This window comes from Juglans regia, chromosome 6 (assembly GCF_001411555.2).
Source record: "Juglans regia cultivar Chandler chromosome 6, Walnut 2.0, whole genome shotgun sequence".
NCBI classification, from domain to species: domain Eukaryota; kingdom Viridiplantae; phylum Streptophyta; class Magnoliopsida; order Fagales; family Juglandaceae; genus Juglans; species Juglans regia.
In genome coordinates, this window is record NC_049906.1 from 11857844 (window position 1) to 11984639 (window position 126796).

General features: G+C 35.9%; 2 protein-coding genes and 3 long non-coding RNA genes across 13 annotated transcripts; 1 reads left to right on the forward strand and 4 right to left on the reverse strand.

Annotated features, from left to right (window-relative positions):
- Positions 1-43306: 43306 nt before the first annotated feature.
- On the reverse strand, positions 43307-50272 carry LOC109020888. Of its 2 annotated transcripts, none has more exons than XR_004801713.1 (2): positions 50168-50272; positions 43307-47319 (listed from the first exon to the last, which is right to left on the reverse strand). It is a non-coding gene; the product is annotated as an uncharacterized LOC109020888 (long non-coding RNA). The 2 variants fall into 2 exon arrangements; XR_004801712.1 differs by having other exon boundaries at positions 43307-48768.
- LOC118348737 lies at positions 46679-49595 on the forward strand. Its single transcript, XR_004801722.1, has 2 exons — positions 46679-46715; positions 49008-49595. It is a non-coding gene; the product is annotated as an uncharacterized LOC118348737 (long non-coding RNA).
- A 1757-nt stretch (positions 50273-52029) lies between the features above and the next one.
- On the reverse strand, positions 52030-60969 carry LOC118348736. Of its 8 annotated transcripts, none has more exons than XR_004801715.1 (3): positions 57670-60969; positions 52286-56719; positions 52030-52201 (listed from the first exon to the last, which is right to left on the reverse strand). It is a non-coding gene; the product is annotated as an uncharacterized LOC118348736 (long non-coding RNA). The 8 variants fall into 8 exon arrangements; XR_004801721.1 differs by having other exon boundaries at positions 52030-56719; positions 57670-60294; positions 60485-60967; XR_004801720.1 differs by having other exon boundaries at positions 52030-56719; positions 57670-59421; positions 59858-60967.
- Positions 60970-83697: 22728 nt separating this feature from the next.
- On the reverse strand, positions 83698-89767 carry LOC109009821. Its single transcript, XM_018990444.2, has 6 exons — positions 89302-89767; positions 86664-86881; positions 86277-86453; positions 86029-86184; positions 84488-84764; positions 83698-84018 (listed from the first exon to the last, which is right to left on the reverse strand). The coding sequence occupies exons 1-6, from the start codon at positions 89645-89647 to the stop codon at positions 83786-83788; spliced, it is 1407 nt and encodes a 468-aa protein (XP_018845989.2). The 5' UTR covers positions 89648-89767; the 3' UTR covers positions 83698-83785.
- Positions 89768-114726: 24959 nt separating this feature from the next.
- LOC109009822 (protein DETOXIFICATION 33-like) lies at positions 114727-119084 on the reverse strand. Its single transcript, XM_018990445.2, has 9 exons — positions 118473-119084; positions 117723-117918; positions 116765-117110; positions 116593-116679; positions 116359-116415; positions 115932-116170; positions 115578-115696; positions 115228-115314; positions 114727-115129 (listed from the first exon to the last, which is right to left on the reverse strand). Exons 1-9 carry the CDS (start codon positions 118728-118730, stop codon positions 115073-115075), a joined length of 1446 nt encoding a protein of 481 aa, XP_018845990.1. The 5' UTR covers positions 118731-119084; the 3' UTR covers positions 114727-115072.
- Positions 119085-126796: the final 7712 nt, after the last annotated feature.

The following is a 126796-nucleotide window of genomic DNA, read 5'->3' on the forward strand; positions in this document are numbered from 1 at the left end:
AACTAATTTATTTTAATACGTATCTACAAAATGTGTTGGGTTCTTAGAAATGCAGTTGTGCCCGTTATCCTTCCACCATTGAGACAGGAGGTTTTCTTTGCTCCATGGAGCCAGTCTCATGCGCTGACCTCCTCTCTAAAGTGAGACCTGACTCGAGAGCCAGATCTAACCCAGTCTCAGCTTGGAATTGGTGGCTCAGCAAAAGTACTTAGTGAACCCAACACTTTATGCCCTCGCTCAAGTCGGGCCTATTAATTTAAATTCAATAGGTAATATTCAAGGTCGCCATAATTGTAGTACATAAAGGAAATGATAGTAATGCATATCTCTATTCAGATAGATGAGTTCCAAATCCTTCTCAAAATCTTAAAAAATAAAATTATATGTTCCCGCGCGAATTTCAGCAATAACTTGTTCTGATTGAACATATTGATAATTTTGGAGTAAATGACAACTTTTTGGTGGAGTAGTCACGTGGTTGATGCCCATTTGACTAGGGTTCGATCGCTTTGTAACTTCTACCACCCATACGGGTGAATTGCTACCGGTTTAAAGTATAGTGTTAACCAGTTTTCAACCTTAGCTCGTGTGGGTGGAGTAGGTTACAAGTAGTTAGCAAGATTGGATGATCACCAGAATGTCCGCTTTGATCGCCTCCATGCTATTCTTGCCAAGAATCTCCTCTCCAAAGCAAGATGAAGTTTCGAGCTCTAGTTAGGTCTTGGATTGCCAATGAATCCTTATCTCTGAGGTCTCTTAATCGATATCTTACGACATGAAATGAGACCGAAAGAGATTCAGATCTACCTAGACGAAGTTATTATCGCTCAAGATCCTTTAGAGTTTCTTAAGTGGACAATGCTCCGTTCATGGGTACAATCATGGTTACAATATTGCCATTAGTATTACATTACGGCTTTGGACCCTAGGATCCGGATTGACGACGTCTTTTCAGCACCCATCTATTGTTCTCATTGGAAAGCCAATCGAAAAAGTGAAGAGCTACTCCGATTTGATCTTCTGTGGAAATTATATGATTTGGCGTCTTAAAAAGGTGTCACATAGGCCTCCAATCCTATGTGATACATCACAACTTGAGCAATCAGGCTGGTGGTTGTTAGGAGTCTCAGGTACAAGTTTCCTTGTCCAATCATGTGGTCTGACCCAACCGTAGGCTAGTAGAGAGGTTGTGGTGACTGGAATCACTTATGATTCTCAGTCCCTTTACACCTATACTTCAGGCATTATTGTTCTTCTCCTTTATGTCGATGAAATAATCATTATTGGAAGCAATGTAGCTGGTATCCACTTGCCTATTAATTCATTTTTCGCGATGCTTTGAAATGAAGGTCACCAAGGTCCTTCATTATATCCTGGGTGTATGCTACTAAGGGGAAAGACTAAGCTCTATTTTAGAGATTGGACTCTCTTACTGTGATTAGCCCCTACTAGTAAGAAGTTGTTATTTGAACCAATCAAGCTACTTGCCCTTAGGTTTAAGAAAAAAGAGAACTACTATTACTAGGATAGGAAGCAGCTACCTAACAACCGAGCTACAAGAGGAAGCGATAGCTAGCTACTAGGAAAGAAGACGGCTACTAGCAACAGAGAGATAGATAAAAGGGCTTCTAAGTCATTGACAAGGGATATAAACGTATAGGATCAAACTCAAGTTTTGAAGATTCAAAAGAAGGTTTCTATTTGTTGAAGTCAGATTTGAACGAGAAGATCAGAGAAAGTCGATGTTTTTCACTTCACACGGGTAGGTGGTTGAATCGTGCTGCTTCTACTTCTATCTATTGATTGATGTTCAAACCGGAGAGCTCCTCAAAAAGTGGAATCAAGTAGGAAAGTAGGGATTTTTCATTCGAAAAACCTGATGGATCTATGCAATTTAGTTTTCTTTTTATTTCACTAGTTATGAGATTTCGAAATCTCGATCGTGAGACTCAAAAAGCTAGAAAGTGGCTCTCAGACTCATCAGCAGACGCAACTGATCAAGATCTCTCAGTTCAGTAGGAATTTGACTGAAATCTATCAAGCTCTTTCGAATCAACGGATGCAGATGTGAGACTCCAATCCATAGGCTCAATCTGTCTATTCTCGTACAATAGCTTGTAGTCTCCTCTCCTTCAATACATTGTTCATAGGTTGGTTATAAGCCCGAGGATTGAATTTGATTCTTCCCCTTTAGAAAGGGAGAAACCTACGATTGGCCGAGCGAATAAGTCAACTTCAAAGTGGATTTGTTGTGCAAAGAGTACGTTATGACCCGTGGCCTCCTGCAAGGTAGGGTTGGCGCCTTCGTTGTGGGTAAACAGGAAATTCGACTCTACGAACCTGAGAAAAGGTTGGACAACAGTTGAGATACTCCATATGATATGAATAAGGGTAGGTGGTGTATGGGATCCCACATTGCTTGGGAAGGAGAAGTTCTTGCTCTTTATAAAGTTCCAATGGGGATCTAATTGTATCATTGACTAGTCCTTTTGGAGTATAGGCCATGTGATTTGGGCCTTCCATTGGGGCATTACAGTTGGTATCAGAGCCAGGTTTGAATTCTGCATACTATAAACCTTGGAGGTTTAAATATCTGTGGGTTCATAGGATGTAAAAATTTTAGTATAGGAACTTGAGGACTATAAGGATGATTATGTGGGTATTTGAGATTTTAGATTTTGCAGAGTTTATGATTAAGTTTTTGGATTTTGAGGTTTGGGGATTTTAGATCCGACAAGCTTAATTTGTGGAATATAGGAGATAATATTTATAAAGATTAATTTAAAGTTTAGATTTTTGAGGTTTAGATTCTAAGACGTAAGACAGTTTAGAGCGATGTCGGGTTTACAATTATTGAGAGTTGGGAAGACTTTTTGAGTTGGTGAAAGAAATAGCTAAGAATGGTTAAAACAAGTTCAAGATTTTATTGATTCATTTATTTTTTTTTAACCTGTTTTGAAATATTTTAGCTGGTATATATATTTCGTTTATACATATTTTGTTTTCTTTCCCTAGAACATTTAACTGAGTTTAAGATCTCAGGATGATTGCTCGTCGTCAAGTTCGAAACTTTGGAGATTTGAGATTCTTCAGATTTTCTGGACTGAATATTTGGAGGTGTGAGGTTTAGAGATGGTACATACTTTAAAAATGTTTTTGAGGAGATTTAAGGTTTAGACTTCAGGTTAACTTCTTGGAAATAGTTTTGGTTAGAAACTTGAGGCTTAGATTTGTGATATTGATGTTTTAGAGGCTACAATCATATTGGTATAATTTTTTTGAATTTGACTCTAGTGACTTAAAAATGTGTGGATTGGGTAAATGTGGGGTTTAGCTAATTCTAGAGCTTCATGAGTGAGTTACAATGTGTTTATCACTACAAGTTATTAGAGTACACAGCGGACGCGTGGTTTTGGTGATATTATAGTTTGAGAGTTTATTTCATTATTTGTATAAGGTTCAAGGGTTATGTGGAGAGTTCAAGATTATTTTAGGTTTTTAATTGTATTATTGAGGGTTATATTTTAGACTTGAAATGGTAGTGTGCGAGATCGTGAATGGCTAGGGAAAATATGGGAGAATATGATCGACAATATTGGAGGGTTAGAAGTTTGAATATTGGGTTCGACAATTTTGGAATATTAATTAGGTTCGACATTATGATTAACAAATGGGGTAGGCATGCAATCGTTGTAGCGGATAAATATTTAGGCCTTGCTTGTGGTACTAGCAAATTTTGAGGACGAAAGTTTTTTAAGGGGGGAGAATGTAACACCCGGGCCAAGCAAGGAATTCGCGTTCGAAATTTTTTATGACAAAGTCCACTTGAAATTTGCAATTATTGTTGGATTAGACTACGAGCTCAAATTTTTATATTATTTTCGATGGATATTGAATCATTTCTAGGATTTTGCCGAGTAGGTTTAAATCTTTAAATACGTTGGATTAGGTGAAGTTTTTATTAGACTGAAAATTAGTAGGACAAGTATATATATATATATATATATATATATATTAGAGGTTAATCGAGATCCAAATTTATTTTAAGAAAAAAGCCCCATCCAAAACACAAGACGAGAAAATCCATTTAGTCTCCATGCCATGCACGCCACGCACATGTTATTTTGATGAATGCACGTCTCTCCTTCCTGCTTTCTCTAGGGTTTTATTTTTTTCCCATATATATATATAAGTTAACTTAGTTTCGCTCATTCCTCATGATTTATCGTTCATCTTCAACCCTAGAATAAGTAGCCATCCCGTTGCTGCCGTCTTCCCCGTCTGCCACCATGCATTGCTTTTCGGCCACTCCACATGCAGAAAACGATCACAGAACCACCCAGTCGCGGCTCACCCAGCTGCCGCACAAAATCAACCTCCACAAGCCACGACCCACGCCATCCCAGCATCACCGCGGCCCGGTCCTCATCCACTCAGAAAAAAAAAAACACCATCCCCACGAGAAAACTGACGCCACCACCATAGCATGGCCGTGAACCCACGTCGGAAAACACCACCATGGAAGCTGCTGCTCTGCCAGTGCATCACCCACGGAGACGCTGCTTAACCATCATCGAGAGCCAAGAACAAACCGAAACTACACCGTAGCCTTCCACATAGATGCACCCTCACGGTTTCCCTGCAGCCCACAGCCTCTGTTACATCCAGCAACCTCGCCACCCCGAAGCCAAGCCAACCTCGTCACTGCTCCTCCCTCAGATCACCACCATCCACAGCCCACACGAAATCACAAGTACCTCTATTTCGGTGTTCAAAAACAGAGTACCCTTGTCTCAAATACTCACTGCCCTTAAGCCACAACCCACGCAGCCGCATAAGACGCCGTTGACAGCAGTAGTCGCCGGAGGACAAGCCTCCACCGTTGGACGCTGCCCCGGGTGACCCCAGTCCGCCGCACATGGCCTCAAGTTCCCCCGTAAGCTCACGCCATTTCTGGTGGGTTCCTCTGTTTTCTCTCTGTGTCTCCCTCATTTCCCTCACTGTGTGTCTCTCTCTCTCGCTCACCTCTCTCTTTCTTTCTCTCGTGCTCAACCCAGCTCGACGACACCTCCGTCGCACTCCAGTCGTGCCACCGTAGCTCCTCCAACTAGCCGTCGCGCCTTGCCCCTCCACGCATACTCTCGGTTTAGTCGTAAGTCATTGCCACTACACTTCGTTCCGGGTTGTTATTACCGTTATACCCTTTGATCATGTTTTCAAACGAAGTATTACAAAAACTATTGCATAGTCGGTCTAATAAATTTACATTGTTACCTTTGAGATTACAACTTTCATTATTGTGTTTTAAACCTTTAATAAGTATTTAAAAACTTTAAAATTTCTCATGTTTATATAAATGATTTTGATAAGTTGGTTTTTTTTTAAGAGACTGATATTTTTAACAGAATATATTTTTATGAAAATACTGATGAATTCTTGAAGTGATTGGTAAGTGCAAAATCTTATTTTAAATCCTTTTAAAAGAATATTTTTTGATTTAAACAAAAGTATGATCATCTACTTATAATGATTTCGATATAGTTACGCTATTTTAGTTTTATAAAATTTAGTAAGATCTCAATTGTAAATAAGTTGGAATTTAATGTTTTAGTCAGTGTTATTATGTTGGATATTGATGAGTTAGAAAGTGATGTTGGTATTTTAGGAATAATAAGAATTTAGGTTTTTGAGGAATTAAAATAGGTTATTTTAGCATCTTAGGCTTAAATATTGAGATACGTGTTCGATTGGAAATTTATGAAAATTACGTGATTGTGTTATAGGTGAAGATTAATATTTGTTCGGAATTTTTGAGAAGATTCTGAAAAGCTAAGAAGTTCAGGTAAGCGGGGTTCCTATGCTAGACTTTGCATTAAAATAAAATGAGTTGAAGTTGATTTTTGGAAAATATACATATTTGGTTATGAAAATAAATTTGAACTACCTCAGTTATTTGTTCAGTATTACTCATGTGATTCTATTTAAGAAGAAAGTATATTTTTGCCATGATTGGTGTAGACATGAGCTTATTTCTGACATTCTGTTCTAAACTTTGAAAAAGAGAGCGAATATGAAATTTGTGCATAAATTATGTTGTGATATGATTTTTGTTCTGTTCTGAAGATTTTCTGTACTCTGATATGATCTGATGTGATTTCTAAAAACCTCTGGCATAACATTCTGTTTCTGTTTCTGTTCCGTTCTGACCTCACCACGGGTGTAAAACTGTGACCTCTGTTCGGGTTGGTACCAACTTTTCTATTTCTGATGCACCCACTTTGGAAATAAAGTGGTTTTCTGTGTGGTTTTTCCTATGTGCACACTCGAGGCTCTGAGAATAAATGAGGGAAAGATTCACATTCTGTTTCTGCTCGGTTAGCTACCGGGGTTTGCACAACCCTACCACGGGGGTTAAACATGGTATTTGTTCTGATATGATAAGATAAGATTTAATGTTTCAGTTTATGCTATGCCAAAGGGATTTTGATTATGAATATTTTCGAACTTTTGCTCTGATATTTTTGATAACATGTTCTAACGCTGCATTTTGAAAACATTATTCTGATTCTGCATTCTGAAAGAAAATATTTTGTTCTGCATTCTGATTTCTGTAAATGCTCATGTTTACACACTAGTATATATCATCTGCTTACTGAGTTGTTGATAACTCACCCCTTATCTCCATATATTTTTAAGATAATTTTAATGATTCAGCTGGAGATCAAGAGTAGAAAGTTTAGCAAGGTGTGATGATCGTAGTGGAATAAGTGTCTGAGGGTACAAATGCTTATTTGAGAGTCGTAGTTAGTAAACTGATTTATTTTTCGGGTATTTGATTTGATGAGTTGAGGATGTTTTCGAGTTTTTAGAGAATTTCTAATTTATGTTATTGGGGATTTCTTTATTGTCGCCATAGAGGAACTTTGATTTTTGGTTTGATTAAGTGGATTAATATTTTATGGAATTTCTGGATTTTATAGTTGTGTTATTTAAGTAAATTTTAAGTATTAAGAGCTAACTCTCCGGACCTTCGGGATCGGGGCGTTACAAATGGTATCAGAGCCTATCCCAACCAGAAATGTGGGACTTGAGCCGTGCCACCTACAATGGATAGGCTCGACGAGGACGTCGGGAGTTTAAGGGGGTAGATTGAGATACCCCATATGATATGGATAAGGGTAGGTGGTGTATAGGATCCCACATTGCTTGGGAAGGAGAAGTTCTTGCTCTTTATAAAGTTCCAATGGGGCTTTAATTGTATCATTGACTAGTCCTTTTGGAGTATAGGCCATGTGGTTTGGGCCTTCCATTGGAGCGTTACAACAGTAGTAGGGGCAGTAAGACTAGATTGTGCTTGAATTTGTTGTTGATTGCATGAGGTAGGCAGTCAATCTAGCCGTTTTCTTGCTTGATGCGCTAGTGCTCCTGACTTATAAGTATGCATTTTCTTGCTTCCATCCGCCTATCAGCTTTGTTTAATTGGCCTGATGCTTAAAGACAAATGGCCATAGAGAGCCATGAACTCATTAGACAGCTACCAGCTAGCCTTGCACTTCCTTATTCACTCTTGAACAACAAGAATGCTAGACTGAAGACCGTCATACTTTATTTGATCTCCTGCACCTGCTAGGAAAGATTTGCTTTACGTATACCAGATTCCAAATGCAAACATTGGGCATGTTGGAATCGAAGAGTGGTGACATACGCCTGAGCCTCGTTCACAGCTACACTTATATCGACATTGGCTCCATACCCAAAGGTCCTTTGAGATTGGTATGGAATGTGCATTTTCGATTAGTGTGTTTTCAGATTAGCTTTCAGTTCTTTTGAAGGAATATCATGCATTCAAGAGGATTTAACTCTTAACTCTTTCTCTAAAAGTGCATGGTCAAAACCACCTGATTCTAAGCAACTCTCCTCTAGCTATAAGGGTAACAGGGCAAGGTTTTTCTTCTTTCCACTTAGAAATAGTATTATTAAGTTTCGGGACATAGGACTCTTAGGGCTCGTCAACTATTACCGAAGATTCATCGTAAGTTACTCGAAGAGGGTTGCTCCATTAAAAAATATCCTAAAGAAGGACATATGGACCGAACATGGCACTGCCATAACTGGAAGATAAGAAAAACCCCTGCTAAGTGCTTCCTCCACTATAATGAAGACGTTAGGGTTCCAAACCTTGACGAAGTTCACTTTTAAAGAAAGCAAAAGATGATCCATTGCCCAATACAAAATAGGTGCCTTTTTTTACAAGATCAATGAAAGTGTTTGAGAAACCAAACTAACCCATGACTTCAAACAGTAAATCTCATTCAAGACAATCATATGCCTTCATCATATAAAGTTTGAAGATGATATTGCCTCAATACGTGTGCCTATCAATTTCTCTCACAAGTTCATGAGCTCTCCACTAAGAGTTAGGCAGCTAGTTAGTTTAGAGCCAAGGATCTGGTACATTAATCAATCCTTAAGAGTACCATATCCATTGAGTAAAGAGCTATAATGCTCAACCGCTAGGGCGCGACAAGTAAGAGATTTAGCTTTAGAAAGTCGTTGTGCATTAGACTAATTAATGGCAGCCCTTTTCTTGCTCTTGCTGCTTTCAAAATTATTCATCGCCCATGAATCTCAAAATGATCTTCCATTTCCATGGAGAATTCACAAAACTCTATTTCCATCGAGAATTCGCAAAACTTTGTTTCCATCGAGAATTGAATGGAGTTTTCCCGTATTTTGAACGGAGAATCTAACAGAGACATTACTATTGAGATTCTAACCAAAAAATTAGACATCTCGGAGAGTGCTTTGTCATGCAAGGTCATTGACATATCCTTTGTCTTTATTTGACCCCCAAGAATGTTGGGAAAGCTTTAGCGGGAAGACACAACATTGGCGAGTGACTTCAGTCCAATTCCGCTCCGATAGACAGGCATGGTTCTGTAGTCAAAGCAACTTCGTCACTTTCATGTACCCATCGAACGACAACCCTCCATGCCCATCGATCACTTTCAGTGGAAGCTCAATCAATGGCCACTACTAATAAGGGGACAATAGAGCAGCATTGAACACACATCCAGCACCCTAAGTCACTACTAGAAAACTCACAATATAGGAGGCAAGACCCACTCCACAACGAGTGAAGAGACTCTATGTGATGTAGTTCCTCTCCAACTTGAGCAAGTCTGATTAGCCTGATCCACCATCTCAAAATAGAGACTATGAGAAAGCAACCCACATTATCCCGCTAGCAAGGGAAGAGAGGCTCGTTCCATATTAGCAAGCTCTTCTTTTTTCTATTAGGATCGTCGTACCACTAGGGATGCTTAACGCCACTTTGCCAACTGGCGTTACCTGCGCTTTCGTGTTCTTGTACCCAGAAGAGTAAGTTTCTACCCCTCTTCCTTCTTTTAAGAAATAAATAAATAGAGTAAGGTCTTTACCTACCTATTCTATGAACAGTCTCCAGTTTCCCGAGGCATTGGAAATCTAGACTGGCTCCATCTTCTACAACTTCTGGACAAAAACCAAACGAAAATTCTCAAGAACACAAAAGCCCTCAAGAGAAGAGAAAGGACAACAAAAGAAAGAAGACCTCTGGCCGGGAAGGGATCATCTTGTCATTTCTTCTTTTTGGTCCCACCAATCCTACCAAGGCAGGCTTACTTATGAGAAAAAAAACAGGGAGAATGATGATGGAGATGTATTGCGGCCTTCTCCTGTTCATTAACTCGAACCTCATTCTTCTATAGTTGATGTTACGGATCAGCCCCAAGAACCCATAAGACGGTCCATATATATGGCGCAATTGCCCCACCTCTATATCTCATAGCAGTGTCATCCAAAGAACAACCATGGAGACTTGGAGATCTAACGCAGGTGTTTCTTATATATCCCTCGTGTTGAGCTACTTCCAATCTACGGTGGTGTCACAGTGAGGCAACAAAGCAAATAAGCATAAGGATAGAAATGAGACACAAGGTTTTTTTTTTTTTTTTTTTAAATGGTAAGTTGAAGGGTTGTTAAAGAGTGGTCCAAAAAGTTATGACCATCTAAAACTAAAGCGTCAAGTCCAAAAGGAAAGCTCGAGAGCGATAGTAAATTCATTATAGTATTAGTAGAGCAAATGATAGATTCTTTAGCACTCGTACCTTCATTATGGATTAACTAGCACGAGTAGTGCTTTAGTAGCTTATCCAAGGTATCGCCTCTATTAAGTAAGTTCAAAAAATGGCTTGAGTGAAAGCTTGAGTGGCACAAGACAGATTGAAAGCAAAGGGAAGGAAGGTTTGAAACCCTGTCCTTCCTAACCTTCCCACTTGCGGAGAGAGGGAGAGAGTTTGTTGAGAGCGAGGAGACGGAGAGCGACTAAGGGGGAAAGTGTTATTTGGCATGTGCCTCTACCATAAGTTTATGAGACTACTGACGTGCCTCTTTCTTATTTGAGTGTGTAAATCTCAAGTTTACACGACATCCTATTTTAAGATTTTCTCTTCCATTGGGCCCAATTGCACTAGCAGAGCCAAAGTACGCAGATCAGCATTATCATATCCAAATGAGCTCTGAGCCATATATTTTGCTTCTCCGACATCTTACTGGGTTTCCCCCTCATCTTTTTGCAAAAAGCCACTCCACAGTGGTAAATTCTCATCGTGTGTTGGCCGAAGGGACAATAGTCACGTTGAACCCTCGAATATGTTCAATTAGAGACCTAACATAAGATCTCAGAAGAACCTAGCAATAGAAAACAACTATAGATAGTATGAACTTAGCGGTAAATAACTTGTAACCATAGTTAGAACTCACCTTGAACTAGCAACATAGTAGGGACTGCTACAAAGTTAACTACCAATATTCCAAACCCCAATCTTGAAAGTAAACAGCTTAATGGATTGTGTTTTTAACCTTTTCCTTTAAATTCCAATCAACAAAAGCAACAAACTGAAAGCTATTTGCTTAACACATTGATAAAAAACGTGGAGGGTACCAACCGATCTCATGATGATGAGTCACCCACAAACTTAAAAAAATGCATTTCAATATGAGAGCAACTAAATGATCAAGCTCAATTACATCTCAAGACAACTATCAAATTCACCTATTCACTTAGTTGCCAGGTACGAACACCCATGAGATGAGAGCACCCACTACAACTTTATATCCCTCGAAAATGTGTTGGGTTCTTAGAAATGCAATCGTGCCTGTTATCCTTCCACCATTGAGACTGGAGGTTTTCTTTGCTATGTGAAAACTGTCTCACACATTGACCTCTCTAAAGCGAGACCTGACTCGAGAGCCAGATCTGACCCAGTCTCAGATTGGAATTGGCTAAATACAATGCCCTCGCTCAAGTTGGGCCTATTAATTTAAATTCAATAGGAAATGTTCAAGGTCACCATGATTGCAATACGTAAAGGAAATGATAGCAACACATATATCTGTTCAAATAGAAAAAATCCAATTCCTTCTCGAAATGCCAACTTCGCTAGCACCCACCATGGAAATGGAAGTAATCCACCAAAAAGATCTTATGACCTAAATCGAACACAACATTGTGTTTCAGAAGAACTTATATGTGCTCAAGGTCACTAAGCCATTTAAGCTGTTTTACTTATATGTGCTTAAGGTCACTAAGCCATTTAAGCTAAAACAGCGTGTACGTATTTTTACTCCTATAGATGAAAACCAATAGATCTGCACAAGCGAACCCACCATGCAAAAATTATGTGGCAATGCCAGAAAAATCTACGAAAAAAATAACGTATGGAACAGAGGCTGTCCTGAGAGAAAAACATATTTGCACCCATGGTCACGAAGGCAACCATAGAGGAAAAGATCATGTTATACACGATAACCCACTAGCAACCAACCACAAAAGAAATGATAGTAATACATATATGTGTACCCATAGAAGAATACGAAATCCTTCTTGGACAGCAACTTTGCCGCAACGTGAAAACAAACTGGACCACACCGCCAAAATCTATGAAATAAAACATAGGGTTGTGTTAGAGAGAAAAAATTATTTTTGCTCAACTAAGCCGGCCAACCATAAAAAAAAGGTGTACATATTTGTACTTCTATAGAAGAACACCAAACAGATCTGCACAAGCCAATGGAACATGCTAAAATGCTGACTGGGATTTTGGTGTCTTCCTGTACAACCCAACTATTGCAATTTTGTAAGCATTTTATCAAGTAAACAATTCTTCTATGGCCCGGAAGGAGGTAAGCAAATATCTGACAAGCAGATTATGAAACAAATCCAGCAATACAAGTTATTGCAAGAGAAGCTTGGGAAAACATACGCGTCTCAGCTACAGAAGCATTAATAAAAAAACATGCTTTTTCTTTGCCCAAATATGATTTTCCTTTGGTGACCATAATTAGTCCAAAATGTTACAATGTCACCAACACGGAATGACCAAAGACCCCGAAAAACACATCTTAATTTATAATCCTAAAAAACTCATTTGCCTAAAAAGGACCCTCTTAAGACCAATTGCACAAAAAGAAAAATAATTGTTCAACCAAGTAGAAAGACTTCCCAAAGAAAATTAGACCAAAAAAAAAAAAACTTCCAACAAATCACACTTTCCCGCTGCAATTAATCAAAATTTCCAACTAGACGTGAGAGATGTGCATTCTTCATAGATCATTAATACAGGAACTTGGCTACAGCAAAGTCAAAACTCTTCAATATAGAATACATGAGGAAAGAGCCCCAGGCAAATACCAACCTGTCATTCAATGTGAAACCGCTACCAAAGCCTCCAACACTTGGACAACAACAAAACCAAAATAAATCAAAAGTTTGCATAAAGCTCCAACCTGCATAAAAGATCAAAATACTGAATGGCAAAACCAATCATTTTAGGGCCTAACAAGTTGTGCACATGCAAGTAGATGCTGGTAGAAACCTTTGCCAGGACAAATTAGTTGATAAGCTTTGCAAAAAGTAGTCTGCACACCGTCGCCAATTTTCGAATCCTTTTCCAAAGATTCATGCTACCCAAACATAAAAGAAATGACACTGATAAAAATATGTGCTCCTATAAAAGAAAACCAAATTGATCAAGAGAAACAACTTTGCTGGAATCTACCGTGCCAAAAATCAAGAAACATGAACCAAGATGACCACGCTGATTGCCGTTGCAAAAATACACCTCATTGATGTAGGCACCCGCTTTCAAATACTATCAATTTAAATTTTTTTTCATAAGTATCAACAAAGTGTGTTGGGTTTTTAGAAATGTAGCCGTGCCCGTTATCCTTCACCGTTGAGACGGGAGGTTTTCTTTGCTCCGTGAAACCTGTCTCAAGCATTGGCCTCCACTATGAAGTGAGACCAGACTCGAGAGCCGTATCTGACCCTGTCTCAACTTGGAATTGGCAGGTCAACAGAAGTATTTAGTGAACCCAACACACTCAATGCCCTTTCTCAAGTCGGGCTATTAATTTAAATTCAATAGGCTATATTCAAGGTCACCAAGATTGCAATATGTAAAGAAAATGATAGAAATACATATCTTTGTTCAGGTAGAAGAATTCCAAATCCTTCTCGAAATGCCAACTTCGCTAGAACATAACGTGGAAAATGGCAATACTCCACCAACAAAATGTATGACCTAAATCAAACATAGCATCATGTTTCGGATACACTGATAAAAATATGTGCTCCTATAAAAGAAAACCAAATCGATCTAGAGAAACAACTTTGCTGGAATCTACCGTGCCAAAAATCAAGAAACATGAACCAGGATGACCACGCTGATTGCTGTTGCAAAAATACACCTCATTGATGTAGGCAACCGCTTTCAAATACTATCAATTTAAATTTTTTTTCATAAGTATCAACAAAGTGTGTTGGGTTTTTAGAAATGTAGCCGTGCCCGTTATCCTTCACCGTTGAGACGGGAGGTTTTCTTTGCTCCGTGAAACCTGTCTCAAGCATTGGCCTCCACTATGAAATGAGACCAGACTCGAGAGCCGTATCTGACCCTGTCTCAGCTTGGAATTGGCATGTCAACAGAAGTATTTAGTGAACCCAACACACTCAATGCCCTTCTCAAGTCGGGCTATTAATTTAAATTCAATAGGCTATATTCAAGGTCACCAAGATTGCAATATGTAAAGAAAATGATAGAAATACATATCTTTGTTCAGGTAGAAGAATTCCAAATCCTTCTCGAAATGCCAACTTCGCTAGAACATAACGTGGAAAATGGCAATACTCCACCAACAAAATGTATGACCTAAATCAAACATAACATCATGTTTCGGATACACTGATAAAAATCTGTGCTCCTATAAAAGAAAACCAAATCGATCTAGAGAAACAACTTTGCTGGAATCTACCGTGCCAAAAATCAAGAAACATGAACCAGGATGACCACGCTGATTGTCGTTGCAAAAATACACCTCATTGATGTAGGCAACCGCTTTCAAATACTATCAATTTAAATTTTTTTTCATAAGTATCAACAAAGTGTGTTGGGTTTTTAGAAATGTAGCCGTGCCCGTTATCCTTCACCGTTGAGACGGGAGGTTTTCTTTGCTCCGTGAAACCTGTCTCAAGCATTGGCCTCCACTATGAAGTGAGACTTGACTCGAGAGCCGTATCTGACCCTGTCTCAGCTTGGAATTGGCAGGTCAACAGAAGTATTTAGTGAACCCAACACACTCAATGCCCTTTCTCAAGTCGGGCTATTAATTTAAATTCAATAGGCTATATTCAAGGTCACCAAGATTGCAATATGTAAAGAAAATGATAGAAATACATATCTTTGTTCAGATAGAAGAATTCCAAATCCTTCTCGAAATGCCAACTTCGCTAGAACATAACGTGGAAAATGGCAGTGTGACGCCCCCAGATTCCGCTTGGGATCGGACGGACATTTGAAGCGTCAAGACATGCAACACAAGGTTACCTGCCTCCGTTCATGACATATAAGATGCAATATTTCTAACATGCATCTAGAATTATGCAATATTCGCAGCGGATACTTTTTTTCTTTAGCAATACTATGCACCAAACTAAAATATCCCAAATACTTAAAACATACTCCATACTTAACGACATACTAAACAACTAAGATCACAATAATAGTCCATACGTGTCACAATTGCTGTGTCTCACGTAGTGTATGCTCCACAGTTGTTGTGACCCCATACTTCATGCTCCACAATTATTGTGGCCCCATGACTTATTTGTTTGTGCCACACTTACTGTGGACACACGTAACATAATGTGTGGCACCATCGGCGTTAGTGTCTGGCGCGCTTCGGTGACCAGTTAATAAGGCATCATTCGCAACCTGTTGACTGTACTTCGTCAACCCAGAGAATTTCACACCTATTTAGACACTCCAGCGTGAACAAATGAGTTCCACTAGGATATTACCCTATCCTAGCGCTTAGGGTCGTGATTGACATGAATGACTTAACTGGCATACATGACATTTCGTAACGTGACGTAACATGAACGTGACATAAAAGACAAAAGTCCTGACGTAGCATAACGTGACATGAACATAAGATGACATACATGACATACTTCAAGACATAAATGTAACAGAGTACATTTCATAACATGGCATACTTGTAACATGCAACATTTCGTAACATGACATACCATATAACAGACAACATTTCTTAACATGGTGTAACATGTGACAATGAATATTACGTGACATGAAATACATGTAACAGATGACATACTTAACTTAACATGACATACTTGCAATGTATAGAAATACGTGACAGAATATCTTGTGTAACAGATGAATAATTCATGACAAAATAAATTCTGTGTAACAGATAAATATGTAATGACTTGGCATGGCACATATGATAACATGCATACATACAATTTAGTTCCCTTACTTTTCACTCATACACATTAAACTGATAGTAAGTTAAAAGCTAACTTACCTCGATCGTCGCGTTCTACTAGAATAAAGCGCGAAACACAAGGAACTGTAAGAGGGTATTCTAAATGTTAAAATTAATTACTAACAATTAAAAATGTGAAAAGAGACAACTTAGAGTAAAATTACCATTTTACCCTCTACATGTGGGCAAATGACCATTTTACCCCTAACTTAAGGATTTCACATCCTAACTCCAAAAATTACCAAAATTTACATTCCTCATGTAAATCTTGTTCTAGACTCAAATAACAACTCAGAAAAATTTAAAACCAATCACAACTATGGAAACTCACAATGACCGAAACATTCATAGACCATTTCTCTTGATTTTTGTTGCAATTTCTTCCATATTCAAAACCCATGATTAAACCAAAATTTTGTAACAAGGATCTTCCTATCCTAAGTTTAAAAATACACTTAACATATCCATTAAGAAAAGCTAACCATCAAAACCAAACTTTTTGTAAAAAGACCCAAACTTTTTAACAAAAAGTAAACCTTAAATTACAAGTTTTGACCTTAATAAAAACATCTCCAAGAATTCCAAAAAATCAAATCTTACTTCTAACATATTCATAACATCATCCTAAGATCAAACATGCTTTAAATCATCAAAACAAACTCACCAAAAATCACAAAACAGCGCTTGGAGTTTTTGGTTTTAATCTTAGTCCAAAATAGAAACTGTTTTTCTCAACTAACTTTGATCAATCTCTTGATTCATGGCTTAAAGACATGTGATCTTCAAAATAACACATCACATGGTTTAAAAATGTGTCCTAAAGAAGATCCAACCATCAAACTTAAAATCACATGGCTAAAATTTAATAAAACATGGATCTAACTCAAAAACATCAAAGTTTAGGCCTAACCGAAATCCTCTTGTATAGAAAATCATATCTTTAAAACTAATACTAAATATCTTCGAAATAACATCCTAACATGTATATAAGAGACTTAGGATCATCATATAAAAATATCAAAGCCTTTGGAATAAGATTAAACCACGAAATATTCAAACTTTCACAAAACAGAAACTATTTTTCCACTTCCAGTTTTTAAGTTTCTAACTCTAAGAAAATCTATCATCAAAAGCTTTATTGAAGCAACAAAACCTTAATGAACATTCATAAACACATGTTAACAACACTCCATAAAAGTTTCGGACCAAGATATGTCCATTAGCTTGGTCAAAACTTCCAAAACATAACATACTCTCCAGTTTCACGCCCAGAATGACCTTTCCATGGTTAAAAATACTTTTGACCGATCAAATGAGCATGGAATGAGACTAATAAGAAATCCACGGAAACTAGACTCAAAGAAGAACAACTTACATGAAGGAGTCATCGTGCAAAAATACTTACAAATGGTCTTAAATGGCCACGTAATATGTCCCAGAAATCTGCCCGAGAGAGCTCTTTTGGATTTCTCTCTAACAACGGGGGAAAGGAAGTGATAAAATGGAATGAAAAGTGTCTTGCACGACTATAGATCAAACATGCTTTAAATAATCAAACCAAAACTCACCAAAAATCACAAAACAACACTTGGACTTTTTGGTTTTAAACTTAGTCCAAAACAGAAACTGTTTTTCCCAACTAACTTTGATCAATCTCTTGATTCATGGCATAAAGACATGTGATCTTCAAACTAACACATCACATGGTTTAAAAATGTGTCCTAAAGAAGATTCAACCATCAAACTTAAAATCACATGGCTAAAATTTAATAAAACATGGATCTAACTCAAAAACATCAAAGTTTAGGCCTAACCGAAATCCTCTTGCATAGAAAATCATATCTTTAAAACTAATACTAAATATCTTCGAAATAACATCCTAACATGTATATAAGAGGCTTAGGATCATCATATAAAAATATCAAAGCCTTTGGAATAAGATTAAACCACGAAATATTCAAACTTTCACAAAACAGAAACTGTTTTTCCACTTCCAGTTTTCAAGTTTCTAACTCTAAGAAAATCTATCATCAAAAGCTTTATTCAAGCAACAAAACCTCAATGAACATTCATAAACACGTGTTAATAACACTCCATAAAATTTTCGGACCAAGATATGTCCATTAGCTTGGTCAAAACTTCCAAAACATAACATACTCTCTAGTTTCACACCCAGAATGACCTTTCCATGGTTAAAAATACTTTTGACCGATCAAATGAGCATGGAATGAGACTAGTAAGATATCCACAGAAACTAGACTCAAAGACGAACAACTTATGTGAAGGAGTCATCGTGCAAAAATACTTACAAAGGGTCGTAAATGGCCACGCAAAATGTCCCAGAAATCTGTCCGAGAGAGCTCTTTTGGATTTCTCTCTAACAACGGGGGAAAGGAAGTGATAAAATGGAATGAAAAGTGCCTTGCACAACTATAGATCAAACATGCTTTAAATCATCAAACCAAAACTCACCAAAAATCACAAAACAACACTTGGACTTTTTGGTTTTAAACTTAGTCCAAAACAGAAACTGTTTTTCCCAACTAACTTTGATCAATCTCTTGATTCATGGCATAAAGACATGTGATCTTCAAACTAACACATCACATGGTTTAAAAATGTGTCCTAAAGAAGATCCAACCATCAAACTTAAAATCACATGGCTAAAATTTAATAAAACATGGATCTAACTCAAAAACATCAAAGTTTAGGCCTAACCGAAATCCTCTTGCATAGAAAATCATATCTTTAAAAACTAATACTAAATATCTTCGAAATAACATCCTAACATGTATATAAGAGGCTTAGGATCATCATATAAAAATATCAAAGCCTTTGGAATAAGATTAAACCACGAAATATTCAAACTTTCACAAAACAGAAACTGTTTTTCCACTTCCAGTTTTCAAGTTTCTAACTCTAAGAAAATCTATCATCAAAAGCTTTATTCAAGCAACAAAACCTCAATGAACATTCATAAACACATGTTAACAACACTCCATAAAATTTTCGGACCAAGATATGTCCATTAGCTTGGTCAAAACTTCCAAAACATAACATACTCTCTAGTTTCACACCCAGAATGACCTTTCCATGGTTAAAAATACTTTTGACCGATCAAATGAGCATGGAATGAGACTAGTAAGATATCCACGGAAACTAGACTCAAAGACGAACAACTTATGTGAAGGAGTCATCGTGCAAAAATACTTACAAAGGGTCGTAAATGGCCACGCAAAATGTCCCAGAAATCTGTCCGAGAGAGCTCTTTTGGATTTCTCTCTAACAACGGGGGAAAGGAAGTGATAAAATGGAATGAAATGTGCCTTGCACGACTATAGATCAAACATGCTTTAAATCATCAAACCAAAACTCACCAAAAATCACAAAACAACACTTGGACTTTTTGGTTTTAAACTTAGTCCAAAACAGAAACTGTTTTTCCCAACTAACTTTGATCAATCTCTTGATTCATGGCATAAAGACATGTGATCTTCAAACTAACACATCACATGGTTTAAAAATGTGTCCTAAAGAAGATTCAACCATCAAACTTAAAATCACATGGCTAAAATTTAATAAAACATGGATCTAACTCAAAAACATCAAAGTTTAGGCCTAACCGAAATCCTCTTGCATAGAAAATCATATCTTTAAAACTAATACTAAATATCTTCGAAATAACATCCTAACATGTATATAAGAGGTTTAGGATCATCATATAAAAATATCAAAGCCTTTGGAATAAGATTAAACCACGAAATATTCAAACTTTCACAAAACAGAAACTGTTTTTCCACTTCCAGTTTTCAAGTTTCTAACTCTAAGAAAATCTATCATCAAAAGCTTTATTCAAGCAACAAAACCTCAATGAACATTCATAAACACATGTTAACAACACTCCATAAAATTTTCGGACCAAGATATGTCCATTAGCTTGGTCAAAACTTCCAAAACATAACATACTCTCCAGTTTCACGCCCAGAATGACCTTTCCATGGTTAAAAATACTTTTGACCGATCAAATGAGCATGGAATGAGACTAATAAGATATCCACGGAAACTAGACTCAAAGACGAACAACTTATGTGAAGGAATATCGTGCAAAAATACTTACAAAGGGTCGTAAATGGCCACGCAAAATGTCCCAGAAATCTGCCCGAGAGAGCTCTTTTGGGTTTCTCTCTAAGAACGGGGGAAAGGAAGTGATAAAATGGAATGAAAAGTGCCTTGCACGACTATAGACTCCTGGAGGGGGAAGTTGTGGGCTGGAATGAACCTTGATTGGAGGTGGCTATGTGACATAAAGTGGAGAATAGTGAGGTGCAAAGACTGCCTGCAGCAGCTGTGAAAGATGGAGGTTGATGGAGTTGATTTCTCCTTCACATCAAGGCACTATTGGATACAGCCAATGGCAATGGATGGTGTGCCATGTGGGAGAGGAAACTTCTCCAAGAAGCTTTGCCAAGGTGGCCAATTTCATGGGCCTTGGTGGGCCCCACCAAGTGGGCTTCAATTTGGGGTTTAAAGGGGGTTTGGTTAGGGTTTGAGATGCAATCAAGGCCAAAACTAATTTTTTCTTGGCCCAATCAAATTTTCAAGGTTTAAAAGGTTGAATAATGATGTCATAACAAGGATTTGATTAATTAATAGCATGTGGAAGTAATTTAATCCATCTAATGCTATAAATCCAAGTGATTAACACAATGCTATAAATCGGATTAAAAAGGGTTTGGAAGCCAACTTTAGGGTTTGAGAAAACCGTTTAGGGTTTTGGTTTCAACCAAACTTTTGGGGTTTCAATTGGATTCCAACCATTTAAGTTTTGCTAGGGTTGGAACCCTCTTTGGTCTGGCACAATTTAGTTGATCAGATGAAATAGAGCTTTGCTTAGGTGGCATGATCTCACACCTTGACTTCCTTCACAAATTCATCTAATGGTTCCTCATGATGCCAAGTGTCTAATACTATTCACTATATGTGGCTAAGATCTTGCCAAGTGTCCAAATAAACTCTTCCAACCTAATTTGGACATTTCAGACTATGATTTTGAAAATACTACACTGGGTGCGCTTATCGAGGTTACTATTCACTCAAAAAAATTCATAATAAACTTAGAACTAAGAAATTCTAAATATTCATACTAACCTATAGTGAAAATCGTTCACTGAAATTCAACCCCGAAGTGCCCCTAAAAATAATTTCACAATTTTCAACAGATGTTTCGTCCGGAATTATGAAAATAGGCTATTGCGCTATAAAATCTTAAATAATCTACTGAGTCTAACGGCATAGACCATAACGCATTCTGACACTTCTAACTACCTCAAATAATTAAACTCATATTTCTAGCACCATAGTGAGTGATAACACTCATCATGTTGACAGACTAAAACCTGTGCGATTAGTCGATTCGTAAAAACTTATGGGATTTTTACGAGATTCCTAAAGTCAATAAAAATTTCACCAATGAATTTCTAGCGGGCTGTTACAGGCAGTACTCCATCAACAAAATGTATGACCTAAATCAAACATAGCATCATGTTTCGGATATATTGATAAAAATCTGTGCTCCTATAAAAGAAAACCAAATTGATCTAGAGAAACAACTTTGCTGGAATCTACCGTGCCAAAAATCAAGAAACATGAACCAGGATGACCACGCTGATTGCCGCTGCAAAAATACACCTCATTGATGTAGGCACCCGCTTTCAAATACTATCAATTTAAATTTTTTTTCATAAGTATCAACAAAGTGTGTTGGGTTTTAGAAATGTAGTCATGCCCGTTATCCTTCACTGTTGAGACGAGAGGTTTTCTTTGCTCCGTGAAACCTGTCTCAAGCATTGGCCTCCACTATGAAGTGAGACCAGACTCGAGAGCCGTATCTGACCCTGTCTCAGCTTGGAATTGGCAGGTCAACAGAAGTATTTAGTGAACTCAACACACTCAATGCCCTTTCTCAAGTCAGGCTATTAATTTAAATTCAATAGGCTATATTCAAGGTCACCAAGATTGCAATATGTAAAGAAAATGTTAGAGATACATATCTATGTTCAGATAGAAGAATTCCAAATCCTTCTTGAAATGCCAACTTCACTAGAACATAACGTGGAAAATGGCAGTACTCCACCAACAAAATGTATGACCTAAATCAAATACAGCATCATGTTTCGGATACACTTATTTGTGCTTAAGGTCACTAACCCAATTAAGCTAAAACAACGTGTAAGTATTTGTTCTCCTATAGATGAAAACCAAAAAATCTGCACAAGCGAACCCACCACACTAAAATTCTATCACAATGCTAGAAAAATCTAAGGAAAAAAATCACACACAGAACACAGGCCGTCTTGAAAGAAAAACATATATGCACCCATGCTCACGAAGCAAACCTACCATACAGGAAAAGATCATGTTACACACTGGTAACATGCCAGCAACCAACGACCAAGGAAATGATAGTAATACATATCTGTGTTCCCATAGAAGAATGCCAAATCCTTCTTGGACATCCAACTTGTCCAGAACCCAACGTGAAGATATGCAGTATCACACTGCCAAAATCTTTGAAATAAATCATAGGCTTGTGCTAGAGAGAAAAAACTATTTGTACTCAACTAAGTCAGCCAAGCAAAAAAAAAAAGATCTACATATTTATCCTCCTATAGAAGTACACAAAACATATCAGCACAAAATAGCCTCGCATGCCCAAAGATGATTTTCCTTTGGCGACCATAATCTGATCAGAAACTCTGATAAATTAGTTGTCCAAGAAGGTTACGAGGTCACCAACACAGAACGACCAAAGACCTCAAAAAATCATGTCGTAGTTTATAATCTTCAAAAAATCATATGCCTAAAAATGACCCTCGAGACCAATTGCGCAAGTAGAGAAATAATTGTTCAAAAAAGTTGAAACTCCCTTGGGAAAACGAGAATAAAATAACACTTCCAGCAAATCACACTCTCTCGTTGCTACTAAACTAAGGCTTAATCAAAATTTTCAACTAGACATGAGAGAAGTTCATTCTTCATAGATCATTAACACAGGAACTTAGCTATAGAAAAATCCAAACTCTTCTATTTAGAAGGTTACGAGGTCACCGACACAAAACAACCAAAGACCTCAAAAAATCACGTCGTGATGTCTGACTCTACACTACAAATTAATGTAAAACTTGCTATGGCAATGGAGTCTCAACACGCCAAAATTCCCATCTCAGGATCAACAAATAATTTATTCGAATGAGCAAAAGTGTCCATTCCTTTACAACCCGACGCCTTAAATAAAATTGCTAACAAGTTGATCCTAGAATAATAAACGGAGTAGGAATAGAATTCCTTAACAAACTAAATTTCTAAATACTCAAACTAATGAATTAACATCCTTATTGATAATCACTAATAGATTAAAATCCTTATTTCCTTGTAGATAACTACGACTTTCAGACTCCCTCTGATGCTGGACTCCGTCACGTCGTAGTTTATAATCCTCAAAAAATCATAAGCTTAAACATGACCCTCAAGACCAATTGCACAAGTAGAGAAATTATTGTTCAAACAAGTAGAAAGACTTCCTAAGGAAAACCAAACCAAAAAAAACTTCCCACAAATCACACTCTCTCATTGCAGTTAAACAAAGGCTTAATCAAAATTTTCTACTAGACATGAGAGAAGTTCATTCTTCATAAATCATTAACACGGGAACTTGGCTACAGCAAAGTCCAAACTCTTCCATATAGAATGCACGAAGAAAATATCTCAGGCATATATCAACCTATCATTCAATGTGAAACCGCATCCAAATCCACCAACACTAGGACAGCAACCATACCACAATAAATCAAAATTTTGCATAAACCTCTAACCTGCATAAAAGGTCAAAATATTGAATGGCAAAACCAGTCATCTTAGGACCTACCGAGTTGTGCACGTGCAAGTAGATGCTAGTAGAAACATGAGCCAGGACAAATGAGCTGATAAGCATTGCAAAAACTAGTCCACACGAAGCTGCCAATTTTTGAATACTTTTCCAAAGATGCATGCTTTCCATGCTTGCCAAGCATAAAAAAAAGGACTGATAAAAATCCATGCTCCATAAAGAGAAAACCAAATTGGTCTGGAGAAGCCAACTTCGTTGGAATCCACTATGATAGAAACCAAGACACATGAACCAAGACTACCACGCTGATTGTCGCTGCAAAAATATATCGCGTTGATGTGGCCACCCTTTTCAAATACAAGTACTTTAAATTTTTTTTCATAAGTATCTACAAAATGTGTTGGGTTCTTATAAATGCAGCCATGCCCGTTATCCTTTCACCGTTGAGACGGGAGGTTCTCTTTGCTCCGTGAAAACTGTCTCACTTGTTGACCTCCTCTGTAAAGCAAGACCTAACTCGAGGATTGGAGGACTGGGGAGCCACATCTGAACCAGTCTCAACTTGGAATTGCCGGGTCAACAAAAGTATTTAGTGAACCAAACAATTTATCCCTTCACTCAAGTCAGGTCTATTAATTTAAATTCAATAGGCAATATTCAAGGTCACCATGATTGCAATACGTAAAGGAAATGAAAGCAATACATATCTCTGTTCAGATAGAATAATTCCAAACCTAAATCGAAAACAACATCGTGTTTCAGAAGAACTTATATGTGCTTAAGGTCACGAAGCCATTTAAGCTAAAACAGCGTCTACGTATTTGTACTCCTATAGATGAAAACCAAAAGATCTGCACAAGCATACCCACCACGCAAAAAATCTATGGCAATGCCAGAAAAATCTACGAAAAAAATCACATATGGAACAGAGGCCGTCCTGAGAGAAAACAAATATGCACCCATAGTTACGAAGCAAACCTACCATACAGTAAAAGATCATGTTACACACAAGTAACCTGCCAGCAACCAACACAAAAGAAATGATAGTAATACATATCTGTGTTCCCATAGAAGAATACCAAATCCTTCTTGCACATCCAACTTGGCCGGAACCAAACGTGAAAACATGTTGATCCACACCGCCAAAATCTTTTAAATGAATCATAGGCTTGTGCTAGAGAGAAAAAATTATTTGTGCGCAACTAAGCTGGCCAAGCATAAAAAAGGATCTACATATTTGTCCTCCAACAGAAGTACACAAAACAGATCTGCACAAACCAGCCTCACATGCCCAAAGATGATTTTCCTTTGGTGACCATAATCTGATCACAAACTCTGATAAATTAATTGTCCAAGAAGGTTATGAGGTCACCAACACAGAACGACCAAAGACCTCAAAAAATCATGTCATAGTTTATAATCTTCAAAAAATCATATGCCCAAAAATGACCCTCAAGACCAATTGCGCAAGTAGAGAAATAATTGTTCAAAAAACTAAAAATACACCCTTGGAAAAATGAGACAAAAATAACACTTCCAACAAATCACACTCTCACACTGCTGCTAAACCAAGGCTTAATCAAAATTTTCAACTAGACAAGAGAGAAGTTCATTCTTCATAGATCATTAACAAAGGAACTTAGTTACAGAAAAGCCCAAACTCTTCTATATAGAAGGTTACGAGGTCACAAACACAAAACGAGAAAAGGCCTCAAAAAAACACGTCGTAGTTTATAATCCTCAAAAAATCATATGCCTAAACATGACCATCAAGACCAACTGCACAAGTAGAGAAATAATTGTTCAAACAAGGACAAATACTTTCTAAGGAAAACAAGTCGAAAAAAAAATCCAGCAAATCACAATCTCTCCCTACAGTTAAACAAAGGCTTAATCAAACTTTTCAACTAGACATTGAGAAAAGTTCATTCTTCATAAATCATTAACAAGAGAACTTGGCTACGACAAAGTCCAAACTCTTCCATATAGAATGCAGGACGACAATACCCAGGCATATACCAACCTATCATTCAATGTGAAACCACTTCCAAAGCCACCAACACTAGGACAGCAACCAGACCACAATAAATCAAAATCTTGCATAAACCTCAAGCCTGCATAAAAGGTCAAAATACAGAATAGCAAAACCAATCATCTTAGGGCGTACCGAGTTGTGCACATCCAAGTAGATGCTAGTAGAAACATGAGCCAGGACAAATGAGCTGATAAGCAGTGCAAAAAATAGTCCACACGTAGCCGCCAATTTTTGAAAACTTTTCCAAAGATTCATGCTTTCCATGCTAGCCAAGCATAAAAGAAAAAAAAGGACAGTGATAAAAACCCGTGCTCCAATAAGAGAGAACCAAATTGGTCTGGAGAAGCCAACTTTGCTAGAATCCACTGTGATAGAAACCCAAAAACATGAACCAGAACCAACACGCTAATTGCCACTACAAACATGTACCGCGTTGATGCAGCCACCCGTGTCAAATACAATTAATTTAAATTTTTTTTCACAAGTATCTACAAAATGTGTGGGTTCTTAGAAATGCAATCGTGCTTGTTATCTTTCCACTGTTGAGACGGGAGGTTTTCTTTGCTCCGTGAAACTAGTCTTAGCGTTGACTTCCTCTCTAAAGCGAGACCTGACTCAAGAGCTAGATCTGACCCAGTCTCAGCTTGGAATTGGTGGGTCAGTAGAAGTATTTAGTGAACCCAACACTCTATGCCTTCGCTCAAGTCGGGCCTATGAATTTAAATTCAATAGGCTATTTTCAAGGTCACCATGATTGCAATACGTAAAGTAAATGATAGCAATACATGTCAACTGGATTGAATACCTCATTTGTGAGGATTTCTTTTCATTATAAAGGCACTGCCGTACACATTACAAGGCTAGAGTCAAGACATTTACAGCAATAGAATCTGTCTAAATAAGGAAACTGACTAATTACAAGATCTGTCTAAATAAGGAAACTATGACTAATTACAAGGTCTGTACAACTATAAACACATGCCATATATGTACACATAAAGAAGGGAAGTCATATGCTGTCTGGCCAGCACATATCCCATTGACATCCCCACTCAAATTGATGTTGGTCGATCAAGAAGCATCAATTTACCCACCAAAAACTGATGACGACGTCGTGTCATGGCCTTTGTAAACACATCAGCTATCTGGAGGTCAGTGCAAATATGAGGGAGAGAAATAATAAGAGTGTCCAAGACTTCCCGAATGGAGTGACAGTCCACCTCAATTTGTTTTGTATGATCATGAAAAATGAGATTGACAACAATCTGAATGACATTGCCAGCACGAAGAGTAGTAGGGTCCGACTGAGCACAACGAAGCTCAGCTAGGAGCCCACAAAGCTAGAGAATCTCAAAACAAGCAGCCGACACCGCACGATAGTCGGATTCAGTGGAAGATTTAGAAACACAATCCTATTTCTTACTCTTCCAAGATATCAAAGAGTCACCAAGAAACATGCACCAACTCATGACAGATCATTGCATATCAGGACATCCGGCCCAATCAGCATCACTGTAAATGACAAGGCAAAGAGAAGTCACAGCAAGGAAGAACAAACCATGGCTAGGGGACCCTCAAAGATATCAAATAATGCAACAAACAACAGCTAAATGTAGATGACGTGGAGCCTGCATGAACTGACTAACATGCTGGACAACAAAGGAAATATCAGGTCGAGTAATAGTCAAATAGTTCAGGCTACCTACTAACTGTTGAAACACAGTAGGGTCGGAAAGGAGATCACTCTCCTCACAATGATACGTCATGTTTACTTCCAAAAGAGTATCCACAGGAGAAGTATCCTGAAGGCCAACCAAAGTAATCAACTCCTAAATGTATTTATGTTGATTCAAAAAGATGCTGGATGGATCAGTATGAACTTCTAACCCCAAGAAGTACGTAAGAGGACTAAGATCCTTCATATGAAAAGAGGCAGATGCTGCTGCAGTCGGGTAATCAAGGCTGAATCCGTCCCAGTAATAACAATATAATCAATTTAAACTAGAAGAAGATTCAGTTCTGTTGTATCCCAGTAAAATAGGAGATTAGCTGCCTAGCTACCGTATCTTAAAGAAAACCCTAGTTTTTCTTTGATAGCCTCCCTCAAATTTATGCTAATGAGTCGAGTAGCAGCAATTTGCTAACTAGGTATTGATGCCGTTGTCGAGTCAAAGCCTTGGTGAAGATATCAGCTACTTGGTGTTCAGTGGACTCATGAGGGAGAGTTATAGCTTTAGACTCATAGGCATCTCAGATATAGTGACAATCAACCTCGATGTGCTTCATAAGTTCATGAAAAATGGGTTGGCTACAATTTGAATGGCACTTGTATTATCACCATGAAGAGGCATGGGATGTGCCTGTGCAAAGCTGAGTTCTGAAAGAATACCATGCAACCACATAATTTCTGAACATGCAGCAGACATTGCCCAATATTCAGCCTCTGTAGATGACTTAGATACACAATTTTGTTTCTTCCACTTCCAAGAGATAAGTGAATCCCCAATTAAGACACACCATCCAGTAGTAGAATGTCGAGAGTCTGGACATCTAGCCAAATCTGCATCACTGTAGGCAACTAATTGAAAGAATAACCCTTAGGAAAAAACAGTCCACAATTAGGAGTCCCAAGTAGATAGCGAATAATCCGATGAACAACTACAAAATGAAGATGTCGAGGAGAATCCATGAACTTATTAACAGTGTGGACAACATAGGAAATATCAAGGCGCGTGATGGTGAGATAAATCAAACTGCCAACCAACTTACAGTATAAGGTAGGATCTGAGAGAAGTTCGCCTTCGTCTTTCCTATACTTAGCATTCACCTCCTGAAGAGTATCAACTGGAGTAGTATCTTCCAATCTCCCTAACTGAATTAGGTCTTGAATATATTTGTGTTGGTTGAGAAATAAACCATGTGGCTGAGACCTAACTTCCAACCCTAAAAAGTAGGTAAGAACCCCAAGATCTTTCATGTGAAACACATTATGAAGATATTGCGAAAGTTTTTGAATCAAAAGTCCATCTGAACCAGAGATGATAATATCATCTACATATACCAATAAAAATACTACTCTAGCATCGCCCTTGTGCAAAAATAAGGAAGCATCGTACTTACTTTGCTTAAAAAAAAACCCTAGCAAAGTATCACGAAATTTCTCAAACCAAGCTTGAGGAGCTTGTTTAAGATCATACAAAAACCTTTTCAATTTACAAACATCCGTAGGGGAGCAGATGGAAGTTTCATGTAGATATCTTACTTTAGATCGCCATGCAAGAAAGCATTCTTGACATTCATCTGACGTAATTGCTAAAATCTAGAAGCAGCAAGAGCAAGTAACAAGTGAACAGTAGTCATCTTGGCAACCGAAGCAAAAGTCTCATCATAATCTATGCCATACTCTTAGCGATTCCCCAAAGCAACCAGTCTAGCTTTGTATCGTTCCAGTGAGCCATCGGAACGAAGCTTTACGGAGCATACCCATTTACTACCAATTGGTTTCATAGAAGGAGGACATTGTACCACATCCCAGGTATGATTAGCCGCAAGTGCATCAAGTTCTGTCTGCATTGATTACTGCCAGCACTCCTGTTTCATAACCTGTTTGTAACAAGAAGGGATAGCAATGGAAGATAATGTAGCAGTCATAGAAGTGGGGGAAGAAAAATCATACCGATCTAGTAGGTGAGAGACGGGTAGATTTTCGAGGAACAGAAGCAGTAAGAACTATGGTGGATGTTGGATTAGGAGCCGGAGTAGGAGAATCTTGAGAAGCCATTGGAGACTCGGCTAAAGGGGTGCTATGATGTCGAGTGTACACAAAACCAGGTTTAAATCGAGCCACTGGAGCAGAAGAGGTATCAAGAATGGGCATAGGGAAGGGCTCGGGCTCATCATAAAGAATGGTAAAACTAGGTGAGAGGATCGACATGAGAGAAAAAATTCCTGATTTTCAAAAAATAAAACATTCCTAGAAATTCGAATTCTTAATCCTTTTTGAGTAAAAATATATCCAAGAAAAGCACACTTAACAGATTGAGTAGTCAATTTATGTCTTTCATGTGGTGGAAGATGAACTAAACACACAACCAAAGATATGCAAATCAGAATAATTACGAGTGTGACCAAACAGTATGGAATAGGGAGAAACATTATGTAAAACTAGTGTGAGCAATCTATTGATTAAATGGACAGCAGTAGCTAATGCTTCAAACCAAAAATGAGATGGAACGGATGAGTCAATAAGATGAGCCCGAACCATATCAAGTAGATGATGACTCTTACGCTCAGCTACCCCATTTTGTTGTGGTGTAGATGTGCAACAACGTTGAGAAAGAATACATTTTTCTTGAAGAAAATTCTAAAATTCATGAGACATATATTCACCCCCAGAATCAGATCGTAAGACCTTGATTGAGGAAGCAAATTGTGTCTGAATGAGTGCAAGAAATTGAAAACAGAAAATATTTCACTTTTAGTGCGGAGAAAATAGATCCAAGTGAATCTATTGCAATCGTCAATAAAAGTAACAAAATACTTGTAGTGAGCATGTGATATAACAGGAGATATACCCCAAAACATCGCTATGAGAACCAGATTGTGGGAATGGTAGTACTTTGTTATTGGCAAGTTTGCAAGAGGTACAATCAAAAGAAATTGTTTCCATTGAAACAGAATTTTTATTGTCAATAGCACTAGATTTAAACAATGTTTGGAGTACATTAGGATTAGGATGTCCTAAACGTCGATGCCAATCCTTAGTACTTATTTTGACAGCATTACAAAAAATAAAGAAACTAGACGCAATAGAAGCTAAACTAGGATTTATTGGAACTACCATTTGCCGTGTGGATTTGAGAGGACCATCATAGGACTGAAGATTGTGCAACAATGTGGAATTATTAGTCATATGATTTAAGGCACCAAAATCTATTAGCCAAGAATTAGGGAAGGACTTTGATTTACCTGAGATGCTTAAAGCAGAAAAAGCAGAAATTATCATTTGTTGTACCGTATCGGGAGTAAGAGTAGTAGAACTAGAACCAGTAGGTGCTAAAGCATGAGTGGCAACAGCAGGAGCTAAAGAAGAGGATGCACCTGAGACTTCAACAGAGGTGGAATAGGCACTCTCTTGCTTCCAAGGAGGTCGGATTGGGTAGTCATTGATAATGTCCAAATTTTTTGCAATAGTTACAAAAATTCTTTGGACAGTGAGTGTCAATGTGACCAAATCCCTTGCCAATATAGCATTGTGTAGTGTTATAGTCTTGGCACTTGGATTTTCCTTGTGTTGTAAATGCCACTCGAACAGGAGATGCAAGTTGTTCTTCCATTGTACTCCGAGTAAATAACCTTTGCTCCTCTCGAAGCAAATCTCCCAAACAATCATCAAGAGAGGGAACTAGAGCTCTATTCATTAACTGAGAATGAACAAATTCAAAATCTGAACATAGTTTCATAAGAAACTGATCCCTCCTATTAGTTTCATGCACACTTTGCACATGAGGGAGACCATCGGCAGGGATAGAAGAATACACAATGTCAGTGTATTCAGCCCATGGATTTGAAAAACCAGACTAGAAGTCCTCTACTGATAAGCCACCTTGAGAAAAATTAGTCATCTCAAATTCCATCTGAAATCTTTGAGTGGAATTATTCTGAGTGTAGATTCTCTTCAAATACTCCCACATAGCTTTGGAGGTTTTCTAGGGTCGTAGATTGAGGATGATGTGAGGCTCAATAGAACCTAGGATCTAAGACATGATCTTGGCATCCTTACCCTCCCATGTAGACAATTCCTTTGCACTATCAAGGGCTAGAATAGTCCCATCAACATGACCCCAGAGTTCTTTACCCTTGCAAGAAGTTGAAAGTGAAATGCCCGAGCAAAATAATTTTTTCCATTGAACCGTGAAAATAGACCAAGAGCAATAAAAGAGAGTTGCTGCCATGAAATAGAGGACCCCAGGAAAATCAAGAAACTATAAGCAGCCTCTGGAAAAAAGATTTTAGGGTTGGTTAAGAAAGTGCAAAAAAATAGGAAATCAGAGTAGCTCTGATACCATGTCAGATTTTGATCGAATACCTCTTTGAGGTGCTTCCTTCTCAATATATAAAAAATAGTTCCAAAAATAATTACAAAGATAAGATTGAGAATTCAATTTAAATCTCAACAAACTACATATTTATCTTATCTAAACTAACCTAACTTTATCCTATCTAAATATGTACAAGTTTAATTTAAATATAAGATAAGATTAGTAAATAAATCCTAATCTATTTGAAATTCAGTTATGCTATATCCCAGTAAAATAGGAGATTAGCTGCCTAGCTACTCTATCTTAAAGAAAACCCTAGTTTTCCATTGATATGCCTCACACCAACATTCATTTTTAATAGCCTCAGAATAACCTTATGGAATGAGAATGGAAGATCAAGTAGCATGGAGAGAGGTATGCGAAAAACCATACCGATCAGGGGGACGAGATACTCTGATTGAACATCGAGCAACGGAGTGGGAGTCCGGATCACCCATAAAAGATAAAATCTGAGCAAGTTCAGATGGCGGATCGGGCTCAGGAAGGGGCAAAGTTGGTCATCGTCTTTCATACACAAGTCAAGGTTGGAATCAGTCAAGGAATGAGTCAAGTCATCAAAATGCGGCAAAACATGCATCGCAGGCAAAGACTCAACATGAGTAGAAAAGAACGACTGATTTTCAAAGAAAACAACATGACGGGAGATACGAAATCTATTAAAGCATGGATCATAGTAGACATAGCCTTTCTATGAAACATTATAGCCCATAAAGGTGCACTTAACAGATCGAGCAGATAATTTATGGCGTTCATGGGATGGCAAATGAACAAAACAAACAAAATCAAAAGTATGCATATCAAGATAACTAGGATGTTGATGATAAAGACAAAAGTAAGGAGATTCAAAATTCATGATACTTGAAGGCAATCTATTAATTAAATAAATTGTTGTAGACAAGGCCTCAGCAAGGAATTTAGGTGGAACAAAAGATTTAAGCAACAATGTATGAACAACATCCAACAAATGTCTATTCTTACATTCAACAACGTCATTTTGCTTAGGTGTACAAGGACAAGAACGCTGATAAACAATACATTTTTGTTGGAGAAAATCTTGAAACTCACGAGACATATCCACCACCTGAATCAAACCTTAAAATTTTGATCCCTAAAGAAAATTGAGTCTCAACATAAGTGATAAATTGTTGAAAGACAGAGAAAACCTCAGATTTAGAACGAAGAAAATAAATCCAAGTATACTTGGTATAATCATCAATAAAAATGACAAAATATTTATAATTCACATGTGAAATAATAGGAGAAATTCTCCACACATCACTAAGAATCAAATCAAAAACAATGTTCAGCATGACTACCATGAGAGGGAAATGAAAGAGACTTACTTTTACCTAATTTGCATGTAGAGCAATCAAAAGAAAGATGAGATGAAAATTGATCTTTATTGCCCCACCGTCCAGATTTTACCAAATGAGATAAAACAACAAAGTTAGGATGACTCAACCATTGGTGCCATACTTCACCCTTATTGTTTACAGTTAGACAAGCTAAAGAAATAACAGTAAAAATGAAGAAATGTAGAGGAAACAATCGTCCAACTTTAGGCCCCTTCACAAGTATCTTCCTTGACACCTTATCCTGCACAAGACAACCATCACAAGAAAAATGAACATCACAGTTGTTATCAACCAACTGTCTTACTGATGTGAGACTAGTAGAAAGCTCAGGAGAAACAAAATATCTGTGGAATTAATATCACCAACAACATGAATAAATAACTGACTACCATTAGCAATCTGAATGTGCGACAATCCATTATAAGTCCGAACATTGCTAAGAATAGCGGAAGAACTAGTCATGTGATTAGATGCACCAGAATCAACAAGCCAAGATAAGAATGGTAGTGAACTGTTACCTTGAAGCCCTAAGGCGGAAAAGGCTGAAATAATCATCTGCTAGACCATCTCAGAAGTAAGAGCAGGTGCATCACCAGCAATAGCAGAATTCACGAAAAAGGACCTACAATAGCCTGATAAGCATTGGCTTGGCTGACGATTCTAGAGACGAATAGGACATTCTTTGATATTATGCCTTGGCTTCTTACAGCAGCCACAAGATTTCCCCGCACATTGAGTAGCAATATGGTTATATTCCTTGCAGCTGAAACATTGAACTTTTTGCATGTCTCATCCCTTGCCTTTCTCTTGAGCAGCATAAGCCATTGCATCTAGTATCATTTTGTCTTGCCGATTTCAAAGAAGGCAATGGATCACGATTCATCAAATTGGAGCGAGTGGCCTCAAATTCAAATCGTAACTTCATTAAGAACTGATTTCACTTGCTTTGTTCATAAATTTCCTGCACAATAGAGAGAGATTCTTCTAGTACCTTGGCATAAATCATGTCACTAAATTCTCCTCAAAGAATTTGAAACCTAGAAAAATTTGAATGGAGAGATCGTCCTAAGTGTAACTGACGATCTCGTACTCCGCTGGGCAGAATTGTCCTGATTCTACTCTTTTGTTAAGTACTCCCACATAGATTAGCAATCTTATATGGCCACAGATTGAGAACAATAAGAGGATCAACAGATCCTAAAATTCATGTCATCACCCAAGCATCTTTGATATTCCACTGAACCAACCTAGGAAGCTCAGTAGGAGCCGGATCACTATTAGCTATGAGACCCATAACTTTTTCCCCATAACAAATAAGTGAAATTGAAATTCCGAGACAAAATAGTTCTTACTTGTGAATTTCACAACAAAGGAGTCTGAAGTCATGATGCTCGTAAAAAAAATTAAAAAAAAAAAAAAACTAGTCTAGACAAGAAGAAAAACTGCCCAATCACCACAGAATGTGCCGACTGAAGCCTAGCACCTGCAAACTGAGTCACCAGATATGTGCCAACCACCAGAAAGCTAAACAGAGGATGCCGACAGAAACACAACCAACCAAATGAAGGATGCTGACAACCAAAAATATTCACAAAAAATGCCGACAACCAAAAAAAAGAGATCACTGAGATCCCAGCCTAGTGACAACCAAAAACCTCATAGAAAGTGTCGACAGTGTCAAAACAATCACCCACCAACAAAAAAATATGTCACAGCCCAACCACAACCAAAGAACTCACAGAAAGTGCCGACAATCTCAAAACTGTCACCCACGAACAAAAAAAAAATTCTCACGAGAAAGAACCAAGAGGATTTCCAAGTGATGGCTCTAAAACCATTACCTCATTTGTGAGGATTTCTTTTCATTATAAAGGCACTGTCGTGCACATTACAAGGCTAGAATCAAGCCATTTACATCAATAGAATCTATCTAAATAAGGATATTATGACTAATTACAAGGTCTGTACAGCTATAAATACATGCCATATACGTACACCTAAAGAAGGGAAGTCGTGATGTCTAGCCAGCACATATCCCCCTGACAATACATATCTTTGTTATCCTTTCCTGAAATGCCAACTACACTAGAACCCAGCGTCGAAATGGGATTACTCCACCAAAAAAATTTGACTTAAATTGAACACATGCCACAACATCGTGTTTCAGAGAACTTATATGTGCTTAAGGTCACTAAGCCATTAAGCTAAAACAGTGTGTACGTATTTGTACTCCTATATATGAAAAGCATTAGATATGCACAAGCGAACCCACCACACAAAAACTATGTGGCAAGTTGTGGTCTCTATCAAATTGGGATTTCCTAATGTGCCAACCCAGTATAAAGAAAGTACTTAGTATCCCTCTAGCATACTAACTAGAGAACGACATCGGTTTAACTCTAAAAGGGGACACAAATGGTGGAGTACTTTTTTGAAATCTCTTCTTACTGGCGCAGTTGCCAGTTCTAGTTCCTATCGTAGAAAGAGGGGACCGTCTAATGTTCCGCCTTGGACAACATTCTTCGGTCCCCTTCAAATCCAATAGAAAGGAATTCTTTTTTTTCCCTAAATCAATATTAACTAATATAACCCTGAATATGACCCAGGGCTCCTTTACCGTCGAGCATCTTTCCACTCTTGACTTTGATTATATATCCGAAAAGGTCCACTCTCGACTATTCCACACGCTGCCTAGCATAGGCGTGGTTATCTGAAGTGGATTCTCTATTTTATAGTAGATGCCGAACCTGCTGCCCCATTGACAAAGAAGGTGGCGGGCGTAGCAGCTACATGGACCCCTTCCTTTCTGTTGTTGCCAGTGCTTTCTCAAGCCAAGTCGGAATTTTTTATTATCAAAAAAGGGTAGGCAAAGCCCGAAGGCTACTATCCCAATAGGCCAATGGGCGGAACGAGGAGAGGGCCTGGCAATCATACCACCACAGTCGAAAAAACGTGTTCCCTTCAGACAACACGCACCGTAGGCCATCCTCTTCGCAGAAAAACCTATGGAAAAAATCACGTACGGAACAGAGGCATTTCTGATAGAAAAACATATTTGTACCCATCACCACAAAGCAAACCTACCATACAGGAAAAGATCATGTTACACACTGGTAACCTACCACCAACCGATGACAAAGGAAATGATGGTAATACATATATGTGTTCCCATAGAAGAATACCAAATCCTTCTTGGACATCCAACTGGGCCAGAACCCAACGTGAAAACATGCCTTACCACACTGCCAAAATCTTTGAAATAAATCATAGACTTGTGCTGGAGAGAAAAAATTATTTGTGCTCAACTAAGCCGGCCAAGCATAAAAAAGGATATACATACTTGTCCTAGTATAGAACTACATAAAACAGATCTACACAGACCAGCCACACATGCCCAAAGATGATTTTCCTATGGTGAATAATCTGATCACAAACTCTGATAAATTAGTTGTCCAAGAAGGTTACGAGGTCTCCAACACAAAAACCCCAAAGTGCTCAAAAAGTCACATCATAGTTTATAATCTTCAAAAAATCATATGCCTAAAAACGACCCTAGAGACCAATTGCACAAGTAGAGAAATAATTGTTCAAAAAAGTAGAAGACTCCCTTGGGTAAACGAGACAAAAATAACACTTTCAGCAAGTCATAATCTCTCTCTTCTGCTAAACTAAGGCTTAATCAAAATTTTCAACAAGACATAAGAGAAGTTCATTCTTCATAGATCATTAACACAAGAACTTAGGTATAGAAAAGTCCAAACTCTTCTATATAGAAGGTTACGAGGTCACCATCACAAAACGACCAACAACCTCAAAAAATCACCTTATAGTTTATAATCCTCAAAACATCATGTGCCTAAACATGACCCACAAGACCAATTGCACCAGTAGAGAAATAATTGTTCAAACAACTAGAAAGCCGTCCTAAGGAAAACAAGACGAAAGAAAAAAAAAACTTCCAACAAATCACACTCTCACTGCATTTAAACAAAGGCTTAATCAAAATTTTCTACTAGATATGAGAGAAGTTCATTCTTCATAAATCATTAACACGGGAACCTGGCTATGGCAAAGTCCAAACTCTTCCATATAGAATGCACGAGGAAAATATCACAGGCATATATCAACCTATCATTCAGTGTGAAACCGCTTCCAAAGCCACCAACACAAGGACAGCAACCAAACCACAATAAATCAAAATCTTGCATAAACCTCCAACCTGCAACAAAAGGTCAAAATACTGAATGGAAAAACCAATCATCTTAGGGACTACCGAGTTGTGCACGTGAAAGTAGAAGATGGTAGAAACATGAGCCAAGACAAATGAGCTGATAAGCATTGCAAAAAATAGTCCACAAGCAGCCGCCAATTTTCGAATACTTTTCCAAAGATTCATGATTTCCATGCTAGCCAAGCATAAAAAAAAGGACAGTGATAAAAATCCGTGCTCCAATAAGAGAACCAAATTGGTCTGGAGAAGCCAATTTCGCTAGTATCCACCGTGATAGAAACCAAGTTGTGCGACCACCGAGAACCCATGTTAAAGAAAAATGGGAACATTATACAAACTCTCTATGAGATACCTAGATAGAAACATCTCTAAAAGTGTCTCGTTATGCCTCGACTCATTTGGTTATATCAAATTAAGCATCCTTAATCTCTCTCAAGTCCAAATCACCCGAACTAATGCCCAATCTCCTCAAACATTATGTACTCACAGCTATGTCGCAACTTCCAAGAAGCAACATAACTTGCAGGCAGTGAATACAAACACAATACTGATGTGTTACCAATTAGTCTTCCCTTCGCCCTCATGTCATTCGGTTTTAGTCCAACCGCTTTCCTAGCGATGTCTCTTTAGACTACATCCTTCATGGTCATAGATAACATGTCAAAGTAGCATAAACTAAAACCTCAACCTCATGACATGGTCAACTATCTCCTAAGGGCTTAAATAATATAGGCCATCAATTATTACATATAGGACTCAAAACGTGAGGAAGCAAGAATCCATTCGCTCACCTCTACTATAGACTGTAACAGTATATGTACTATGAAATAATGCTAAGGTGGAGTTCTCTTTCCAAAAAAGAGTATATGTCTAATCTCAATACATGGTACATATCTTAGCCTAATCGCTATCTCCGCACCTAGTAAACAATTCTTCAATGGCCCCGAAGGAGGTAAGCAAATATCCGACACAGAGCGATTATGAAACAAATCCAGCAATACAAGTTAGTGAACGAAAAGCTTGGGAAAAGAGACGCATCTCAGCTGCATAAGCATAAATAAAAAAAAAAAACCTGATTGCTTCCTGCCCAAAGATGATTTTCCTTTATGACCATAATCAGGCAGAAACTCTGATAAATTAGCTGTCCAAGAAGGTTATGAGGTCTCCAACACAGAACGACCAAAGAGCTCAAAAAATCACGTCGTAGTTTATAATCTTCAAAAAATCATATGCCTAAAATGACCCTCAAGACCAATTGCAAAAGTAGAGAAATAATTGTTCAAACAAGTAGAAAGACTTCTTAACGAGACCAGAAAAAAATTCCAGAAAATCACACTTTCTCGCTGCAGTTAAACAAAGGCTTAATCAAAATTTTCTACTAGACATGACAGAAGTTCATTATTTGTAAATCATTAACACAGGAACTTGGCTACAGCAATGTCCAAAGTCTTCAATATAGAATTCATGAGGAAACAATCCCGGGCATATACGAACCTAACATTCAATGTGAAACCGCTTCAAAAGCCACCAACACTTGGACAACAACCAAACCACAATAAATCCAAATCTTGCATAAAACTCCAACCTGCAAAAAATGTCAAAATACTGAATGGCAAAACCAATTATCTTAAGGCATAACGAGTTGTCCACACACAGCTACCAATTTTCAAATACTTTTCCAAAGATTCATGCTTTCCATGCTAGCCAACCATAAAAGAAAGGTCAATCATAAAAATTTCTGCTCCTATAAAAGAATACCAAATTGGTATGGAGAAGGCTGGAATCCACCATGATGAAAATATAGAAACATGAACCAGGACCAACACGCTGATTGCCACTGTAAAATAGACCGCATGGATGCAGCCACCCTCTGATTAAAAATGCCCAATACAAATGCCACTTTTTCAAATACACCGTGACTTAAAATTAAACTAAGGATTAACATGGTGGCCATGGAGAAAGTAATGGCCAGATGATAACTTAATACCCCTGTAGAAGAAACCAGCCATGGAGAAAGTAAAGGACAGATATATATTTGTATTCCTGTACAAGAAAACCAAATTGATCTAGCCGAACAAACATTGCTCGAACCCAACACAGGAAAAAGTTCTGAAGCACCAACCGTAAATAAATCAAATAAGGAATATCATCGTGACATCTCAGCAAAAGTGGATTTTCTTGTTTCTGCAGGCACTTAAAAGGAACTTATTTGCACTTATGGTTTCCAAGCGAGTCAAACATAAAGCATGTCAGCGTTACAAGTTGGAAGCCAGCCAACCATAAAGTGTAGTTTTAATCCTGTAGAAGGCACCATATTGATGAGGACAATAAATCATAGCTGGAACCAACTGCAGTAAAAAGTTGTAGCACAACTCCAAATACCATTAGATACATCATATACTAAACAGGTTTGCAGTCGAGGGGGAAAATATGACTAGACTTATATGCGAAAAGTGAAAGAGCAGAAAAAATAACCGGTGCCTTGCTTCTATGGGATCATGCAATCCAGATGATAAACAAGGCCCTCTTAGTCAAACGTTAAATGCCCAAGCAAATGTGATATGCAGATAGGAACAAATAAGAGTTCCCCTTGCTTCTGCAGCTCCTCAAATTACAAGAATAAACTCTGTTGCTCAAATCACAAGAATAACCATGACGAATTCAACAGTCTCATGACCTATCAGGAACATAGTTTCAAACACCTTGCTCATCAGGTTCCTTAGTATTTTGAGTGCACTTGATTGAGACTTCCATATCAGAAAAACACAAGCAATAATCAAAAGGATATATATATACCCATAGGTTACTTGGTGCTGAAATGTGTCCAGTACTGTGAAAGCTTTGGACCAGTACCAAACTTGATTGGACACATAAGAAATCAGAACTCATTGACTTCCCTAACCAAGATAAAGATGAATAAACCAACAACCTGGTTTCTGAATGCCATAAGATGATTTTTCCTCCGATTTCACTAACCAAGACTGATGTAAGCAAATATTTGAGGTTATGATTTGCATGCACAAATCTTAATAAGCCTAACTCATCAATCGAAGACGAATAAACCACAAACCTGGTTTCTGGTTTTCCATCTACATAAACCAAGATGAATGCCATGAGACAATTTTCCCTCAGCAGCTATAACCAAGTCACAAACTCTGAAATTACTGACCAAAAAGGGTACTAGATTACAAACAAAATCATCTTATAATTGGATGTCTTGGGGAATGTTTGTGGAATGAGATGAGATGAAAATTCTGTGAACAGTAATGAAACAGTTTGAATTAAGATGTTTTATTGAATCTTGGGAAATGAGAAAAAGTTTAATAAAAATATATTATAAAGTTAAAATATTGTTAGGATATAATTTTTTAAGTATAATTTTTATTTTGAAATTTGAAAAAGTTAGGAAAAGTTGTAATAATTAGGTAATGATTAGATGAAAAAGTTGAAAATTTGAAATTGAAAAGTGTGTTTGTTTTAGTGATGTTTGGGAAGAAAATGCACCTAAGACAAGAAAATGCAAACCCAACGCCACAAAATGATAAAGAAATACTATCGAAACAAGCCCTATGGAACTACCAATGAGATGGTTTCAAACATTATCCCCACCAGGTATCCATAAGAATTTCATAAATTATCTATAAAACCACAAATACTAGGATATGGAAGAGAAGAACATGGAAATACAACAAGACACTACAATATAGAAACGAGCATCACATGAAAGTGGAAATCAGATTGTTGCTCGCATTGAATTCCTTGCAAAATTTCACTGAAAGACACAAAATCCAAGCTCTATTTCATGGTAGTTGTGAAGTAAAAGAATGTAATTGTAAAAGTAACAGATGAATAGAAAAGCAAAAGCATGTAAAGATTAAGAAGCAGAACAGAACATAAAACATAAAACATAAAATGACATAGCCTTTGGTCCAAACCCAGTTCGTGTCATTGCATAACCCCTTGGAATTATTCATTTAATCCACATGACAACAGTGTAGATAAACAAATGAAAAGCATGACAACAGTGTAGATAAACAAATGAAAAGCAAGACTTCTCAAAAACATGTAGGAAATTGGGAAGCAGAAGAGAACATAAAAGATAAAATCATGTAGCATTAGTTCAAACCCATTGCATGACCCCTTGTTAAGCCCTCAACAAAAAAGCCTCTTAAAACCGGTATCAAATTATAAGGCAAACCAGCAAGAAATTCATGTACACAAGCAGAAAATTTCTCCTTTTTTTAATTCAATATTCTTTAAAGTTTTAAGAGCTCAAATCAGGATCACACGTAGCAGTTAAACATTATCACCCAAGATCAAGAATGGGGACTCCATGAAAGATGCAACTTCGAAAGGAATTAATAGAATTTAGACACAAAATGTTTTAACTGGTTCACAACAGAAACGCCACCTTTTTTAAATACCAAGAGACTTTAAATTAATTCAAGGATTATCATGCAGAGAAAGTAATTTGAGTAATTTGATATATCATATTAAATCACGTCAGTTTATAAATTTATTTTTATATAATTCATTTGCATAATTGTGAGTAGAAACACAAAAGGAATTTGTAGAGAACAAAAGTTCTATGATCTGTCCACATGTTAGCATATTTTTACGACGATTTCACCAAGTTGAATTGAAGTACAAAACAAGCATTTTGAAAGGTTAAAAGACCTGCCGTTAGTGCTGGTAGTTGTTTGCAAATGACCCTTCTAAGCATTTACCGTATGATTAATTATGAAGGATTTGTAAATGCTTACAAATGCTCTCATGTATGAGAGTTCTTAGAATATTACGGAAAGAACAAAATGGTAATGGTCTCATGGTGTGCGATGGACCAGACTAAAAACCCGAAGGCGTAGGGCTCATGTAGGTTGACCCACTAGAGTGCTTCGTTGAGGCACATCTGAGACCCAAATTTAATAATAATAATAATAATAATAATAAAAGAACAAAAAAAATCACTTTTTCATGATGGTGAGTCACACTATCTTTCAAAAGTACTTGCATTTTCAAGCACTATATCCAACATTACCTCTACATTTATAGAACTCTTGTTAACTATATCATTCTAAACTATATCATCTTTCACAGGATCCCCAAGAAAAGGTGCTTGTAGATTTCCTCACAAAAGGAATTTTAAACAATAAAAATAAGAACCTAATTATAAATGTATATTTAAATGGATAATCAAGAACCATAAAACTACAAAATAAATGTCTCGTAACAAGACTTTGGTAACAAGCCGAACCATTTAAAAAAAAAAACAGGAAAGACTTGGTAAAAAAATGATCCTTGAGATATTAGAACGAGAAAACATGAAGGTTAGAGAGGTCCCTCCCATCTAACTTAGTCACCATTTAATTGCAAGATTGGACACCACGGAAAGCCGAACTGCTATATGCCCCCATGCAATCCAACGATACAACTCCATACAACTTCGAAATCCATACTCTTCCATACACAGATTACAAGAGGAAGGGAACCCAAGCGTATACTTTCCCAACACTCAAAGAGAGCAGCTTCTAAAGTGTGCAACTCTATCTTAAGTGCCATAAAACAACAAATCACAATGTTGAACAAGGCTCTATACAACCTGCTAAAAGGTCGAAATGCAGATTGCGGCAACTGATCATGTTAAAGGTCTGATGAGCTGCTAACGTGCATGAACAGCTCTACAAATACAATGAATCTTGAATTTCCAAGCCATGCAATAAATCACAATGATAACCATAGGAGTGCAAATATGTTCTTCCTGTACAATCAGTGATCGTAGTTACCAAGCCAGCCGTAAAGGAAAAGAAATTGCGACAAATTGGTAACATGCCATGCTCCATATTTGTAACCCAGTACAAGAAATCCTTGAGGCCGCTATCCTTAATAAGTTTTTCTGTAGTCTCATTACATCCCCCACACAATCCAACAATTCAAATCCAAGCTGTACCACACCACAACAAATTTTTGAATCAAAAAAAATCACAAGGATCGGATTCTGGACTAAGGGGAACTTATTTGTGCTGATGGTTACCAAGTCAGTAAATCAATAAGGGAAAATACAGCCTTACAAGTTGGAAACCAGCCAACCGTAGAGTACAGAGTTTCATAGTTATAATCTCGCAGACGACACCATATTCATCAGGACGATAAAACCTTGCTGGAACCAACTGCAGTAAAAACTTGTAGCATGACACCGTATACCTCTAGTATTTCATGAACTTGATAGAGAATTCGATATCAGAAAACCACAAGCGATAATCATATGGGCATATAGAAGGGCATATAGAAGCATATTAACCTTGGTGCTGAAATGTGTCCAGAATTGTGAAAGCTTAGGACCAGTAGCAACCTTGGGTGGACCCGAAATCAGAACTCTCTGTTACTTCCCAAACCAATAATGATGTAAGCAAATACCTGAGGTCGCACAATCTTAGAAAGCCTAACTCTTGTCGATCAAAGATGAATAAACCAAAACCTGATTTTTCAATGCCATAAGATAGACTTTCCCTCAGCAGCTATAACCAAGTCACAATGATAAATTACCATCCATAAAGGGTATTAGGATACAAACAAAAATGACCAAGACCCTCAGCAAATCCTGCACTTAAGTCATCAATTTATATTCCTCTTAAAACCAGATGCCTAAGAAAAGAAAATGCAAATCATCGAAACAAGCCCTTCTACAGACTAAGGATTATCCCCACCAGGATTTCAAACATTATCCCCACCAGGTATCTATAAGGATTTCATAATGAACTGTAAAATCACAAATATTAGGATAATGAAGTTGGTGGCTGGGCTGGTCAGTCAAGTTTTGCAGGAAATTGTAGCGAAGGCAAAGCTACTGAAGTTGCTTTCTGCAAATGGCAATAGAACCATACACTAGGAAAGAGAAACGAAAATCACATGAAAGTGGAAACCCCACTGTTGCTCGTATTCATATCCTTGCAAACTTTCACTGAGAGAGAAAATTCAAGCTCTATTTCATGGTAGTTGTTACGTAAAAGAATATCATTGTAAAATAATCATCACGGAAGAGTATTCAAAATCATGGCATTGCACGACCCCTTGAAATTATTTATTTAGACCACACCCAACGTAGATAAACAAATGAAAAGCATGTGGCATATTGAGAAGCACAAGAGAACATACAGAAAAAAATTCACGTAGCCTTATCACAAAACCCATTTCACGTAGATAATAAACAATTGAAAAGCACGTGGGAAATTGAGAAGCAGACGAGAACATAAAGAACAAAATCACGTAGCCTTGGCTCAAACCTATTTCAAGTCATTGCCTGACCCCTTGAAATCATTTCTTTAGGCCACGCAGATGCAGCCTGACAATACAGATAAAGAAATGAAAGACTGAAATTGAGAAGCATAAGAGAACATAAAGAACAAAATCACGTAGCCTTAGCTCAAAATCCCAAATCCGTGCCTGAATCCTTAGAATTATTTATTTAGGCCAACATGATGCAGCCTGACAATACACACAATGAAGATAAACAAATGAAAAGCATGTGGGAAATTAAAGAAGCAGAAGAGAACAAAAAAAACAAAATCATTTAGCCTTAGCTCAAATCCATTTTATGGTATTGCCGCACCCCTTGGAATACAAACTTAAACCACGCAAATGCAGCCTGACACGCAAATGCAGCCTGACAATACACGCCAAGTAGATGAGCATATGAAAAGCATATGGGAAATTGAGAAGCAGAAGCAAACACAAAGAACGCCTTAGCTCAAACCCATTTCACAGCATTGCATGACCCCTTGGAAATATTTATTCAGGCCACGCAGATGCAGCCTGACAATACACACAATGTAGATAAACAAATCAAAAGCAAGGGGGAAATTGAGAAGTGGAACAAAACATAAACAAAATCACAAAACCTTAGCTCAAACCCATTTCATGGCATTGCCGCACCCCTTTGAATTATTTATTCAAACCACGCAAAGTAGATAGGCCAATGAAAACCATGTGGGAAATTGAGAAGCAGAAAAGAACATAAAGAACGCCTTAGCTCAAACACGTTTCATGGCATTGCATGATCCCTTGAAATTATTTATTTAGGCCAACCCAGATTCAGCCTGACAATACAAAACGTAGATAAACACATGAAAAGTGTGTGGAAAATTGAGAAGCAGAGGAGGAAAAAAAAAAACAAAATCAAGTAGTCTTAGCTCAAACCCATTTAATGGCATTGCCTGAGCCCCCAGAATTATTTATTTAATCTACACAAATGCAGCCTGGCAATACACAGTACACACAACATAGATAAGCAAATGAAAAGCATGTGAGAAATTGAGAAGCAGAAGAGAACATAAAGAACAAAATCACGTAGCCTTAGCTCAAACCCATTTCATGGCATTGCTTGACCCCTTGGAATTATTTATTCAGGCCACGCAAAATGCAGCCTGGCAACACACACAAAGTAGATAGGCAAATGAAAACCATGTGGGAAATTGAGAAGCAGAAGAGAGGATAAAGCACATCTTAGCTCAAACCCATTTCATGGCATTGCATGATCCCTTGAAATTATTCATCTAGGCCACCCAGATGCAGCCTGACAATACACACGATGTAGATAAACACATGAAAGGCGTGTGCAAAATTGAGAAGCAGAACAGAATCAAAACAAAAAAACAAAAAACAAAATCAAGTACTCTTAGCTCAAACCCCCCTCATGGCATTGCATGATCCCTTGAAATTATTCATTTAGGCAACCCACATGCAGCCTGACAATAAACACATCAAAAGCGTGTGGAAAATTCAGAAGCAGAAGAGAACAAAACAAAATCAAGTATTCTTAGCTCAAACCCATTTAATGGGATTGCCTGACCCCTCAGAAGTGTTTATTTAACATACGCAAATGCAGCCTGGCAATAAACAGTACACAAGACATAGATAAGCAAATGAAAAGCATGTGGGAATTAAGTAGCAGAAGAGAACAAAAGTAACGCTTCAGCTCAAACCCATTTCAAGTCATTGCCTGACCCCTTGAAATTATTTATTCTGGCCACGCAGATGCAGCCTGACAATACACACAATGTGGATAAACAAATGGAAAAGCAAGGGGGATATCAAGAAGCAGAACAGAACATAAACAAAATCACAAAGCCTTAGCTCAAACCCATTTCATGGCATTGCTGCACCCCTTTGAATTATTTATTCAGACCACGCAAAATGCAGCCTGGCAATACACACAAAGTAGGTAGGCAAATGAAAAGCATGTGGGAAATTGAGAAGCAGAAGAGAACATAAAGAACAAAATCACGTATCCTTGGCTCAAACCCATTTCAAGGCATTGCATGACCCCATGGAATTTATTCAGACCACGCAGATGCAGCATCACAATACACACAATGTCGATAAACAAACGATAAGCAAGGGGGTAATTGAGAAGCAGAACAGAACATAAAGAAAATCACAAAGCCTTAGTTCAAACCCATTTCATGGCATTGCCTGACCCCTTTGAATTATTTATTCAAACCACGCAAAATGCAGCCTGGCAATACACAAAGTAGATAGGGAAATGAAAACCGTGTGGGAAATTGAGAAGCAGAAGAGAACAAAATAAAATCAAGTACTCTTAGCTCAAACCCATTTCATGGGATTGCCTGACCCCTCAGAAGTGTTTATTTAACCTACGCAAATGCAGCCTGGCAATACACAGTACACACAACATAGATAAGCAAATGAAAAAGCATGCGGGAATTGAGTAGCAGAAGAGAACAAAACGAACGCTTCAGCTCAAACCCATTTCAAGTCATTGCCTGACCCCTCGGAATTATTTATTTAGGCCACGCAGATGCAGCCTCGGAATTATTTATTTAGGCCACGCAGATGCAGCCTGACAATACACACGATGTAGATAAACAAATGAAAAGCATGTGGGTAATTGAAGAAGCAGAAGAGAACAAAATCAAGCAGATAAACAAATGCAAAGCATGTGGGAAATTGAGAAGCAGAAAAGAAAATAAAGAACAAAATCACGTAGCCTTAGCTCAAACCCATTTCATCGCCACGCAGATGCAGCCTGACAATACACACAATGTAGATAAACAAATGAAAAGCAAGGGGGAAATTGAGAAGCAGAACAGAACATAAACAAAATCACAAAGCCTTAGCTCAAACCCATTTCATGGCATTGCTGCACCCCTTTGAATTATTTATTCAAACCACGCAAAATGCAGCCTGGCAATACACACAAAGTAGATAAACAAATGAAAAGCATGTGGGTAATTGAAGAAGCAGAAGAGAACAAAATCAAGCAGATAAACAAATGCAAAGCATGTGGGAAATTGAGAAGCAGAAAAGAAAATAAAGAACAAAATCACGTAGCCTTAGCTCAAACCCATTTCATCGCCACGCAGATGCAGCCTGACAATACACACAATGTAGATAAACAAATGAAAAGCAAGGGGGAAATTGAGAAGCAGAACAGAACATAAACAATATCACAAAGCCTTAACTCAAACCCATTTCATGGCATTGCTGCACCCCTTTGAATTATTTATTCAAACCACGCAAAATGCAGCCTGGCAATACACACAAAGTAGATACGCAAATGAAAAGCACACGGGAAATTGAGAAGCAGAAGAGAAGATAAAGAATGCCTTAGCTCAAACCCATATCATGGCCTTTTGCATGATCCCTTGAAATTATTCATTTAGGCCAACCCAGATGCAGCCTGACAATACACACAACGAACAAAATCACGTAGCCTTGGCTCAAACCCATTTCCTGGCATTGCATGACCCCCTTGGAATTATTTATTCAGGCCACGCAGATGCAGCCTCACAATACACAAAATGTAGATAAACAAACGAAAAGCAACAGGGAAATTGAGAAGCAGAACAGAACATAAAGAAAATCACAAAGCCTTAGTTCAAACCCATTTCATGGCATTGCCAGACCCCTTTGAATTATTTATTCAAACCACGCAAAATGCAGCCTGGCAATACACAAAAGGAGATGGGGAAATGAAAACCGTGTGGGAAATTGAGAAGCAGAAGAGAATAAAATAAAATCAAGTACTCTTAGCTCAAACCCATTTCAAGGGATTGCCTGACCCCCAGAAGTGTTTATTTAACCTACACAAATGCAGCCTGGCAATACACAGTACACACAACATAGATAAGCAAATGAAAAAGCAAGCGGGAATTGAGTAGCAGAAGAGAACAAAAAGAATGCTTCAGCTCAAACCCATTTCAAGTCATTGCCTGACCCCTTGAAATTATTTATTTAGGCCACGCAGATGCAGCCTGACAATACACACGATGTAGATAAACAAATGAAAAGCACGTGGGTAATTAAAGAAGCAGAAGAGAACAAAATCAAGCAGATAAACAAATGCAAAGCATGTGGGAAAATGAGAAGCAGAAAAGAAAATAAAGAACAAAATCACGTAGCCTTAGCTCAAACCCATTTCATGGCATTGCTGCACCCCTTTGAATTATTTATTCAAACCACGCAAAATGCAGCCTGGCAATACACAAAGTAGATAGGCAAATCAAAAGCACGTGGGAAATTGAGAAGCAGAACAGAACATAAAGAACGCCTTAGCTCAAACCCATATCATGGCCCTGCATGATCCCTTGAAATTATTCATTTAGGCCAACCCAGATGCAGCATGACAATACACACAACGAAGATAAACACATGAAAAGCGAGTGAAAAATTGAGATGCAGAGGAAAAAAAAACAAAAACAAAATCAAGTAGTCTTAGCTCAAACCCATTTCATGGCATTGCCTGAACCCCCAGAATTATTTATTTAATCTACGCAAATGCAGCCTGGCAATACACACAACATAGATAAGCAAATGAAAAGCAGGTCGGAAATTGAGAAGCAAAAGAGAACATAAAGAACAAAATCACGTAGCCTTGGCTCAAACCCATTTCATGGCATTGCATGACCCAGAAGAGAACATAAAGAACGCCTTAGCTCAAACCCATATCATCACCTTGCATGATCCCTTGAAATTATTCATTTAGGCCAACCCAGATGCAGCCTGACAATACACACAACGTATATACACATGAAACGCGTGTGGAAAATTGAGAATCGAGGGGAAAAAAAAAAAAAAAAAACAAAATCAAATAGTCCTAGCTCAAACCCCATTTCATGGCATTGCCTGAACCCCAAGAATTATTTATTTAATCTACGCAAATGCAGCCTGGCAATACACACAACATAGATAAGCAAATGAAAAGCAGGTCGGAAATTGAGAAGCAGAAGAGAACATAAAGAACAAAATCACGTAGCCTTGGCTCAAACCCATTTCATGGCATTGCATGACCCCCTTGGAATTATTTATTTAAACCACGCAAAATGCAGCCTGGCAATACACAAAAGTAGATAGGGAAATGAAAACCGTGTGGGAAACTGAGAAGCAGAAGAGAATAAAATAAAATCAAGTACTCTTAGCTCAAACCCATTTCAGGGGATTGCCTGACCCCTCAGAAGTGTTTATTTAACCTATGCAAATGCAGCCTGGCAATACACAGTACACACAACATAGATAAGCAAATGAAAAAGCATGCGGGAATTGGGTAGCAGAAGAGAACAAAAAGAACTTCAGCTCAAACCCATTTCAAGTCATTGCCTGACCCCTTGAAATTATTTATTTAGGCCACGCAGATGGAGGCCACGCAGATGCAACCTGACAATACACACGATGTAGATAAACAAATGAAAAGCATGTGGGTAATTAAAAAAGCAGAAGAGAACAAAATCAAAGCATGTGGGAAATTGAGAAGCAGAAAAGAAAATAAAGAACAAAATCACGTAGCCTTAGCTCAAACCCATTTCATGGCCACGCAGATGCAGACTGACATTACACACAATGTAGATAAACAAATGAAAAGCAAGGGGGAAATTGAGAAGCAGAACAGAACATAAACAAAATCACAAAGCCTTAGCTCAAACCCATTTCATGGCATTGCTGCACCCCTTTGAATTATTTATTCAAACCACGCAAAATGCAGCCTGGCAATACACGCAAAGTAGATAGCCAAATGAAAAGCACGTGGGAAATTGAGAGGCAGAAGAGAACATAAAGAACGCCTTAGCTCAAACCCATATCATGGCATTGCATGATCCCTTGAAATTATTCATTTAGGCCAACCCAGATGCAGCCTGACAATACACACAACGAAGATAACCATATGAAAAGCGTGTGAAAAATTGAGACGCAGAGGAAAAAAAAAAAAATCATGTAGTCTTAGCTCAAACCCATTTCATGGCATTGCCTGAACCCCCAGAATTATTTATTTAATCTACGCAAATGCAGCCTGGCAATACACACAACACAGATAAGCAAATGAAAAGCAGGTCGGAAATTGAGAAGCAGAAGAGAACATAAAGAACAAAATCACGTAGCCTTGGCTCAAACCCATTTCATGGCATTGCATGACCCCCTTGGAATTATTTATTCAGGCCACGCAGATGCAGCCTCACGATACACACAATGTAGATAAACAAATGAAAATCAACGGGGAAATTGAGAAGCGAAACAGAACATAAAGAAAATCACAAAGCCTTAGCTCAAACCCATTTTATGGCATTGCCTGACCCCTTTGAATTATTTATTCAAACCACGCAAAATGCAACCTGGCAATATACAAGGTAGATAGGGAAATGAAAACTGTGGGGGAAATTGAGAAGAAGAAGAGAACATAAAGCACGCCTTAGCTCAAACCCATATCATGGCATTGCATGATCCCTTGAAATTATTCATTTAGGCCACCCAGATGCAGCCTGACAATACACACAATGTAGATAAACAAACGAAAAGCACGGGGGAAATTAAAGAAGCAGAAGAGAACAAAAATAACAAAATCAAGTAGCCTTAGCTCAAGCCCATTTCTTGGCATTGCCTGACCCCTTGGAATTATTTATTGAGGCCACGCAGATGCAGCCTGACAATACACACAATGTAGATAAACAAATGAAAAGCAAGGGGGAAATCGAGAAGAAGAACATAACATAAACAAAATCACAAAGCCTTAGCTCAAACCCATTTCAGGGCATTGCTGCACCCCTTTGAATTATTTATTCAAACCACGCAAAATGCAGCCTGGCAATACACACAAAGGAGATAGGCAAATCAAAAGCATGTGGGAAATTGAGAAGCAGAAGAGAACATAAAGAACGCCTTAGCTCAAACCCATTTCTTGGCGTTGCATGATCCCTTGATATTATTCATTTAGGCCAACCCAGATGCAGCCTGACAATACACACAAAGTAGATAAACACATGAAAAGCGTGTGGAAAATTGAGACACACAGGAGAAAAAAAAAAAAACAAAATCAAGTAGTCTTAGCTCAAACCCATTTAAGGGCATTGCCTGAACCCCCAGAATTATTTATTTAATCTACACAAATGCAGCCTAGCAATACACACAACAACATAGATAAGCAAATGAAAAGCATGTGGGAAATTGAGAAGCAGAAGAGACCATAAAGAACAAAATCACGTAGCCTTGTCTCAAACCCATTTCATGGCATTGCCTGACCCCTTTGAATTCAAACCACGCAAAATGCAGCCTGGCAATACACACAAAGTAGATAGGGAAATGAAAACCGTGTGGGAAATTGAGGAGCAGAAGAGAACATAAGGCACGCCTTAGCTCAAACCCATTTCATGGCATTGCATGATCCCTTGAAATTATTCATTTAGGCCACCCACATGCAGCCTGACAATACACACAATGTAGATAAACACATGGAAAGCGTGTGGAAAATTGAGAAGCAGAAGAGAACAAAACAAAATCAAGTACTCTTAGCTCAAACCCATTTCATGGGATTGCCTGATCCCTCGGAAGTGTTTATTTAACCTACGCAAAAGCAGCCTGGCAATACACAGTACACACAACATAGATAAGCAAATGAAAAGTATGTGGGGAATTGAGTAGCAAAAGGGAACAAAAAGAACGCTTCAGCTCAAACCATTCCAAGTCATTTCCTGACCCCTTGGAATTATTTATTTAGGCCACGCAGATGCAGCCTGACAATACAGAAAGAAATGAAAAGACTGAAATTGAGAAGCATAAGAGAATATAAAGAACAAAATCACGTAGCCTTAGCTCAAAAACCCATTTTGTGCTTTGCCTGAACCCTTGGAATTATTTATTTAGGCCAACATGATGCAGCCTGACAATACACACGATGTAGATAAACAAATGAAAAGCTTGTGGGAAATTAAAGAAGCATAAGAGAACAAAAATAACAAAATCACGTAGCCTTAGCTCAAACCCATTTCATGGCATTGCCTGACCCCTTGGAATTATTTATTGAGGCCACGCAGATGCATCCTGACAATACACCCAATGTAGAGAAACAAATGAAAAGCATGTGGGAAATTGAGAAGCATAAGAGAAAATAAAGAACAAAATCACGTAGCCTTAGCTCAAAACCCATTTCATGGAATTGCCTCACCCCTTGGAATTATTTATCTAGGCCATGCAGATGCAGCCTGACACTACACACAAAATATATAAGCAAATGAAAAGCATGTGGGAAATTTGAGAATAATAAGAGAACATAAAAAACAAATAGTGTAGCCCTAGCTCAAACCCATTTCATGGCATTGAATGACCCCTTGAAATTATTTATTAGGCCACGCAGATGTAACCTGACAATAAATGTATATAAACCAATGAAAAGCGTGTGGGAAATTGACAAGCAGAAGAGACCATAAAAAAAATCACACGGCCTTAGCTCAAACCCCATTTCATTGCCTGACCCCTTGGAATTATTTATTTAAACCATGCCTGACAGTACACATAAAGTAGATAAGCAAATGAACAGCATGTGAAAAATTGTAACGTGTAATGTGGGAAATTGAGAAGCAGAAGCAAACGTAAAGAACAAAATTATGTAGCTTAGCTCAAACAGCTCAAACCCATTTCATTGCATTGGATGACCCCTTCAAATTTTTATTTAGGCCACGCAGATGCAGCCTGACAATACACACAATGTAGATAAGCAAATGAAAAGCATGTGGGAAATTGAGAAGCAGAAGAGAACATAAAGAACAAAATCATGTAGCCTTAGCTCAAACCCATTTCATTGCATTGCATGACCCCTTGGAATTATTTCTTTAAACCACGAAAATGCAGCCTGACAATAGACACAATGTAGATAAGCAAATGAAAAGCATGTGGGAAATTGAGAAGGCAGAAGAGAACATAAAGAACGCCTTAGCAAACCCATTTCATGGCATTGCATGACCCCTTGAAATTATTTATTTAGGCCACACAGATGCAACCTGACAATACACACAATGTGGATAAACAAATGAAAAGCTTGTGGGAAATTGAGAAGCTCGAAGAGAACATAAAGAACACCTTAGCTAAAACCCATTTCCTGGCATTTCCTGACCCCCTGGAATTATTTATTTAGGCCACACAGATGCAGCCTGACAATATACAATGTAGATAAACAAATGAAAAGCATGTGGGAAATTGAGAAGCTCGAAGAGAACATAAAGAACACCTTAGCTAAAACCCATTTCCTGGCATTTCCTGACCCCCTGGAATTATTTATTTAGGCCATGCAGATGCAGCCTGACAATATACAATGTAGATAAACAAATGAAAAGCATGTGGGAAATTGAGAAGCAGAAGAGAACACAAGGAACAAACTCACGTAGCCACGCAGATGCAGCCTGTCAATACACAAGAAGTATATAAACAAACAAAAAGCACGTGGGAAATTGAGAAGCAGAAGAGAACATAAACAACAAAATCGCATTCTTAGCTAAAACCCGTTTCATGGCATTGCATGACCCCTCGAAATTATTTATTTAGGCTATGCAGATGCAACCTGACAATATAGAGTGTAGATGAACTAATGAAAAGCATGTGGAAAATTGAGAAGCAAAAGAGAACATAAAGAACAAAATTACGTAGCCTTAGCTCAAACCCATTTCATGGCATTGCCTGACCCCTTGGAATTATTTATTTAAACCACCCAAATGCAGCCTGACAATAGACACAACGTAGATAAGTGAATGAAAAGCATGTTGGAAATTGGGAAGCAGAAGAGAACATAATAACAAAATCACGTAGGCTTAGCTCAAACCCATTTCATGGCATTGCATGACCCCTTGGAATTATTTATTTAAACCACGCAAATGCAACCTGACAATACACACTGTAGATAGACACATGAAAAGCGATAGACTGTAGGAAATTAAGTAGCAGTAGAGAACAAAATAGATAAATCACAAAGCCTTAGTTCAAACCCATTTCATGGAATTGCATGACCCCTTGCCCTTAACAATATACAGTGTAGATGAACTAATGAAAAGCATGTGGAAAATTGAGAAGCAAAAGAGAACATAAAGAACAAAATTACGTAGCCTTAGCTCAAACCCATTTCATTGCATTGCCTGGCCCCTTGGAATTATTTATTTAAACCACCCAAATGCAGCCTGACAATAGACACAATGTAGATAAGTGAATGAAAAGCATGTTGGAAATTGGGAAGCAGAAGAGAACATAATGAACAAAATCACGTAGGCTTAGCTCAAACCCATTTCATGGCATTGCATGACCCCTTGGAATTATTTATTTAAACCACGCAAATGCAACCTGACAATACACACTGTAGATAGACACATGAAAAGCGATAGACTGTAGGAAATTAAGTAGCAGATGAGAACAAAATAGATAAATCACAAAGCCTTAGTTCAAACCCATTTCATGGAATTGCATGACCCCTTGCCCTTAACATATAAACCTCTTAAAACCGACGGCATCAAATTACGAGTCAAACCATCAAGACCGGCAAATATACAGGCACAAAGTTTCTCCTTTATTTAATTAGGATCTCTTTATAATCACACGTACCAGTCAAAACATTATTACCAAAGATCAAGAATGCGGGGCTTCCATGAAAGATCTAACTTTGAAAACTTAACTCTTACTGGAAAATGCGGAAGAGGAAGTCCAAACATGCAGTGAAGAAATCCAAACATACACTTTCACTGCATTTAGAGAGAACCCGTTAACACATCCAACTCTTAACTAGTTCGGGAATTGATTAAAAATGCATAATACAAATGCCACTTTTTCAAATACACCATGACTTATAATTAAACTCCTTTAACATGCCAGCCGTGAAGAAAGTAATGGACAGATGATATCTTAATAACCCTGTAGAAGAAACCAGCAGCAGAGAAAGTAAAGGACAGATATATATTTGTATTCCTGTACAAAGAAAACCAAATTGATCTAGCCGAACAAACATTGCTCGAAGGGAAACAGTTGTGAAGCACCAACCGTAAATAAATCAAATAAGGAACATCATTGTGACATCTCCGCAAAAACATCATTGTGACATCTCAGCAAAAGTGGAATAAAGAGAAGGAAAAATAACAGTTTTCTTGTTTCCACAGGCACTTAATAGGAACTTATTTGCGCTTTTGGTTTCCAAGCGAGTCAAACCATAGTGTAGTTTTAATCCTGTAGAAGGCACCATATTGATCAGGACAAGAAATCATAGCTGGAACCAACTGCAGTAGAAGTTGTCGCACAACTCCAAATTCCATGAGATACATCATATACTAAACAGGTTTGCGGTCGAGGGGGAAAATATGACTACACTTAATAGGCGAAAAGTGAAAGAGCAGAAACAATAACCGGTGCCTTGCTTCTATGGGATCGTGAAATCCAGACCATAAACAAGGCCCTCTGATCTCAAACGTTAAAATGCCCAAGCAGATGTGTGATATGAAGATAGGAACAAATAAGAGTTCCCCTTGCTTCTGCAGCTCCTACGCATTTTAAAGGAAAAAGAAACATAAGAATAAACTCTGTTGCTCAAATCACAAGAATAACCATGACGAATTCAACGTCTCATGGACCTATCAGGAAACATAGTTTCAAACACCTTCCTCATCAGATTCCTTAGTATTTCGAGTGCACTTGATCGAGACTTCCGTATCAGAAAAACACAAGCGATAGTCAGAAGGATATATATATATATACCCATAGGTTACTTGGGGCTGAAATGTGTCCAGAACTGTGAAAGCTTTGGACCAGTACCAAACTTGATTGGACACATAAGAAATCAGAACTCATTGACTTCCCTAACCAAGATAAAGATGAATAAACCAAAAACCTGGTTTCTGGTTTTCCCTCTATATAAACCAAGGATGAATGCCATAAGACGATATTCCCTCTGCAGCTATAACCAAGTCACAAACTCTGAAATTACCGACCAAAAAGAGTATTAGATTACAAACAAAATCATGCAATAAATTAAAATTTTATATTCCTCTTATAATTGGAGGTCTAGGGGAATATATGAAGGAATGAAATGAGATGAAAATTTATCAGTAATGAAATAGCTTAAATTAAGATGTTTTATTGGATTTTGAGAAATGAGACAAAAAGTAAATATATTATACAGTTAAAATATTGTTAGTATATAATTTTTTAATATAATTTTCATTTTGAAACTTGAAAAAGTAGAAAAAAATAGGATTAGATAAAACATTTGAAAATTTGAAATTGAAAAGTGTTTTTGTTTTGGATGAGATGACTTGTGTTCCCAAATAACACTTACGACAAGATAATGCAAACCCAACGCCACAAAATGATAAAGAAATACTATCGAAACAAGCCCTATGGAACTACCAATGAGATGGTTTCAACATTATCCCCACCAGGTATCCATAAGGATCTCATAAATTATCTGTAAAACCACAAATACTAGGATATGGAAGAGAAGAACATGGCAATACAACAAGACACTACAACATAGAAACGAGCATCACATGAAAGTGGAAATCCGATTGTTGCGCTCGTATTGAATTCCTTGGTTGAAAAGAAAAGCAAGAGCATTCAAAAGCATGCAAAGATTAAGAAGCAGAACAGAACATAAACAGTGTAGATAAACAAATGAAAAGCAAGAATACTCAAAAACATGTAGGAAGTTGAGAAGTAGAAGAGAAGATAAAAGATAAAATCATGTAGCCTTAGTTCAAACCCATTGCATGACCCTTGTTAAGCCCTCAACAAAAAAGCCTCTTAATACCGGCATCAAATTATAAGGCAACCCAACAAGAAATGCATGGTACACAAGCAGAAATTTTCTACTTTTTTTAATTCAATTTTCTTTAAATTTTTTATGAAGAGCTTATCATCACACGTACCAGTTAAGCATTATCACCCAAGATCAAGAATGGGGGACTCAATGAAAGATGCAACTTCGAAAGGAAATCCAAACCTACACTTAAATGGAATTTAGACAGAAAACATGTTAAAGCATCCGACTTTAACTGCTTCTGAAATGGATTAGTAATTCACAACAGAAACGCCACTTTTTTTAAACACCAAGAGACTTCAAATTAATTCAAGGATTATCATGCAGCCACGGAGATAGATTTATTTATACTCCAGTAGAGTAGAAGAAACCCGAAACCCGCAGCGGAGAAAGTAAAGATCATCTAGACAAACAAGCTTTGCTCAAACCCAACACGGGATCTGGTTAAAGAAAACTATATATGAACAGACTTCTCGGCAAAAGTGGAATAAAGAGAAGGGAAAATAACAGTTTTCTTGTTTCTGCAGGCACTGGGAGGAATTTATTTGGCCTCATGGTTTCCAAGCCAGTCAACCATAAAGCAAAAGTCAGTTACAAATTGCAGGCCAGCCAGCCAGCCGTAGTTTGAATCATAGTTTTAATCCTGTGGTTTCCAAGGCAGTAAACCATAAAAGCAAAATTCAGTGTTGCAGATTTGCAAGCCAGCCAACCATAGTGGTTTTAATCCTGTAGAAGGGGCACCATATTGATCGTATACTAAACAGATTTACTGTTGAAGTGTGAATATGAATTGACTGAAATGTGAAATAGATCGTATACTAAATAACCGTCGCCTTTCTTTTCTGCGATTGTGCAATCCAGGTGATAAAGCAACCGCTCTTAAACGTTAAAAAACCCAAGCAAATATGACATGATGATAAGAAAAACTAGAGTTCCCTTGCTTCTGCAGCTCCTACGCAGTGGATTTTGAAGGAAAAAATAAACATAAGAATAGGGCTCTGTTGCTCAAATCACAAGAAAAACCATGATGAATTCAACAGTCTTGTGGACCTATTTCATGCACTCGATCGAGAATTCCATATTAGAAAACCACAAGCGATATTCACAAGAATTGAAGCATAGGTTACTTGGTGCTGAAATGCATCGAGAATTGTGGAAGCTTTGGACCAGTTCCAAACTTGGTTGGACACGTAAGAAGAATAACCTAACCAAGAATGAAGTAAGCAAATATCGGTTGTAATTTGCAGACACAAACCTTTGAAAGCCTAACTCAAGTCTCAATCAACGATGAATAAACCAAAAACCTGTTTTTCAATGCCATAAGACGATTTGCCCCCAGCAGCCATAACCATATCACAAACTCTGACAAATTACCATCCAAAAAGGATATTATGTTACAAACAAAAATGACCAAAGCCGTCAGCAAATCATGCAATAAGTTATAAATATATATTCCTCTTAAAATCAGAGGCCTAAGAGAAGAAAATGCAAATCCAATGCCATAAAATGAACAAGAAAAATTATCGAAACATGCAGAAAGACTTCCGAGTGTCTTGAAAATGGGGGGAAATAAAACTTGCGCCAAATGCCGGAGTCATGAAAGATAAATCAATGAGGTAAATATCATCATATTGTTTAAAGCCGAGGAAAAATTACGGGATTGGCACTTGTAAGAATATTCGTATTGGATTTCCTTTCTTCTGCATCATCCACGAGCTAAATATTCGCATTGCTGAAATTAACACTTGTAAGAATAAGAAACCACATCCAATAAAAAATACAAGAATTTCAAAACCAAAAGTATTATATGAATCTGTCAGTCTTTCTCCAAAGCATCAAGCCGGAAATGCAAGAAGCATAACTGCAAAAAACAAAAAGGGAAAAACTTAACCGTTACCATCAGGAATCGATTTTTCTTCATCGACAACAATATCATTAGAAAACCATCACCAACGACGATAAGTATTGAAAGAAAATTTCAATCTTTAGTTTAGATTTGGTCAGTGAGTTGATATAAAATTTAAATTAAAGTTAAATAAAATATTGTTACAATATTAATTTTTAATATTATTATTGGTATGAAATTTGAAAAAAATAAATTATTTATTATATAGTGTAAAACTTTGAAAAATTGTAACGATTAAATTAGATGACGTGAGTTGTTGAGATCAACTTTGAATCCAACCTGCGCCTTAATGAAAAAGAAAATTCCATTTCAACCAACGGACAACGTAATTTGGAGACAAATCCAGATTTGGCAAAGAAGATGATGGACGATGCATCAAGAAAATACTAACACGAAGAAGATCGCATCCTATTCTGAAACGATCCATCAAAAGACGGCAACCCAACAGCATAATATAAATCCGAACAACTATGAAACCGTCGCTTTCTCCATAGCATTAGGACGGATAAGCAAGAAGCAAAAAAGAATTACCGATACCTTCTGAAATCACTTTTCTTCATCTACAAACGATATGATAAGAAAACCATCACCCACGGTAACTATTGAAGGAAAACAAGAAACACAGAGACCTTTATCGTTACCATCTGAAATCAATTTTCTCCATCGATAAACGATATCATAAGAAAACCATCAACAGTGGTAAGTGTTGAAGGAAAATCCGAATCTTTAACGGTAAAGAAAATTCTTCCCTTTCAGCCAACGGCCAACGCAATTAGAAGAGAAAACCCAGATTTCGCAGCGTAGATGATCAGCGATGCATCAAAAAACCTAACACGAAGAAGCTCATATCCTTTCAAGAATTCAAGAATTTCGAAACCAATCGTCAATAAAAAACACAACCCAACAGAACGACTATGAAACCGTCGCTCTTCTCCATAGCATTAGGACGGATAAGCAAGAAGCAAAAAATATTACCGATACCATAGACAAACGATAAGTATTGAAGGAAAATCCAAACCTTTAATGGGAAAGAAAATTCTTCCCTTTCAGCCAAAGGACAACGCAATCAGAAGAAAAAGCCTGGATTTTACAGCAAAGATGATCGGCGATGCAACAAAAAACCTAACGCAAAGAAGACCACATCCTTTCAAATATTCAAGAATCTCGAAACCAATCCTCAATAAAAGCACAATCCAAAAGCATAATATAACTCCGAACGGCTATGAAACCGTCGCTCTTCTCCCCAGAATTGGAACGGATGTGCAAGAAACATAAAACCATCACCGACAGTTAAGTATAGAAACAAATCTATAACGAAAAAAAAAACCTTCCCTTTCAGCTAACGGACAAAATAATTAGGAGAAAAGAACCCGGATTTCACAAGGAAGATGATCTGAGTCGCACCACAAAACCCAACACGAAGATCTTCCCCAATACGGATCTTATACCTAAAAACTAAAACGGAAGAAACCATAAAGCTAGAACGATGAAGATCTAATTGGGGAAGAGGTGTGTATTTATAGACAATGGGAGGCCGGGGGAGTCGGTCAGTAAAGGCGGTGGAAACACGTAATCGTATCCCAAGTCGGTTAATACTACTTATAATAGCTGTTCACATACGCGTGGTCGAATCTTGTGCCGTAATTTTTGCAACTTCCACGCAATGTTTAAAATAATCAAATAAAATAATCTATCAAAAAATAAATAAACAAAAAAAAAATTAGTAGATTTCCATCGTTACCCTTCTCATCTCACGTTTTTATTATTTTTTTAAAGATAAATTTAAAGAGTGAGATGAGAATTTTATATTTTATTTTAAGATGTATTTGAATGTTAAAGTGAGTTAAGTTAAGTTGAAATGATAAAATATTGTTAAAATATTATTTTTTAATATTATTATTATTTTAGAATTTGAAAAAATTGAATTGTTTATTATATTTTGTATTGAAATTTTAAAAAGTTGTAATGATGAGTTTGAGATCTAAATTCATCTTTAGTGTTTAAAATATTATATTTTAATATTATTATTGTATTGAAATTTGAAAAAGTTGAATTGTTTATTATATTTTATATGAAGATTTAAAAATATATAATGAAGAAATGAGATGAGAATTTTGTGTCTCATCTCATCCCAAACCTAATAGATATTTATTTTTTTTTATATAAAATAATAAAGACATGTTATTTTTTACAATATAGTACATAATTATATTTTAAAATGAAATATATTTTAATAAAATAATTCATAAAAATAATTTCATTTTAAAAAAATACTCATATTTTAAAATATGTTGTGAAATTTATTGCACAGATCATTACTCTCTTTTATAAGTAGAGTAGATAAACATTGACTTAAATTATAATGAGAATGTAATGAGTTGTTGAGAAAACGATTCAAATTAGGTTGAGAGACTTCTTGGTGAAGGAAAGAAACGACGGGAAACTTCCAGAAGAGGTTTTGAAATGATGACGACGACGACATGAAAAATAACTTATCAAGAACGTTATAGTTTGGAAACTTAAAGACTACTTTTAATGACTTAATTCAGACTGCGGTGGATAATATAATTTTTAATTATATGATTTATAATTTAAAGTTTAAATAATAAAATTTATTATTAAAAAATTATTTCCTATTTAGTAATTATATGTCTAGAAATAATTTTAAATATTTTAATATTTTACATTTTTTAAAATAAAAAAAAAATTGCTTTTTGAAGTAGAAATAACATAAAAGATCATTTGATTTTTTAAAAATTATGACATTATCTTAGATAGTTTGAAAGTTTCAATTTTCTTAAAATTATATGAATATTTTTGCTCATTCATAAATTTTTTAAAATTATAACTATACTATGGATTATCCGAAAAAACGGAAAAAGTATCAAACAACTTAATTTTATTATTAAATAAATTTTAAAGTTATTTTTAAGCATTTTTTAAGACTTCAACCACAACCCAAACAGAATCTAATATGGGTCACAAGCATTTACAACTCGTTTGTTTTCGTAGATAAGATGAGATGAGTAGAGATTAAAGTTAAAAGTTGAATAAAATATTGTTAAAATATATTTTTTAATATTAATTTTATTTTGAGATTTGAAAAAATTAAATTATTTATTTTTATTTTGTATGTAAATTTAGAAAAATTAAATTATATGAATTGAAAAGAATTGTAAAAACAAACGAGCTGTATGCATTATTTTTATTCATTTCTCTGGGTGCTTATTACTTATTAGTTAAGTCCAAGTAATCTTTGATCCCTCTAGTTCAACCATAACCCTTTTTTATTCGATGAGAGGTTAGGGACGGGACACGAGGATAAGGAGCTTTTACACCCTTTAATAGAATTTCGACAAGTATACATTCTAAATAAAATAATGTCACGTTTGTCTTCATAATTATTCTCAACTTATCTTGTCTAATTTAATAATTACAACTTTTTCAAATTCCTACATAAAATAAAATAAATAATTCAATTTTTTCAAATCATAAAATAAAAATAATGTTAAAAAAATATAATCTAACAATATTTTATTTAACTTTTAACTTTAATTTCAATTCATCATATCTCATCCTATTTCATCTGCAAAACAAACTAATCCTAATAAAACTATACAACAGGCAAGCAAATCCATGCGCAAGCTTTTTCTCATTAGTAATACATCTAAAAACAGAAGATAAAGGGAAAAAATCTTCAGGGCTATGAACCATAAAATTGTACTAGCCATCAGTGTTTCGCATTGTGTCCTTCCATCAAGATCGAAAACCAAAACCAATTCTTCTGTGGTTTGAAAGTCTTTTTGCTCCTGTGAGAAAGTTTTGATTAACTTATAAGCAACATTATCTAATTATTTAAATGAAAAAAAAAAAAAAACAACAGAGGTTTCACATTTAGGTTGTGTTTGGTTATTGAAACAAATTTAACTCATCTCAAATTAATTATTGATGGGACCTACTACTTTTTTAACTTTCTATAAAAAGTTAAATTCATCTCAACCTACTTCATACATTTTAACCTAAAAAGTTAAATTCATCTCAACCTAAAAATGTTAAAATTATCTCAATAGAACTTACAAAATATTATTATTCACAATTTAACTCAACTCATTTTAACATCCAAACATGTTTGTAACATCAATTGGCAACAAAAAAAGACGGGTTTCAGATGCGATAGGCCAAAATCAGACATGTAGGAAAGTGAGTGTAAAAGGACAAAATATCATAGCTCATAGTTGGGCTTAGCCCACCAAACTAGGGGTGGGCTCCGACTCCAACGGAGTCGGAGTTGTCATTTCCGACCTCCAACTCCGACCGGGGTCGGAGCCAAAATTACCCTCCGACTCCGACTCCGAACGTAGTCGGAGTCCGATTCCGATCGGAGGTCGGAGCTCCGACCTCCGATCGGAAACTCCGACTGGAGTTCGGAGGGAGTTCCAAACGGAGGTCGGAGCTCCGACTCCGAACTCAATTTCAGAATTTTTTTTTATTATTATTTAAATTTTGTTGTTCAATTTCGTTTCAGATAGTGGGCAACATATATATATTTTTTTAAAAACTAACCATCTACAAATATTCGTTCTGATTTTGTTACTGAATTTTGATTATACTTTTAATTTGTTTTAAAAGTGCTCATGACTCATGAGTTGAAAATTACACAAATTTAAAATTTTATAGAAAAGAATGATGGTACGAATTTGTATAATTCGATTAATTTCAGTTGGATAATAAATTATAAACTTTTGAGAGATGATGGATAAGTACTAATAGAAATTATAGAATAAAGAGTACTTATCCCACGTATTTGCTCGGGATATAAGTACATAAATATAACTATATAAATAGTTTAAAAAGTAAATAACATGTATGATGCAGCCATAAGTTATAACAGTCTCATTTATAACGTAATAACAATATGACTCAGTCTTGAAATATAACTACATAAAAATTAAACATGGGTTTCACTCAAACCCCAATGTTCCATTGGTCACGCCTGAAATGAAGATAGAAAGTATCAATCAATAGATGAAAAAAAATTGATAATAAAAAATTATATACGGTAAAAGAATAATTTGATTCTTACCAAGAAATGAGGTTCTCTCAACTCCATCCCAACTCTCAAGTAGCGTCCGTTCCAAACTCCCAATCATCGGTAATTATGTTAGGGTTCACAATTAGATCTATAAAATCATAAAAAGTAGAAGTTAGAAACATTAAAAATAATTAAATCATCATTTAAAAGCATATAAACTTACCCGATTCAAGCCTATAGCTCTCGGCATCAACGCCAACGGTATCTAGTCCAATGGGCGTTTCACTTATCCAATTCTGTGTGCAAACGAGGGCCTCCACGATTGACGGTGACAATGAACTCCGATAAGCATCCAACACGCGACCTCCAGTGCTAAATGCCGACTCTGAGGCAACCGTAGTGACAGGAATGGCTAGCACATCTCGGGCCACACGGGAAAGGACTGGATACTTGGTGGAATTAACTTTCCACCAAGTTAATAACTGAAATACATCACTAGGTGCCTCGACAGCTTCCATAAAATATCGTTCAACCTCAGATGTACAATGCATAATATTCCTTGTTGACATGAGTTGATGATACTGCCGTATGACACGATTGCCTCTAACCCCTACAGATGGGTCAGTATCACCTGAGGGAACTGTCGATCCTGTCGGCCTCGAATGTGAGGAGCTACCAACTGCGGATGAAGGCTGAGCACTAGTACTGTAGTGATGATATAAGTCATCAACATCACTTTTTAGCAATCTAATAAACTCTCCAGCCTTCACTGCCCCGAGGACGGAATTTACCCAAAATTCTAGAACGGCCAACTTAACTCGGGGGTCAAGGATCACAGCCACAAATAGCAATCTATTTATCTTCTCAATATTCCCCAATATTTATCATATTTGATCTTCATCCTCGTAGCCATATCAGATAACAATCCAGCAGAGTCAGTACAACTATTTTCTAACTGGAAGTGAAGCTCTGAGAGCTCACTGAAAAATGAGTTCGCAGTCGTATATTTGGATCCAGATAGTCGCATGGTTATCTCATAAAAAGTTCTTAAAAATTCAACAAAATAACTCACACTGGTCCAATCATGTGCGTCTGGCGCACCGAGCCCCTGTCCTGCTGGCTCCAACAAAGCATACCTCAGGCCCCCATCCTCGACCTCCATCCGCTCGAATGCTTTTTGGTACTTCTGTGCCACATCCAACATCATGTATGTAGAATTCCATCGAGTCGGAACGTCCAAGCACAGCATACTAGAACATTCAATCTTCAAATCTTCTGCTATTGCCTTAAACTTGGCAAGCCTTTGAGGGGAACCCCTCACATATCGTACAATGTTGCGGACTCGGGTTATGAAATCATGAACCTCTTTTAATCCATCAACAACTATGAGGTTAATGATATGAGCACAGCATCAAACGTGAATAAACTCGTGGGCCCGAATGACATCATCTCTCACCGTCGTGTTCCGCTTAAACCAATCAATTGTTGTTTCATTCGCATTGGCATTGTCAACTGTAATACACAGTACTTTTCGAATTCCCCAGTCCTTTAAACAATCATCCATCTTCGCCCCAATGGATGCACCTTTATTATCCACAATTTCTTTAAAACCAATAATTTTTTTATGCAAAATCCACTCACTGTCAATGTAGTGTGCTGTAATACACATGTAGCAGACGTTCTGTATGGAAGTCCATGTGTCAGTCGTAAAAGACACTCTTTGGCCAGTGGTAATAAACATCTTCCTCATCTCCTCCTTGTCCTTCGCATGCCTCTTCATACAATCTCGCATCACTGTATACCGTGATGGAATGGGAAATCATGGCTCAACAAAATTTAGAAACTTTCGAAAGCCTCTTTTCTCGACTGTGGTAAATGGCATCTCATCAGTAATTATCATCTCTGCAAGCATGTCCCTCAACATCTTCTCACTGTATTGAGGGATGACCAATTTCTTAGTCTGTGTACCATCAGTGGCTGTAGAAGTTTGGTAACTGAGGTTGGTCTGATCAGTGGCTTGCAATCCCTTCGCTATCTTATATCGTTGGCAACCATTTAGATGTGCTATTAACACACTGGTACCTTGCTTCTTCGAATGGCATCCACAAAGTGATCCACAATAATGACATCTTGCCACTGGGTTCGCAATTTCACCAGGAATTTTGGTGAAATGCTCCCATGTCCACGACCTCTTTTTAGAAGGTCGTGGTGGTTGATCTTGCTCAATGGGCATCTCCTCCTCCTCGTTGAACATATCTTCATCCTCTATATCAACTGGGAGTGGGAGTCGACTACTCGCACAAGATGTAGCTGCTCTAGATGTAGCTGCTCTAGATGTAGCTGCCCTAGATGTGGCTCTAGGGGTGGAAGTACCCACCGGTGTAGGAGTTGTAGCATTGGCATCCGCTACATCCCCTTGTGGACGATCATCTCCACTATGTCTAGGATCCATATCACAATCAATGAAGCTGAAAAAATTAAATTAGAAGCAAAAAATTAGTTTAAATTGTATCATAATAATACATGTATCGATGTATTATTACATTGAGGTTCGGTTGATGTGCGCTTAACTCAGACGAACCCATCCAGATGGGTTCGCTCGACGTGCGCTCAACGTGCGCTCGAGCAAGAGCCATACAGAGAGGTTCGCTCGACGTGCGCTCGACATAGCGCTCGAGCAGAACCCATCCAGAAAGGTTCGCTCGATATGCGCTCGAAGTGGCGCTCGAGCAGAACTCATACAGAGAGGTTCGCTCGACGTGCGCTCGATGTGGCGCTCGAGCAGAATCCATACAGAGAGGATCGCTCGACCTGCGCTCGACGTCGCGCTCGAGCAGAATCCATACAGAGAGTTTCGCTCGATGAGCGCTCGACGTAGTGCTCGAGCAGAACCCTTCCAGAGAGGTTCGCTCGAAGTTCTGCTCGACGTAGCGCTCGAGCAGAACTCTTTCAGAGAGGTTCGCTCGATGAGCGCTCGACGTAGCGCTCGAGCAGAACTCTTCTAGAGAGGTTCGCTCGATGAGCGCTCGACATATCGCTCGAGCCAATGTTCAATACAACGTGCGCTCGACTTGCACTCGACACCTCGCTCGAGCGCAAGTCTTCAAAACAATGTAAAATTCATGTTTTTGAGCGCCGTGTTGGGGACTATATTGAATATTCAATACACAAGAATCACAAGAATCACAACTGCTGGCTCCAATTCATAAGAGACGTGCTTGAATTAAATTTACCCAAAATTATTTAGGGCTCACCGTAGGTAGAAGTTAGAAGGCTGGAAGCTGAACAGAGGGACGGCGGCAGGGAGGAGCAACGACGAACGGTGTTCTGAAGAACGCGAGATGGAGGGTTCACTGGTTCAGTCACTGGGACGGGAGACGCGAGAGAGAAGTGAAGAAGCGGGAAGGAAGAAGAAGAAGTGAGCTTAGGCCTTAGTGAACGACGGAGAAGAAGTGAGAAGCCCCTTCAAGAAGGAGCTTCCGAACGACGCCGTTCCATATTAAGTGGAATGGTGTCGTTCAAAATTTTTTTTTTTAAACCCAGCTCCAAAACGACGTCGTTTTGGAGCTGGGTTTAAAAAAAAAATTCGGAGTTACTCCGAATTCCGACAACTCCGACTCCGTCGGAGTCGGCATCGGAGCGGAGGTCGGACGGAGTCGGAATTCTGCACACCCCTACACCAAACCACCACTAGGGACAAGAAGACAAATAAGAAAGAGACAATGAGAGACATGAGAGCATGTAAGTGTCAGAGGAGTCAGATGGAAAATAGGAAAAGAATAGAAGCTGACACACGCAAAGGGGTCAGGTCCTATCACTACAGACTGGCATACGTAACAAGAAGATATATAAAAAGTATACTACCAGATGACAAAAGGACTCTCACTCTCTCGATCAGATCTTCTTCTTCTTCTTCAGTAACCTCTCGAGGAAGACAACATCTTCAACAAGAACAGCTCCAATTTTCTTTACAGTGGAGGCCATGAGTGGCTGTAAACTAATATATTTTGGTGGAGACTCTCATCTCCAAATTCTAGTAAACGTAGGCATAATCTCCAAATTCTAGTAAACGTAGGCATAATGCCAAATCACGTAAGTTTTTATGTTCATCTCTCTTTATTTTCTTTGCACTTATGTTCTATCTATTGCCATAGAGGAACGCATTGCCACCGTATAGCTACACCAGAACATTATCGGAGCTCCAAACAACACCGATCAAGGTCCAGTCAACTCAGTGGGCAGGGTATGCCTCTTTCTCTCCTTTCGGCTTATTGTGCGATTTTAATAGCATCAACAATGAGAGTTTTCAATTTTTGGGGCTACGATGGCTTGTTGGGAGAGAGACAAAGCACGATCAAGCATAGAGGGAAATGGGAGAAAGAGAGAGTAAGATTTGTTTGCCTAGTTGTTGAGAAAAAAAAAATAGATTTGTTTGCCTGGTGTGCGGTTCTATTATTTCCTTCTTAGAACGCATACATCTCAAAATTTCATTGGAGGATATAAAAACCTCATATTCACCGCATCTAGTTTGAAGTTAATCGCTTTTAAGTTAATTGATTTTAATGTTACTCTTTATAAAAGACATGTTTTTTTATTTTATTTTATTTTTATTATTATTTTTTTTTACAGGAGATTTTGGATGTTTGGAAAGAAATACGGTCAAAAAGCAAAAATAAATAAATCAATAATTCCTAAATTTTATTTAGCTATCCAAACTTACATTAAAAAAAAAAACGCGCTTAATATCTAAAACTTCAATTCCCTTATCAAATAACCCAAAAAAAAATATTTGACAAATGCACACTGAGCATAATTTTTTATTGTTCATGCAACTTAGGGTTGTGCATCCAAATTTGGATATTCGGGAACATCCGGATCCGAATCCGGCTTTTTAAAATCGGGCAGATATTCGCCCAGATAATTTTGGAAAAAACCCTGGCTGGTATCGAATTAGGGCTCGGATATCTGGTTTAATACTTTTTTTTTGCTTTCTTTTTCTAAATTATTTTTTAAAGACTTTGTAAACGGTTTTTTTTTTATCACTTTCTAAAAAAACATTTCTTTTAGCACTTTTTGAAAGGCTTTGTTTAAAAAAAAATATCTTTTAAACATTTTAAAAGCCTTTTAAAAAAAATATTTTAACACTTTTTATAGGGCTCTTTTTAATAGGCCATTGTGTTTATTATTTTTTATAGGCATTTTTTTTTATATATAATGAATATCTTTATAGGCATTTTAAACTTTTTATTAACCATTCAAATTTTTATAAAACAAACTAATTAATAGTAAACATCAACACACACAATACACTGCATATTACATTGTTGTTTACATTATAATCCAAACATCAATTTACAAATAAAATAAATAATAATACAAACAACAATATCAAGATATAACACTCAATGATAAGACTATCTACCTCCAATATAAATAAAGATAGAAATATTTGTATCTCTTAATATTTCCAAAGAGACTGTTGTTGCTGCTCATCTTCTTCATTGTCTCCATCCAAATTGGTCAATGGTGTCAAAACTATTCTGAAAATAGATTTAGTAAATGATAAAGTACTCAAAATCGATAAAGATAAAGTACTAAAAATAGATTTAGAAACAAATGCTTGACACAGTTGTGGATGAAGAACTAAGGAAACAATGGCAGCACAATAAGCTTGGCTATTTTGTCCTTTTTAATCTACTAAAAATAAAGCACTTCAGAACATATTCAAACATATTAATTGATGAGAAAAGAATACATTGATGCTCAATTTAGTAAAGCAAGGTCGAAATTGTTAGAAAATTATATATAAAATATATATAGCAGCGAGAATGAGAAGAAATAGAGTATTGAAGAAACAAATAAATGAGATCAAAGTATCAAAGTAAATATAAGAGCATTAGAGTATGCACAATTAAGAACAGACGGTGAAATCAACCATATACATGTATGCATAATGGAGAAAATAAATAGATGCAAAAATAATTTGCATTAAAATATAGAGTTACAAAATTACAAGTTGAAATAACTTACAGATTATAATAGAAACATGTGGAAAGAGATAGAAGGTATGTGGAAGAAGAGATAGAAGGTGAATTTGAGAGAAAGAGGGGGAGGTCTGTAAGAAAGCCTGCCTCTTTCATTCACAAGGTTCTCCTTTTATAGACCAATGAATTCATGTTTACAATAATTAAAGTAAAACAGTAAAAGCATAAAAGCCGTGAGTGAACAGTAAATGCTACTGTTTATTCACGTGAAAGTAGGGTCATCATTATGTCTTTAGCGTAATTTGCGGGAGCACCTGCTGTTGACATAAAGTGGTAGAATCTTGAAAAAATGGACTAGTCAGTCTGTGAGACAGCAGCCCTCCTTTTGTCTTATAGTGTCGGCGGACGATGGATCATTCATCATCAGATAACCAACCTCGGGGTTCCTTCATAATCGTGTCTGAAAATATTACTGTCAGGGTCAGCTACTAAAGCTTCAGATGATGCTTCTGATTTCTCTTCCTCTGAATTATCATTTTCTAAAGATTTCTTGAGAAAATTAATTAAATCCTTTTTAGTAAGGCCATCAAGAACATTACTTTTCTTTTTAGTCTTTGAGGACTTATTAGATTATGTAGAAGTAGCAGTTGCCTTTCCTTTTTGTGAGATAGGTTGTGAAGCAGGAGCCTGGATTTGGGGATATCCAATTGAAGTAAGAGAACCATAAGTGATTGCAGGGAATTCTTCTTTATTTTGCAGATCTGGGGCAGTCTGCAGGAAATCCCTTATCACACAATCAATGATGTTTTGGGTATAGGGGAACCTATCCCACCATTTTGTAAAGCAATACCGCACTAAGATATCATCATTCCTTTCATAGTGCCATTTCATGATCCAGGGGATCTTGTGCCATATGCAGAAATGAAGGGAGCAAGGAAACTTGGCCATATGTCTATCTAGTTTTGAACTAACAGCATTGGTGAAGCATTTGGATGCTCTTAGAAGCATCCAAATGGAAGTTTTCAGGAATATGACCAAATTGGTTCCACTATTTAAGAAACCAGAGAAGGAGTTTTCCTTTGAACATTTTTTCGAAATTAAAAAATCATGAATGACTCATATCGGATACCTAGAACAATATAAATCTGGACCAAGCATCAATATAGTCATAATAATTGTAAACAATTTCAGAATCAACAAGTCTCTTGGAAGTAAAGGGGTTGGTGTCCCATTCTTCTTCTGTAATGACTTGGAGGATATATGCACTATGATAGATTAATTTTGTTTAGTCAGTCTTGTTGTAAATAGGCTTTATGACAATGGAATTAGTTTGGATTAGAATACTGGAATAAAATTGGAGTGTTTTTGCAGAATTCTCCGGTATCCAGTGAAATCCAGAGAAAAATAGGATGAAACAATTTTGAAGGGATTTGTATACATAGAACGATTAGATTCTATGTAAAACAGACACCAAGAATAGAGTTTTTGAATATACTCAGTTTTGGATTTTTGAAGCAAATACTGAGTATTAGTGGATTTTGAAGCAATGACTTTAGCGTATGGATCATATGGGGTTAAAACAGTTGAATCAAATGAAACATGTTGAATTACTTTGCTAAGGGAGATAAACTTATTGGCAATTTCAATAGAAGAAGCAAGTTCATTCTTGATAAGTTTCTTATCAGGAATGGGGGGTGGAATAACTGTTTATTTTTCTTTTCCTTTTTTCTTGCTCATGGTTTGGTGTCTACAAGAATTTACGGTAAGAAAATCAGGATTCGAGTTATTGGATCCTTTGATATATTCAATATCAAAATAAAAAACACTTAGAATAACTTGCCATTGGGCAAAAATATGTTTTGATGTAATGTTTTTAACATTTTTTTCTAAAACATATTTAGCACTTTTGCAATCAATGCGCAATAAAAATTTCTTATTAAGTAAATCACTTTGAAATTTAGAAATGTATAGTACTATAGTTAATATTTCTTCTTAATAGTACTATAATTATTATAGTGCAAAATTCTAGACTCCAGAATGAAAGCGAACAATTTGTTCAGATAAGTCTGGTGAAACAACTTGTTTCAGAATGCCACCATAACCAATGTTTGAGACATCTGTTTCAACAATTTTAAATGAATCAGAAGTGAGGATACAAGACACATAAGAGTTTTGACATGTGTCTTTATTTGTTTGATTAGATTAGTATAGATTTATGTCCAATGAAGATGATTAGTTTGTAGCCTTTCAAAGAGTGGGCGACATTGTTTCTTCATGTCTTGGTAGAATTCTGCAACACAATTAAGAGAACCAAGGAATCTTTGTAATTGTGTTTTTATCAAGAATAACATCTGGAAATCTGTCAGCAAATTCAATAGCCCGATTAGTGGGTCTAATTTTACTTTCAGATATGTCATAACCAAGGAACCGAATCTTGATTTGAAACAATTTGATTTTCTTGGCTGAAACAACAAGACTATTTAGTCTAATGATATCTAGAAACGAATTCAAATGTTTCTAGTGTTCATCAATAGACTTGAAAAATATAAGAACATCTTCAATATAAACTATGGTAAAATGAGTGAATGAATTGAAAATACCATTCATGATGTTTTAGAATTTACTTGGGACATTTTTTAGACCAAAAGATATTACATTCCACTCGTAATGGCCAAAAGGAATAGTAAAAGCAATCTTATACTTATCTGACTCTTCTATCTAGATTTGTCAAAATCATGACTTTATGTCAAATTTAGAGAAGACAACAACATCACTTAACCTATGAATCAAGTCATGTTTGTTGGGGATAGGGTATCTAATTCATTCTAAGATTTTGTTCAAAGGTTTGTAATTAATAACCAGGCGGTGGGTTCCTCTCTCAATTTCAGCATTTTTTTGAACATAAAAATTTGCACAAGACTAAAGAGACTTACTATGCCTAATTATTTTTTTGTTAAGTAGATCAGTGATTTCTTTTTTGCAAAATTCCAAAGTTTCACTATTCATTTGAATAGGTCAAGCCTTAGTTGGAATATTCTTTTTATTAAAATCTTTGATATAAGGAAGAGTAACAACATGTTTCTTTCTATATAAAAAAATATTGGATAAATCAGAACAAACATCAGAAATTAAACGTTTGTTAAAATCATCAATTTTAGATTGAAGTAAAGTACTAGATAATTTTCTGAAATCTTTTCGTATTTGATTTCTTGTTGAAGGAAATTCAAATGCTTAGTTTTTGCAAAAAGCAAAGATTTTAGACTCTTATTCGTATCAATTTCAAATCTTATTGCAAATTTAAACTTGACTTTTTGTCTAAATGGATCAGTGGTAATACCATCTTTTTCAGACAAAAAAGGATATAAAAAATAAATGAAAGGAATTCCCAATATAACTTTGTCAGACATATTTCTGACCAAAGCAGAGGGAATCTTGAAACAGACATTATCTTGAAAAATATGAGCAATGTTGAGCTCATAATTGATCTTCATCTGAGATCCATTTGTCGAAAACAGTTGTTCAGTAGATTTTTCAAAATATTTACTAGGTATTAATCCTTTTTGGATGCAATTCATATCCGATCCGGAATCAATTATAGCAACAACAAAAAATTGAAATTCATGGCAAACAATAATAGTAACTCTTGAAAACCATTTGGGAGGAATAGTATGACTAATCAAACATATCTGATTGTCAATAGCTTGTTCTTTTTGGCTAGCTTCATAATCATTTGTTTGCTCATTATCATAAGGAATATCCTGATCAAGTCGTTTGTCGATTTTAAAATATAAAAATTCTTGATTTAAAATGTTATTTTCAGATTTAAGATTATTGATATCAGATTTGAGCTCAATTATTTCCTTTTTAATAAAATCTATTTCTTGTTGTAAATCGTTGGTAGAAACATTTTTGAGTTTTTTCTTTTGAAATCTTTCCAGTGTCTTGAAAACTAATCATTTGCTTAAAAGTTTTTGGTTCTTGACGAACCATCGTCTTCTTGAGCTTATGAATATATTCTTCTTTAAGCTCATGATTTGTAATTTGAGAAATCAAAGTTAATAAAAGGTTTTAATGTTCTTCAACTTTGGTTCAAACATTAATTGTTTTACTAAAAAACTTGCAACAAGAATCATTACAATTGCAACCAAGCTTTATACTAGGAGAACCAAGAGATTCAGTTTCAGAGTGATATTCTGAATCACTAGAACTTAACTCATGAATGCCAGATGATGAAGGAGATTGTGTTTCTAGGAGTCGAAACAATTATTCTTGATCATTGACATCAATATTGAACTAATTAAGTTTCTTTTTGAATTTATTGGGCTTCTGATGACATTTATCAGCAAAATTTGCCACAATTATAACATTTTCCTTTTGAAAAATTCTCTTTCTTAGGAAAAGCTCTAGAAAAAGATTTTTTAGAAGATTTTTTGTAAAAATCATCACGGGATTTTCTCTTTATCTCACCATGAGGTTTAGAAAATTTTTTAGAATATTTTTACTTTCGCCTAGATAGAGCAATAGGAGGAAGACTAAATTGTTCACAAAAAGTTCTCATTTCATATTTGGCTTTCTTGCTATTTTTCAACTGTTTGCGAAACATTCTTTGATTATTGCACATGCTAATACCAAGTTTCTTAATTACACTAAAAATATCGTCATTTATGTAATTTTCATAATTAAGAAATCTTGAGATATTAGTAAGTTCTTATTTGACTTTATGAGCAAATAAATGGGATAATCCATCAACAAACTTTTCCTTCCACTAAGGCTTATGACTATCGTCTCTAAGCATTACTCTGGACATGAAAACATCTTGATACCATCTATAATCAAACATTTGATCACATCGTAAATTGTTCAGATAAGCGCTAATACGATTAGTAATATTGGAATGAGTTCCAACAAATGTTTAATAATAGTGTAAATCAAAGTATTAACACAATCATGAAATCTCATTCCTACAATTTCGTAAAAAATATGTAACCCTTCTTCATTACGCTTTACAGCGTTCTGAGTGGTTTCCTTTGTTTTAGTAGTAAGATGCTTATCCCACCAATTACGAAGTACATCGGAAAAACCGTTGGTTAAAGTCATGACAATATTAGGTTGTCTAATATTATTATTAATATAAGTATTAGCAATTAAAGACATTTTACTCATGGTATTGATGATTTCTTGTTCAGATAATCCATCAATATTCCATTCATAAATTTTATCAGCAGAGTAAGAAGATTGAGTTTGAAAAACCTTTTATTCAAACTGTCAAACTGTAAATCAGGAGGAGTAGAATGTGACAAAATGAGTAGAATGTTTAAATCTAATTCAACTATTAGTTCCAGATTGTTTGTTCCACCAGACATTGTTAATGAAGAAAATTATTCTTTTGAAGAAACTGCTTTAAGTGATTTCAACTAATGAAATATGCTAAAAATTAGTTCAAATTCTATTTACTGAACCTCTTGGGTTCAATCTACTTTTAACACCGCTTTTAATGTTAGAACAGTTGAACAAACTTATTTTATTTCAAAATCTCAAGAAAAATGTTGCTTATTTACTAAAAAATTGATTCTGGATTTTTTAGTAAAATGTCATAAATATTTGCATATTGGTTCTGTTAAAGTTTCTGTCAAACCTTTAACAAGGAAAGACATCAACGCTTCTGTTCTATTGTGTTTACGAGATGTTAGATTCAAAAAGTTTGAAACTAGTATTTTTGGTATGATTCAATCCTCTTTGTTTGGAGGACTTATTCATTTTGATTGTTTTCTTGGTTTAACTCTTACTTTAGATGATAATAATATTGTAAAAGTTTTAACTTTGAATATTTTAACTTCTAGCTATGATATGTTAGAAGGAAGCAAACCACTTGCTTTTGTTTACCGGATTTATTATCATCTTTTAAAAATGAATTTAAATCCAAAAGCTATCTCAAAACCAACTGTGGGAAAAATTCTATTGATCCAGAGTTCTACCCCATATGCGAACATTCAAGTTTCAAATATGGTTTATTGGAAAGATATTTCTCTTCCCAATGAATGAACTTTAGAACATGAAGTTCCTCCTGTGAAAAATATTTCTGATGATTGCACTTTAGATTATATTCAGCAATATTTAATTGGTACTGTTAAAATTAGTTTTGATCAAACTAGTACTCCTAGCATAAGAAGAAATTCTTTTGCTGGTTTCATTTCTGATAATCTAGTTAGACAAGACCAAAATCTCAAGCAATTCCTGGAAGATTCAGTCAAAACAGCCCAGCATGTTAACCCTGATTTAAAACTAAAAGGACTTTCTACATCCTCTCAAGTTACCTCTACTTATTATTCTATCAAGGATGCTGAAACATCAAAGGATAAGTCCATAAAGGAAGAAGCTGATAAAGAAGAAGATACTTCGTCATTATCTCCTATAGTTTCGGATATAGCTGCACCTGTTGCACCTATTGATCACAGCTAGGCCTTTTGAATTTTATTTGGTTGCTCTTGTTAATGAATACAGTTCAAAAGAAAATCGTGATAAGAGAAAAACTTATCATGCTACTTTTTTTGCTTCTGAAAAATTACGTGTTAAACGAAAATTGAAAGAAAAGATGAATGACCTGCAAAGACATACCATTTTCGTCGATTTTGTTGAAAATTGTTATGTTTCAAAAAATAGTTTGAATGTTGTTAAAACTGATTTTGTCAAGAAAGAATGTAAAATGGTGATCCAATCTAGTCACCCACATTTGGAGACAATAGTTGTTTCTCATAAAGGATCTGAAGTAACTGCTTCCCATTTCAAAGTTCCTAAAACTATGTCCAAAGATCCAAAAGAAGACAAGATTTTAAAATAAACAAAAAAGATTATTTATCAGAATAATTTTGTAAATCTTACTCTTCATACTATTGGACAACAGTTAGATAGAATTGAGAAGAAAGCAGAAAAACTGTTTTTGCTTCAGTCCCTATTTCAAAAACTATTGAGAATTCTTTGGTTTTACCAAAAGATCAGTTAAAACGGGTTGTAAAACCTATTGAAAAACATTTGATTGTCTTACCTCAGAATCGACCTAAAATTGATTTTCAAAATACACAGGCCAAGACCCTTGATAAGATCAATCAAATGCTTGATGATCTTAAGAAAGAGCAACCTTCTACTAGTGTTTTAACCAGCAACGAAAAAGAAGCTATTCTTATTGAAACCACGGATGATTCGTCTGACAATGATTCCTCTACTATTCAAAAATTGATTTACTTGAATAGAATTTTCAAGCTTTTAATCTAAAACCTGAAATAGCTAGATTTTCTTCCAAATGACCCAGACTAATGAGTCATATATATACTAGGTCAAAACAACGTGCAAAGTATATTTGCCTAGTTCGGCAAAATAATTTATTTTGAAAAAATAGTATATATTTTATAAAAAAAAAGTTGAATTTAATCAATAATTTAAAGCATATGGGAAAAAATGTGAAATCTAGCAAATATTTAGGGGTAATGATAATTAAGTAGAATATAATAATTACATGCTTGCATAGATTAGATGATAAAAACATTAGTTCAGAATATAACATAATGCAACACATATTTATAACATCGATAGTTTTAGCAAAGTTGTCTGCGATAAATTTAATACAAGTCCAACAAAAATATTAGTTCAAAATATAACATAGTTCAACACATATTTATAACATCGATAGTTTTAGCAAAAATTTCAACAAAAACATCAGTCCTTTGATATTTTTACTATGATGCATCATTTTACAAGAACCATATCAATTCTTGTAGATCTCTTGCATATCGGACTCGTTCAGATAGCGAATGATTTGAATCTCTTATTGGTTGTTTGTTCTGTCCTTTCTAATTCTTGATAATCTTTTGGTTTGGATCTAGGTATAAATTTTTTTTTTGTCTATATAATATGCATATCAGTTGGAATATATTTTTTTTTACTAATTTTTTTATTTCTAGTTCTTTATTTTCCACAGCTCACAATGAATAGGATATGGACTGGCCTTCAAATGTTCTTCTACAGTTATTTGTTACTACTTTTCAAGTTTTCACTATTTGTTCCTTGTAAAGTACGTTTGAGTGATTAAAGCAAGCAATGACGTTTGATTGCTTTTTAAAAAAATGACCTTTGAGTGATAAGTACTACTGCATGTACATTACTGCTACAGTCCAATGTTTGAGTGAGTGAAAACCCTACCAGTTGGTTTTGACCAACGCATTTTATTATTTGGGTGGGAAATTGATAGGTGCAATTTCGGGAAAGGGAAGAGTTGTGTGTTGTCAGATTGAGGGATGGGTTGAGTTAACTGTGTGTCAGCTGTGTGTTAGCATGTCAGTTTTGTTTTATTTTTGTTCTTAATTTATTTGGTTTCTAGGTACTTAGTTTCTTAACTATGATATTTTATTATTTGGATAGTAAATGGAAAGGTTCAATCTGGAGAAAGGGAAGAGTTGTGTGTTGTCAGTTGTATTATTTATGTTTCTAAAAAAATATACATTATTTTATACGGTAATATTATTAAATAATGTATATTTTTTAAAAAATGTTACTTTTGTAAATTAAGTTGTAAAAATAACATCATTTTTCCCTTCTGTGTTACTGTATTTCTTTTCTTGGTGCATGTTTCTTTTTTGATTTTCTTAAACTCTTCTGTCTCAGTCGATTTTGAAATAGGAGTTTTATTTATTTTTTACATGTCACCGAGTTGTTGTGTTTTTTTTTTCAATTTAATTGATCTGATTTATTGGTTTGTTTCTTGTAGGAAGTTTCAAGTTTCTGGTTTGCAGTTCAGTTGCTTTGAGGTTTGTATATGACTCTAATTTTTTCATTCAATCTGTACATTGTTTTCGAGTTTTGAGTACGTATTGTGGAATATGTAATTTTGTACCCTTCTGTTTTTAGGCTTTTAGTTCCTCTTTTTTTCTTTAAAAAAAAATGAAAAAGTCAGATCAGTTGCTTTTCTGGTTTGTATGATTGTAGGAAGTTTCGAGATTCTGGTTTGCAGGCCTTCATATGGTACCGGTTGTTTTTTGTTCATTTTTTTAGAATTTTAGTTTTTTATTTTTCCATTAGAACTCAAGGATTTTATTGAAAACAGAGTAATGCTTATTTCTCATTAGTTAAAAACTAATTGGACTCGGAAATAATTTTCTTTGGTGGGTTATACGTAGGCCTATACATAGAAATTTGACTTGTTTTAGCATTAAATAATTATTTTCTAATTTTTAAACAAGAAAAGCATGTATATTAAAATCGCCTAGCAAACAGGTTTGGGCTGTTTGCTTTGTGAGTTGACCTATTTTGTTTAAAATTTGTATGGATCTGAAGTTAGATGATGTGCAGTTTTTTTCTACATGTTATTGTTGTGTGACATATCTATACATAGAAAATTGACTTGGTTTAGCATTGAGTAATTATTTCCTAAATCTGGCAACGAAAAAAAAAAAAAAGAGGTCAAAAAATGTTGTTTTTTATTTATTTAAATGTTATTGCTATTTTTTTTTTTGTTGATTTACTGCTGGTTGTTTAGTTGTTTTTAATATTTATTGTTGATTTTAATCATCTTGTGTTCTTATAGATGCCTTTTCTTTGTCTCTATCTAACTGGCAAACTACTACTTTAAGGACAGACATCTATAACAACACAAGATTCTTTTAAATACTTCTTTTAAATACTTGCAGAACCATTTCCATTTAGAACTTCGTATATATTGTATATTCTGTTTGAATACGGTAGTGTTCTTAAACACAGCATCAACCAAGCCAGAAAAATAATATAAAATAGAATAACAAATAGTACAAAAATTTGAAAAAATAAATGTTATAACATATGATGTGATGAAACAAACATACACTTACAAAGATAAGAAACAAAAATGTCCAGTTATAAAAGTTCTCAACCAATAAGATTTGAAAACAAACCACTAAAAATAACTCACAGATAATACTAAGTAATAATCAGTAAACCAAAAATAAAAAATAAAAAAGTAAGTCAAAAAGTACCATACTAAACAACCATTAGAAAATATTACTCTAAACAATCATGCACTCACGGTGGTTAAACAATAGAAAGTTCCAGCTTTTTAAATCTCCGACTAAGAACACTTTAGAGGAACTGGAAAAAAAGTTAAAAAGAAATCACCTGTAAAAATCAGCAGTAAACATTATAAACCAGTAAAAAAAGTGATGAGAAGTAAAAATCAAAGGAAAAAAAAAAAAGAAGTCAAAAAATACTACACTAAATAACATACACTTACGATAATCATAATCAGAAAGTAGCTTTGGAAAATCCTATCTAAGAACACAGTATCAACCAAGCCAAAAAAATAATATAAAATAGAATAACAAATAGTATAAAAATTTGAAAAAATAAATGTTATAACAAACGACGTGAAGAAATAAACATATACCAACAAAGATAAGAAGCAGAAACGTCCAGTTTTGAAAGTTCTCAACCAACAAGATCTGAAAACAAACCACTAAAAAGAACTTACAGATAATACTAAGCAATAATCAATGAACCCAAAAAAAAAAAAAAAAGTAAGTCAAAAAGCACTATACTAAACAACCATCAGAAAATATTACACTAAACAATCATGGACTCACGATGGTTAAATAATAGAAAGTTCTAGCTTTTTAAATCTCCAGCTAAGAACGCTTTAGAGGAACTGGTAAAGAAGCTGAAAAGAAATCACCTGTAAAAATCAGCAGTAAACATTATAAACCAGTGGAAAAAGAGATGAGAAGTAAAAATCAACAGGAAAAAAAGATGCCAAAAAATACTACACTAAATAACATGCACTCACGATAATCATAATCAGAAAGTAGCTTTGGAAAATCTCATCTAAGAACACCTTACAAGAATTGGAAAAGAAGCTGAAAAAAAATTATTAGTAAAAATTTGCATTAAACATTAAAAATCACTTGGAACGAGAGAGGAGAAGTAAAAAACAGATTAAAAGTTTTCTAAAAAATCACCTGGGATGAGAGACTATATCCAGAAGTAAACAAAGAACAGAAGATAAAAACACTAAAGATTTAGAACTCTCTTAAAGGTGAACCCTAAAAATGAACACAATATATTATCTTTTAACGTGTAATGTCTTCTAACTCTTTTCATGTCCCATTAGACCACTGCAAAACCAATCAAAACACTATAAAATCAATCAGACCGAATATGGGAAAAACGGGTATAATTTGTTATTAACATGCATATATCTTTTGTTTCTTTCTTGAAAATATCCAGAGCAAATAATGAAAACATTACCTGAGACTTTTACCTTTTCTCTTTTCCTAGTTAGTTGTATAGAGCAGTGATGAGACAGATTGAACAGGAGGATGAAAGAGGAGAAAGTCTGATGAACTGGTGTCTGAACTGATGTTTGATGAACGGTCAGAAGAGCAAAAGTAGTAAATTAAAAAAAATTATACTGACACAAGCATACTTTGATTTTAATTTTTTTTTTTGCTCTTTTTTTTTTCTCTTTTGGTTTATCTGTCTGATTTGGTTTGAAAAACAATTGTGTATTTGGTTCCTCTATAGAACTGGATATCTCCTCTCCTCATTTCGTGTATAGTGCCGTGAATGTCCCATTTGGTTTAAAAAAAATTGTGTATTTGGTTCCTATAGAACTAGATTTCTTCTCTGTTGGTTTCATGTATAGTGTAGTGATGAGACATCTTTTTTTTTTGACAGTTTTGTTTTTTGGCAGCTTCTAGGTACAAAATCAGCTTTTGTGATTTTTTTTTCTGTTTTTTAGATTTTGTTTTTATTTTTTTTTATTTTTTTTAAAAATATTTTTTAATGTTTTACGTCTTTTTTTTTCCTTGTGTTTTTTTTTTCCTTCTTCTTTAGTGAGGACGTTTTTTTTTTTTGGGATTTTTGTTTTTAACAGGCACAATTGCCTATGATTCAACCTGCTGAAGCTTTTTTTTTTTGGCAGCTTTGTTTTTAAACCGACTCAATTGCCTTATATGCACGGACTGATTCAACCTGTGGAAGATAAAAAGTATACAAAGACTAGCATAAAAAGAAAAATTATGTACTGACACAAAAGCATCAGTTGCAGTCAGTGCATCAGAAATCCCAATAACCCCTAATAGCATCACAGTCAACGAAATTAATTAAAAGCTTCTGAATCATACAACTTGCAAAACAGAAAATTAGACAGAGAGAAAACATAAAAATGATGTATTGACACATTTGACAAAATATAAATGATAAAAATAATAAACCCAGAGAAAAAGCATACAACAAAAAAGCATGAAATTGATGGACTGACATAATTGTCAAAACATAAAGGAAAAAAATAATAAACTCAAAATAACCTAATACTCAACGGATAAAGATGTGAAAAGCTGAAAATTGACTAAATGATAAGAAAATAATTGCTCCCAAAGCTGCAGTAAAGACTTAACGTTGATTTAATAGATAGCTAACGAAAAACAAAAATTTCCGTTTGATGGCATTAAATAGCCACTTATATAATAGAAGAGATATACACACACAAATTTATTAATTGTAAAGGATGAAAAAGTTCTTAAATAGCCCAAAAGCTATTTAACTTGTTTGGTTCTTATATATTGAAGTAGGATCAAGCCTCAATTTAGATTAAAGTTGTATTTGGGTAGTATTTAATATTTTATCATTATTTTTTTCAATACTATTCACAAATCATCTGAGATCAGCTTATTACCCAAACATAGCCTAAAAAAATATAGGCTTTCAAAAAATCCATCATTAGATGTTTTTTCCAAATTGGAGAGTGTCGAACTTAATTTCAATTTTAGAAAAGATTATAATGGGCGAAAATACCATCCATAAAAATCTCAAATAGTTACAGACATTTTGCTTTCATCTTTTCCCCAACTCCATTGAAATTAACAAAAATAGTTTTATTCACGTCTAGTTCTTGTAAGGAATAAATATCATTCCAGGGCCTCTTCAGAATAAAAAGGATCAAAATAACATTGTTTTAGAGAAAATTATTCTTTGAGCCTTCTAACTACTGTCTATTCCAGTGGCTTTTCTTTAGCCATTATGTTTTAGTTCCAATTTTGTAGACAGTCTGAGGCTCAGACCCAAAAAGGAGTCCTCCAGAAGAGGTAATTGTGCAGTTAATAAACAAATCTAGAGATGAGTTTGTTAGAATCTGTAAACAGAAAAAAAAGGGGTAAAAAAAGGGGAGTGGGAATAAAAAAAAAGTAGTAGGAAGACCAATGCTGCTAATAAGGAATTCAATAAGAAAGAAATGAAAAAGGGAATGGATACAGCTAACAATGAGTAAATGGAACTAGATTTTATAGCACTAATGAATCAAGGGTTTAGCTTTGCGAATGTGGCCCATGCTATTGACAAGGTCTTTGCGAGTGCAGACAGGGAACATATTGATGTTCTTGAGCACTTTCAACCGCCATAGAACATATGGGAAGCTTAGCTGATCCCGAGATGTGAAACGGACAACCTCGTTGAACCATAGGCACATAAACAGATTCGTCAATGGCGAATGCTCTCTCACAATGACAGAAGCCTCGGCTAGAGCTGCATCAGAAGAATAATTTTATGAGTGAGCACAAAAACTAATTGGGTTTCAAATTTCTGGAGTCCAAATTTGGTTAATGCAGGAGATTTTTGCTCTTAGAGATTGGTCTCAAACATTAAGAACACAGTTTGGGTTTATCCCAGTTAATGTTAAGGTATTCTCGTATAAGCCTCCCAGGCCAAGGGTCGAAACAATCTTTCACCTTGAATTATGAGAAAGGGCAAAAAGGGAGGTAGGAGGCAAGAAGATTGAAGACAGCTATATACCAAAGTAGATGCGGTAGAAAAGATCAAAAGGAAAAGTTAAAAAGATAAAAGGAATTTCGAGACAAACTTCAAATTGTTTTTTCCCTTGAACATATCTAAACATACAAGAGAAATTGTAAATTTCAGTCCCTTTTTAGATTATAGTTATTCTTCCAATTGTTGCTATTCCTATAACCCTTATAACAAGCAACAAAAGAAATACCTTTCTTTCCATTAAATCTCTTGTCCTCAGGGAAGCCATCATGGCGGTATTGAGTCAATTGCACCTCTACTTCTTCTGGGGTGGCTTTGTTTTTCTTGACAACAGCCTTAGCTTCATCATAGACGCTGCTGCGAGCTCCATGTTCTGAAATTGCAAGTACCGAATTCGAACGCCAAAGAAGCGCTTCCAGCACACCTAAAGGGTCCCTCCTGAATTGGGACTTTGAATCTACCCAGATAGAGTATTTTGCATGAGGGAAAAGACGATGACCCAACATCTGAAGACAACAGAAGTACAAAAGGTCCTAAGAAAGATATTTAAATAGACACATCTCAACATTCATCTATAGTTTCTACCTTATACAGAAGTCTAATCAGATCAAAGGAAACCAAAACGGATGAAAAAGAAGTCACAGGCATGACCCTTGAAGCAAAACCTAATTTATTTATTTATTCTAATAATTGAAAAATGAAACCAAATTTATAAACTTGGAACAACACTTGATTGGGATCATGATGCTCAAAGGATTCCACACACCACAAGCAGAGATGCACCAGCCATCACTTTTTTCTTATAAGTAAGATTCAACCCACCATCACTTCAGCAAAAGGAAGAGAGAAAGGCAGACGGAGGATCCGAAGGAGAAAAGGAAGGAGTGAAACTTAAATCTATCCATGGATTTTAACAAGACAGCACACGTTGACCTATTCCATTCTATTTAAAAGCATTATTAAGGGAAGAAGTTTAACAAAATTTCAAAAAATAAAGAAGTCGAGACCAATTAAGCTGCATCAAATGTTACAATATAAATTGATATCTAGAACCATTTCTGCAACTGATACCAAAAACAAAAATGTAGACAACCAATGAGAGGTATCAAGATCAATAAACTTCATTATTGCCTGGTTTAGAAAGCAGGAATGCATGATGCAATGCAGTAAAACATTCATATCATAGGGAATATGGTTTACTACTTCATGACTCCTGTGTCATATTCTGAGGGTCAATTTATTAAATATATGCATATCAGTTTCCTGAAGGAGAGAATGAAAAAAGAAAAAAAAAGCACCAGATGGAATGAAATAAATATGAAACACCGCATAGAAAGCATTATGTGTACTTGGGCTACGCCTACTGTCATTATCAATAAACTTTTGTTCACCTATCACAAAGGTTTGGCCATGTGTTTGTAACCATAAACAGATATTATATTCAATAGCCTTTCAATGTAAGAAACATGACAAAGGAAGTTTTACCCCGCTATGTAAAAATGTGATGATTTTACTTGTAAAAATACAAAGGAAGATCCAAGTGACAGGTATCAACAAAGAAATGAAACTATGTATATACAATTTATTTCTATAAATAAAATATAAAAAAAATAATGGAGCCAATTTTCGCAATTCTGATCTTTGGGATTTTTTTTTTTTTTAATTTTTTTATAAGTAAGAAGATATTTTATTGATATAAAAATAGGCATAGCCCAACTACACAGGAAGTATACATGTGATTACACCTAGTTAAGAACTAGGAATTCTTACCTTTGGGATTTTACCATTTAACCTTTGGTCTGCAAAAGGAAGTTCCCTGACAACCACAACGCGCCATTTCCCAATAAAGCCATTCTCACCAATTCTATTTACCACTGATTCCTGCGCACTCAGAGTAATCTCATCCCAGAAAGCAACATAGCAAACCTGCTTCCATTCAAAACATTTCACATATAAGCAAAGTGAAATGGCAATCCAAATAGGGTGATTAATTCTGACTTCTATAAAATAGACATAACCTTTCTAAATGATGCCTCTGACATTCCAATTGGTTGATAAAGATCATCTCCACCACCAAATGCACAAGTAGACACCACTGCTCTGCAACTTTGCATGTATTCTTTGTCTTCATTAGAAATTTTGAAGCCTCCATTGTCACTGTAAAAACCACAATGTACCATAGGAGTTTCACTCGCCTGAAAGAAACAAGATTCTAACTAAAATGAGCAATGCCTAGCATATAGAGAAGCATAAGTTTAAAGTGTAGGGTCCAAAAATTCATCAGGCTTTATGGTCAAAACAGTTTCTATAGAAAAGTCAAGAGCACTAAATTTCAATCCAGCTTATACATGACTATGAGCATCTATTCTATATGCCATCAAATCTATTAAAATGAAGCTTATAACCTTGAAACTTTTTTCTCTTTGATCAAGAGTTTGGTTTCCAGTAAACAAATTAAATCGTGTGGCTTCTGTGCGATGTTGAGACAGGGCAGTGTTCCCTACTAAAGATAGTGTATCATTCTCTGATATGTACAACACTTTATTCACAGGGCTGGTGGATTCTTCACCCACAGGAACATCCAGATACTCAAGTTCTTCGGGAGGAAGTAGCTTCAAGCAGCCTGATAAGGTGCACAAACACATGTTATATGTACAACTGCTTTTAACACCTTCTAGCTACAAGATGATTAACATAATCGAAGATACCGTTGAGAAAAATAATTTGACTGTCAATAAATAGTATCCAACAGCGGTAAATTGATCGTCTCAATAACACAAGTACAACTATAATCTAGATGCTCCCCAGATTTTTTTTTTTTAAGAAAAGTTTCAATCAATTATTATTATCTTCTACTTTATCCTGGCTCAATATGATCAAGGAAATCAGAAATCAGAGACCCACAAAATATCTCTACCCAAAAAAAAAAAAAAACAACTCAAAGTAGACACTAGCTTTACTATTATTATGCGACCCTTAACCCTTGTAAATGAAACTCCTCTCTTGTTTACCCTCTCCATCTCTCTACCATTTATGTCACAAACCACTGAAAGTTCTCTCTCTGTGCACATAGTAGATGCAACCCAAAGTATTCACCCAACATAAGTAAAAAACAAATTTGCTGGATATTGATACCATACTTTTTTTTTTATAGGTAATAATAGAATTTATCCCAAGTAAATAGGCATAGCCCAAGTACTCAGGATGTATACAAGTGAGTACACCTAGATACAAGCTATAGCAAAATAGAACTAAGGCAGAACACTACAAATATTCCCATCCCTTACAAGGTTCTTCACCCAAAAACTTATGGTGCTAAAGAAAAAATTCCTGAATTCCCCCATGGTTTGTTCGCAATCTTCGAAACACCTCCCATTTCTCTCTAACCACAAGCACCTAAACAAATACAAGGGTATCATCCTCCACGCTGCTGCACTGACTCCACATCCCACTGAACCTTGCCAGCTAGCCAAAAAGTCCACCACACACGAAGGCATCACCCAAGCAAAGCCTACCCTTGCAAAAATCTCGTTCCACAGCTTCCTCAAATTATCCGTGGTTAATATTTTCTCAAGAGACACCAGCCAACAAAAAAATGCAACTTTACTAGGCACCCTTGCTCTCCAGATACATTTACAAGGGTATACTTTATCACCATGACTATTTAACACCTTGTAGAAAGATCTCACTAAGAATTTGGAATTATAATCATGCACCCAAAGCAGCCTATCCTCCCTATTCTGATCGATCTTTGTATCATATAATTTTACAAGGAAATCAACAACTTCACACACTTCCCAATCTTGTAATTCTCTAGTAAATTCCACATTCCAATGCAACATATTATTATATAACTTATAAGAGTCAGCCACTGCAGCCCATTTGTTTCTAGCAATCCTAAAAAGATTAGGAAATACAAATTTAAGAGCTAAATCCCCGCACCACTTATCATGCCAGAAATAAATATTTGTCCCGTTCCCCACTTTGAAATTAATGTTTTTGATAAAATAACCCCATCCCAACCGAATGGACTTCCACAAACCCACCCCATACACCCCTTTTACTTCATCAGTACACCAATTCCCCCACATCCTCCCATATTTAACATCCACAATCTGCCTCCATAAAGCAAGTAACATATTTTGCAATAGTGGAAACATATTTTTGATACCATACTTGCAAGTAACATATTTTGATAGGAAGTGAATCCAAGGTGGCAGTTAATCCTTAGTACACATGTACTAAAATGCAATAGTGGAAACATTGAAAAGTAACATATTTGCCAGTTGTAGGCAAATGATACAGTCTATTGTGAAAAAATACTAGCTGGTCACAATTGATTACTACTTTCATGCCCATTTTGTCAATCAAAGAAAGAAGAAAACAAAGTGGAACTTAACAACATAGGTGGGAAAGATTATGGGATTAATTTCTCATTCAAGGCATATGTTACAACCATCAATTTCCTCTTTTGTATAGGTGGCTACGGTTCCCTTTACATCTCATTCAATCTCTCGCAGAAGACTCAGAAATTTTTGTTACTTTTCTACATATGGTCGGTTTTCTCCACAGGATATAGATCAATGTGGTATGCTATACACTGACCTTCAATCACACACCAAAGACCTTAAAGATTGATAAATCCCAAGCAAACCTCGTATTCTATCTCCAACAATTCTACATCATCAGCGCTTCCGAAACCAGTAACCACTAAATATAGCAGATGACAAAGATTTGCACTTCATGCCTCAAATTCAATAAAGGCTCACCCAAATACCAATGACACCCAACCCAAAAGCGACCCCTTGGACAATCGAGTTTTTTCCAACCAACTGACTCTATCTGATTACTAATAGACTAACAAAGTATGACAGTGGTCAAAACATGAATCACATTCATATCGAAAAATATATTTTCTTTAACCAATTCGATGACACAAAGGAAAATTTTTTTTAACCAACTCACTCATTTGTTTAACTTAATTTTCTCAGCAATGAAAAGGAAACCATAAAGATTTAACTTCAAACTGCCAAGCTCACTTACGTTCTCTAACGCCGCCAACGACCCGAGTCATGGGATCAAGCCGATTCAAATTCCCCTCCGATTTTTTCTCCGGGCTCGGTTTCTTCACCGTACCAAGTTCCGAGTTCACCACCAGACTCGGTTTCCAGCCGATCCTCGAGGCCTCGAATACAAGCAATCCAGCGGCTGGGAGAAAGATCAGGAGCGTCCAGTATTTCAAGAGCAACCGAAGTACTCGCCGAGCCAACTCGTTCTTGAACCGGTGGCTGGGTTTCTTGCGCTTCCGACGGACTCGGACGCGCATGCGGCCGAGATCATCGGAGTCTTCGTCGGATACAGAGATTGATATGCTGTTGTTGCCGAACATTGAAGATGATATTAACGGAGGATCAGTGATGGTCGGAACTGCAATGGGTCGAAGCAAATGAGAATAGCTGCAACAAGGTGGTTTTTTACCAGGCACTTCAGAAGAAAAAACCTTAAGCCCTCTTTTGTTATGCAGTCAAACATAGATATTTAATTATTAATAAAATATTATTAGAATATAATTTTTTTTTTAATTTTAAAATTAAAAAAAATTAAAATTTTTATTATATTTGATACGAGAGTTTGAAAAATTATAATGATTATATGAAATGAGATGAGATAGTTTGATTTTATTTAATCAAATTAGTCCTAAATAAAGACGTGGGGGTATGAGATGCTTAGTGCTTGTTTAGATAATGAGATGAGATGGTTTTAGATGAGTTGAATAAAATATTATTATAATATTATTATTTAATATTGTTATTATTTTAGAATTTGAAAAAGTTGAACTATTTATTATATTTTGTGTGGTAATTTGAAAAAGTCGTAATGATGAGATTAGATGAGATGATATCGTTTCTTTATCCAAACAAGTCCTTAGGCTGCGTTTGGATGTTGAACTGAGTTGAGATAATAAAATATTATTAGAATATTATTTTTTAATATTATTATTATTTTGAAATTTGAAAAAGTTGAATTGTTTATTATATTTTGTGTTAGAATTTGAAAAAGTTGTAATGATGAGTTGATGATCCAAATGTACTGATGAAATAGAAGAGAAATTTGTAAATAGTAGTGAAATAGTTTGTGAATAGTAGTGAAATGATTTATGTGCCGTTTAAATAGTAAGTTGAGATGAGATGCGATGAGAAGAAAATTGAAAATTGAATAAAATATTGTTAGAATATTATTATTATTTTGATATTTAAAAAAGTTAAATTGTTTATTATATTTTGTGTGAGAATTTGAAAAACCTGTAATGATGAGATAAGATGAAATACTTCTTGTATCCAAACTGAGCCTTAAGTTATGATATTTTATTGGATTTTGAAAAATAAGAAAGAAAATGTTGAATAAAAATATTATAAAATTAAAATATTGTTAGAATATAATTTATTAATATTATATTTGTTTTGAAAATACATAGACCATCCCCAGGTGGTTCTGAGGCCACCCCATGTCTAGGTGGGTAACAAATATTAAGAAATAATATATACGTGGTAGAACAGGTTGGATGTCTTGAAACTAACTGGACATATGCCAAAATCGGCCATATCCGTGTCGACATGGCATTGATGGTTTTCTGACAGCTCTGATGGTTTTCTAAACATATCTACTCTAGTATAGGGTGGTCGATTACCACTTGTGCCGGTGTGATTTTCTGATCGTTGACCGGTTGTAGCTGCTTGTGGTAAAAAATGGTTTAGCATGAGGGGAGAATTTGTGATGTTAGAACTTGAAGCTTAACAATGATTCTCTTTTGCCACCATCAACCCGGAGATTTAAAAACTGACTACCTCACAATAAAAAATCCATTGTATCTATGTGATAGTTTAGGGGAGATGTACGAGCAATAGAAGAACATTATCATCTAAAAAGCTTGTTATAATTAGATGCACATAAGGCTGCAAGATTTCAAGACTATTAGTGAATATAACTTGCACTTTTTAAACTTAGTTCACATTTGAAATTGTGGAGAAAAATTCATTGATGAGGCTATGTTAGAAATACATAGACAACATTTCATGCCTCGAACATGCTTTTACACTAGCAATATTGTGAGCAAAAGTTCACTAAATATTCTAAACTAATAGATTGTTTGCTATTGGTTAAACAAAATAACAAATTGTTAATGTAAAATCACCAATCTCGACTCTCGTCCAACCAATCTCAACTCTCGTCCAACCAATTTCGACTCCATTCCCTGAAGCAAATGAGATATAATTTCATCATAATAAAGGAAAATCGTGGTCGTGAACGTGGACGTGGACATGGTAGAAAAAACTATTGAAATCAAGGATAACGTATTCATAGTTTTTCAAAGAAAAATGTTACATACCACTAAAAGTAGAATTACACTGTGACAAAGTAAGATGAAAATAAAGGTTTACGCAATAAGCCTATAAAGAAATATGAAGATAAATGTTACAAGTATGGTATGAAAGGGCATTGGTCACGTACCTATCATACGTCCAAATATTTGGTGGACCTATATCAAGCATCTATGAAGAAAAAATGGTCGAAATAAATTTTACCAACCATAAGGATCTAGAAGACCATCTAAATTATTTTGATGATCCAAATAAGATTGACATAACTCATCTTGATATTTCTAATTTTTGTGTGGATCTTAATAGAGATAATGATCTTTTGATCAATTATGCATATGGTGATAAATTTAATTTTCTCTCTTTATTAGTTAATCACATTATGTTTGAATGATTATCTTTTAATACATCTTGTTAAACTTTCTTTTGCATTAATAAAATTTTATACATATTTTGTTAATAAAAATATATGGGTTCTATTGATGCATTGATTAATTTCAAGATAATTAGCGAAGATTTGTGTTTGACAGACAGTGTACAACACAATTTTTAAAGATATGAAATATTTTAATATTTAACATTAAATATAGTCAATGTCAATACAATATCCTGAAGAACCAATATCATGTTACCAAAAGTAGGAGTGGACTTCGATTCCGACTCCGACTCCGATTTGATCAGGAGTGGACTTTGGCTCTAATCGGAGCTTTGGAGGCGAAGGTCGAAGCCAATATCGAAGTTGGGCCGGTCCAATGGGCTATTGTTACGGGTTGGGCAACAAAAAAAAACTTAATAAAATGATGGGCTCTTCTATACTTCTACTACTTTCTATTACTATTTTATTGCATATAATGTCAATTTAAACCAATAAACTCCTCAAAAGAGAAAAAAAATTGGATGATTATTTGAGATGATTAATGGAACCAACAAACAATAATAAATTAATAATAAATGATTATTATTAGAACCAACAAACAAATAAGGAAACATATTACCTAAATAAGGAAACATAACACCTAAATCCATAATGAAAATTAAAAGACATCATCATCATCAATAAAATCATAAATTATATTATTATAATCCATCTATATTAAAAAAATAAATAATCAAATATAGATAATAGAATCATAAACATTAAAATACAAATCATGCAATATAAAATCTTAATGCACACCCCTGCAAAGTGCATACATCACACAAGAACACACTCACTAATGAGTATTTGTAGTTGTAGACGGATATTACAAAGTTACAAGTTACAACTCTCTCTGGGACTCCCTCCCCCTAATCCCATCAATTTAATAACCAAAATTTTAAATTACAAACCAATGAAACTACAACCATTCAAATGTTATAGAGATCGTAATTAAATTAATCGAGTAACCAACTCCAACGCCAAAAGCATCCAAAAGTATAGTTCCCGCTAGGCACCAAGTAACAACTTCATCTCCAAGTATCTTGCATTGTTTTGAAAATTAAACAAAATTAGATATTGCACTGTTTAACTACGGGATAATACTAATAGTAAAGTTAACATGAAAGTTAATGACACTATTCATGATTCATCAACTAGACTCTCTCTTATAATGTGATTGTCTTGGTCCTCCGCAAGTATTGTACGGTTCAAAGATAGGTTTACAAAATAATAAAAATTAGAATTTAAATAATTAAAACAAGAAAAATATCCAATTATTCATTTAAAAATTAAGTCTAAAAGCCTAAAGTTACCCAACTCAAGTCTATAGCTCTCGGCATCATCAATACTATTTAGTCTAATAAGAGTTTACCTTAGCCAATTCTGTGTACAAATAAGGGCCTCCACAGTTCTCAGAGCCAATGAACTTTGATAAGCATCCAACACACTACTTTTGGTGCTAAAAACAGAATTTGAGGCAACCATAGTGATAAGAATGGCCAACACATCTCGAGATATTTGGAAAATGACTAAAAATTTAGTAGAATGAACCTTCCACTAGGGTAATGATAGAGTTGTAAGTTTATCATTACCCTTAAATGTATCATTAGATGTCTTGACATCCTCCATAAAATATCGTTCAATCACATATTTTCACTACATAATATTTCTTGATGCTCAGATTTGATGATACATTCGCATCAAAACCTTTGAACTTGGAGCATGTGCGTCATCTAAGGAAGAAGTCGAGTTTGTTAGTCTTGTGGAGCTCCCACTTGCACTTGAAGATTGACCACTGTTGTATAATGACGATATGAGGCTTCAATCTCATTCTTTAATATTCTAATAAACTAATCAGCCTTCTCACTACCGGGGATGTCTCGGATCCAAAACTCTACAATAACTAACTTATATAAGGAATCAAGAACCGAAGCCACAAATAATAATCCTTTTATTTTCTCAAGATCCCCCCAATAAAGACATTAGTACTACATATAACATCAAGTTCACATGTATACAACTATTCTTGAGGTACATAAAAAGAGGCTGGCAAATAAGGCTGTTACATACATATACTTTAAAATATTAATACTTTATTATACTTTCATAAACCATGGTTTTATTTTCCTTCTTTGCATTAAAAGAAAAAATTTCATAAAAAAAATTCATTTTCATATCATTAGGAACTCTAGAAGTATGAACATAATACTTACCTGGACTCCATGCTAGAGTCACTTCAGGTATTTAATATCAGGATTACAAGATTTGATCCTGGAGATTGATAATTTGATACAGTTTGCTAGAGTCACTTTAGGTTTTTAGTTTAGGATGAAAAAATGATACTAAATCCCTTGCTTGTTTGGACACAAGTGAATCATGTGGAGCATGATGCAAACAGTGCTGCCCATATCCTAGCTAAAGAAGGCCTTAGATTGAGTTAAGATTTAGCTGATATTGAAACCTTTGCTTATTGTATACACAATTATATGTTAAGAACATTATTTTCCTTTATTTATAAAAGCCTTAAATTGACTTAAAATAAAATAAAATAAAACATTGCAGCTAATTTTAGAATTGCCAATGTGAGGAATTGAATTTTAAATTGCTTTGCTTAAGCCCAGAAGTATTATGTAAGAAATTCTCGATCAGAGTATAACATAATCGATGTTACCTCGAGTGACAAATCATGGATTGAGTACTGTTGCTCCACAGCTTTCTTCAAGGGTGCTGTTCATCCAAAATCATTCTCGTCGATGGTAAAGTGTGTCACGTGTTAAAATTAGGACAACACTGACATTTTCCATAACCTAAATACCAAGATTAGAGAGAACTATGCTTGAGAGAAAGATTTTCAGTTTTGTTCTTGAAGTTACTCACCCAGAGAAGCCCCTCCAATTGTAACTCCCACATGGCAGTAAAGGCCAATCATCAAGGCCTATGAAGTGGCTTAACCCTTGGTCACGAGAAGTGGGCACCCCTTTATTACATCTTCCACTCACACATAGTGGGAAAGAATCCAGATCTTCATTTTTCAATATGTTCTCAATCTTGTTCATATTAGCAAATAGGTTGTGTGACTACTGAACACATGTAAAAAAAATGGGAACACTATACCAGATCTCTATAAGATAATACCAATATAGCAACATTTTTAACAGTGTCTCTTTATGCCTCGACTCATTTAGTCATATTAGATTAAGCATCTTTAATCCCTTTCAAGTCCAAATGACTCAGAGCAATGCCCAATTTCCATAAACATTATGTACCCATAACAATGTCACAACTTCCAATAAGCAACATAATTTGCCGGCAATGAATACAAACACAATACTGATGTGTTACCAAATACTTTTCCGTTCGCCCTCATGTCATTCAGTTTTAGTCTAGCCACTTTTGTAGCGATGTCTCTTTAGACGACATCATTCATGGTCATAGATAAAATGCCAAGTAACAGAAACTAAAACCTTAACCTCGTGACATAGCCAAATGTCTCATAAGGACACAAATAATATAGCTCATCAATCATTACGTACAAGACTCATACAGTGAGGAAGCATAAATTCATTCACTCACCTTTACTCTAGGCTGTAACAATATATGTACAATGAATTAATGTTACGGTAAAATTCTCTTTCCAAAAAAGAGTGTATGTCTAATCTTAATATATAGTACATATCTTAGCCTAGTCGCTAACTCAGTGCCTAAGCCGAGTCCCTCCACTTGCTCGTTATTCAAAGAGCTAAAGAGGATCTCGCATCTGGTTAAACCACACGCTACATTGATTGTGGGCTATCCATATATGGTTTTCACAAATAATAAAGACCACATCTTAGCCTTGCTAAGGCGACATAAATATTTGTGCCAACCATCTCTATATGCTACATAAGCATCAAGAGACACAATGTCTCATTTCCTATCACTACCTAAGTGTCAGAGACAATTGGTCGTATGAGTGAGCCGATGAAAACCTGTCGACATACGTTTTTCACCATAACCTCCAAACTCATGGTGAATGTGTGTGCTTAATAAATACTCCCAGTCATACCACATGATCATAGAACACATCAATATCATGTGTATGGTGATCAATACCATGATATCAACAATGTTCAAAAAACGTATTTTATTCAATAGGTCATTAATAATAATGGTCAGGTATATTGGGTATCTTTGATACATAATTGGTTTAGGTCATATGAAAATAGTACCAGTAACATTCATACATTTTTGTACAAAAAATATTATAAGCAACAATCATGCTCTCAAAGTACTTCATGCCTTAAACATCACAAAACGTATTCATCTAATTCTTCTACGAGTCAACTATTTAACTCATTCTAGAAAAGTTCTAAAAAATGTGTGAGTAATGGTTATTTAGAAGAAACTCAATTAGTGACAAGAGATAGATTCATACCTCTATCAACTTCACTTTTTCTTTGTTAATAAGATAAAAAAATCTAGGTTGGACCATATAAGTGAAGTGAATCTAAAATTCTATGTTATGATTCCTACTACGTGAATTTGGTATCTTTAGTGGAGCACATATCACAAATATTATCTTCTACTCTCTAACCAATGAGATAATATTGATATATTGCTTCTACGCTATTTATGATGATCTTATATTCTAGTAAATATTTTGGGACTCACTTTCACTAATAGTACACCTCATTCAAAGGTATAATCCCACTATTCTTAGCGATCTTTTATATATATATATAAATTGAAAATATTAATATGAGGTAATATGGCATAAAACGTTCTTTTAACAAATATTATTTTCAAAAAATAAATGTTAATAAAATCCACAATACACCACCCTCGTAAAAAAAAATATGAGTAATTTTTTTAACTCAACCAAAAGAATTCAAGCTTAGATCTTCCATATTTTCATCTTAATTGAATTTATGTTTGCACAAAATAATCATACAATCACTCAATCTTATTAAAAGGCGAATGAACTTGATCTAAGGATGACATGTTAGAATTAAGGTTGTGACCTCATATTACATCAATCCAAGTGTGATGTAACAATTGCTTTGCACTATAATATAATTATAACTCCATTTTCAGTAAGTCACAATACTGCGAGATAATTGCTCTCATCATATAACTCATACAATTGCAATTAAAAAATCAGTGGCGAAACCAAGAAGGGGCTGGAGGCCATTGCCCCCCTCCCAAAACTTAAAAAACAATTAATACGTATTGGTTTTTTATGATTTAATGGGATGATATTAATCTCATTTTGTATTTGCCCTCTTTACAAAATTATTTTGATCTTATGGATTAATTATTTATAAGTCCAATGTTAAAAAATTTAATCCAATTTAAAAATAAAAATAAATAAAACATATCTCACATAAAATAAAATTATCTAATAACATGATGACATGTTTTTATTACCAATAAAAATAAAAAAAGGGAAGGTGGATGGTTTTTATGCATACAACGTACGAACACGAGACCTATTTTCTTTTCCTCTGCTGTCTAAAAGACTACAATTCTGCAGTTGAAAGAGAAATCTTTTAGTTTTTGCAGTTTGCCATAACGATTTCCTGCATGCCTAAAGTGCCAAAGGCCAAAAGACTTTTTGAAAGTATACCATCTACTACAAGCTAATAGTAACAACCTATATACATAGGCTCATAGAAAACTTTCAAGGCCATACGGTTTGTCTTTTATCTTTTTTTTTTGTCTCTCTCTTTCTCTCTCTTCCCTTCTTTCATATATATTTGTATTGATGTGGTATTTAAGTTATTTTTTTCATTTTTACCTTTCTTTCATGTATTGATGCAGTGGTATTTTTGTTTAAAATTTTTCTCTTAGTTTTGAAATAGATTGACTACTACTTGGTTTGGCTTATATATAATTATCTATTGAATGATTATTTATTTTGTGATTAAATATTAACTTTAGATTCATGTTTATAAGTAGTTGAATTCATATATATCTAACTTTATTTTATATGTTGCAATTTAAATATAGGTTCATGAATTATGTCCAAATTAAAAACTATCAACTCATTTTTCAAAAGAAAAGAAGTTGATATTCCAGAACACTCTTCTAAAGTTTCAAGGGTTGAACCTAAATAAAATCCTCTTAACTTTCCAATTGTGTAGTCTGAGGAGATTTATTTTACATCTTCAACACTTGATTCTAAAGAGGTTGATATATCTTCTTTATAACGAGATCTAGGCATACATCCTCCTATGTGGGACTATCTAGTCAATCAATGTGATGAAATAAGAAGATATTACTTGAAAATGGGTTCATATCAAATACGTTTATCAAAATATCCATTTTCTGGTTCTGAAAAGCATCATCTTCGTTTTCAAGATTCTTGGTTTACACAATTTGCATCATGGCTAGAGTTTTCTCCATCAAAGGATACTACAGATTGTTTACCTTATTATCTTTTTTACAATGAAAACATATCGACGTTCAATATGGGATGTATTTACTATCACAAGATTTAAAAGTTGAAAGAAGATTAATGATGAAAAATATTGTGCCTTTTTGAATCATATTGGGGATAATCCTTGCTCTTATAATAATAATGCTATGAAGTCTTGTGAGGATTTATTAAAATAATCACAATATATTGATAAAGTAATGAATGCACAATGTTGCGAACAAGTTCTCAACAATCTACTCCAAGTAAAAACATCTATTGATGTTGTTCGATGGCTTGCATTTCAAGGATGTGCCTTTAGAAGTCATGATGAAAACCCTGAGTCAAAAAATTGAGGTAATTTCCTTGAGATGCTTTAACTCTTAGCTTCGTATAATGACAATGTTGGAAAATTTGTTTCGAAAAATGCTCCTAAATCTTCAAAGTATACTTCACTCAAAATTAAAAAAAAAAAAAAAAGATTTTAGAAGTTCTTGCAAAGAAAGTGTGAAATAAAATTAATGAAAATGTTGAAAATTCTAAATTTTGCATTATTGTTGATGAGGCATGAGATGAGTCTAAGAGGGAGCAAATGGCTATAATCTTGAGATTTGTTGATGGTGATGGTTTTATACAAAAACTATTTTTTGATTTTGTACATGTTAAAGATACATCGGTATTGACTCTAAAAAATGAAATATTTGCAATTCTTTCTCGTCATTGTCTCGATATTCAAAATATTCGCGGGCAATGATATGGTGGTGCTAGTAATTTATGTGGTAAATGGAAAGGATTACAAACATTATTTCTTAAATATTGCCCATATGCATACTATGTTCATTTTTTTGCTCACCGATTACAGTTAGCATTAGTTGTTGCATCTAGGGATGTAGTTTCGGTTCCTGAGTTTTTCTTAAATTTGAATTTCATTATCAATGTGGTGGGTGTTGGGATTAATTGGCTATCATCGACTAATTAGAAATATAATAGCAGAAGTAAATAAAAGAAAATTTTGACAATCACACAAATATTTACATGGTTCGGCTTAGAACAAGCCTACATCCATTGGCGGAATCAGTCTCAAGGAATTCACTATCACAAAATGGAGTATAAGAGAGGTATTACATGTAACACCTCGTATTTTAGTGTATTTTTTTAATTGAAAGATTATTTGTTATTAATTTAAAAATTTATTCTCTTGTTTTAAAATTGGTTGAATTTTTAGTGGGTTTATTTTTATGATTTTAATTTTGTGAAAATTATTCTGAAGTGCTTTATTATAATTGATTATTGTAATACATTTAAATTGTTTTTCATATTAAATTAACTTGTTGTTGGGTTTAATTATTTATTTTCATTTTAATCATTACGTTTAAATTATTTTATTTTACTTGCTGTTTTAAAATCGTTTCCGTTGGATCATTTTTGTGACCCAAGATATGAGGATTGGACCTCATTTCTTTTCCTACATTTTCTCTTTCCTCTTTTCTTTTTCTTCTTTTCTTCTTTTCATTTCTTTCTTTTTCTTTTTCTTCCCCTGCTTCCCGCGCACCGCAACCCCCCCTCCCTCTCTCCGTCCGTTTCTCTTCTCCCCCAGCCCGCCGCCGTGCGCCGGCAGTGACCGACACCGCCCCTCCCTCTCACCTCCCCTTCGACCGGCGACCACCTCCCTATAATTTCAGCCCTCCTTGCGCCGCCGTTAGCCCCCATGCACCATACCAAGCCGTGACACTCATTGCGCCGCTGAGCCGCCGTCGCACCACCACCGGCCACCATTTTCTCACCACATCATCCTCGACCTTCTAGCAACCCAATGCATCCATCCTCACTTCCGATCTGTCACCGGTGAAGCCCCACCATCAATATTTTCGTTTTGTGTATTTTAGCCTTCAACCGCCCTCTACGCCGCCACCCACGGCCAACCACCACCACCACTAGTCTCACCGCATCCCTAAGCCCTACCCTATCAATCTCGGGTCTTCGTTATACCCGTTCAAAAGTGAGTTTTTGAGACCCACGGCCACAGTGCGTTTGGTACTGTTTGTTGCCGTGTTGCCACTTCTAGCACCTCCGTGATCTTTTAAAAATTATATTATAGCATTGTAAGTATTTTCCCAAAGAACTTTTGAGATTTAAATGTATTTCTGCGCTAATTCATATTTACTGTGAATTTATTGGTTGTGCCGGACTGAGTCCAAGGAGTATGGGGGTCGGTTGGATTGGATGATGGAGTTGTTTGTGTGAGATTGGTTTATGCTATGAAATTTGTTGGCTATTTCGGGTTTAAATATTGGTGTTTTGAGTTTGATATTGGTCATGGTGAATATTGGTGATTTTTAGGAAGTGATGATATATTTTGGAATTATGAGGGTTTTAAGTTTTGAGATATTAAAATAGATTATTTTAGAAGTTTAGGCTTAAATATCGAAATCCGTGATTGATTGAAAACTTACGGAAATTATGTGATTATTTTTATACGTGACGATTTATATTCGACTCGACATTTTTGAAGAAAATTCTGAAAAACTAAGTTGTCCAGGTAAGCGGGGTTTCTATGCTAGGCTTTACACGAATTATTGAGACTGAGGTTGATTTTCTGAAAACTTTGCATATTTTTGTGATGAAATGAGAACTTGGAAAAAATAAAACCAGCCTCGGTCGTTTATTTGCATACTCATGAAATCTGTGTGGAAAAGGAAAAATATGTTCTGACATGCATTGTGTAGACATGAGCTAAATTCTGTCATGTGATTTCTGAAATCTGAAAAAAGAGCGATATTGAGAATATGAAAATTTGTGCATTTATTTAGAAAGATGTTATGGCTTTTGTGTTCAGTGTGGGTAAACTGTCTGATTCTGTTTTGGTACTCTGTATTATTTTGATATAACATCTGAAAACCTTTGGCATGGTGTACTGGTTTTCGTATCTAATTCTGTCTCTGCTTTGCTTTGCTCTGTTTGGGTTGGTACCAACTTCTCTGTCTTTGAGTGCACCCACTTTGGAAACAAAATGGTTTTATTGTGGTCTTTCCTGTGTGCACACTCGGGACTCCGAGAAGAATAAAGGAAATATTTCACCTCTGTCTCTGCCTGGTTTGACCACCGGGGTTAGCATAACCCTACCACGGGGGTGAAACATGGTCTCTGCTCTGTTTAATGCTCTATTTTGATCTGATGATGATACTCAGTTTATGTTATGCCAAAGTACTATGGGTTTTTACTTGTCTTAAAACCATTGCTCTGTTACTTTTGAAAATATGTTCTGTTCTGCATGATAACTCTGAAAAATATTTTGTTCTGCATGCTATACTTTGTAAATGCTCATGTTTGCACGCTAAAATATGTCATTTACCTACTGAGTTGTTGATAACTCACCCCTATCTTCATAATATTTTTCAGATGATGTGGAGAGTCTAACTGATGACCTGGATTAAATTGGTGAGCATGATTAAACTGAGGAGAGGAGAAGAAGGAATTTTGTGGTCCTTTAGTTTTAATGTCTTTTAGATTTAATTATATCTTGGGCTTGGGTTTAGTAATACTTATGAAAGTATTAGTTTGGTTTGTTATGACTACCGGGAGATTTTGGACTCCTTAGTTTATTTTGCTGCAGTAATGACTTTGTAGAGCTTTCAATGTGGTTATTTAAAGTACATGAGATTGAGTTTTGCCAATAAAGTTTTGGAGTTTTATTTTTAGTTGTGTTAGGAGACATGTTCTTAGGTGACAACTAGTAATTCTCCAGGCCAACTGTGTTTGGGGCGTTACATTACAAATCACAAATCAATCCCCAAAGTCCCAATACACCCAATGGGCTCTCAAAATATCAACAAATGAGTTCTCTTTTCTCTCTGCTTTGGCTGCTCAAAATCTCAATACAATAAAAAATAATATATATTTATATTGTACGGCGTGGAAAACCCTAATTACGAACATTCGCTTGAGCGGTATGTCGAGTGAACAATTTGCATGGGGTTTGCTCGAGCGGACTGTCGGCCAGATGGGGAGCGAAAAATCTGTCTGGGGTTCGTTCAAACGGACTGAGTGTCAACCCAAAGTTCACTCGAGCCAGGGTCGAGCCATAGTCAAGCCAAATCTCTAGAATGTCTATTTCAACAAGAATAAAGCCACACTCAACAAATCTCCAACTTGACATGAATTTCGTCAAGCCTGAACAAAAAATGAATTCCACCAAATTGAATTTCACCATTCGACAACAAAGACATCAAAGATGCCCACTAAAGATCGAAAAACAAACTCCTCCACAAATCCCAAACATAATACAACATCTATCTTTAAATAACTCAATTTCCACCCAAAAGTCTTCAATTCCATAGATAACTTGACCAAATCAAAGGCTTGGTCCTAATGAAGAATCTCAATCTATTCACACAAAGACAAATGCACTACGATTGATACTGCTTACTTGAAAAACGGCTTATGAATACACAAGAAGGCAAACAACAAATATTATTTGCCAAAGTAAGAACACCATAAAGTTTGTATGAGCATATCCTGAAGGTGGCCAAACTACCTCATTTATCTACCAAACGAAACTGTAGACTTGCTCTCTTTGTGCGTGTGCACCAATGCCAAAATCAGAATAATGCTCCTTTTCCAATAGCATGATTTAGAGTACTACATGCACTCTATTGTGAAGCTCTACCAGCAACTCCACCTTCTTGCTATAACCTTTCTCCTACACTGTTCAAACAACAACTGCAAAGTTCTGGAAGGAGAAAGGTTCACCTAATAGCAAGATGTGTTACCGCTTCACCCAATCTTTAGACAAGTTTGGCATACCAAAAGCATACTGCGGACTCACACACAATACTCTGATTCATTCCATTCAGCTACCCCATTTCTGTGGAGTGGACCCAATTATACGGTCTGAAAAACACTCTACCTTCTTGTCTGTAGATTACTAGCCTTCTCAAGTGTTTGAAGACATTAAACATGTAACTCACTGCTTCAGAAAAACAAGTCCAGCCTTTCCTCAAAATGGTCATTAAACAACAAGTGTACAAATAGGGCACCACCTTGCACAAGATGTACCCAGAGAACCAGAAAAAAATAAATTACAGTAAACTTGATTCTACACTGCTTCACAAGAATACAATGCCACAAAAAAAAAAAAAAGCTTCCCTATCTTCTGATCACACAAAGCAAAAGCTGCCTATTCACAAATGAACACACTCATTCACCTATATAGCCCAATCACATGTGCCATAAATGAGTAATACTTGAATTTGAAATGTTTGAAAATGCAACTGTACCAATCACTGTCTCACTAAGAAGAAAATAAAGACCATCTATCTTCTTCCCTATCATTACCACCGAAGAGTTTTCATATACTCGAATGACTCCACCTGCAGCTGAATGCTGATAACCAAGGGAGTCAAGAATGCCCAAAGATACAAGATTTTTCTTCAAAGATGGAATATACCGAATGTTAGACAAAGTTATAATAGTTTCATCATACATCTTAATTTTGATTAAACCGATCCCAACGATATCACAAGGCATATGATTCCCAACCAAAACAAAATTACTGCTAACTGATTCGTAGGTAGTGAACCAATCTTTCCTGGAACACATGAAATGTATAAGCTGAATTCATGACTCACTATCACCAAAACGGTCACTAGAGCCATTAATTGCTAGGACAATAGCAGAGTTGTTAGACTGTTCTTCAACGCTAACAACATTGGAGAAACTTTTACCTTCCTCCTTATTCTTCAATCTGGGACATTCGTTCTTGTAATGACCAAACATATGACAATAGTAATATTTAACATTTTTCTTGTTAAGTTTTGAACTGCTACTGGAATAACCTTACTTTTTTCCAAACTTCTTTCCTTGAATCTACCACTAGAAGAACACTTCATAAACAAGCCATTGACTTGATTATCCATGCCTTGTACACTCAATTTCGTTCTCAACTCCTTAGAATTCAAAGTAAATTTTACATCCACCAAGGAGATGGTATCTCTACCGTTCAACATTGAGTTCACAAAGTTATCAAACATAGACAACGAACACAACAGAATTAAAGGTTGATCTTTCTCGTCAAGTTTAATATCAATATTTCTTAGATCCATAATAATTTTGTTAAATTCATTTAGATGATCGAACATAGGAGTACATTTCTTCATTCAAAGAGTGTACAACTATTGCTTCAAAGATAAACGGTTGGTGAGTGATTTCTTCAAATACAGACTCTCCAATTTCCTCCAAAGACCAGAGGTGGTCTTTTTGTTGGCCACTACGGGCAAAACTCCATAAAAAAGAGATAAAAAAATCACACTATGCACTTTCTCTTCCTCTTTCTTTGTTGATGTGGAAGGTTTATCTAATACCTTCTCTTTCAAGACTTTCGCCAACCCTTGTTGTCATAATAAGGCCCTTATCTTGATGCGCCACAAGCTGAAACTATTTTGACCATTGTACTTCTCCACTTCAAACTTTGTCATAACCATCCCTCAAGATATTCCATAGAATTTGGTGCTCTGATAGTAGTTTGTTGAGATTAATTTGCTATCAACAAATAATTTGAAATATAATATTGGAAGCAAACAAAAGAAAAATTTGACAATTACACAAAGAACACCAATAATTACATGATTCAACTTAGAACAAGCCCATGTCCATTGACATAGTTGGTCTCAAGGAATTCACTATCACAAAATGGAGTACAAGAGAGATATCATAAATCACTCCTTAATTCCAAAAGTCTCAATACACCCAATGAGCTCTCAAAATCTCACAAGGAGTTCTCTCCCTTTTCTCTCTGTTCTGGCCTCTTAAAGTCTCAATAAAATGAAAAATAACATGTATTTATACTGTACGGTGTGGAAAACCCTAATTACGAATATTTGCTCAAGTGGTGTGTTGAATGAACAATCTGCCTGACGTTTGCTCAAACTGACTATCGAGTGAACAGTTTGCCTGGGGTTTGCTAGAGCGGACTGTCGAGCGGATGTCAAACGAATAATTTGTCTGGGTGTTCGATCTAGCCACAGTCGAACTAGGGTCGAGCCAAGTCTCTAGAATGACATTTTCAATAGGAATCAAGACACACACAACAGTAGGTGCTTCATATAGACGCCATGATGAATTACAAGTTGCTCAACCGACACAAATTGCTAATATGATAGCTATTAATAAACTTGAAAGTAAAAAAAGAGCTAACCAAATTGGCACTGTCAAACGAGACGGTGATTCTTATTGGGGTTATCATTTTTATTCTATTTGCAGTCTACTACGATTGTTTAGAGCCATTTGCTTGGTGTTTGAAAACATAATAAAATAAGGATCCATTTACTCTCAACATGCGGATGCAAATGCTGCTTATAAAATGATTACATCATTCAAATTATATTTATTTTACACTTAATGAAGGAAATCATGGGTATTACTAATTTTCTTTGTCAAGTTTTGCAGCAAAGATCTCAAGATATTTTAAATGCTATGAATATGGTTTCTACTACAAAAAGACTCATCCAAAAGCTAAGAAATAAAGGTTGGAAAAACATGCTTGAGAATGTTGTCTCTTTCTCCAAGCAATTTGATATTGATATTCCAGAATTGAGTTCTCATTATGTAGAAGGTCGTGGTCATCATCAAAGAGATCAAATTAAGATAGAGCATCGTTATCATTTTGAAATATATAATGCTACTATAGACTTTCAAATATAAGAGCTTGATAGTAAGTTTGGTGAAAGAGCGACAACACTTTTAACACTTAGCTCAAGTTTGGATCTAATGGATGCTTATAAATCCTTTAATATTGATTAGGGGTGTAAACCGGTCGGTCCGGACCGGAGAAACCGACCGGACCGACCGGTTCGGTCCGGTCCGGACCAAATGCATGGTCGGTTTCGGTCCAATAAATAATAAAGTTTCGGTCTTTGGTCCGGTCCCGGGGTGGAGATTTCTCGGACCGGACCGACCGAATAAAAAATAATAAAAAATATATATATTATTTATATAATAATTATACAATTAACAATATAAAATTTTAAATATGTTATTAATAATTGTTAATATTTTATAAATTAACAATATTTTATATATATCTTAATCTAACCTATCACTATTAACAATATAAAATTTTAAATATGTTATTAACACTTGTTAATATTCTATGAATTAACTAATATATAATATCAATTAGTTAATTATATAGTAATTATATAAATTAATAATGTAATTTTCATTTAATTTATTATCATTAACCATATAAAATATTTTTTTATTGAGTTTGTTACCTAATCCATATTAATAAGTCACTTAATTTAATTTAGTATTTTAAATAATTTTTTTTTATTAATTGATTTAAAAAAATATATATATGCCGGACTGAATGGACCGACCGGACCGATAACTACCGGTCCGGTCCGGTCCCTATGGGGTGTTCGGTCTGGTCCAGTGATGGACCGAAAATATTCGGTCCATCACTGGACCGGACCGGACCGACCGGTTTACACCCCTAATATTGATTATACATGTTGTTTTGCGGAAAAAATTATCCTCTTGATTTTTTTGAGAGCGAGAAAATTATTTTAAGGTTTCAATTGAAGCATTTTGAAGTTGATGTGCTTACTAATTCGAAGTTTCATAATTTTTCACCCATTGCAGTTTTATGCCAAAGATTGATAGAGACGGAGAAATAAAAAATCAAAGACATACTATCTTATTCATAGATTGATTCGTCTTGTTTTGACTCTTCCAATATCTACAACGACTAATGAACGAGCATTTTCAGCTATGAAATTGTTAAAACAAGACTTCATAACAAAACTAAACATGAGTTTCTAGCAAATAATTTGGTTGTCTATATTAAAAAAGAAATAACTAAGAATTTTGATTTAGATTCAATACTTGATGATTTTGTTTCTTTAAAAGAACACAAGTTACAATTTTAGATACTCTTTGTTTCTTTTGTTTGATATGTTTGTATGAGTGTCTTTATGTTATTTTAATGATATATTATTCTTGACACATGATATATTTTTTTGATATATAAGTTGTATTAAACATATTTTATTTTTATTTTAGATCTTACTATCAGATTTTTCTATATGGTAGGAATAGAAATAGAACAAAAAAACATCTTGTTATATTTTTAGCTTTGCTTGGCCCCCCTAAAACAAATTCCTGGTTCCACCATTGTAAAATATCTTTTCTTTTAATTCCCTTAGAAAAATTTAATAATTTATTTTTCTTTGAATTTGCATTCATATGATGAGGCAATTTTATTTATGTCTTTAGAAATATTAGTGTGCATATATAAGAATTTAACGTAGAAAATGCTTATATTGTCTTTTCTCATTAACTCTACTAAATAAAGGAGAATGATATTATTAGTAAGAAAACCTTCCATTTCTCAAGGTTCACATCCGTCGTCCTATGCCCCAAGAGTATATTTTAGTGTATCATTTGTCAATTTGAGAAATAATATCACTGAGTCAATAAGTGACCATACAACTTCTAAGTCTCTAAGAATTCTCACTAACACCATTGTTTTCAATACTCTCAAGGGATGCTCAAAAGTTCATATATATGCAAAGACCTAGTTGTCCTTGTGAGAAAAATAAAACTTGAGCAAGATTACTAGTGTTAACGCTACAAAGAGGAGCACATAAAAACCTTTTAAATCAATGTGCATGTCAATAATGTTCTCAATACTCTTGCACATTCAGATTTTAATGTCCTTGCTAGACATATTTGCAAGTTTTAGAGAGTATGCGCTTATTTTTGAGTTAATCTAAGTTGATTCAAGATTATAATGCTCAATCTCAAATATGAGAGCACTTAATATTTTTGTTATAAAATGCCAACTTCCATGATTACCCAAAAAATTCTCAAAGGAAAAAAAGTGATTTAGCTCTATATGATAGTTGATCCATTCAAATTTTATGAAAATTGCAGTGCATGCATTGCACGTACACTTACAATTTCATGAACCTAATTATTGAAAGCAGTACAAGAGATTAGACTCTTAGATGAGACAAAGTTGTCACCGACCCTTTAGATGTGCCCCTAAACTAATTTGATTAGGATCGCAAACCTATCTAAAATGGAACCTAGTTTAAGCTGTCAAACAAAACCAATTAGAATGGAAAATTAAGAATAACCACTAGTAGGGACATGGATGGAGTCTCACTCAGTAAAGAGAGTTGTAGATTCGTAGAAATGGAGAAGAGCTTATACTTTGATTATATTCGTAAAGTACTAATGCGCCCCTGCAAACTTTCTAAAGCAAGAAAAGCAAAGCTTCACTTTAAGAAGAAGGTGCTTGTTGCCGCTTGATTAGTAAGCAAGCTTGTTTTATATCATATCAATAAAGGCGAAAGGGCTTTTTCATCAAGATGTGTAGGTTTGGAACCCTATACAAGGGGCATTTCCTTACAACTACAGATGATGCTTCCCACCGATCAAGCAACGACACTGCTTGTGATAGGCTTAGCTTTAAGCCGCTATTCTTCGGTACGAATAAGTCAAGTCCCTTTGGTCGGTTTACTCAGGTGGTTTTCCCTTGTCTTCTCTAGTGTTCAGAGCAGTTTTGGTTGGAGAAATGAGCATTGGCCAGACACTCTAGAAGTATTAATGGTCACTTACGCAATTATAGAATTTGAGTTTCTTGAGTTCTTAGTAGCAAGTGAAGCAATCTTTAGAGGCAGGAGTGTAACTAGGGAGGGGGTTTGGGGGGATGTCCCCCCCTGAAACAACTCAAGCAAGCAGCTTGAGTTCGAGTTCAATTGACAACCAAGGTAATTGAAGTAGCTGGAAGTTGGTGCAGTAATTGGTGTTGTTGAATCCCCCCCGAGTCACCCTTTGTTTTGATAAGGTCGACTATTCCTTATCTTGAAGCGTGAGCTTTCATCATTCTTTTTAGCTCACGCTTTCGACCTCTCTTTAAAAAAGGGGAATGGATCTGCGGTTGTCATGTACTGGACAAGTATGTAGATTTGTTCGTGGGATTGAGGAGGGAGCCTCAATCGGTCCTTTCTAGGATTCCTTATCACGCCTCGCACAAAGATCTTTCCATCGATAAATAAGAGGGCTCTCCCCTTGAACAGACTCTTAAAGGTTAGGTTATTAGCTGCCTCTATGGAAGATGTGTACTTTGTACTGCCCAAAGGTCATAAAATTTGAAACTTGGAGCAATAAGAATGAAAGCTATACCCACAACAACAAATGTTGGCGCTTCAAAAGGCTTAGATTCTAAAGGTGCTACTAAAAGTCTTTTTTAGGTCGTGTAATAGGAAGGTGTAAGCCTTGAAAGCCTTTGGTACTTTGGTAGGGCGAGCAACGCTTAAACAAAAAAAAAGAAAAAAAAAAAAAAGGTTTGGCTATTTCTGCATTTCATTCCTTTTAGGCCACAGCAAAGTCATACTCACCACAGTTTACACATCTCACTATTCTTTCAGTCACCCAGAAAGAATTTCCTGAATATTTGAATATTCAACTCTTCTTCAAAAACCAAAGTTTCCAACTTCTTGGATTTTTCCACTAATTGGTATTTATCCAATGCCTCTCTGATAGTAAACAAATGTTCCATAATCAATTTGATTTCATTATACATATTGGGAATGAGTTGGATATTGGGTTAGGTCATATTTAAAAAAGTATTCATTTCTTTTCATTTTCAACTCATTTATATCTAATTCCCAAGGAAGGTGTAAGCCTTGAAAGCCTTTGGTACTTTGGTAGGGCGAGCAACGCTTAAACAAAAAAAAAAAGGTTTGGCTATTTCTGCATTTCATTCCTTTTAGGCCACAACAAAGTCATACTCACCACAGCTTACACATCTGACTATTCTTTTAGTCACCCAGAAAGAATTTCCTGAATATTTGAATATTCAACTCTTCTTCAAAAACCAAAGTTTCCAACTTCTTGGATTTTTCCACTAATTGGTATTTATCCAATGCCTCTCTGATAGTAAACAAATATTCCATAATCAATTTGATTTCATTATACATATTGGGAATGAGTTGGATATTGGGTTAGGTCATATTTAAAAAAGTATTCATTTCTTTTCAGATGGTATGACTTGGGTTTGGAGAAATATCGAAATTGTTTTGTGTTAGGTCCATTTGGTTAACACATACTTTCATCTGGAGTTAGAGCAACTAATGTAAGACGACTTTCCTTCATGGTGATTGGGAGGAGCATATTTACATGGGGCAGCCAGAAGGGTTCAAGCAACCTGAGACGAAGCACCTTGCCTGTAGATTGAAGAAGTATCTTTTTGGGCTAAAGTATTAGAGCATTATGATCAACATGGAATCAGTAACCTTAAACTACAAGATTATGAAGATACATCTGCTGGTACTCGTGGCATGATAGATGGTTCTGATACGAAGACACAACCATCATCAAATGGACTTGCTGCTTGCAGTGTCCTTTGTGATTTATTTGCTAGAAAGTCCTTATCTTAGCTGAGTTGTAATGTACTTTTATGTAAATTTAGAGTTTGTTACATAGTTGTACAGAATTTGGAATATTCAATTGTTCTCTAGTTTCTTAGGATTGCTTTTACTTCTTTTAGTATATAAGCAGCACCACCTTGTAATATAGTACACATAAATATAGAATGAAATAGCATCTTTTCTTCAGCTCTCTCTCTGCTCTTTCTTCCTCTTCTTTTCTTTTCTTCTTATTCTCACATGTATCAAGAGCCACAGAGTGAGATTTTTTTTTTTTTTAAATGACTCCAAAGAACATTTTTCTGGATTTTACCAATATTATTAACCCCTATCGACTTGATCATGGGGATAACCCTTCTTTTTCCTTGGTCCCTGACCTTCTTACCACAGAAAACTATACCACATGGTCAAGAGCTATGTGCAGAGCTCTTCGTGCCAAAAACAAACTGGATTTTATTCATGGCACTCTATCCAAACCCAAAAAGACTACTGACCCCCTTATGAAGCCTGAGAAAGATGTAATGATTTAGTTGTGTCATGGCTTCACAACTCAATCAATCCAACCCAAAAATCCAGCATTGCCTTGGTGGATGATGCTAAGCAAATATGGGATGAGCTCAAAGATCGATTAACTCAACCAAATGGGCATCAAATCTTTCAACTTAGGAAGTCTCTAACAGGTTTGCAACAAGAAAATGACCTAGTCAGTGTCTATTTTGGCAAACTTAAAACTTTATGGGATGAACTCCTTATATATGATCCAATGCCCGATTGCAATTGTGGCAAACTTTCTGTGTTACTTGATAGATACCAGAGGGATTGTATCATACAATTCCTCATGGGCTTAAATGATTCTTACAGTATCAGTCGTGACCAAATCATGCTACTGGATCCATTGTCTCCCATAAACAAAATTTTCTCCATGATCCAGCAGCAAGAGATGCAACATACCATGATTTCTACCATATCTTCACCAGATTCCATGGCCCTTGCTGTTAAACAGCCATATTCTTCATATAAAATCTTTTCCAAACCAACTCAGCAACCCAAACGTGACAGTCCATTTTGTACTCATTGCAAGATTCAAGGTCATTCTCTAGAGAACTGCTTCAAGGCAGGGAATGCACAAGCCCCAGTTTGCACTCACTGTCACATAACTGGCCACATAGTAAACAAGTGCTATAAATTGCATGGCTACCCACCTAGGCACAAGTTACATGGTAAGATCAAGCCACCTGGATTCTCTTCTGTCAACATGACCTTACTCGAGCCAGAGGACCCATCAAATACAAAATTCAATTTTACCAAGGATCAATATCAGCAACTCTTATCTCTGCTGCAGTCCAAAGAAGTTTCCATTGCAAATCATTTAATCAACAATGTCCAGATAGATTGTCCCCATCCCTCCACTATGAATGGTATCTCTTTTTGCTTCAATACCATCATTCAAACACATAAATCAAACACACTCACCCTAGATCATTGACATTGGTGCTACAGATCATATGATCTGCAACACTTATCTTTTTTCATCTATAACATCACATGTTTCATTTGTTGTTAAACTTCCAAATGGCCAAACAACACCTGTTACTCATATTGGCCTTGTTCACATCACTAACACATTAATTTTACACAATGTGTCATGCGTGCCTTCATTTCATTTCAATTTAATCTCAACAAAACAACTAACTAGTTCACTTTCTTGGTGTTTTATTTTCCTTTCTGTTTCATCCAGGACCTTTTGTCATGGACCACGATTGGCATGGGTGAGATAAAAAATGGTCTATACCATTTACTTGCAGAACCAGTGTCCTTAACAGCTCTATTTGATCATTTTTCATTTTCTTTACATAAAAACATTTTTTGTTTCAGCTATCTTCAAATGTGTTGATGTCATTTTAGATCTCTGGCATTGTAGAATGGGTCATACACCCATCTCAAAATTAAATGTAATCACAGATCCTTCTATTAAGAACCACATTTTTACTATTTCTGATTCAAATCCATGTCATATTTGTCTAATTGCAAAGCATAAAAGGCTCCCATTTCCAGACAACACTCATAAAAGCAAAAACATCTTTGAAATTATTCACTGTGATATATGGGGACTCAACTCTATTGAAGCATATGATGGTACCAAATACTTTCTGACCATTGTAGATGATTTTTCTAGGAGCACTTAGATCTATATGCTCAAAGCTAAATCTAATGCAAGATCATGCATTGAATCTTTTTGCAATTTAGTAGAAACTCAATTTCACACCCAAGTACAAATTCTTAGAAGTGATAATGGCCTTGAGTTCCAAATGAGAGACTTTTTCAATAAAAAAGCCATTATTCATCACAGAACTTGTGTGGAAACCCCACAACAAAATGGGGTAGCTAAAAGAAAGCACCAACATCTCTTGAATATGGCCAGAGCCCTTAAAATTCAATCTAACCTTCCTCACCTCTGTTGGAATGATTGCATCCTCACTGCAGCTTATATTGTCAATCGAATTCCCACCCCTCTACTTTCCAATAAAACACCATTTTAGCATCTTTTTAATACCCCTCCCACATATTCTCACATGAAAATTTTTGGATGTTTATGCTTTGCCTCTACTTTATCTCAAAACAGAAAGAAATTTGATCCCCGAGGTAGGCACTGTGTTTTTCTTGGTTATCTATTTGGGGTAAAAAGTTACAAGTTACTTGATGTCAACACCAAAGCAATTTTCATCTCTAGGGATGTTACATTCCATGAAAATGTCTTCCCCTTCCATCCTCAATCTCATCCCTCACCACCCTCACAATCATCACCTCATCCTTTTTTCTACCCCATTTCCTATTCCCATTTTTCAACTCCTTCACCTTCCGCTACACCTACTCTGCCTATACCTCCAGAAAATCAACTTACACCACTCATTCCTTCTGCTCTAGTAGTTCCTCCCTCCATTTTTCCTCTTCAATCAAATGAAGAACCTGCATCCCAATCTGCCCTTAGGAAGTCCACTAGAACAAGGAAAGCCCCTTAATATCTCAGAGATTTTCACTGCCAGCAAGCTACTTCAATCTCACCCACTCAATCATTGGTCAAGGCATCTCAGATTGGCTACACAAGTTGTAAGTATGATTGTTGTGTCTATGTTAAGGTCCTCAAGGATGGTTCCCATATTTTTCTATTGCTTTATGTGGATGATAGTTGATTGCTTCTCAGAGCATGTGTGAGGTTGATATTTTGAAATCCTTGTTAAGCAAGGAATTTGACATGAATGACTTGGGCGTTGCTAGGAAGATTCTTGGTATGGAGATTCGTAGGGACAGAGAGGTCGGAATATAATCAATTTATCTGTCAAGCTCTTTCAAGCTTTGGAGTCTATGGCCATAGCCACTGTCTGTCCATCGGCCTTTGGTTGCATTAACAATGCTTGGCATGAATTAGGTGGCGAACATTACATGAATCACCTTTCATTATGGTATTGTTAGAATCATGCTGCCTCATGCACTCGGGGAAAAAAAATTTCCAGCATACACAAAGCATCTAAAAAAAATTGAAAAAAAAAAAATTGGACCAAAATTTAAATAGGGAACAACCGAATTTATTTTTAATACCAACGTAAGAAGTTCTAGATCTATAGCAGAAGCGATGCTACCTCAAGTGGCAAATCATGGATCGGGTACGGTTGTTCCTGCTTTTTTCAGGGGTGTTATTCATCCAAAATCATTCTTGTCAATGGTGGAGTGTGTCGCGTGTTAAAACCATGACAACACTCACATTTTTCACAGTCTAAATGTCTGGATTAGAGATAACTATATTTGAGAGAGAGATTTTCACTTTTGTTCTTGAAATGACTCACCCAATTGTAACCCCTGGCTAGCCTTAAAGGCCAGCCATCAACGACCATGAAGTAGCTTCATAAAACTGCAATGTTAGTTTCCATGAGCGCCCCTTTATTACATATGTTAGTTTCCATGAGTTGTTCAGAATTGCAGTGTTTATTGCATTAGGAGACTCAACTCTCTCGAAAAGCTATACTGCAGGTTCATTATTTTTTCTCTACTTTGCCGTAACACTGCAATGTGCTTTCCTTTTGTTAAGAAACATGAAATTGAATGACCAAAAAAAATATGGCGCAATGAAACTTCTGCATTGACCTGGATAAAAATTTGCTTAGCGCAACAACGATGTCACGCTTCTGAATTGAGATCAATGCTCTCCGGTTGATCCTCCCCATCTCTTCACGCGGCTCTCTGCTTGTTCAGCCTGCAAGTTTGATTGATAGAGTGACAATTACTCGTTTCATTTATTGGAATGAATAATCTCAGGAATCTAAAGAATGCAGAAGAGTAAAAGATACTAACTTCCTTGTTCCAGTTTGTCATTGAAGTCACTACTATCAAGATTATGGTTTGCAGACAAATGCCTCCAATCATCCCTGACCAAATACCCTGCAAACAGGAAGAGTAAAATATCAGGCAAGGGGAAACTTGATTTAGAACTTGGTTAAATAGGACAGGAAATAAGTCTTTCTGGGTAGTTTTTCTCAGCCTTTGAAGTCACAGATTCCCAAAAAAGCAGGAAGTTCAATGAAGAAAAGATGAATCATGAAGTTGCCAAATATTTTCCTCTCAAAAAAAACAAAAAATTGATTAAACAAAATATGATGATCAATGTACCAAGAAAGTCCAGGAAAATAGTTCTAGTATCTCACCTGAGCTCCCAAACCAAATGTGAATCCCAGAAGTATGCCGGCCGGCAATCCCACAATGTAGTAGCATCCGATGTTGATGTAAGCGACAATAGCTTGCCATCCAGCTCCAACGGCAACACCTAAACCAATGGGAGCAGTATGTAAGATGGAATGAGAAAAAATATTTGCAACCGTGAATTATGTAATTGTCGCATAATCGTTTTGAAAAAAGTGATAAAAACATGAGACTCACATGAAAAAAATTAATTTTTTAATAGTAGATCTCACTCTTTTTCAAAACGATTACATGGCATTTACGCCCTTCACGATTGTACGTAGAATTACTTGGATGTTTCCTAGCTAGCTTGTACTTACCAGATAAGACTGGTTGAAGGCTGTTTAGAAGCACTGTGACTCCCAGCAAGACAGCAAGTTTAGTAGTTTCCTTACCAACAGCTTCACTGGTGGTGAAAAGGTAAGGGAAATAGTCCCTTGTAGCAAATACTAAAATCATGCAAACAACCCCTATGGCAACGGATGTGACAGAAACCACCAGCACCGAAAACTTTGCAGCCCGAGCATTGCCAGCTCCAAGTTCATTTGATACCCTCACACTGTTGTAACACCAATATATAGTAAGTTCATACAGTTTACTCTCTGTTGCCTTGTGGGCTTCCAGCTTTCATATGTATCATCTTTAATTGAGCAGAAAAATTGGGATACAACCTAACTTCCATCCTAAAAGATATTCTCGATTGATTTTATTTAGAAAATGAACTGCAAATCATGCAGGGAACATCACCTTATCGCAGCATTGAACCCAAGCGCAATCATTGCATCCCAACCATTTATGTTCATGCTGTAAAAGTATGAAAATAAGGTTTAGTAAACATAGTTAGTGTGATTAAATGTATTTCTTCTCGTCAGCTTAAACTTTCGACACAAATACTGATTTAACATAATATCAAAGCAGGAGTCCAAATTCAAATCCTGATTCTACACTTTGTCCCATTTAATTAAATATTCACATATGTACCAGATAGAGATGGCGTCAACTGGGACTAGAGGATTCGGCAAACGGCCTGTTATCACCACCAGTACCATCAAGTACCAAAACTCCAAGCTGCATTTCAATTTAAGGACCAAAATCATCATCATCACTGCAGTTAACATGAATCAATAAGCAAAAATGTGGGAGATAAAAATACCATAACATTACAGCAGAAGCCAGTGAAAGCTTCACAAAGCCCCACAAGTCTGCAAATGCTAGCCATGAGAATCCATCCCAAGCACCATCCGACTTGGTGATGAAAATGTAGAGCAATTGAGCAATAACTATGAGCCACCATGATGTGTTCAAAGTGACTGCTGCTCCAGTTAGGCCCCACCCAAGCTTGAATATTAGCAACCAACTAAAGAATGCATGTAGCACCAGCACCACAACCGATATCCATGCCATGACAAGGACTTTTCTCTGTGCTTGTAGGAACTTTTGGATTGGAAAATTCATTGCATATGCGAACAACTGTGGAAGCATCCACACAGCAAATTTTCCTGCAGTAGAGAGCCCAGTTAACAGATGCCAAAACTTTAAAATGGGATCCAAGTTTATGAGTATAGACCAGAATAGAATGATGACTTTTACCCAAAAAAAAAAAAAAAAAAAAGGTGCAAATGCTATAGGGTGAAGTACTTTATTCTTAGAATCGATGCAGGGTTTCTAGGAAATCCAAATCCTATATCCGTGTAAAGATAAACCATCATAATTCATAAACATTGTTATCCATGCTGTATTTTGATTCAATTGAAGTATACTTGCCCCAAATGTAACGATCTGGGGTCCATACAAGAGCAACTAGACCTGCCCAACAAAATGGGGGGGGGGAGGGCTGGGGGACCAATGGGATTTATAATAGCCGGAATGCAACGTCTGGATTTAAAGATGAGTTGAGATAATTTTAAATGAGTTGAATAAAATATTGTTAAAATATTAATTTTTAGTATTATTATTATTTTGAGATTTAAAAAAATTGAATTATTTATTATATTTTATATGAGAATTTAGAAAAATTATAATAACGAGATGAGATGAGTTAAGGTAAGTTTTCAATACAAAATTGGGCTTAAGATATATAAAAAGGAAAAGAGCAATAAATAAACACTAACCAGCGGCCTCAGATATCTCAGTTGTTTCCCCAACGAGCTCAAGAATGGGAGGAGACCAAACGTAGACGGGAACCAAAATACAAGCAGTAGTCAACAAAATGACCCACGATCTCTGCATGTATATCCCCAACATCCTTATCTGCCCCGCACCGTATGCTTGCCCACACAAAGTCTCCAATGCACTTCCCATTCCCAACTGTTATCAATAAAAAAACACAAACACATAGGTGGGAGAGAAGAGAATATCATCAGCTTTTATATTCAACATTAACTCTTACTGCTGCATTAGTGACCTTGACTTATGAGCTATATTATGACATGGGAAACTAATGGCGGAGATGGGGTGTTGACAGAGTGGCCATGCTATAAGTATGAGACCTAGGAATCTAAATTACACTTATCAATTTATTAGTATAATAAGCATCATTGCTCCAAAAAATGGTACTTTTTTATGCAGCTAGCTAGCCAGAAAGCCTTTATTATATAAGTCTCATCAACTACAGTTGGATTCATGTGGTAAAATGGTAGGACCGAAATGGTGCAGAAAAGGGATGATAAGAAAATAGGAAAGGAATATGGGGACATCTATTTATACCCAAGAATTTAGGCCTTGCCGCCTTTTTCAGGTTCTCTACTAATTTGGGAAGGCAACAGTCAAAGTACCAGCCACGGGTTCTCTACCATGCAAAAGAAGAGAACAAAACAGAGAACAAAATATCTCAAAATTTCAGACAGAGAAACGATCATTACCATGACCCCAAAGGCGAGCCCGGCTATGACCGAGTTTTCGACAGCCACAGCGGCGAGATCGAGCTCCCCGACAAGACCCGCAAATGTCTGAGTGAGCGCACCGAGTGAGTACTGACATATGGCGGTGAAGATTGCCGGACCGGCGAGCTTCCAAAGCTTCCTCGACTCGGACCCGAACTTCTTAACGGTGCTCAGTTTCTCTTCTTCATCCTGGTTGCTGTGGTTATTACTCAGAAGTGGGGTGTGATCTGCGTCCATGGCTCTGCTTTGCTTTGCTTTGCAGCTTCCACAGCGCAATAGTGATTCTCTATGTACTTATGTGTGAGAGTTACGGAATGTCACGGCGTTTTTATGAATATAGTCAACTGTATCTACGTTTCCTGGTGTTGCCGGGTAGGTACGGGAAATGGCATTGGTCGGGTTTGAATGGTGGTTGGTATTGTGTGTAACTTTGAAGGCGAGAAGAGAACTGAGATCAATTGAATGAAGAATTTTTTCTTTTGTTTTGTCACATCAACACGAAGATCAACGGGCAGCCCACCTGCACGTAAAACATCATGGCGACATTGGCGAGTTGCATGGGTTATCAGCAAGCTGCATACCATCTTTACTGGGGACCAAAAATGAAACAGACGGCCATAATTGTTAGGTGGTTTCTGTCAATTAATTTTGCTCTGTTTCAGGAATCCTTTCTTGGTCGGTATTGAATGGTAGGTGCAAGGCTAGTTTCGTTAGCTTACAAATATTATGAGTAATGTTATAGCCAGTCGTAGAATGCAAACGCCGTACAATCGTTTTAAAAAAGAGTGAAATTTATTATTAAAAAATTAATTTATTTTTATGTGGATCTCATATTTATTCATTTTTTTCAAAATGACTGCACTACGCTTGCACACTCACGACTGCAAGTATCATTTCTTTCAAGTTATATCATATCATCTAATTTCATCTTAATATTTAAATATAAAAAAGAAAAATACGACTTTATCCACTTTATTTGTCCTCTCATTTTGACACCTCATGTATTTTAATTTTTTTTTATTTCATAGTTAAGGAAGTGACTATTAGTGTATTGATATTTTTTTATATTTGTTTAAAATGTTTTAAAATGATAAAAAGACATGAATAAAAAAATTGAAAAAAATAAAAAGAGAATTTTGAAGTAGCGGTAAGATGGAGCGGTGCACTTTGAGTGACAGAGTAGCACCACTTTATAAAAAATATAAACATTTTTCAATTTCAAATCTTAACTTTTTCAACTAATCATTATAATTTTTCCAAACTTTCAAATAAATTAAATAAAAATTCAACAAAAAAATTATCTTGTAAGAATATTGTAATTTTATAATATTTCAATTCAATTTTTTCTTTTTTATTTTTCAAAATTTTATAAAATATATTAACTCAAACATTTCCAGAAAACTATTTCATTACTATTTATAAATCATTTCATTTCATCTTACTATACAAACAAGATCTTACTTGCCTTTTTAAAAATGAGATTTGTTATTCATTGTTGTTTTAAGTTGTCATCTTCTTGACATGGTATTGCTGAATTTACCAAGTAACTTTTAAAAACTGACGTCTTATTAATCAAAAGTTAAAATCGAAACATAGGTTGGATTAATTAATAGAAGTAACGAGAAGATATGCGAAACATCAAACCTAATCTATCTAAGCTTTCTTTATGGTGAGATGGGATCCACAGATCTTTTAGGGTGGGATTTTGTGACAACCACCATTCTTGCCTATTATTAGTATATTATCGGCCTTGAATTTTAATAAAGAAAAAGAAAAGAAAAATCATGGAAAATACGGTCACATGCATCCAAAATGTAAGAATTAAAGAAAATTGTAGTATTAAGTACATGATCTTTGAATCCAGCACACTTTTCCACGTACCACTTTTATACAATTATTTTAATTCTATACTTATTATTTTCATACCAATAATTGTTTCTTGTCCATCTTAAAGTGTGTTTGAAATTTGAATTCAATTGAGATTAATTTAATTTAATTTTAAATTTAAATTTAATATTTAATTTTTAAATCATTAAAATTATTTTAATTCAAATTTCTTTATATATGGGACTCGTAATTTTTTTAACTCAACACATCTTTACATATATGATCCAGAATCTTTTTTAACTTTTTATAAATATATTTAAATTCATCTTTATATTAAAATATATTTAAGCTCATTTTAAATGAACCTCATGGACAAAATTTACTCAATTATTTTAATTTATTATTATTCATAAAAAAATTCAACTCATTTCGATTCAACGCAACCTTAAAACGGAGATGAGATGAGATGAGATGAGATTAAAGTTAAAAAATTGAATAAAATATTGTTAGAGTATATTTTTTAATATTATTTTTATTTTGAGATTTGAAAAAGTTGAATTGTTTATTTTATTTTGTATTGGAAGTTGGGAAAGTTGTAATAATTAGATGAGATGAGATGAGATGAGATGAAAAGTTTTCCCAAAACAAACGAGGCCTAATCTCTCTGTCTCTCTCACTCTGAGTCAAAACCTAGTCCAAATCATTGAAGTTTATGTGCAAGGAAAGATGGCTCAGATTGGCGCAAGCGTAGCGTGGAGCCGTGGACAACATTCCTGGTAAAACTCCAACAGCCAGTTTCTAGAGAATAAACAAGATTGAAATTGTTCGTATTTTTTAATATATAGTATTTATTAGTAACGTTTTTATCATTACTGTTGCCTTTGGAAGCTTTCCTTCAGTTTTTTGAATTTTGAAGAAAAACTTTTATTGCGTCTTTTATTTTCAAGGGATCTTTTATGTTATGAACGTTTAGTTCTTTATGAGTTTTATTATAGAGAAATTTTATGTATTAGTTACTATTTATTTTATTATCTTATATTTATAAATTTTTTTATATAAAAAAATATGAGAATATTTTTTATAAGATGTAGAGTACAAAATAATAAATAATAACTGTATAAAAAGCTGTTGGGTTGAGCGTTAACTCAATAAATTTTTTTTTTTTATTATTACAAGTTTACGTTTCCGGCATTATTCATTAATAGCTTGGAATCAAGAGTCATTACTGATAAAAATTCCACAGTTTAGTTTTCAAAAAAGGCCGTACGGGGAGGTATAGGTTTCTTTGTCTCACTTGGGAGTGAGTTTTCTCTCTAGATAGAGTGAGTCTGAGGCTAGCTTACGCTGGTCTGAGTGTGACGAGCATGGAGGAGGAAATGTCAAAGCAGTGAGAGAGATTAAGTCTCACAGAGGAAGAAAAAGAAGGAGTTGCTCTAAAACTCCAGCCAACAATATCTACAATGAGAACGAACCACTTCTGCCTACTGGTTATGATAGTGGCAGAGAAATTCATCAACAGAGAAGCTTTCAAGAGCACTATGTCAAAAATATGGAAATGTGATAGCTGGCTCCAGTTTTCAGAAGTTGGGACTAATAAGTATCTGATTGAGTGCCAAAGTAAAAAGGATTTGGACAGGGTGATCAATGGTAGGCCGTGGTCATTTGATAGGTGGCTTTTATGTATTCAACCTTTCAACGGGTCAATGTCCATTAATGAAGTAAGTTTCAGCAAGGAGGAATTCTGGATACAAACCTACAACCTGCCATTCGACTGCATGAATCAAGAGGTTGGAATCCAGATAGGAAACAGCTTGGAAAGGTTTATCAAAGTCCATGTAGATGAAAGAGGCATTGGATGGGGCAAATTCTTGAGAATAAGGGTGGAACTTGATATCACCAAAACTCTCCTAAGGGGTCTATTTATTAAAGTTGATGGGAAGAAAACATGGGTGTATTTCAAGTATGAGAGACTGCCTTCCCTCTGCTTCAAATGTGGAGTGATCAGACATGGTAAGAACTCATGCTCAAACCAAGAGGGCAGGGAAGGGCAGAGTCAATATGGGGCATGGTTAAGGGCACCTATAGTAAGGGAGAACGAGCTGCTATTCAAGAAATATGGTGAAAGTCCTGATCATTCACCCAAGTCTGAACCATGGTCATGGTGGAAGGGGAAGGAGGTCAAGGAGGAAGACAACAGTGGTAAAGCAGATTTCATGGAAAGGTGTCAGGAGCTTTCAAAGGAAACTGATACTATCGAGGGAGAAGGTGACGGGAAAGGAAAGGAGCAGGTACTAGGGGACATGCCAAAGTCAAAGTCTCAAACTGATGACAGAGAAATGGGAGTACTAAAACATCCAAATAATGCACTCTTAGGCCAAGACGTGGAGAATAGGGAGATGTTGGGAGTGGTGGAGTCAGGATTAAGTAAGGGAAAGACTGTTTCTAAAGAGACTAGATGTGACTTCAACTCTGACAGAAGAACTTCAAAGAGCACAGAAACCTCGACTGACCTTTTGCAACAAGTTCAGGACTTTAACCAGTATGTTTCCAACCAAGTTAAAGTACTTGATCAAGTCAAGAAAACTGCTAGCTGGAAGAGGAGGGCACGAGACATATGCATAGGGAGAGGCTCATTGGTTAAAGGGTTTGCACCAGCCTTCCATACAGGTAACAAAAGAAACAGAAGTCCCCCACTAGCCAGTGTGGATCAGCTCTTAACAAAAAAGATTAAAACTGAAAAAGATGACAAACTGGTTTATCCTCAACTTGAAATGGTGGAGGCTGTGGAACAGCCTCACCAAGACAAATGAGTTGTCTCAGTTGGAACTGTCGGGGGCTTGGGAACCCCCAGACAGTTCATGAATTGCACCTTCTGGTGCTTAAAAAGTCCCCAGCATTTTTGTTCCTTATGGAAACAAAGTGCAGTAGAAACAGAATTGAAAGCCTCAAGAAAAGTCTTAAGTTAGATAATAGCTTTGTAATTGACTGTAAAGGTATGAGGGGTGGTCTTGCATTCCTTTGGAGAGATGAAGTGGAAGCCGTAGTGCACACTTACACTCAACACCATATTTCTTTTATGGTGAAGGGGGCTGAGGGGGGAAAGGAGTGGTTACTGACTGGTTTTTATGGCAATCCTAATACTAGTAGAAGGAAGGAAAGTTGGCAGCTTCTCCAAGCTATTAATCCAGGAAGTCTCCATGCTTGTAACCTTGGGGGTTCTTCTGTAACGCCCGTCCTTGTGGTGGAACTTTTTCTAAAATATTTTTATAAAAAGGACGACGGGAATTACCGTCCTGTTTAAAACTTTTCACTTGCATCCCCAGGGTGCGAGACTCTACGTTTATAAATAAAATGTGCTTTGATCATAAAAGAGGATTACAGCGGAAAACATAAATCTTATAATAAAAAGGCCTCGTACGTTTAAAACTCGTGCCTAGACTTCCGTGCTCTTCCCCACGGGCCGTGTCCGTCCTGATCGTGCAGTTCCTGTGAGGGGGAGGGACATGCATAAAAACTAAAATGAGTCGAAGACTCATAAGCATTACTTCATACGGTTAAAATATAACAACATAGGTTTTCATTCATGCATTCATCATTCGTACATACTATTACGTGCGTGCCTACGTGTCTTGTGTGCGTTCGTTTGAAAACGTCACTGGACGGGGCTTTTCTTTTAAAAGGGCTTTCCTCTATTTAAAACGTGTCCCCCGTCACTGCCTTCATTTCTTCAAGAGTCGGTGTACGGGGTTTTACTTTAAAAAGGGCTTTCTCGTCGTAAAACGTTTCCCCCGTCAGTGCCTTCATTTCTTAAAGAGTCCGTGCTCTTGTGCTCTTGTGCATACATGTGCCTTCGTGCGTTCGTGCGTGCGTGCGTACATCCATTCTTTCTTATCGCTTTCATAGGCCAGTACACACAATTACGCCCCGTGTGTTTGGGGTTAGCGGTCTTCCTTTGGACCTGGATTCCGCCCGTGGCCACGGGTTGGGAACCCCTTTTCATAGGGGGCAGCACTGGGTGCACTTCCAGTGCTACTTACCCGACATTGCAATCTGCCCATTCATCGGTACCCTTTCATTCATGTCATGTGGCCGTTACGTGTCTTCATACATTCATGCTTTCGTTTCTTTCTTTTCATTCATTCATTCATGTCAGCTCGAAGGAGCTGACAGCTTTCATTCGGTTCGTTCTTTCATTTAACAGTCCTTTCTTTTAATGAGAAAATATTTCTTTTCGTGAGAAAATATCGTTTGGGGCATAAGCCCGACAATGGTCTTTCCGTTTTCTTTTTCAATTTCATTTCAGTTCTATCCTCTTTTTAACAAAGAACATACATGGGCTTAAGCGTCAGCTTCCGTGGCATCCTATAAGTGTCACCTTGAACGTCGTCAATCATGGCATCCGCGAGTATCACCTCGTGGTGCACATGAGAGCGTCGGTTCGTAGGATTCACGAAAGCATCTGCTTTCATGCCTTTCATGCATCTTCATCAGTTTATGGATTTTTCTTAGAAAATACATACAATAAGTACATCATATAGTCATCCATTCACATGCGTACAATTAATACTTTGGGGTGCGTAAAAAGGGGCTGCCAATGAGGGGTCGTACATACTTATACTTTTGAACATTGAGCATTTTCTTTCTTAAAACGTTTTTAGTCTTTTCGTGAGCATTTTAAGGGAAAAGCGTTTCTTGTATCTTTGATAACTCTAGAAGAGTATGAACGTAACACTTACCTGGACTCCATGCTACTTGCATGTCATTCAGTCCATTCACGTGCTTGTCAGATGGCAACCTACATGCATACACATAACCTTAGCATCATTCTCTATCTAATGCATAAGTAACTTAAACTATAAATAGAACTACGCTATACTTAGAACACTCTCCTTCTATCCCATGCACTTACGTGCCCTTCACTATGTTAGACCCTTCGGGGACCACTTATGGTCACCACAACTTCCAACTCAAAGTCTTGTCTCGAGTGCTCATCCACTAAAGTGAACCCCTTATTCACCTTAGGATTAAGACACTAGGACATTCGTCTTACTCTTCTTACAACCACATTCGACGCATGATTCCGACCGATGGAATCACACATCTCAATCCTAACGATGCATCCGTCACTATCTTCATGCATCTTGGCCCACACTAAATCCTCATTCCCATCCATAAAGACACATGGCTCTAAGCCAACTCTGAGGCTTAAGCACCGTGCAACTATGCTCATGACAGATTACCCATTACATATGGTGAATCCGTCCGGCACGTGTCTCTCACCATGTTACACAGGTACCTTACCCCTTTATCACCTAAGATCAACGTATATAACACGTTGATCACCTGCTCGTAGGGACAAGGGCCATACTCCGATACCAATCTTCTCTTAACCCGGCTAGCATGACTCTTCACGCTACCCGTCCCTTTTGACAGTTCATCCCAACACTTAACACGACAAGACTCCATCCATAACTACGTTTCATGTCACGTTATATAGCCCGAGATTGCTCCAGTGCTACACCGTGACCTTGTCGTGTTACCTAACATTCTACTACATCACTCCTGACTCATCACGAGTACGGTTCCTCTCGTACTCCCGTCACATCGTGACATCTCGTCACGTTCCTATTACGCCATTTCTACACTTTAACACTTCACCCATCATAAGCATGACTTCCAATAACCACGTCACTTCGTGACGTTGCCCAGTCATGCTTCCGCTGCGTACTCTTACACTTATTCCACTACTTCACCCATCACAAGCACGACTGTCAATAGTCATGTCAATTCATGACATTCCCCAGTCATGCTTCCGCTGCGCACTCATTTCATTTTACAATACAAACAAGTTCTTACTTGCCTTTTTAAAGATGAGATTTGTTATTCATGGTTGTTTTAGTTGTCATCTTCTTAATCAAAAGTTAAAATCGAAACATAGGTTGGATCAATTAATAGAAGTAACGAGAAGATCTGCGAAACATCAAACCTAACCTATCTAAGCTTTCCTTGTGGTGAGATATCCACTGATCTTTTAGGGTGGGATTTGGTGACAACCACCATTCTTGCCTATTATTAGTATATGGGAAAAGCTTCTTTGTCCACTTGATTTGTCTACTTGGTTTGACTGCTAGTTATTTTTTATTTTTTTATTATTATTATTTTTTATTTAATAATTAAAGAAGTGATTTTAAATATATTGATTTTTTTATTTAAAAAAAATAAAAATGTATTAAAAAAATATGAAAAAAAAAATGCTGGACGGCAAATGCTGGACGGCAAATGCTGGACGGCAAATGCTGGACGGCTGAGTAGCCTTGAGTGTAATAAAGAAAAGAAAAGAAGAATCATGTGAAATACGGTCACATGCATCCAAAATGTAAGAATTAAAGAAAGAGTAATGCTGAAAATTATAGCACACTTTTCCACGTACCACTTTTATACAATTATTGTAATTCTATACTTATTATTTTCATACC

Excerpts from the sequence above, each read along its gene's own strand:
- LOC109009822 (XM_018990445.2), bottom strand. The coding sequence starts at position 118,730 with ATGGACGCAGATCACACCCCACTTCTGAGTAATAACCACAGCAACCAG. Across the intron at positions 116,680-116,764 it reads GCTTCTGCTGTAATGTTATG|CTTGGAGTTTTGGTACTTGA; the intron begins GTATTTTTATCT and ends ATTGAAATGCAG. Across the intron at positions 115,315-115,577 it reads CATTTGGTTTGGGAGCTCAG|GGTATTTGGTCAGGGATGAT; the intron begins GTGAGATACTAG and ends TCCTGTTTGCAG.
- LOC109009821 (XM_018990444.2), bottom strand. The coding sequence starts at position 89,647 with ATGTTCGGCAACAACAGCATATCAATCTCTGTATCCGACGAAGACTCC. Across the intron at positions 86,454-86,663 it reads AAAGAGAAAAAAGTTTCAAG|GCGAGTGAAACTCCTATGGT; the intron begins GTTATAAGCTTC and ends TGTTTCTTTCAG. Across the intron at positions 86,185-86,276 it reads CAGAGGCATCATTTAGAAAG|GTTTGCTATGTTGCTTTCTG; the intron begins GTTATGTCTATT and ends GAATGGAAGCAG.